The sequence below is a fragment of the Anomaloglossus baeobatrachus genome, chromosome 9 (genome assembly GCF_048569485.1).
Source record: "Anomaloglossus baeobatrachus isolate aAnoBae1 chromosome 9, aAnoBae1.hap1, whole genome shotgun sequence".
Classification (NCBI taxonomy): domain Eukaryota; kingdom Metazoa; phylum Chordata; class Amphibia; order Anura; family Aromobatidae; genus Anomaloglossus; species Anomaloglossus baeobatrachus.
This window is the reverse complement of record NC_134361.1, coordinates 38,335,547-38,453,631: the sequence shown is the minus strand read 5'-3', so window position 1 is coordinate 38,453,631 and position 118,085 is coordinate 38,335,547. Positions and strand designations below refer to the sequence as shown.

The following is a 118,085-nucleotide window of genomic DNA, read 5'->3' as shown; positions in this document are numbered from 1 at the left end:
GCAAACATACAAAATACATAATAAATTGAAAATATTCCTGCAATTCCATCCTTAATTTGCTGTTTTTCTCTCTTATTCTGCCCCATATGACAATTAAAAGTGATAAATATATCTGATAACAAGATCTTTGTGTCTCAGTACATTCAAGACCTCAAAACTGTTTCCCAGTCAGTGTAGGGTTAATTGTATAGAAACACAATTTGCCAAAGGCAACAAGCAGAAACCAAACTAAAGACTAATTATACAATATAACTTTTAATCTATAATTTAATAACCAAAAAGACCTAAATCCTGAAAAACATTAATCATTTTATTATGTTGCCAATTTGATCTGTAGTAGAGAGCGTCTCAGAGACTAGAATTCAATTCGTATATGGCCGCGGACCTTAAATGTATCACTTAATGTTTGTATCACATCCTCATATTTATTTTAATCCTACTCTGCATCTGCTTATGTAAAAGATTCAGCTACTAGCATCCCCAACATGTTTCGCCGTGATTGGCTTCATCAGGGAATTGAGGCCATCATAGATTAAGGGAAATATGAAGGTGGGTAGGAAGTCATACATACATTTATGGTCCACCGCCAAATAGAATCACTTCCTATCCACCCCCATATTTCCTTTAATCCTGCCCTGCATCTACTTATTTAAAAGATTCAGCTACTAGCATCCCCAACATGTTTCACTATGACTGACTTCATCAGGGGATTGAGGCTATCATAGATTAAGGAAAAACTGAAGGTGGATGGTCCGCAGTCATATAGAATCACTTCTTATTCCCCCTCATATTTCCTTTAATCCTACCCTGCATCTGTTAGCCTCCCTGACATGTTTCACCATGACTGACTTCATTAAAGGATTGAGGCTATCATAGATTAAGGGGAAAATGAAAATGGATAGGAAGTGATATATACATTTATGGTCCGCAGTCATATAGAATCACTTCCTATCCACCCTCATATTTCCTTTACTCCTACCCTGTATCTGCTTATTTAAAAGATTCAGCCACTTGCCTCCCAAACATGTTTCACTTTAACTGGCTTCATCAGGGAATTGAGTCTATCATAGATAAAGGGAAATATGAAGGTAGGTAGGAGGTGACACATGCATTTACGGTCCGCGGCCATATACAATCACTTTCTATCCACCCTCATATTTCCTTCAATACTACCCTTCATCTATTTATTTACGAGATTCAGCTACTAGCATCCCCAACATGTTTCACCACGACTGGCTTCATCAGGGGATTGAGGCTATCATAGATTAAGGGAAATATGAGGGTGGGTAGGAAGTGATACATACATTTATGGTCCACGGCCATATACAATCACTTGCTATCCACCCTCATAATTTTTTTAATCCTACACTGCATCTGCTTATTTAAAAGATTAATCTATTAGCCTTCCTAACATGTTTCACCATGACTGGCTTCATCGGGGGATTGAGGCTATCATAGATTAACGGAAATATGAAAGTGGATAGGAAATTATACATACATTTATGGTCTGCAGCCATATACAATCACTTCCTATCCAACCTCATATTTCCTTTAATCCCACCCTGCATCTGCTTATTTAAAAGATTCAGCCCCTTGCCTCCCCAACCTATTTCCCTGTGACTGTCTTCATCAGGGGTAAGAGACTATCATAGATTAAGGGAAATATGAAGCTGGATAGGAGGTGATATATACATTTATGGTCCGTGGCCATATAGAATCACTTCCTATCCAACCTCCTATTTCCTTTAATCCTAAACTGCATCTGCGTATTTAAAAGATTCAGCTACTAGCATCCCCAACATGTTTCACCACGACTGGCTTCATCATTGGATTGAGGCTATCATAGATTATGGGAAATAGGAGGGTGGACAGGAAGTGATACATACATTCATGGCCCGCGGCCATATACAATCACTTTCTATCCATGCTCATATTTCTTTTAATCTTACTCTGCATCTGCTTATTTAAAAGATTCAGGCACTAGCATCCCGAACATGTTTCACTACGACTGGCTTCATCATGGGATTGAGGTTATCACAGATTAAGGGAAATAGGAGGGTGGATAGGAAATGATGCATACATTTATGGTCTGTGGCCATTTATTAATTGGATTCTAGTCTTTGACACACTCTCTACTATAAATTAAATGGTCATAAGGTTAATATGATTATAAATATACCATCCTGCAAACTGTCTTTTTAAGTATATGGGTTTTTTTTAGTTATTGCATTATAGATTAAAAGTTATATTTTATAATTAGTCTTTAGTTATGGTACTTTTTGTAGCCTTTTCTCAAATTATGTATATCAATAGCTAGGTCATGCACACTCTCCTCTTATTTCTCCTCACTGTGTGGCTGTAAGATGCATAGCTTCAGCAGGAGCCTCTCCCTTCTGCCCTAGTTTCAGCCAAAAGTAAAGTAAGCTTCACCCCCACTCCCCTAGTTAAGGCTTCAGATTGCCGCCAACTAAAGATGGAGCTGATTAGCAGGAGATTAATCCTTTTAAGCAAAATCTTTTAACAGCATACAGTAAATTCAGCAGACTCAAACAGTGAGGGAACAGTATATTTGCCCAATTTTTTAACTTAATTTTTAGGTTTAATGATCCTGATCAAGGAGTTGACCCATTAGGACAATTCCTCGGTAGCCGATTAGAGCACATGGGCTCCTTAGGGGAGGTGCCAGATTGATGAGCCATCTATTTGCCAAAGTATAGCGCCAATAGAAAAAGTAGTTTAAACACATGGGAGGAACCACTAAAAATATTTCCACCTTTGAGTGACTAACTTTTTATATTTTTTCCTCTTTTTGTTTTCACATTTTATAAGCTCGTTAGAATCTCCATCCTGTAGACAGTGCAGATGGGAGAATCAATTCATCCATCAACCAGGTGAGTAATCTGTGACCGCTGGATGGTAGACCTCCAGATCTCCTTTCCTCCCGGCATTCCTGGCTCTTCTCTTCATTACCGAGGGCTAATATGATATCATGTGAGCATCACACTTAAATAAAAACGTCTCGTCAGCCCAGATAATCAGATGAATAATAATAATAATTTTTATTTATATAGGACTTTACAATTCAGATGGAATTCCGATGAAGAGTCAGGAAGAAGAGCCTAACATGTTGGGAGATTATTGAGTTGTGAGGCTTTCACCCCTACGAATGGTTGAAAGCACTCATCTTTAAGAGACAGTGCTCCACTGTTTCCTACATACTATGGACTGGCGGCGCCTCACCTCTGAACTAAGAGATTTTGGACCAACCTGGCCAAAAAGTACAGGAAAAAGAGACAGAAGAGCTTAGACAAGGTGGGCCTGTGTGTGTGGAGAGAGAGCGAGACGTTGCCTGTGTGGAGTTTGAGAACCCTGGAGTCAGAAGAGGTAAGGTGCTGGCTCTGGGAGACTTACTGCAAGCTGGACTGTGAAGTTCCCGGTCGCTGTTGGGCGAGTACCAAACTGAGGAGAAGATGTTCCCATGGCCAACAAATCCTAACCAAGGAGAAGACATCATGCGGAGAAGTCCAGAGATTCCGGGTCTGTGTTAGAAGAAAAGCTCCCCCTGTTGGAAGAAGTGTTCATCAATGAACATCACAGGACCAAACCCCTGGGAGTGGACTTCTCCCCTCTCAGCAGTACGGTGAGTCGCTATCATTGTGCACACTTTGTAGTGCGTAGCGTAGGCCTCAGTAGCCAGTGCACGGCATCCGAACAGCCCTGATAGGGAAGGCCAGCTAGATCATAGTGCATGGCAGTTGCTAACATACTATGCCCATCTTGTATGCCACCTACCAGTGTTTGTAATAGTTGGTGCAATGCACTATTGCTAGAATCTGAATCTTGTTAAACTTTACTGTTTCGGAATTGCGTACCCATTGGCTTGCATAACTGCTCTCCTGCTTGTAAGTAAAGCTGCACCCTTGTTTCTGCAACCTCATCTTGTGTACCGTATGCGTACTCTGCACCGCGGTGGTCTCTCAACCATCACTTCAGAGTACGGGCTGAATATATACAAACCTGGCCAATGGATTGCAGTCTTGAAATTTGATTCTCTCAACTATAGTGTACAGTTATGTAAGGTGACCAATGTAAAATTACATTTTTAGTTGTGAATGACGACTATTATGGACCCATGTAAAGGCCAACCCATGGCTTCCCAACTTATGTTGAGATGCTGCTCCAGCAGTCCCTGTTGCGTATCCTCAGGTTGTCAAAATATAGTATTTGAAGCTTCACAAGAACTGTAGATCCATCCTAAGTCTGTATTATCTCCCTTTACATCACAGTCCTATTAATATGTAATGAATTTGGCCCGTATTGAACTTCAATGTTGAAATTGGTAAATTGCCAATTTGACTCTTTCTTACATAAATCTGTTTATCACAAGTTGCTCTTCTGAAAAACAAGGTTGGAATCCAGTAATGTCAAAAGAACACATCAGAGATTTTGTCTCAAAAATTCTAAGCTTTGTAGAGTAAGCATTCCTATATGTATGCTGTGAGGACAACAGCCAGTTGGATCCCGTGGAGTAAGAAGTAACATCTCACAAAGTCCGAGAATATCATAGAAGTAAACTTTTTCCAGATTATTGTTAATAGTTCTCTACAGACGTAGCAGGTGCACTCAGGTGCTGGAGCTTGAGGTTTCTGAGATTATTTTTTTCCACATGAAAAGAGGCCAGTGTAACCTCACCCGAAACGCCACCAGCCGTAGTTCCAGTTCTGCATCAAGTGCTTCTGGCTCCTGTAAGTGTACTGTTCTGATCTTGTCTCTCCACCCCGGACCTTAGTTACTCTACACCACTCGTGCACCTGACTCTGACGTGACCTCCTGGCTCCTTACCTCTGGCTCATACCCTAACCTCGGCTCTGCTTTCTCTCTTTGTTCCAAATGTGATTCCTGGTTCCTAACCTCCAGCTCGTACCCTGACTTCGACTTCGCTTTCTCCCTCTGTTCCATACGTGACTTCCTGGCTCCTGACCTTCGGCTCATACCCTGGCCTCGGCTCCGCTTTCTCCCTGTTTTTCATACATGACTTCCTGGCTCCTGACCTCCGGCTTGTACTCTGACCTCAGTTTTGCTTTCTCCCATTGTTCCATATGTGACGTCCTGGCTCCTGACCCCCGGCTTGTTTGACTACTTCTCTACTAGTTGTATCTAGTGACATCTAGTGATTGAGCAACACAGTTGGCTTCTAGGAGATCTGCAGAGTAAAACGTGCCCAAGAAAATTTGCAGTTGTAACTAAACCCCTTATAGAGGTGACAGCACTTCCGCGCTCATATTGTCTGTCGATTCTCTGACTTTTCCACGTCTTTTAAATGCCAGGGCACAAGAGGTCTTCTGGAATTGCTGATTTCCTGGTGGTTTTTGGTGCTCGTATCCTGACCTCGGCTCTGCTTTCTCCCTGTGTTCCATATGTGACCTCCTGGCTCCTGACCCCCGGCTTGTTTGACTACTCCTCTACTAGTTGTATCTAGTGACACCTAGTGATTGAGCATCAAAGTTGACTTCTAGGAGATCTGCAGAGTAAAACGTGCCCAAGAAAATTTCCAGTTGTAACTAAACCCCTTATAGAGGTGACAGCAGTTCCGCGCTCATATTGTCTGTCGATTCTCTGACTTTTCCATGTCTCGTTAATGTCAGGGCACAAGAGGTCTTCTGGAATCGCTGATTTCCTGGTGGTTTTGGTGGGGTCAAGAAGATTTGCCGGCTAGTTCAGTGGTCTGGAATAAATACCCTCTTTCCAGAAATCTTCCATAAAAGTTGCAAGTGAAACCTATTCTCTGCCTCCTCAACATATGGACTATTAACTCATCTCTGTGTCCTCCCGCTGTATCTGTCGCCTCCCTCACTCTGTGGCACTCACCAATGTATTGTGTTTATCTTATAAAGAACTTTTTACACTTATTTATGTTTTCGTTTTCTTATATGAATTGTTTTTCAATTTAATTTGGACTCTTGCCAATTTTTTCATGCTGACACAATAGTATTATTTTACCTAAAAAGACTCTTTTCTATATACTTTTTGCAGTAAATTTGGCTGAATGCCTGTCTAACCCTTTAGGGTATAGTATAGTGGAGTATACTGTATATTTTCAGGGTGTGATTTATTCCTTTTTCTAAAGTCGGTGTAAGGGGTGGACAGACCCCTTACACAGAGGCGCAGTTTCCCCCCTGAAGATGCCCCACGCTGGGGTAGCTAAAGATGTTAATGTTTTGTGTTTTACAGTACTAATGGGTTTTCCCCCCCTAGATGTCAGAGGGGGACGGCTGTCCCCATAGGAACAGTGCAGGAGAGAGGAGGAGCCGGGCAGTCTAGGGGGAGGGTGAGAGGTTGCTGTAGGAAAGTAAGAGCAGTGTCTGCTGGGACGGGGGAGAAGGAGCAACGGGGGCAGAGTGTGGGGTCGATTGTGACAGTTGGCCGGAGAGAGAGAAAAAGGAGAGTGTCCGGATCGGGAACCAGCAGTGTGCAGGTGGGACCCGAAGAGGCTTAGCCGGCGAAGCAGAATTGTGTGGGTCAAGTCTGCAGTAACCGGAGTGGGAGCTTAGGTGAAGGACACGAGAGTAGCCGGGCAAGGCCCCTGAACAGAGAGAACAGGAACAGTTTTCCCCGGCAGGAATTGTGATTTTACACTGCAAGATTTGTGTACCGAGACTGTTTTGAAGATATGTGTAATAAAATGCCTTTTGGTTCAGCTGATGCCTGCCTGCAGAGTTTTCCTGAGTCTGACGGCGTGCTCCTGCCATCCACACTCTGCCCCACAAAACATTCCCCTGTCCCAATAGTGACGGCGGGGCCGGGGGTTAGCCTGATACATGAAGCGGCCATCACTGCGACTCCCGAGGCACCCCGTTACATGTGGCGTAGTCGGCAGGATACCGACTATCTGCGGGGGGTCCCGATCCAAGAATGTGAAGATCAAGTGGTGCCTAAGGCGTTGGACCAGGCACAAGATGGTGCTAAGATGGCCGCCGTCTTCACGAACACAGTGAGCGCGCGGAAAATTGGCGCCAAACGAAAAACCCTGAGCTGGCGAAGAAAAAGAAGTGCAGAGTGCGCCGCCCAAAGAGGGGAGGTACTGGCCCCAAGATGCTGCTGAAGACTAGCGACGTGGGCGGCGTTACAGGAAAAAAGAGGCGTCTCCTATGCTGGGTCGACCTGGTGAGCGAGGCTAGGGGTGGAGTGTATGCAAGAGCGGGAAAAGAAGGCCCGCCTCCACCTTCCCCGGCGCCATTACAGGAAGAGCCACAGGAGACGCCAACTCAGCAGCTGGCATTAAGTGAGATGGAGACGCAGACGAAGAAGCGAGCTGCAGCGGGCGCGCTGGTGACAGCCAGCCTGGGAAGAGGACGCCCGAGGCAGAGCGTCGCCGAGGAGGCACTTACCATAAAGTTACCGGCTGTGCCAGGAGGTCCGGAGCGGCCCGCCAAAGTTACGTGGGTCACTTCGTGGGATGCCGTGACCGGTGAAACATCCACAGAAGTCCGGGCCACTTACAAGACTCAACTGCAGCCGGGAAGCGAGACACTGGGAACACCCCTCCAGAGTCCGGAGGTGGTTACGCCAGCCAAGGTAGGACCTCCAACCCCCACAGAAGTTCCGGCCCCGGGAGAGCAACATGTCCCGGAGCTTGAAGAGGATGAGTGGGGATTTTTCTGGGAGCCGGTAAAGCCGGCGCCCCTAACCCGACAACAGTCCCCGTCGCCTGAGATAGACCCGGTGCAAGAAAGGCTTCTGGTCGAGACCGTGGCCAGGGAGATGATGGCCGGACCTCTTAGTGAAGAGTTTGACCGGCAATGTAGCGTTGGCACCGTGGTCAAGTTTAATCAGGCCGAGGGATACGGGTTTATAGAAGACGATGAGACCGGGGACCACTTCTTTTACAATCAGGTCAATCTGGACATTGAGGGGTTACCCCAACGCCTCCATACTCTGTACCCGGGGGAGAAAGTGAAGTTCCGGAGAGAAGTGGGATGCCGGGGCCTATTTGCCGTAGGGGTGACCCGAATGCCCACTGCTCAGGAGGCCGCGCAGTGGCAACAGGAGATTGAGTGGGAGGAATGTCAGTACCGGAGACGTACGCAGCAGAGACCGGTGCTGGCTGAAGCTCGTCGGCCAAGAAACACTCTAGCGGTGTCGCCAGAAGTAGTTACTGGACCGGTAGCCGAAATGGAAAAGGGGACACCGGCGGTATTAGCGATTCGCCAGAGTATGGTGATGCACCCGGTGGTCGTTGTTGGTAGTCCCCAGCCATCCCGTCCAGCTACCCCGTCACCCCCGCCGGGGGCCGAGGAGCCAAAACCGGAGACAGAGGAATCAGAATCACAGGTCAACTATGAACCGTTCCGGAGACTGCGCCGCTTGCCAGGCCAATCCCTCTCCGATTATGTGAGGGCCCAGCGGGCTGAATGGCAGCGCGCCTACCACCCCGCGTGAACCTTAGCGACGGAGGTGATGAACATATATGTGTTGAGAACCGGAATTGTTAAAAAAAAACGGTGAAGATTTATAGTTGCCGCAACGTTCAAGCTGCTGAGCCCGGAAGGAGCCTGATGCCAGACTGCGCAAAGACTCCCTCCGTGACTGTTACGGAGACTTTATTGTCTGTTGCTTCCTGCCTACAAAGACCGGGAGTGCTGGGAGAGCCTCCGGGCAGAAGACCAGCTAAGACCGGGAGCGCCTGTTGAGGGCCTCCGGGCAAACATGCTACAAAGACCGGGAGCTCCCTTGGAAGGACTCCGGGCGCCGGACTTGTGTGCCCATCATTTGTGTTTTTATGTGAAGGTTTTAAAGTTTTATACAGAGATTGCCTTGCTGGTTAAGTTTTGTCTTCCAGATACGAGCCTTGCCGGGAGGCTAAGGCAAAAAGAGGGGAGGAAAGTAAGGGGTGGACGGACCCCTTACACAGAGGCGCAGTTTCCCCCCCTGAAGATGCCCCACGCTGGGGTAGCTAAAGATGTTAATGTTTTGTGTTTTACAGTACTAATGGGTTTTCCCCCCCTAGATGTCAGAGGGGGACGGCTGTCCCCATAGGAACAGTGCAGGAGAGAGGAGGAGCCGGGCAGTCTAGGGGGAGGGTGAGAGGTTGCTGTAGGAAAGTAAGAGCAGTGTCTGCTGGGACGGGGGAGAAGAGTGTGGGGTCGATTGTGACAGTTGGCCGGAGAGAGAGAAAAAGGAGAGTGTCCGGATCGGGAACCAGCAGTGTGCAGGTGGGACCCGAAGAGGCTTAGCCGGCGAAGCAGAATTGTGTGGGTCAAGTCTGCAGTAACCGGAGTGGGAGCTTAGGTGAAGGAAACGAGAGTAGCCGGGCAAGGCCCCTGAACAGAGAGAACAGGAACAGTTTTCCCCGGCAGGAATTGTGATTTTACACTGCAAGATTTGTGTACCGAGACTGTTTTGAAGATATGTGTAATAAAATGCCTTTTGGTTCAGCTGATGCCTGCCTACGGAGTTTTCCTGAGTCTGATGGCGTGCTCCTGTCATCCACATTCTGCCCCACAAAACATTCCCCTGTCTCAATAGTGACGGCTGAGCCGGGGGTTAGCCTGATACATGAAGCGGCCATCACTGCGACTCCCGAGGCACCCCCGGCACCCCGTTACATCGGATTGCATTTTTTTTCTCTTTTTACATTTGTTATCACATTTGTTCTGTACCTGTAAATCCAGATTAGATGTACAATTCTTATCAGTCAGTTGTAGAAAATGTGTGTAATACAAACATTCTAGACACGCGGGTACAAGGAGAGGAAATGAAAGGCAACCATAAGACGTTAGAGAGGACCAAATCTGGTAGGAGCACTGTTAGCTATGGTCATGGTATTGACTGATGGCTGTAATAATTTGTTGTTTTTTTTTGTGGAAAGGGAAGCAGGGTCACCTCCTAAGCTCACCTGAGGCTGATCACTGCACTCCCTAATGTTCCTATATGGGTTCTCATACCCTGTCGCCGATCACATGCCTATCCCTGGACTCAACCCTGTATAGTGAACAGGGCAGTGGAAACGCTAGTCCTGCTGTAGGTTAAAGACACAGAGAGGATTAGACAGACAAAGGTAAAATAAACAGCAATCATACAAAGCACTCCAAACCAGGTGTAGGCAATGAATTTTCATGAGGGGTCACACAAGAGAACGTGACTGATGTGGAGGTCCCTATACACAGTATGAGCCCTCATATAACCCCCAATTTACAGGAACAAATTCTATCTACTATATAAAGCTGAGTGTATGTATGTATGTATGCCTGTGTGTGTATGTATGTATGTATGTACTGTATGTATGTGTGTATGTATGTATGCACTGTCACATTATTTACAATTATGAAATTTTGCACAGACACCTCATGTGACTCAGGGAATGTCATAGACTATGTTTTGACGGGAAAATGTAACCCTGCGCTTTACAGTTACACTCCAAAAAACCTGCCTCCATTAAAGTCAATGGAGCTGGGAGCTACAGGTCATTAATAGGAGCTGTGATTGGTTGCTATAGGCATCAAAATACATTATTAGTATAAGAAGGTGTGTGAGGTACTATGAGGTTGGTGGAGAGACAGACAGACAGAGACAGACAGACATAGGCACAGAGAGACATAGGCACAGACAGAGACAGACAGGGAAAGAGACAGACAAAGAGACAGACAGACACACAGAGACAGACAGAGCGATAGAGACAGAGACACAGAGACAGACAGAAAGAGACACACAGACAGACACACAGACAGACACAGACCGGGAAAGAGACAGACAGAGAGACAGACAAAGAGATACAGAAACAGACAGAGAGACAGACAGAGAGATGGAGCGAGAGACAGACAGACAGACATACTGAGACTGGGAGAGAGGGAGAGAGACAGATACTATCCCAGGCAACGCTGGATACTACAGCTAGTACTCATATAAAAATAAAAAACAGACACTCCCCTCGCTCCCGCTCCCCTGGCTTTTTGCTCTGGTGTCGGGTACACTGACCCTCCATACAGCATACGCAATGTAGTGACATGGAGCCCCGCATTACCTTCAGGTCGCCTCAGGGTCTTCAGGGACTCCACGTGCTGGGGATCTTCTGACAACAGGTAGGTCAGGTTAACTTCTATGGGAATCGTGAAGCCACGCTCGGTATTTGCGGTCAGGGTGGTGACCGCCACTGCAGTTTAGGGAGCGCCTGGGGTTGATGGTAAATGCAGTCAGATGTTGTAGCCTCCCGAGAGTGAGGCCGGCCCCAGGGCCCAGAGTAAGTGTGTAGTACCACAGGTCGCAAAAGAACTCGCACACAAGCAGCAATGTCTTTCAGGGATTTTACTCACTTTCAGATGGTAGCTGTGAGTCAACCCAGGCGATGCTATGATGAACCAGGTGGAACCAAGTATCCCTTTCGGCTGATGTAGGGGTGACTGCTGACTCGCCTTCCTTGCCCTTCTTGTTTGGGGTGACTACTACTTGTAGTATTGCTGGAGTCACCCAGGGAAGTTGCAACTGCCGTTCTCCACTTTCTGACCCGTTTGCGGGCAGCGTGGACCAAGGTAAGATGGCTCCTGGCTCAATCCTCCTTATGGGCCCCCTCGTTACTGCTGTAGCTGCGGACTCTGTGTGGTTGGTGAGGCGCATAAAGTGCCCTCACCAGCAGGTTTGGCAGGCCAAATGAATGGGCCCCTGCTCTGGGGACCTGTTTCCCCATGCGGGCTTGGACTATCGGTGGTCCCCTTACTCAGCTACCTCTTGCTACTGCCCTAGGTGGTTTTCAGGCGGCACCACTGGGTAGCCTTTCTCCTCCCCCAGCAGGCACTAACTGGTGCAGTGTCTGGCAGGGCCCTGCTCATCTGCTCTGCCCTCCAGACGCGGCTCCTCCACTCCTACTCCTTCGGCTGCCTCTGCACAACTCTCTGTCTCCAGTCCCACCACCCACCACTAGCTGGGATGCGAGGTCCACGCCCCCTCTCTGGATCTGCCCAGGGGTCCCCTCTAAACTGAGTGTGTGACCTGGTTACTTCATGTCTGTGTGTCCACCCTAGTCAGCCTCTGGGATTACCTTTTTTGTACTGACCCAGCATGGGTGCAGTACTCAGTGGTGCCTGACCAGGTCAGGGGCGCCATAGTGACATCATCACATCTGCTGTCTCAGTTGCACACACTGATTGGTGGAAGAAGGAGCTGGTGGCTCCATCCTCCACCTATACATTCACCGAATCCTATGGTTGTACATAGTGGTGATTTTGGGACATAGGCAGCGGTAGGGAAGGGCATGGACATATTTCAGCCCTCCTTCTGTTTCGGTCCACATGTATCTCATGAGCCGCACTTTACCCAGGCCTGCTTTATATACAGTAATGTAATTTGTCCAGTTATGACATATTTTTATTATATATATTTTGTAATTATTTTTTACCTTGTGCAACTTTTAACATGTGTTTCTTGTTTAGTGCCGTAATCTCATTAGCTGCATCGGTGCATTTATGCCGTGCCCGAAGAAGAAACCTGACCGGTTTTAAAACAATTTACAAGTTTTAGCCAAATCAATATTTTTTTGATTTTCTCATCAGATAGTGTGTCCTATTGGCAGCGCATCTGCAATCTTGTCTCCTCTCTGAACTATTCAATCTTAGGGAAAGGAAACAAAGTCAAGCCCCGGAGCCAGGACAGGCAAGCAACAATTTTTATATGTATAATATGGACTTTTTTTATTTGAAGTGACCGTGCCCGTTGATAACCTCTCTTGTTTCCTGGTACATTGGGGACCTGTATAATATCATTTTATGACTGAAGTTGTAGGAGTCTGCGGGTGGGAGCGACAGTGATGTTTGTCCTGCATGCCATACACAGGTGAGCACCTATTGATATACAGTTGAAACCAGAGGTTTCCATCCACTCTCTATAAAGACAAATCTGCAGGTTTTTCCATCCACTCTCTATAAAGACAAATCTGCAGGTTTTTCCCTCCGCACTCTAAAAAGACACATCTGCAGGTTTTTCCCTCCGCTCTCTATAAAGACACATCTGTAGGTTTTTCCCTCCGCACTCTATAAAGACACATCTGCAGGTTTTTCTCACTATCTGAGATGAAATCAGAATAAACTGTTCCCGTTTTCAGTCAATAAGGAACCAAAATTATTTATACTTGCCAAACGCAGGAATAATTATAGAGAGAGAGAGAATGTTTTAAGGCATTTTTATTACTTTCTGCAAAGTCAAAAGTATTATGGATAGATATGAATGTATTTTAATGCACACCTGAAACACACTGTTGTTTGTACTTGCGTACAATTGTTTGTACAGATGAAAGAGGCACCTTCAGGTATCTGGAAATTGCACCCAAGGATGAACCAGACTAGGTGAGATATACAAAACTGAACATGAGGTTCTTTTAAATTTAAGATTCTGATCCGACTGTACAAAACCCACTAACATGTAACGGATAACCTTTCATTGGGTATCTATCCTAAAAGGTGGAACAACCATCACTGATGCGACAGCACCCATGCTGCAAGGCAAAACCCCCAAGGCTCCAGGTGACACCACACCAAAGGCACAAAATCTCAGTAGTAATGGCCACCACACAGCACCAACACTAAGTGAACAGATCTAAAAAAAACCCTCATCTTCCATGTCTTTTCTGTACAACTATGGTATATTCCTTTGAATGCGCAATGACAGTGCACTCCTTGACCAAGTCTAATGAGAAGTGACAAAATGACAAGAAAGCACTGTCAGTGTGCATTGAAAAGGAGAGAATGCAGCAAGTCGGGGAGCAGAGACCAGCCTAGTCCCCAGACACTGACGTTACTGCCCTGAAATGGGACATCATCAGTGACATTTGTTTTGAGGACTGGGCTTGTCTTTGCTCTCTCAGCTTGCCGCATTCTTTGGTTTTCAGTGCACACTGACAGTGCACTCTCTTTCCGAATCTTCACTTCTCTTTATAGTAGGTAAGGGATCCCAATGTCAGTTCACATTCAAAGAAATATAGAGCAGTGAGCAAGGAGCTCATACTGAGCATGGAACTAGCTCATGCTCAGTGGAGGAAGGACTAGCCCGACCCCTGAAGATCCATTATTTCGAAATGAGGAAAGCAGCTATGACAGGGACCGCAGCCCCAACCCAATGCTAACATCCTGCTTGACTATCCCAGAATGCATGGGGGATTCTCAAACAAAACATCACTGGAACAAAAGTAAATAAAAGCAGGAAATCAGAGTAGACAGGGAATGGTATGGAATTTATTATTAAATTAAATTTTAATTAAATATTGTAGGTGAAGAATTTCCAGTGACAATCTCCAGATATGGTAAATACTCTTTATTTCGGCATTTTGAAAGCGAGGTTACAGGTAAGGGGGAAAGATGCAATACATTTCTTACCTACACAGAAGATTTGAAGCCATATATTATAAAAATCAAAGCTCCTACCATCATATCAGACCACCCAGGAGACCTTCTAGTCCAAACTTTTTAGTTACTCCGACTTCTACCCTTCCTAAAACTAAGCTCAGTATAGGAGAAATTAAAGCTTTGCCTATCTCTATGTGCATCCAATGTCCTGACTTCTTTTTTAACTCCAGCTCAGTTGGAGTCATGGACCATTGACACTTTTATTGATATTTTCTGTTCCACTTGTTTAAAGAGGTTTACCACTACTTTTACATTGATGGCGTATCCTTAGGATAGGTCATCCATGTCTGATGGGCTGGGGTTCGACGCCCTACACCCCCGCCGATTAGCTGTTTTTGTTCTTTGTTGCTGGAGCAGGCACCTGGAAATGCTCAGTTCCGCAACTGCTCTGTCTTCTGTTAGTGGCCATGGCCAGGTACTGCACATCCACCTCCTATTGATTAGAATGGGAAGCGGATGTGCACTACCTGGCCATAGCCACTATCAGAAGACGGAGCAGCTCCGGAACTGAGCATTTCCAGCTGCCTACTCCCATCACTGGGACCGAGATCAGCTGATCGGCCAGGGTGCGAAGTGTTGGATCTTTTCCAACCAGACATGGATGACCTATCCTAAGGAAAGGTCATCAACGTAAAAGTAGTGGACAACCCCTTTAATGGCCAATGGGCAAGTAACTAAAAGATGAAGGATGTCTTAGTCAAAAATATCATACATTGACAATTTTCTTTCCAATGATGGCAGTCCGTCACTAAAACAATTGTACATTGTTATAATTTACCCTACGAACATCGGTTATGCTTGAAATATCCATTTTCATCTACTTTCGTCTACACTAATCTATAAGCGAGTAAATGTATACGACTAAGTTTGGCAAATGGCTACACACAGATTCTGATAGCACAATATCATACAGAGAATAGTTATTATTTAGCGAGGGATGAAAGCCATTGTAAAGAATTTTGGAAGGTTTGCCATCCCAGATACATCCGGTGTGATATCCAATTCCTCCAAAGTTACTGACGGATTCAAGTTAAAGTTTTGTAAAATGCTAGTTACAAAAATGAACAGCTCCATTCGGACAAGGCTTTCTCCCAAACAAATTCTTTTACCTGGAGAAGAATTAAAAAGTTGAGTGTCACCGAACGGCACCGCTCACAATATATTCATCCAACTAACTATGCATGGATGATAAACCAGGGAGGAGACTATTTCTACCACAAGGCAATAAAAGAAAGTAGTCAATGTTGATTAAGACCTAAAGGCCACGTCTCACTAAGCAACATCGCTAGCAACATCGCTGCTGAGGCACAACTTGCTAGCGATGTTGCTGTGTGTGACATCCAGCAACAACCTGGCCCCTGCTGTAAGGTCGTTGGTTGTTGCTGAACGTCCTGGACCATTTTTTAGTTGTTGCTCTCCCGCTGTGAAGCACACATCGCTGTGTGTGACAGCGAGACAGCAACAACTAAATGTGCAGGCAGCAGGAGCCGGCTTCTGCGGAGGCTGGTAACCAATGTAAATATCGGGTAACCAAGAAGCCCTTTCCTTGGTTACCCGATATTTACCTTCGTTACCAGCGTCCGCCGCTCTCACGCTGTCAGTGCCGGCTCCCTGCTCCCTGCACACGTAGCTGGAGTACACATCGTGTAATTAACCCGATGTGTACTCTGGCCAGGAGTGCAGGGAGCCAGCGCTAAGCGGTGTGCGCTGGTAACCAAGGTAAATATTGGGTTAGTTACCCGATATTTACCTTAGTTACCAAGCGCAGCATCGCTTCCACGCGTTGCTGCTGGCTGGTCACTGGTTGCTGGTGAGATCTGCCTGTTTGACAGCTCACCAGCAACCCGTGTAGCGACGCTCCAGCGATCCCTGCCAGGTCAGGTTGCTGGTGGGATCGCTGGAGCGTCGCTTAGTGTGACGGTACCTTAAGCTTCAAGTGTTAACGCGCAGCCCTGGGGCTCACTGATTTCGGCAGGACTGGTAAACCATCTGATGTGTATCGGGGCCTCCTGACTGTCCTTAAAAAAGAATATGTTGATGGGAGGATCAAACAATTGGAATTTCAAAGTCCAGGCATTTCACAGATTTCAGCAGGATTGGTCAACCATCTGATGTGTATCGGGGCCTCCTGACTGTCCCCAAAAACTTGATGTTGACGGAAGGATCAGGCAATTGGAATTTCAACGCCCAATCATTTTGGTTTCAAGGAGATAGGCAGCGGTAAAAGTTGTATGGCAGCGTCTTTTTCTGATCTCCCTTGAAAATACATGAACAATAAGCATATTGCGGAATCGGGGCTCTTACACATTAACATTCTCATATGTATGTCCAGCTTAACTGTCATGTTAGGTGGACTCGTCCCTTTACATCTTCCCTTATCTTTCATAGACTTTTATGAGGAGCAAATGTCATCTGATCTCTTCGTGTGCTTATAATTTGCATTCACTGACAAAAGATTTTTACCAGTGAATTGAAAGTAATTGATTAATCCATTAAGAGAAAGAAGCATATTTCTCTAATATAATATATTTGAAAAAAACAACCTTATTCCCCTTAAACTATTGATTATTGGAAAAAAAATGAAAAGGACAGTTAATCTTTATAGTCAATATTGATCTTTTACCACCATGTTTTAGGTCAAACATTCTGTTAGTTCATCGTGTATATATTTATAATATTCATATATGAGTGTTTCTGATTAGAGATGAGCGGAAAAGTGGAAGTTCGGGTTTGACAGGTTCAGCCGGACTTTAAATAGAGATCAGTTGGTGACCCTGGTGTCATGGGCATGATGGGATCACTAGGAGCAGGGCAGCTTAAACTGGCCTTCAGGCAAGGGGAACCCTGGCTTACCCTGAATCCAAAGATAGGTCTGAAGGTGATGATGTTTGGGCCACCTTCCCTACCCTAGCTACTGAACAACCTTGGTCTAATGACCCCTTCCCTCCACTTAACAGAGGACTAGGACAGGAGTGATTACTCCCACACAAACATACAGACAGGGGGAAACTAAAACTCAAGCTCAAAGCATTGGCAATACGTGATCAAGGAGAAACTAAAATAAGGGAGGAAATAAACAACAAGAGTATTTCCACAACACACCAAACAGCAGACAGAAGTTCACCAGCAACTAGATAACCAAGCACAAGGACCGGGATTGCAAAAGCTATCATCAGCATGGGAGGACAGGCTTCACCATCTTAAAAAGGTTGTAGGCAACTGTGATAGGTCTCCTGTAACATCTGACACAAGCAGTAATCCACAGGCTAGCAGAAATTAACTCCTGCAAGCCAGATTATTAACAAGAGCACAGCTGGTCGACACTCCAGCCTATCTGTGCAACTCAAAAAAGCATTTCGTGGAGTGTCCAACTCTGAAGTAGTCCTGACACTCTTTTTGAGCCAGACAATATGTAACAACAGGCTTGATCTGGGCTTGATCCCGGAGCCTGAACCCCATTGGAAGTCAACGGTAGTCCGGCTCTCCGTCCACATACAGCCAGCCATAAACAAAGCATTTCCAGGGAAAGGAGGGTGGGATTTTTTATTTTTTGTACACAGCACATCCAAAAATGTTGCTTTGAATCCCAGTTAGAGCCATTCAGAGGCTTCATGCAGCTCGAACTGGGCCGAGCACCGAGCACACCCAAGCACCTTAAAGCTTGATTGAGTGTTTAACATACAAACAGCACCTGAACTCCAAATACAGATACTGATTTTTTTAAAGTCCGTGTTTGGTATGATCCCCGAACTTTACAGTTTGGGTTCACTCATCACAATTTCTAATGCAAAGCTTCAAGTCAGATGACAATATTTTGGCTAATTGTCGAAACCAATAGGGAGAGCTTATTGAATACTGTGTTAATGTTGAGCTTAGTGTATGAATTGTATGCAGTATGCTTCTAAACTCCCTCTATGGCTTTTATCATAGTCAAGCCCTCAAGGTGACTGAATGTCCTCTAGAGGAGGCTTTCCTCAACCGTCCTCCGAAGGACGTTACTCCAATGTGTCCAACTGATTGAAATGGAATTCAATTGATCAAAGGTCCTAACCAGAAGATTTGGTCAAGATATTCGAATTGGGCAAGGCGACTAAACGTCTTTTTGAGGATGCTGTCTCTAATTGTTCACTTGACAATACTGCTCCATATATCCCATCCCAAGGATGGAATTCAGTTGACCTATGGTCCTGTTGGTAATATATAAGTTAATATACTTAAATAGAGTGAGCTGTCCTTTTGCTTCAGCTGCCTACTGAGCCCAAATGTGTATACTATATATACCTGCAGACAGGGGGATGAAGGCATCATTCTTTTTAAATTCACCATTTTCATCCAGGAAATTCTTGGGGTTGAATTCATTTGGGTACGGGAAACAGCTGGGGTCTTTTAGTACAGAGCAGAACATTGGAAACACATTGGTGTGCTGGAATATAAGATATCATAGGTTAAAGAGGCTGTGTGATTTAGAAAAAATATACTTTTATGATAGTCAATCAGCAAGGTCCCTCATTGGGGTCATCCATCTATAATCAAAGAGTCTCTGAAGGATGGCTTATTGATCTCAATGAAAACTGTTCATCGTCCCTGTAATTTTTATCTGCAATTTTCTAACATTCTCTAAAGATATTAAGACATACAACATTCCATGGTCGCTTTCCGTTAGAATACCCACCTTAGGTATGGAGTACCCTCTGTATGTAATGTCTGCCGTTGTTCTACGTGGTACACCCATTGGAAGCAAGTCTATGAAACGTTGAACTTCATGAATGACGGCGTCGGTGAACGGCATCTGGTTCCGATCTTGGATCTTTGGGTATCGGTCTTGACCAATCACCTTGTCAATCTCCTTGTGAATTTTTGCTAGTAGTATTGAGAAGTAATGAAATAAATAGCTTAAACAGTTCTTACAATTTGGCTTTGATAGGTAGTATATTAAGAACCAAATAAAATATATTTTGTCACGCTGTACAAAGGGCTGGTAAGACATAATATAGCATATTCCTTACTAGGTGGCAGTAGAGTAGTGAAGGAGAGTCAAAGTAACACTATAACAGAAATGAGGCTGAAGTACAGCAGAGTAATTTCAGCAGCCAGTTCGCAGGCGAACCACCAGAGAGCAATAGAGTAGTCAAGCAGTCAGGGTCTAGCCAGGAAAGTCAAGTCACGGCAAATGGAGGATCAAAATTAGGTCAGAAAACAGAACCGAAGTCGGATGCCAGGAGATCAGGTATGCAGAGGAAAAAACAAGGAGCACAGGGAACAGAAGACAAGACCGAGGGTGATTAGACACAAACATGGGAAGGAGGATGAACCAGGATGAGTAAACAACTGGCAGGAGTGGGAAGTCAGGGACTGGGACAGACAGATGAATGGGGGAGGGTACAGGTCAGGGCACAGTAACAACGAGTCAGGTAAACCAGGAAATTTCACCAGAGCCAATCACAGGCTGCACAGCAAAACTATAACCAGCACAGGAATGCTGGTGCAGCTCCCAGATATAGTGTCTCCTGAAACCAGAATGAGGCTGATGGGAGTTAACCCCTGACATGACCAGGCCAGGTCTGGGAAACTCTGGAGTGGGGAATACCAGTCCTGGATCATGACATTTATGCAGAGGTTGAGATCATACAATGAAATGTAGCAGAAGACTACCACATGTCGAGGAGACTTTGGGGCCAATCCATTGCCACTAGGGTCTAAATTTAATAGAATGATCCTCGTTGAAATAAGCAAAATGATCCTCATTGAAATAAAAAAGTCAACTATGAGGTACTGTTGAGATATTCATACTTTTTTATGAAAGAATAGAATTAATTTTCTCCTTAAAGAAACCATCTTGTCTTATGACTGTATGATGTCATAAGTATCAGCTAGTACTGACGGGCGAGGAAGTTTCACATTTCCATTCACACCTCTTCTGCTCTTATTGGTGCATAGTTTAGAGAAATTATTTCTTTTTTGAGGTACTAAATAAACTGGTCACATGTTTAGTTTAGAGAAATACATTTCTTTGTTTGAGATACTATATAAACTGGTCACATGATGTAATAAGACAGAAACTTTCAGTACACCCCAAAGCGTGTGTGCTGCATTGATTTCCCGAGCGCTCCTAAAACAAATCTTATTAATTTGGAGTTCAAAAGGCATAGAAGGAGTGTATTTCACTCACATTTCTCATGTATTAGACCTTTAATATACTATACTTTATTATATAAAATTCAATGAAGTCAAGGTCTTTACCTACCGATAACATCTGGATGCTTCATAAATAGAAGTAGAGCATAGGTCAGGGTTGTGCTGACGTTCTCCACCCCAGCAAAATAAATCTGCATAGTGCTGCACAATAAATTGGTCATATGGAATTCAGTTTTGGGATTAGTGTTTTCCTGTGCATAGAAACAATATTACATATCCATTATCAGAGAAGTATTGCGCCTCCTAACCAAGCAGTAATGTGCCCTGAGTACCAACATAAAACAAATAATGCAACATTAGTATTAAATAGGTTGGCCACTACTCTTACACTGATGGCCTAACCTTAGGATTGATCATCAATGTCTCTGATCGGTCGAGGTCCAACACCCACATCCCCACAGATCAGCTGTTCTTGGTCCTGCTGCCGACAGGCTGTGGCCGGAAATGCTCAGTTCTGAAGCTGCTCTTCTTCTGATACTGGCCATGGCCGGGTAATGCACATCTGCCTCTTATTCAAATCAATAGGAAGTGGATGTGCAGTACCCAGCCGCGGCCACCATCAGTTGATGTGGCAGCTCTGGAAAAGAACATTTCCGGCTGCCTGCTGCCACCGCCGGCACTCAGAACAGCTAATTGGTGGGGGTGACGGTTGTCGGATCCTGGGTGACCAGACATTGATGATTTATTCTAAGGAAAGGCCATCAATGTAAAAGTAGTGGAAAATCCCTTTAATGTCCCTTAGTGCCTGCCTTGCAAAATATAATAATGCCACCTATGCACCTCTCACACCCCAAGAAATAAAATAATAATATTTATACTTGTATAATTTTAGTAAATGAGTCTTCCATTCGGCCTAAATAGTAGGCCTTAAGTTACTAAAGTTTACCTATTGCTTTAATTTTTTTTATTATTTGCAGATCATTAAACACATCTATCTATCGCGTTGACACTGTCTGACTAAGTTCTTAGTGTGAATATTGGTTCAATACAGACATAAATAGAAACATTGTCTATAGAGTCTCACACTTGCAGCCTAGTTATGAAGTTTAAATAGTATTATAAAAAACAATTATTTCTATTCACAAAAAGGATTTCACAAGAAATATTGCGCTGCCTTGCAGCTGCCTTCTAGTGCATTAACAATAAAATGTGTACTTGTAATTCAAATGCAGCAGGACAGATGCCAGTTACACCATATCAATGATCAATCGCACTGAGTCTGGCTCTACCGCTGACTCCTCTACTATCTCTTCCAACCTTTATCAATTAAATCTTTTTATTATTTGCAGACTACTACACTAATCTTTTTACTGTTGCACTTGTACAACACATTACTGTTTAGAGTGTTTGCCCAAAATTTTGATGCTATCTTTTGCTATCTATTGTTGAGTTCTGAGCTCTGATGTACTTTCACTAAGCTGCTGCTGCATTCCCTGCCTTAGTTTTTCTACAGGCTCCTGATTAGCAGACCTGTCATGATCCAGGCCGGCTTTGTTTGTGGTTACACCCAGCTCTGGCCTGGTCATGTAAGGGGTTAACTTCCCTTGCCTCGTTCCGGATCCCAGGATGCTATATATTGCCTCTCTACCTATGGATCAGTGACAGTGATATTTCTGCCTTGCAGCGTGTATACTTGCTCTGGTGAGTATTCCCGACCTGTCGTGCCTCCCTGCTACTGTGTCCTGACTTGTACCCTCCCCTGTTCGTCTGCCTGTCCAGATCCCTGACTTCCCGCTCCTGCCTGTTGTTTATGTTTCCCTCTGCATACCTGATCTCCTGGCTTCCGACTTGGTTTTGTTTTCTGACTTGATATTGATCTTCCCTTTGCAGCGACTCGACTTTCCTGGCTAAACCTTGACTGTTTGACTACTCTATTGCCCCCTGGTGGCTTGCCTGTTAACTGCCTGCTGAAGTTACTCTGCTGTACTTCAGCTGCCTTTCCATTACAGTGTTTCTTTGTCTCTCATTCACTACTCTGCTGCCACCTAGTGGGGAATGTGCTGTACTACATCTTACTAGTCTTTGTACAGCATGACAAGACCTATATCAAGTGATGTGACGGCTGCAATGCATTATGTGGAATCACACAACGACACGATGAAGGCTATATGAACCTTGTGTGATGGATGCAACCTTTTCCAATGTGTAAAACGATGGTGGGCATAATTTTGGTGATTTGCATGAACTGACTTCCAAATTGTTTGAATTAAGACATTGATCTTATTACATAGAAACTCTGTATGTCGCTGTACACCATTAATATGGTCTATTTTATTTACCTTTTCTATTTTAATGAGAAAAGCATCAACGTAGTCCCTGGGGTTATTTTTATCTAAAGTTTTCTTATTAATTTCCACTCTTTTTTTCACAAAATGAAGGAGTTCTTCCATATAGATGAAAATCTTCTGGTGTTTCCCAGGGACAAATCGCATGAACCAATGAAACATTTCGTTCACCTAAAGCAAAGTAAAGTTAAGTTATACTTTATAACATAATAGAAAAAAATATAAAACTTTTTGTTTTTTTTAGAATTTATAATGGAGCAACAAACACATTGCAGAAAGTTTTCCATTTTTCCTCATCTTGATTTTCCACCTGCCAAAAGTAACTTGGACCCATTGATCTAGCATGGATTAGCAGCACCAGGGGCAAGGAAAGTAATCTGTGCCCCCTAACAACAGGCCCATCCACCACTCCAGTATTGGATTGTTTATCCCCCAAGCACATGTAATTTATTTTATGAATTTGCTGATATAATTCTAGTTTACCTCTAATTTCCTGCTGCTTTTGATGAAATGTAACATTAAATTTTAAAAATAAAAATATATGCATTCTTGAAATATTATTTTTTTTTGTTTCAATTTTCTGCTTAATTTGTTATTGTAAATATTTTGCTACACTAGCCTTATTCTAAGACCTAAAGTTAGCCCTGATACTAATCCTAGACCTAGCTCTAACCCAAGTCCTAAATTTAGCTCTAACCCTAGTCCTAAAGCTAGCCCTAAACCTAATACAAGGCCTAATCCTAGCCCTAACTCTAGTCCTAAACCTAGTTCTATTCCTAGTCCTAAACCTAGCTCTAACCCTAGTCCTAAACCTAGCCCTAACCCTAGTCCTAAACATAGCCCTAACCCTAGTCCTAAACCTAGCCCTAACCCTAGTCCTAAACCTAGCTTTAACCCTAGCTTTAAACCTAGACCTAAATATAGCTCTAAGTCTACTCCTAAACCTAGACCTAAATATAGCTCTAACCCTACTCCTAAACATAACTCTAACCCTAGTCTTAACCCTAGCTCTAACCCTAGTCTTCAACCTAGCCCTTAGCCTAATTGTAGTCCTAAACCTAGCCCTAACCCTAGTCCTAATCCTAGCTATAACTGTGGAGGTCACCTGAGCTGTAGTATGTTTGTTTAAACGTAATAAGAATATCTGTGTATATAACTAAATCAAAATGTAGATCTGGATGCAAAATTATCTGTCTGTGTCAGGTTTCCAGGTTTTCCAGTTCTCTTTTGAATGAGCTTGCCCTCGGTTAACATGGAGTTTACTGTTCTGTTGCCCTACTTCCTGTCCAGCTGCTTAAAAGGCCGCCTCTAAGCCTAGTCCAGTGCCTGAGTATACTGCTTGCTGTGTGCTCCTGCTTTGCTGATGCTAATCCTGTTTGCCTTTGGATCCTCCTAAAGACTACCGACCGACCGACACTGGACCTTACCCGGTTTCTCAAGCTGTGCCCGGATTCCGTCTGCCATCTTCGGTCAGCACTCTGCCCGGTTCTCTCTGGTTCGTAACCACTCTGGACATTCATTCCGTACGGACACTCCTGGACTTTTACCGCTTGCCCCTTGTGTCCCGGCTGCTGCGCATTTAGGCCTTCCGGGGTGATTGCCGGACAGTCCCTGTATAGGGGTTCGCTCTGGTGGTCTCCCTGGGGGAGTCCGGTGCGTGGTCCCGGGAATTCCCTTCGCTCCGTTTCGGGAAGGTATTGTGTGTATTTGTACCGCTGTGTTTTCCGTTGTGTATCTACCGTGGTTACATATTATAAAATATCTTGTACCAAGAACTCGTCTCTGATTGTCATTGCCCTACGCTATCGAAATCCTCAGAACATATATAAGTATTACATTATACTCAGGCCATAAGAGGATTTCGCTGGGGCAATGACTGAGACACGAGTAGATCAGCTCTTCTCCATGATTAACTCCCTGCAGCAGGAGATGGAGGCGGTGCAGAATAAACTTAGAGATGTGGAGGCACAGCTGGGCCATGATCACCAGGTACTGGGGCCGGCTATTCAGGATTTGCAAGTCAGAGTGGAGGCTCAGGAAGCCGTCCCCACTACGTCCGTATCAGCGGCCGGTATGCCTAGGTTACCCCCATTCCGTTTCAATGGTGATCGTAGTCAGTTCCGTGGATTTGTTAACCAATGTATACTGTTTTTCGATGTACATTCTGATTATTACCGTTCTGATCGGTCAAAGGTGTTATGTATCATCATGTTATTAACCTCACGAGCACTGGCTTGGGCTAATCCCATGATAGAGAATCGGGACATCCGTTTGAATCACCTGGATGACTTTCTGAATGCAATGGCGCAAATGTTTGATGATCCGAATCGCCGTGCTACCGCTGAAGCGGCTCTCCTTTCCTTACGTCAGGGAAAGCGTTCTGTCGTTGAATACGCCACTGAGTTCAAGAGGTTAGTGGTAGACACCGATTGGGGAAACAATGCTTTATTGTCTGTTTTCAGAAAAGGTTTGTCCGGTACCATCAAGGACGAGTTAGCCCATTCCGAATCTCCAGGGGATTTTGAACTGTTTCTCCAGCACTGTGTGCGCATTGATACCCGTTTGACGGAACGTAGACAGGAAAAATGGGCAGCTGTAAACCGTGTAAACAATATTGCGTTTCCTTCCAGAGAACCCGCTCTCAGGACGCCACGGGAGGCCGAGGACGTACCTATGCAAGTGGACTCTCTGCAAAAACGAGAGACCAATGAACGTCGTGAACACCGGCTCCGTGAGCGTTTGTGTTTCTATTGCGGTCAATCGGACCATTTCTTGATCGACTGCCCGAAACGTCCAAATCGCCCAAATAAGGTATTGGCAGCCATGGCGGAGTGTGACAACACGGACGCAGAGTCCGATATCTCTGAGGAAAGTGGACACTTGGATGCGGTGTTTCCCTTGACGGTTATGTCTACCTCACCGAAGGACTCAGAGGGGAAATATACCCATTGCTCACTCCCCATTCAGATCCGTTGGGAGGGACAGCTAATTCCTACCTCTGCAATGATAGACTCTGGGGCAGGGGGAAATTTCATGGACTCTTCCTTTGCCAGGAAACACGGTATCCGGACCCAGCAAAGATCCTCACCGGTTACCATGGAGACGGTAGACGGATCTCCGTTAATCCCCGGACCAGTGGATCGGGAAACCGTACCGCTCGAATGCGTGATGAAGCCAGGTCAGCAGGGGACCCTTGTTTTCATGATAATTTCTTCTCCTCATTTTCCGATTATTTTAGGTATTCCGTGGCTACGGTCTACAAATCCCGTCATCGATTGGGAGACTAAAGAAATATCCTTCCCACCACAGAGTGGTCCGACCATTTGTCCAACTGTTCCGGTTCCAGTAACATCAAATACGGAGGGCACTGTACAGGTACCTGTTTTACCCCCGGTTTACCGTGACTTCGCTGACATATGCGACAAAAGAAAAGCCGATCAGCTTCCCCCGCATAGACCGTATGATTGCCCCATAGACTTACTCCCAGGGGCGGAGATTCCGTTTGGTCATGTCTACTCGTTGGCGGCACCTGAGCTAGAAGCACTAAAAGAGTATATTGATGAAAGCCTAGCCAAGGGATTCATTCGTCCGTCTACCTCACCCGCAGGGGCACCCATCTTTTTCGTGAAAAAGAAGGAGGGGACTCTGAGACCCTGTATTGACTACCGGGAACTGAATAAGATAACCATCCGGAACCGGTATCCGTTACCGTTGATTCCTGAGCTATTGGAGAGGGTCCAACAGGCAAAAATATTCACCAAATTAGACCTCCGTGGGGCATATAATCTGCTTCGTATACGTCCCGGAGACGAGTGGAAGACCGCGTTCCGATGTCGGTACGGACATTTTGAGTACCTAGTGATGCCTTTTGGACTTTGTAACGCTCCCGCGGCATTTCAACATCTAGTTAACGATATTTTTAGGGATATCATGGACCAATTCATGGTGATCTATCTGGACGATATCCTAATCTTTTCTGATTCTTTACAGGAACACCAGGAGCACGTTAAGACCGTACTTACCCGGCTGAGGGAAAACCACCTGTACATTAAACTGGAGAAATGCGAGTTCCACTGCTCACAAATACAATTCTTAGGTTATGTCATCTCTCCTCAGGGACTGAACATGGAATCTAGCAAGATACAAGCCATTCTCGACTGGCCGGAACCGGGAAACATCAAAGAGGTACAACGCTTTGTCGGTTTTGCCAACTTTTACCGACGTTTTATCCGTAACTTTTCAGAGATTGTTCGTCCCATCACTCTGTTAACCAAAAAAGGACAGACGTTTGTGTGGTCCGCCCAGGCCCAGGAAGCATTTCATCGTCTCAAGGTATGTTTTACCTCAGCGCCAATATTAGTACATCCGAATCCAGCACTTCCCTTTATCGTGGAGGTTGACGCTTCCGACTATGCATTAGGGGCCATTCTTTCTCAAAGGACTGGGGACAAGAGTCTCTTGCATCCGTGTGCCTTCTTTTCCCGCCGGTTGTCCCCTGCAGAAAGGAACTATGACGTTGCGGACAAGGAATTATTGGCGATTATTTCCGCTTTCAAGGAATGGAGACACCACTTACAGGGAGCCGCGCAGCAAGTGATAGTACTCACAGATCATCGTAATCTGGAATTTCTTAAGTCTGCCAGGTGCCTGTCTCCACGGCAAGCCCGTTGGAGCCTATTTCTTAACCAATTCAATTTTATCGTTACCTACCGTCCAGGTTCACGTAATGGGAAAGCCGATGCCTTGTCCCGAATCCACGCCGTGGACTCCGTGCCTGGAACCCCGTCTCAGACCGTGTTATCGGATGCCAATTTCGTTGGAGTAATCCAGGACCAGGACTTGTGGAAGGACATCAAGCTGGCCTATGATGGTGACGTATTTCTTGCTGCCCCCCCGAATGATGTAACTCTTGTTCTTCGGAATGGTGTGTGGTTGAGAGAGCGACGCATTTATGTCCCGGAGGCCGTAAGACTTCGGGTTCTCAAGTTGGTCCATGACTCCGTGTTGGCTGGTCATAGGGGGGTACTGAAGACGCAGGAATTTCTGAGCCGTTTTTTCTGGTGGCCTACCTGTTTAAAGGATGTGAAGGACTATGTCCACTCATGTGTGGTTTGTGCCCGGTGCAAGGTCCCTCGTGTGGCTCCTACAGGACTCCTCCAACCGTTACCCGTGCCATCTCGCCCTTGGGGGTCTATCTCCATGGATTTTATTGTGGACTTGCCAGTCTCAGGCGGGCACAATACCATTTTAGTGGTGGTGGATCGATTGACTAAAGCTGCTCACTTCATTCCGTGTACCGGTCTTCCCTCAGCCGCAGAGACAGTGGATCTGGTTATCCAGAACGTATTCCGATTGCATGGGGTACCAGACGAGATCATCTCTGACCGGGGCGTGCAGTTCACGTCTAGATTCTGGAAGGGGTTTTGTACGGCACACCAGATTGATGTCTGTTTGTCTTCTGCATACCATCCTCAGACAAATGGGCAAACCGAACGGACAAATCAAACCCTGGAACAATACCTTCGATGTTATGTCAGCCATCTCCAAGACGATTGGTTGAAGATGCTTCCGTTGGCGGAGTTCTCATACAACAACACTCAGAGCAGCTCCACTAAGGTAACGCCCTTTTTCGCTAACCTGGGTTACCATCCGACTGTTTTGCCTAGGTCACCGGTTGCGGTTTCGGTGCCAGCGGTGGAGGACAGATTGACAGAACTACGACAAAATCTGGAGGTTCTAAAGGACACTATGGCTACGGCCCAGGAGCGTTACAAGAGGTCGGCAGACACTCACCGGAAACCGGCACCCATGTACAAGGTAGGGGACTCTGTATGGTTATCTACCAAAAACCTGAGATTGGGTGTTCCTTCGCAGAAGCTGGGACAAAAATTCATCGGTCCGTTTAAGATCACCGGGATCGTGAGCCCTGTGGCCTGTCGGCTACGGTTACCGCACCATCTAAAGGTACACCCGGTTTTTCATGTGTCTCTCCTCAAACCCGTTTCCCCTAATACGTTTCATGGTCATGTTGTGCCTCCTCCTCCGCCTGTGATGGTCGACGGCGAGGAGCAGTTCGTGGTTGAGGACATTATTGACTCCCGGCTCCATCGTCGTCGGCTTCAGTATCTGGTACGTTGGCAGGGGTACGCCCCCGAGGACGATTCCTGGGAACCGGTGGGTAACATTCGGGCACCCCGGAAGATTGCTCAGTTTCATCGACGTTTCCCGGACAAGCCAGGCCCTGATCCGTCCTGAGGCCGTCTCTGGGGGGGGGAGTAATGTCAGGTTTCCAGGTTTTCCAGTTCTCTTTTGAATGAGCTTGCCCTCGGTTAACATGGAGTTTACTGTTCTGTTGCCCTACTTCCTGTCCAGCTGCTTAAAAGGCCGCCTCTAAGCCTAGTCCAGTGCCTGAGTATACTGCTTGCTGTGTGCTCCTGCTTTGCTGATGCTAATCCTGTTTGCCTTTGGATCCTCCTAAAGACTACCGACCGACCGACACTGGACCTTACCCGGTTTCTCAAGCTGTGCCCGGATTCCGTCTGCCATCTTCGGTCAGCACTCTGCCCGGTTCTCTCTGGTTCGTAACCACTCTGGACATTCATTCCGTACGGACACTCCTGGACTTTTACCGCTTGCCCCTTGTGTCCCGGCTGCTGCGCATTTAGGCCTTCCGGGGTGATTGCCGGACAGTCCCTGTATAGGGGTTCGCTCTGGTGGTCTCCCTGGGGGAGTCCGGTGCGTGGTCCCGGGAATTCCCTTCGCTCCGTTTCGGGAAGGTATTGTGTGTATTTGTACCGCTGTGTTTTCCGTTGTGTATCTACCGTGGTTACATATTATAAAATATCTTGTACCAAGAACTCGTCTCTGATTGTCATTGCCCTACGCTATCGAAATCCTCAGAACATATATAAGTATTACAGTCTGTCTGTGTAGCAATTGCACAGACCTATAGTATAATTCAAAGTTGTATAATCATGAAGGAGTTAACTAAAGATGATGAAGCCAGAATGTGAAGCTATAAACTCTTATCAGTAATGTTCACACAAAAGGAATGTACGGGAGGGCAGGAGTGATGTGAGAAATTGGGGAGTGAACGCACTCCTTCGTTAGTTTCAAGGTTATTTATGCTTACTTACTGTATAATTGGATCTATCGTATTATACGAGTCAGTTGGTGATGCTGGCTGAAAAGAGAGCATGTCTGTGTTCTTTGTCTTATATACATGGATATATATATATTGGCACTGATATACGGCAATACGGCGCCGTCTCTGGATATCCCAAATGAGGACTCCATTAGCAGTCTTCAATGCAAATTCCTTCCTTGACAGTTTGGCGCCCAACGTGGGGCTCCTTCAAGGACGCATTACCGACCTGCAAATACCGATCGTTTGGATGTCACGGACTGAGACCTCCCTCCGCTCCAACCAGGCTGATCACCTACAACCCTCGGTAAGTGTTACATATTTTGTATTCACTGCCGTTGTGGTTGTTCTTGGAGAGGAGGGAGTGACGGGCTGTGTGTCCTTATCGGTGTTAAAAGGTACCTGATTGTGGCTCAGGGGTAGTGCCCGCTGGAGCTCAGAGCACGATCCCAGCCCTGAGGTGTGGATCGAGTGTCACAAGGGATCCAGAGGACGGTTGTTAGGGCAGGAAAGATGGTGGTGGCTGGATATAGCTAGTTAGACTGACCCGGTCTGTAATTAAAGACGCGGGGGGGTTCCCGAGACCGAAGATAGTGAGTTAGGACATTTAAATATTGGTACAGCTGACCAAGTCCGGAGGCCGGGACTTGTTTGTATGTGCATATGCATTCTTGTACGACCTCCTCCGTGACACGGAAGATTTTCACGTGACCGAAGATAGTGAGTTAGGACAATAAAAAATATTGGTGCAGCTGATCAAGTCCGGAGGGAATACATTTTGTACCCCTCCTCCGTGACGCGGGATACCCTTATTACTATATAGCTGAGGAGTTGCCAGCTAGTATAGAGGTGTAGCCTTAGGTGCCGGCCGGACTCTAACGTACACCGAAGAGTCATATTAGTGTAATCCAGACACCACCAATATAGCAAAAATGTTCAGACAGAGGAGACAGAAAGTTGAGAGGCCTGAAGGTTCACAGAATGTGTTAGAGCTAGTTGCAGAGAGAGAAGGGAAGAAAGCTGTACGCCATGCCTTGGAGATTTTTAAAATGTTAGAATTACCAAAAGGAGGTCGGTTACAACTGTCACTATGGGCAACAGCATTGAAAGCAAAAAAGGGCAAGTTAAAAGACAGGAGATTGTTGAATGATGCAGAATTGTTTGGCAGAATATTGCAGGCATTGCTATCAGAAAGATATATTGAGGTCAAAGAAGAGGATGAGCGAGGAGATGTTGTGTTTTTCTATATGTTACCCGAGGACAGATCTGAGGGTCCTCCGACAGGTTGTTTTGTTGCTGCCCCACAACCTGATCCCCATTCTATTCCCTGTCCCGGAGATATTCACAGATGCTGCAGTCACTAGACAGCATCCCTTAACCCTTTCCACACCCATACCCCTTTTCCCTCCCATACCTGCAATTCCGTCTCTCCCCTCACCGGCCAGTCTGCCGTCACACTCCCCAATTACCAATCCCCTCCCCTTGGATCCCCCTTTTTCCCTTAGGACACATAGTGAGCCTTACCCCGAACCTGACGAGGAACAGCCCTCATTTAAATATGTCCCTTTCAACCCCACCCAGTCAGCGGCATTAATCCCCTGCCTGCCAGATCCCGAAATTATTAACCCTATGCGATTTTATAGGAAGATGCTACAGGCCCATAAGTTATATTCAGCTGCTCGAAGGACCTGGATTATCTCACCAAAGTAAAAGCAGGAGACAGTTTTTGGCCCTTGTGTATACAACCGCGCCGGTGCAGCCCCCACCACAGCCCATGCCCCGACAGGGCCCAAACCCCGTATACGTAGCTCCCAATCAACAAAGCCAGCAACAGAATTGTTGGTGTTGTGGTCAGCCCGGTCGCTATCAAAGAAAGTGTCATGCCCCCAAATCTCAGTATTTGGCCAGGTACCCTCAAAACCGTAACCAAAACTTGCAACACATAAATTTACAATAAAGGTGTTCCCTGTACATTCAGTAATGATCTACCTGAAGCCAGGTGTGCCTTTTCCCAGAGTATCATCAGGGGGGAGCCCCGGACTGCTTGCTTTTGTTGCAGTGATTTCCAGTCCCAAGCTATCAATTTTAATGATGCTCTCGCATTCCTGCAGGGATGTGTGGGAGGGTATACAGTACGCTGCTAGTTATTATAAGTTGAAAAAAAAAAAAGTAGTTTCAGCAGCTTTACAAAGCGGTTTCTGTCTTATGTACTGTGAGACTGTGACCGGGGTTATCTATGACGGCCGGTATGTCTCGCCCCGGTTGTGCTCACTCCATGATAGAAAGTAAATCCACTCCAGGGTTAATGCAGTTTCCCTACAGGCTGAAGGAAGGGTTAAATGGAAACAGGAACAAGGGCAGGTGTGCCGGGTGTGAGGGAGTGAACAGAACTCCCTGAGTTCTCTGCTGGAGAGGCACATGTATATTGTTGTGGACTTTTGTTTGGACATTAAACCGTGTGCTGTGAACCTTAATGCCTGGATCCCTGTCTTCTGCTGCGCAGCCGACCACGCTACCTCACATATGGTGGAGAATGCGGGCATGCCAGCCCGGTGAGGTGTAGCATCCATCCCTGGTGACCCGGTAGCACATGTCCTGGATTCGAGCGGCTATACTACAGCCCAAACCCGGTGACGCCATGGAGGATGTACTAAAGCAGCTGGCTCAGGCTAATGCACAGCAACAACAGGCTAATGCACAGCAACAACAGGCTAATGAACAGCAGCAACAGACCAATGCACACCTGTTCCGGGCGTTGGAACGTCAGCAGCAATCCTTGCAAGTGCAGGAAAAAAGGCACCAAGAACAGATGGTTCTCCTGGCCAAGTCGATCCGTGCCGGACCGGCAGCAACAACCCCGGGACCGGGTGACGACGGCAGCGTCCGGAAAGCGGTGAGACAAGCGTTGCAAAAGATGACCCCGGGGGATGATGTGGAAGCGTTCCTGGCGGTGTTTGAGCGGGTGGCCGAGCGGGAAAAGCTGCCGACCCCCCAGTGGGCTGAGGTATTGTTGCCCTATCTGACGGGGGAACCCCAAAAAGCATACCTGGACCTCTGTACCGAGGACGCCATTGACTATGCGACCCTGAAAGCCGAAATACTGGCTCGGTTGGGGGTGAATACCTATGTACGGGCTCAGCGGGTTAATCAGTGGTTCTATGAGGAAGCCAAACCCGTACGCTCCCAGGCCTATGACTTGTTGCATCTTGTAAAAAAGTGGTTGCAGCCTGACACTCTGAGCCTGGCGCAAATGGTGGAAAGGGTAGTAGTGGATCGTTTTGTGCGCACTTTACCCGTCATCATTCAACGGTGGGTAGGACAGGGTGACCCGAGTACCCTGGACCAATTAGTGTCCCTGGTAGAGCGGCATGTGGCTACGCAGGACTTGATACGGGACACTGAGACTTTGCGTACCGCCCGTCGGTCCGGCCCCTCCAAGCTTAGGGCCAAGGACCCACCGCTGACAACGGTGCAGGAGTCCGCTACCGTCCCGGCTGAGGCCGCGCCCGCCGTTCCTGAGGTCCGGAAGGTTCTGTACCCTAAACGACAACTTGTCAAGGGGGTTTCCTTCCCTATTAGATGTTGGCGGTGCCAGCGGGTGGGACATATGGAAGCCCAGTGTCCACTGACCACGGAGCCCATGGATTGTGGGGTTACCCGGCGGGGTTCAATGTATGCTCAGGTGGTGTGTACCGCTGACCTGGTCTCCCCAGAGACTGAGCCCCACTTGTGCCAAATACAGGTGAATGGATGTCCGGTTACAGGATTGTTGGATTCCGGAAGCTTAGTGACCCTTGTGCGATCCACCTTGAGGGCTAAAGTAAAGGCCACAGGACATACCGTGGGGGTGGTTTGCATACATGGAGACCGCCGAGACTATCCCACGGGGATTGTCACCATCACAGCACCTTGCGGTCAGGTGCAACATGAGGTGGGACTTCTTAACACTCTTCCTTATGACGTGATCCTAGGAAGGGATCTGCCCTATTTTTGGACTTTATGGAAGGGACCCCCTAAGTCCCCTCAGATATTGGTTAGTCCGGGACCTGAGCCCTACAATCCTGAATCCGGGACACCTGCCGTAGGAGTCCCCATGATAGGGACAGAATGTGAACCCGATAGGTCGCCCCTAGAGGTATTGGCAGGAGAGGCTGAGACGGTCGAACCCATCCCGGAGTTGGAGGCGTCCCCGGATACGTTTGGGACAGCCCAACTCCAGGACCCTACGTTAATACATGCCCGGAGTCGGGTGACAGTAGTTGACGGGGTGGCACAGCTGCCCGGTGCCCAGGTAAGGTACCCCCATTTCGCTCTTAAGCAGGATTTACTCTACCGGGTAGATGAAATACGGGGCGTGGGGGTAGAGCAGTTGGTGGTGCCCCAGCCGTATCGCCGGTGGGTCCTCGACTTGGCTCATAAACACCTGATGAGTGGCCACCTAGGGGTCAAGAAAACGCAGGAGCGAATATTGCAAAGGTACTATTGGCCCGGGGTCTTTGGGGAGGTAAAACGGTTCTGCGAAACCTGCTCGGAGTGTCAGCTTACCGCACCCATGACCCATTTTCGCAGTCCGTTGGTACCGTTACCCATTATAGAAGTCCCTTTTGAACGGATAGGGATGGATCTGGTGGGGCCCCTCGTAAAGTCCGCTCGAGGGCACCAACACATCCTAGTGATCGTTGACTATGCCACCCGGTATCCCGAGGCGATACCTCTCAGACATACTGCAGCAAAGCTTATAGCTCGGGAGTTGTTTGCTGTGTTCTGCCGGGTGGGGTTGCCCAAGGAGATCCTTACGGATCAGGGGACCCCATTCATGTCTAAAGTGACCAAAGAGCTATGCCGGCTACTCCAGATCAAGCAGTTGCACACGTCTGTGTATCATCCTCAAACGGACGGTTTAGTCGAGCGTTTCAATAAAACCCTGAAAACCATGCTCAAAAGGGTGATTTCAAAAGACGGGAAAGACTGGGATATGATGCTTCCCTATTTGATGTTTGCCATCCGTGAGGTGCCACAGCCATCCACGGGGTTTTCGCCTTTTGAATTGTTATACGGGCGACATTCCCGGGGATTGTTGGACCTGGCAAAGGACACATGGGAGCAAGAGCCTACCCCCCATAAAAGTGTGATTGAACACATTTTAGGAATGCAGAACCGCATAAGCGCGGTCATGCCAATTGTGAAGGAGCATTTACAGGAGGCTCAGGCTGCGCAAAGCGGCCGCTACAATAGACAAGCCACCATGCGGTCCTTTAAACCCGGGGATTGGGTGTTGGTATTAATCCCCACGGCAGAGAGTAAATTCCTGGCTCAGTGGCAAGGCCCCTACGAGATAAAGGAAAGAGTCGGGGTGGTTAACTATAAAGTATTGCAGCCCGGTAGGCGGAAACCTGAACAAATATACCATGTCAACCTATTAAAACCTTGGCAGGAACGGGAAAGCCTGATGGCTGTTTTTTCCCCATCTCCCTCCTCTTCGGGTCGTTCACATCCGGCTCCAGCGACCTCCGGAGAGGACGAACCGGAAGTAAGGATTGGAGAAGCCCTCACCAAGACACAGAGGCGAGAGGCCAGACGGTTGGTTCAGCAGAACCCCGATGTCGTCTCCGAGCTGCCCGGTAGGACCAGTCTGATACGACATGATATTGTCACCGAGCCCCACCTGAAGGTACGCCTGAAGTCATACCGGGTACCGGAGGCTCGACGACAAGCCATATCGGAGGAAGTAAAGACAATGTTACGCCTGGGGGTCATCGAAAAATCCCGGAGTGAATGGGCTAGTCCGATTGTCCTAATACCAAAACCCGATGGCTCCTTAAGGTTCTGCAATGACTTTAGGAGATTGAACGAAATATCCAAGTTCGATCTCTACCCCATGCCCCGGGTGGATGAGCTGATTGATAGGCTGGGACAGGCGCGATATTTTACCACGCTCGACCTGACCAAGGGGTACTGGCAGGTGCCACTGACGGAGTCCGCCAAGGAGAAAAACGCTTTTGTTACGCCGGAGGGTCTCTTCCACTATGTTGTCTTGCCTTTTGGGTTACATGGCGCTCCGGCCACGTTCCAGAGGTTGATGGACTTGGTGCTGGAACCCCACCAGGCGTATGCATCAGCGTACCTTGATGACATCATTATTTACAGCTCCGATTGGCAGACCCACTTGGAACAGGTACAAGCGGTGGTGGACGCGCTTCGAACAGCCGGATTGACAGCCAATCCCAAGAAATGTGCGTTGGGACTCACGGAAGCCCACTACTTGGGCTACGTGATAGGCCAAGGAGTGATTAAGCCCCAAATTAACAAGGTTGAGGCGATCCAGAAGTGGCCTAGACCCCTGACCACGAAGCAGGTTAGGGCCTTCCTGGGTATCGTGGGGTACTACAGGAGGTTTGTAAAAGATTTTGCGGGACTATCAGCCCCCTTGACGGACCTTCTCAAAGGCAAGAAGTCCGTCATGGTGCGCTGGACTCCGCAGGCCGAGGACTCCTTCCGGGCCCTGAAGGGGGTCCTGTGCGGACAGCCCGTTCTTGTACACCCTGATTTCCGGAAGGAGTTCATAGTACAGACTGACGCCTCAGAGGTCGGCCTGGGGGCAGTGCTGTCTCAGGTGGTTCAGGGGGAGGAACACCCCGTCACCTTCTTAAGTAGGAAGCTCACCCCTCCCGAGCGGAATTATAGCGTAGTGGAGAAGGAGTGCCTAGCGATCAAGTGGGCCTTGGAGTCCCTACGCTATTACCTGCTGGGACGGCAGTTTCGCTTGGTGACGGATCACTCTCCACTGGTCTGGATGAGGTCCGCCAAGGAACGGAATGCCCGGCTTACCCGGTGGTTCCTTTCTCTGCAGAACTTCCGGTTTACGGTTGAACATAGGGCCGGTGGGTTGCAGGGCAACGCCGATGCCTTGTCCCGCGGCCCGTGTTTGATGGCGGGAGTTCAACCCCGCACGCTTGAACTGGGGGGGGGTATGTGAGACTGTGACCGGGGTTATCTATGACGGCCGGTATGTCTCGCCCCAGTTGTGCTCACTCCATGATAGAAAGTAAATCCACTCCAGGGTTAGTGCTGTTTCCCTACAGGCTGAAGGAAGGGTTAAATGGAAACAGGAACAAGGGCAGGTGTGCCGGGTGTGAGGGAGTGAACAGAATTCCCTGAGTTCTCTGCTGGAGAGGCACATGTATATTGTTGTGGACTTTTGTTTGGACATTAAACCGTGTGCTGTGAACCTTAATGCCTGGATCCCGTGTCTTCTGCTGCGCAGCCGACCACGCTACCTCACAGTACTAACAAGTGCTTTTTCCGGCTGGTGGAGTGGATTTTGTTTAATCCTTAGAGTTCAAAATTTCATAGGAGATTGTCAATAGTATTCTGCTGCTATTTAAATAATTAAATTTATTTTGCAGGGAAAAGTATATTTTTTAAAATATACAAATTAGTTGTTTTTTTTGTTTTTATGGTTATGTTTTTGTTTTCTATTATTTTTGCATACAAACTGCCAATATTGATTATTTTCCTTTTTCTTTTGTAGATACAGAATATCTATGAACCCTGTTGTAAGGTTCCAAAATTTCCCAGTAGAGTATAAGTTATATTTATTTGTTGGTTAATCATATTGTTTACTGTTATAGATCTATATATTTTGTCAAAGTAGTATATATAAAAAGGGAGGAAGTAGATATCTATTATATTTTTCTAGCAGCAGACATATTGGATAGGCTTTAAAGCAGGCTTTAAAGCTGGCCTTTCTTTTGCAACAGTTATGTTATGTCATGTTTATTGGATTATTATGAATGTAGGAATATATGTCTGTTATAGGAATGATCTAATCTATATTTCTTTTAGTTTTTGTTTTTATAGATGAAACCAGATGATGGTCGATTCTGCACTGGATATGCTACAATTTGCACAACATGAGGTAGTCTAAATTTAGGCCACTTCCTCCCCTTCTATCGGTACGAAAGGAAGTGACGTAAGTGCCTCTCTAGATGGGTGGAGCAGAGGTAGGTAAGAGTAAAAATGTATGTAGGATGTAGATCTTTCCTGTTGTCAAATAAGCTAGGTATGCCGAAAAGAAAGTCTAGATCTGAGCTGATGGAATCGGATGGAGATCCCTGCACAGGTGCAGCTGACCAAGAAGCAGTGAACGGGCCTAGAGTTGAGGAGTCCTTTACCATGCATAAAGACCATGCCTCGGTGACATCTGTCACGCCAGTGACTTCTGTCACTCCTTGTGTTCTTAAATCCCTACAGGAACAAGCGAATCAACAAGGAGTGGAGTGCGAGACGCAGGGAGCCGGCTGACTGAGGAAGGTCTGTGGATGAAGGGTGGTAAGCTTTCTCTGCCATGAGATCTCTTCTTAATGATGGCCCAAGTAACATGGACTAACATCTGTGAAAGTTGGATATCAGTGTGCGCTTTGGTGATGCCAGGGTTCAGTACCCAGGTAGGCAAACTCACCTGGTCTTGTGAAGCACATTCTTAAAACAATGAGGAAAAACTGTAAAGAGTCCGTAGAAACACCCTGCACCTGCTCTACCCATTCTTAGAGACTGCAAACTGATTATAGATGTTTATCATGAGCACGTTGTATGCAAGTCTGTGCGTGTTGTGTAGATTTCTTTCCAGGTCTGGTCAGAGGCTTTCCAGTGCAGAAAACGACGTCATTGCTGAAAATCCACATAATGCAAGTGGTATGTAAACAAACAAACAAACTGATAAGTTGTAAATCAATGCGTGTTGTATTTCTCTTTAGTGTGTGTTGTGTTTCTCTTAAGTAATAAACAGGTTCCAATGTAAAATGTTTTTCTTTGGTCTAGCGCAAACCATGTATAATTTTCATATGATTGACTAATTAGAGAAATAAACAAGTGTATTTTCTAATTCCAGATCCTAAATCAGAGTTAGTAGTATATGGTTTTCAGTCAGGAGACTGATTAAGAAATTTTGATAAAGCTCAACGGCAGGACAACATAGATTCACGCCCCGCATTGCAGAAGGGTCGATCCACCGAAGCTGCACTGAGCGTCCTGCTTATATTTATCCTTTACAAAAAACCTGTACAGTCCCAAACCATCATTGCCGAAACAGTTAGAAGAGAGGACTTAGAGAACCTTGAGACATGGGAAAGTCCAACTACAAAGGGTGAGGACTCGCCTAGGGGTCCTTGGTCTCAAACCGGTGAAGAAATCCCATTCCCCTCTCCACCCATGCCTCAACGTTCAGTCAGGCAGGATTTCCCAACAGATCTTTCTTCTTTTCCTAAGGGAACACAGTACCCTTAGTATTTGGAAATGGCAGAAGTAAGTCAAGGGGGACTGTTGAGGGTACGAATTGAGTAGTCGAAAATACTTAATTCAGCCATTTCATAGACCCAAAAAATGTGGTTTGGTTAATGTAATCTAACCATTTAGAAATGTTTTTGTTTCCTACTAATTTCAGTGATTTTCCTTAATACAAAATGCTAGATATGGATTCTCTCATCTCAGGAAAAGTTTTAGAAGAGCCTATCCCATCAGGCTGATGTCTCCCCGGCCTAGTCTGCTGAGCACTGGCAGTGACACGCGAGTTGACGTCACATCTCAAAAACCAATGGACGCGACACAACCGAAGCAGAAAGCGGCCGCTATTCTACCCATTATCCCAGAAGGTTTTTCCAAGTCTGCACCACAAACTGTTCACATGAAGCCTCATCATGTTTTGTTGTTTTTTTTATCAAGAGCAGATTATCCAGGTTCACAAAGTGGCCCTAAGTGGACTAGCACTGACTAAGCATCCTCCTTTTTGTTTCATATCCGGAAAGAAGAACCATGGACAATTTCCAAATGTCCTTTTGTTTTTTTTAATTATGTGCTAGTTTTTAAATAAGGTCTAGATTAAATTTTTCTTAATCAGGATAATGTGCCCTAATGAGAGTAATAACGCCACTTCTAATAGCCCCTATAAATCATAAAGTTATGTTTAATAAATAAAAATAAGTACTTAAGGGGGGAGCTAAAGCCTATAGTGTTAAATTAAACAACAACCCCACAGAAAGCCCACATATATAGATATGGATATAATTAAAGTCCCAAGGGCAGTAGGTCCCAAATAAGTCCCAAATAATAAAATATATCTAAATGGGGGAAAAAAAAAAATAAATTTAAGGTTAATAATATTCACAGATATTTTATTAAGGGGGGACTGTGGAGGTCACCTGAGCTGTAGTATGTTTGTTTAAACGTAATAAGAATATCTGTGTATATAACTAAATCAAAATGTAGATGTAGATGCAAAATTATCTGTCTGTCTGTGTAGCAATTGCACAGACCTATAGTATAATTCAAAGTTGTATAATCATGAAGGAGTTAACTAAAGATGATGAAGGCAGAATGTGAAGCTATAAACTCTTATCAGTAATGTTCACACAAAAGGAATGTACGGGAGGGCAGGAGTGATGTGAGAAATTGGGGAGCGAACGCACTCCTTCGTTAGTTTCAAGGTTATTTATGCTTACTTACTGTATAATTGGATCTATCATATTATACGAGTCAGTTGGTGATGCTGGCTGAAAAGAGAGCATGTCTGTGTTCTTTGTCTTATATACATGGATATATATATATTGGCACTGATATACGGCAATACGGCGCCGTCTCTGGATATCCCAAATGAGGACTCCATTAGCAGTCTTCAATGCAAATTCCTCCCTTGACATAACCCAATTCCTAAACCTTGTCCTAACCATAGTCCTGAACCTAGCTCTAACCCTAGTCCTAAAGCTAGCTCTTAGCCTAATCTTAGTCCTTATCCTAGCATTAACCCTACCTTAGCATTAACCCTAGTCTTAAACCTAGCTCTATACCTAGGTCTAAACCCTAGTTCTAAATCTAGACCCCGACATAGCTCTAACCCTAGTCCTAAACCAAGCTCTTACCCTAGTCATAAACCTAGCTCTAATCCTAGTCCTAAACCTAGCCCTAAGGGGTACTTTGCACATTACGACATCGCAAGCCGATTGTTGCGATGTCGAGCGCGATAGTCCCCGCCCCCATCACACATGCGATATCTTGTGATAGCTGCCGTAGCGAACTTTATCGCTACGGCAGCTTCACATGCACTTACCTGCCCTGCGACGTCGCTCTGGCTGGCGAACCGCCTCCTTCCTAAGGGGGCGGGTTGTGCGGCGTCACAGCGACATCACACAGCAGGCGGCCAATAGAAGCGGAGGGGCAGAGATGAGCGGGACGTAAACATCCCGCCCATCTCCTTCCTTCCTCAATGCAGCCGGGACGCAGGTAAGGAGATGTTCCTCGCTCCTGCGGCTTCATACACAGCGATGTGTGCTACCACAGGAACGAGGAACAACATCGTACCTGTCGCTGCAGCGACATTATGGAAATGCCCGACACTACACCAATCATACAATTTCGACACTTTTGCGCTCGTTAATCGTAGTAAAAACGATTCACTTACTCCGATGTCGACAACGATGCCAAATGTGCGTCACTTTCGATTTGACCCCACCGACATCGCAGCTGCGATGTCGTAGTGTGCAAAGTACCCCTAACTCTAGTTCTAAACATAGCTCTAACTGTAGTCCTAAAGCTAAGCTGTAAACCTAATCTTAGTCTTAGTCCTAGCATTAATCCTACCCTAAAATTAACCCTAGTCATAAACCTAGACCTAACCCTAGTCCTAAACCTACTCCTAAACCTAGCGCTAACCCTAGTCATAACCTTATCTCTATCCATAGTCTTACACCTAGCTCTAAGCCTAATTGTGGTCCTAATAAAATCCCTATCCCTAGCTCTAACTCTATTAAGTTATAAAAAGTATAAAAATATAAAAGCAGCTTTCAGTAATCATTGAAGACAGCACTGAACCATTGCACATGATTCAATACTGTTTTAAATTATTATCTGCCCAGTTTGTCATCTCAGTGCTTTAACCTCTGAAATTTAGTCCTAGCCTACAATGCATTCACTCACTTTTACAATATTCTCTTATGATTTGCCAAAGTTCTTGACGCACACAAAAATAGTGAAAGTATCAAAGATTCGCTCATTTGTTGTAGGAATCAAACATTGATTAGTTCTTACCTGGCCCCATCTCGAGCTGATAAGGAATAATATTTTATGCATCAAAGAAATAACTTTCAGGAGTTCTCCATCATCATAATCATGACGCTTTCCAAACATGATGGCAAAGAGGACATTGCTGGCAGCTTTATCTATGTATTGTTGAGGTTCCACCATTGATTCTCAAACAAAGAAAGAGACAGATAAAATGCATGAAGAAAACTTCAAACTGTTGTCTAATGTGAGGTTCCTCCAAGACTAGATGAGACTCTTAATCATTAGTGTGACGCCCTGTACAGAGGTACATTACACCCTACATAACATCTTCCCACACAAGGTTCCATCAGCCTCAAAATCCTAGTCACCCCCCCAGGGTAAGAAGGACACACCAGTAGGCAGGACCAGGTGGATTGGGAGCGCCCACCTAGGGGTCTTGAGGATCCGGGGGCGGGAACAAGTCAGATCAGTTTTTGAGTTTGAAGGTGGAGGTCAAGTGAAGAGTAGACAGGGTAGTGGCCCTGGTCTGCTGGCTAGGTGGCAAGCAGTGGACCGTGTCCAAAGGCAACGGGAATACGGTCGCAGGAGATCCAGACTGGACCAGGACAGGGTTGGAGCCCGCCGGTACCGACAGCGGAGATCCGGTCCGGAAACCGTGCACAGGCGGGGTACCTGGACCCTAGTTAGAAGACGGTTGCAAGCCCCTTCTCTAATTCACCAGGCCGAGAGCAGGTTTCAGGCCTAGTTCCAGACGTTTAGCCCAGATAGAGCAAAACGGCAGCCCACCGCGGGGGATAGGGTATCCGCATACACCCACTGAAACCCCAAGGGACAGTTTTTGCGGGCACATCTCTCAACCAAAATACACCAGGAGTGGACTTCCCTGTTCCAGACGCAGTCGTCCAAAAGTGAGGAAAATTACAGAGTGCCGGAGGAAGGGACATCGGTACACCAGCCAGGTGTGGCACCCGAGTACACCCGGATGCGGAAGCCGGCCACTGACACCTTGGTTTACCAACAGACTTGTGTGAAATCCCTCGAGCCACTGCGGATCCGGATCCGAGCAGCCCGGATGCTACTGACGTGGGGGCGGCACATTAGCTTTAGACATTGGTCAAAAAATAAAAACCATCAAACATAGAAATGAGAATACTGTCCAATATAGACCTGACCCGAGCTAACACCATAAGGCTAGTTTCACACATCCGACTTTTCGCCGGATTGGCAGTTCTGGCGCACTGCAGTACAGTGTATACAGTACAGTGGCAGCGTGGCAACTTCCGGGTTACATGCTCCGGTCACATGACAGCATGTGACCGGCACTTGTCGCGCTGCCACTGTACTGTATTCACTGTACTGGCGTGCGCCGGAACTACCAAACTGGCAAAAAGCTGGATGTGTGAAACTGGCCTAATAGATCACTGCGATGCTCTAAACTCACTGATCTTGTTCATCATGAGTTCATGTGAATGAGGCCTTGAAATGCTTCTTTGAGCCTTTTGAAGAGGCTATTTGCATGTTTAATTTTCCAGATAAGTGGCCTATAAGTCTCCTTACATCAACATGCCAGGCATGTTACTCTTCACAACGAAAAATGTTCACCCTTAAAGGGAATCTTTTAGGAGGTTTTTGCTATCCCATCTGAGAGCAGCATGATGAAGGCAAAGAGATCCGGAATCCAACGATTTATCACTTAGATTACTGGCTCCAGCAGGTCAAAGTATTGTAGTGCGCCTGCGCAGGACATAAAAATAGCAACAAAAAGAGGAATAAATATTAGTGATGAGCGAGTACTAAAAAGCTCGGGTGCTCGAAGCTCGGGCCGAGCCTCCCAAGATACTCGTGTACTCGGCCCGAGCAACGAGCCCAATGTTATCCTATGGGAGACCCGAGTATTTTTGTGAAATGACCCCCCGGCAGCATGGAGAAACCCTAAAAATGTCACAAAAGTCTCAGAAGAGTGCTCAAATGACATGGCAACAGCATGGGGAAGACCCCTTGAAGCATTTATCACTCAAAAGTCACAGCTGTGAACAATTTTGTCCGCGTTTTACGCCATTTTTACGGACTCACCAGAAAACCTTCCAAAATGACCCCAAAATGATTTTTCATGGCGGAAATGTTAAGGGCACATACCCAATAGTGAGATAGAGCTGGTGTATGTTACTTTTTGAGATCAATACATGAAAGATTTTACGTGAAAACATTGTGTGGCACTCCGATGTCCCTGAGAAGAGACGTACATGAAGGCCTCTTGAGTCTAATGTGCCCATTTTGAGGAAGTGAGTCTTTGTAGTATTTTCCTTTGCCAGGGCAGTCCTAAATTGTGAGGTTCACCAATGCCCCTGCATACAGACGTGCATGAGGGCCTGTAAACCTGAAGTGCCCATTGGAAGGAAGTGGGTGTATTATAGTATAGCCCTTAGGCAGGGCAGCCAAAAATTGGGAGGCTCCACGTTGTCCCTGGATAGAGACGTGCATGAAGGCCTGTAAACCTGAAGTGCCCATTGGAAGGAAGTGGGTGTATTATAGTATAGCCCTTAGGCAGGGCAGCCAAAAATTGGGAGGCTCCACGTTGTCCCTGGATAGAGACGTGCATGAAGGCCTGTAAACCTGAAGTGCCCATTGGAAGGAAGTGGGTGTATTATAGTATAGCCCTTAGGCAGGGCAGCCAAAAATTGGGAGGCTCCACGTTGTCCCTGGATAGAGACGTGCATGAAGGCCTGTAAACCTGAAGTGCCCATTGGAAGGAAGTGGGTGTATTATAGTATAGCCCTTAGGCAGGGCAGCCAAAAATTGGGAGGCTCCACGTTGTCCCTGGATAGAGACGTGCATGAAGGCCTGTAAACCTGAAGTGCCCATTGGAAGGAAGTGGGTGTATTATAGTATAGCCCTTAGGCAGGGAAGCCAAACATTGGGAGGCTCCACGTTGTCCCTGGATAGAGACGTGCATGAAGGCCTGTAAACCTGAAGTGCCCATTGGAAGGAAGTGGGTGTATTATAGTATAGCCCTTAGGCAGGGCAGCCAAAAATTGGGAGGCTCCACGTTGTCCCTGGATAGAGACGTGCATGAAGGCCTGTAAACCTGAAGTGCCCATTGGAAGGAAGTGGGTGTATTATAGTATAGCCCTTAGGCAGGGCAGCCAAAAATTGAGAGGCTCCACGTTGTCCCTGGATAGAGACCTGTTAGGTTCTTAGTGCCTCCGTGCTTGCATTTAAAAACCGCACGTGTGTGCCTGTTGGTGGCAGCTTTCCGCTGCATTTGTGTGAGTTTTGCAAAAACTTGGATATAACACACAAGTCTAGTGAATACACATCAGCACAGCATTGCAAAATGCGCAAGGGCGTTGTCAACGAACAAGGAAGTGGACGTGATGGTGGTGCAGGCAGACACCGAGGTTGTGTGCAAGCTCTAATTTCGCCACAACAAAGGGCCACATCTAGTCGCTCGCACGTCCTGTCCCAAATTCTTGGTGACTGCAGCAGTACACCGCTCTTGAACCAAGACCAGTGTCAACAGGTTGTTAGTTGGATAGCGGATAATGCTTCCAGTCAGATTGGCACCACCACAAACACTCTGTCTTCCACACGGTCAAGTGTCAGTAGCCGTGATACTGCACCGCACATTTCAGAACCTGATCCTCCTTCCTACCACCAGGCCGAGTACACGTCCACGGACATTACTGATCCCACACTTGGACACTCGGAATAGCTGTTCGTTCACGTTTCCATTCACAAATTCTGGCCTCTCGCCAGCTCCTGTTGAAGTGGGCCATGACGAGATTGTATGTACAGATGCACAAATATTTGAGCAGCCACGTTCTCACGAAGTTGGCAACGTGTCTCAACAAGGGGTGGACGATGATGAGACACAATTGTCAGGAAGTCAGGAGGAGGAGCAGGGTGCGGAAGAGGAAGACGACGTGGTGGATGATCCAGTAACTGACCCAACCTGGCAGGAGGATATGCAGAGCGAGGACAGCAGTGCACAGGGGGAGGGAGGCGTAGCATCACAACAGGCAGTAAGAAGCAGAGTGGTGGCCCCAGGCAGACGTCAGTCAACTGTTCCCCGGAACAACACGACACAAGGTGCCTGTACAAATGTTAGGTCTTCCCGAGTCTGGCTGTAATACTATTGTATGTATTGAGGATTTCGATTGCGTTAGGGCAATGACAACCAGAGACGAGTTCTTGGTGCAAGACATTTATAATATGCAACCAGCAAATATGTACATAAACGGAACAAAAACACAGTAGAACATAAATACAGGAAATACCTTCCAGGGACTGAGCGAAAGGGAATTCCCGGGACCGCGCACCGGACTCCCCCAGGGAGACCACCAACAGCAAACCCCTATACAGGGACTGTCTGGCAATCACCCCAGAAGCCCTAAATGCGCAGCAGCCGGGACACAAAAGGGCAATAGGTAAGTCGAAAAATGTCTGTACGTGATGTGAGTCCAGAGTGGTATTAAACGGAAGGAACCGGGCAGAAGTTCCGACCAAAGACGGCAAACGGAGTCCAGGTACAGCTAGATGATACCAGATGAAGTCCAGAGTCGGTGTCGGTTGTTTTCCAAGAGGATCCGAATAACAATCAGGAACCAAAAGCAGCAGGGCAGGAGCACACAGGAAGCAGTATACTCAGGCACTGGACTAAGCTTTAGGGGCGGCTTTTAAACAGATGGACAGGAAGTAGGGCAACAGAACAGAAAACTCCATGTTAACAAAGGGCAAGCTCTTTCAAAAGAAAACTGGAAAACCCGGAACTCTGACACTGGCAGTTTTTTAAGTTGGCTCCAGATGATTCTAAAAAGGCCATTTGCAACACCTGCCATGCCAGCATCAGCAGGGGTACCAAAACTAGCAGCCTGACCACCACCAGCATGATCAGGCACATGTCAGCCAAGCACCCGACTTTGTGGGAAGTACAACAGAGTCGAGGAGCAGTGCTTGCTGATGTCACTGCTACGTCTTCGCTGGTTGTGCATGCGAGCCAATCCCCTGTCCATGCTGCCTGCGAACAAGCCTCCTCCACTCCTGCACCTGCAGTTGCCTACGCAGAAAGAACACCATCATCAAGCACGTCCTTGTCCCAGCGCAACGTTCAGTTATCCATTCAGCAAACCTTTGAGCGCAGGCGCAAATACACTGCCAACACCCCACATGCCACAGTTCTAAATGCTAACATTTCGCGACTGCTTGCGCTGGAAATGTTGCCTTTTAGGCTGGTTGAGACAGAAGCATTCCGCGAACTGATGGTGGCAGCTGTCCCACGTTACTCGGTCCACAGCCGCCACTATTTCTCCCTGTGTGCCGTCCCCGCATTGCATAACTAACCACGTGTCACAAAACATCACACGTGCCCTGAACAACGCTGTTTCAGCCAAAGTCCACCTAACCACAGACACGTGGACAAGTGCATGTGGGCAAGGACGCTACATCTCGTTGACGTCACACTGGGTTAATATTGTGCAAGCTGGGACCCAGTCTGAGCGAGGGACGGAACACGTCCTTCACACACCAAGTTTTGCAGGCCCTACCTCAGTCAGGGTTTCACACACACTCTACAGCTCCGGAATGTCATGCTCCTCAGCCTCCTCCTCCTCCTGCGCATCCTGATCCACTTTACCCTCCACACCAGTCCCAAGCTGGAAGTGTCGCTGGCGGAGGAGGGGACGGTGCGCTCTCCCACTGCTCGGGTCCGGCTGACGCAGCTCTACGGCTGCTGCTGCTCGTTGGCTCGAGCGATGGCCGGATCCCGGGGACTCGATCGGCGCTACTCGCCCGTGAGTGAAAAGGGGTGGTTTGGGTTTTGGGGATATTGTCCGTGACGCCACCCACGGTTGTGGTGATTGTGTGGACACCACCGCTGCTCTGGACGGGGATCCCGGGAGCCTGTGACAGGGAGCAGCTTTGTTGTTATTTCTCCCCTCCGTGGGTAGGGGGGTTGGTTGTCCCGGGGCCTGGTGATGGGGTAGAGATGGATGACAGGCGGGTTGCGGGGCCTGATGAAGTGCATGGTCGCAGGGGCAGCGCTGTGCCGCACGGCACGGAGGTACTCACTCAGCCCAATGATGATGACACAGTTCAGGGTAAAACAAGTGGCTGGATGGACGGGTCACTCGGACGGCTGCGGTTGTTCCTCCCTGCAGGTTAGTGATGACTGTCTCTCCCTGCACCTAAGTTAAGTGTTGGTAGTGATGGTTTCCCAACGGTAACCCGCTCCCTGACCTGGATATGGGCCGGAGGAGCCCCTTTTGCCCACAGGCGCTGGCCCTGGGAGACGGTTGCCCTTGGCGGTGGCTGTGTCTCCCCTTCACGGTTGTACGGTTGCCTTCTATCTGGACTTGGCTGTTTGGAAACCCTGAGGTCCCCTTCAATAACGGATTTGGCAAATTCACGGCGACACCAAGCCTTGCCGGGATCCGAAAGTCCTCTGCCAATGGTGCTGGCTTCTCTTTGTATACCGGTCCGGTACGGCCGGGTCACCACCCGTCCACGGTCCTTACGGCAGACTCCAATCGGCCTCCACTGCAGACGGTCACCACATCCTGCCAACCTTGCTGTCCTGTCCAGGCCACACACCCGGACCAACTTCAGGCTCTTTGCTGTCACTTTTCTCCTCTCTACTACTTTCCTCCTTCCACTTCCTTAGCTTAACTCTCACTGCCTGTGTTTTCCCTCCTCCTCGGTGGGTGGAGACCAACCGCCTGGCTCCACACCCTGGTGTGGACAACAGCCCCTGGGGAAGGCAACAAGGATTTTGTGTTTTGACTATGATATGCCTGCAGGGAGTGTGGGGTGTTTAAGTGTTGTGCTCTGTGGCCCCTGGCTTGTCCAGGGCGACACAGAAGCACTGCAGCACTGCCTCGGCGAAGCGGCAACAGGCAGTGCTGAAGCTAATCTGCATAGGTGACAAACCCCACAATGCAGAAGAGGTGTGGACAGCTCTGAAACAGCAGGCAGATCACTGGCTCACAACTCTGAACCTAAAGCCAGGAAAGGTCGTGTGTGACAATGGCCGGAACCTGGTGGCGGCTTTGAGGCGAGGCCAGCTGACACATGTTCCATGCGTGGCCCATGTGCTCAACCTCGAGGTTCAGCGGTTTCTAAAGTCATACTCAGAGCTGTCTGATCTGCTGGTAAAAGTTCGCCGCCTGTCTGCACATTTTCGAAAGTCACCTACTGCTTCAGCCGGCCTTGCCGGCTTAAGACGCCGTTTGCATCTTCCGGCACACAGACTGGTGTGTGATGTCCCCACGCGTTGGAATTCAACTCTGCACATGTTGGTCAGGATATGTGAGCAGAAGAGGGCAGTTGTTGAGTACCTGCATCACCTAAGCCGTCGGGAAATGGGTCAAACTCCACACATAACACCTGAGGAGTGGAGATGGATGTCCGACCTATGCACCATCCGCCAAAACTTTGAGGACTACAACAAGATGGTGAGCGGCGATGACGACATTATTAGCGTCACCATACCGCTTCTCTGCCTTCTAAAATGGTCTCTGCTCAGAAAACAAACATGATGCATTGCAGGCGGAGCGCGATGAGTTTCAGCAAGAAACAGTAGTGGGTGTGGGTGATGAATGATAACACACAGCCCAGCCTCGTCTCATCACAACGTGCAGTGGAGGACTATGACGAGGAGGAGGATGAAGACATGGAGCAACTCTCTGGCCAAATTGAGGATATGACATGCAGTCATATCCTCGGTTCAGCGTGGCTGGCCAGAGGACAGGGTAGATGATGAGGAGGAGGAGGACAGCATGTTCAGTCATCGTGTTGGTCAGGATACTGAAGTGATGGCTGTTAAGAGTCTGGCACACATGGCTGACTTTATGGTAAGCTGCCTGTCTCGTGACCCTCGCGTTAAGAACATCTTGGCCGACAATCATTACTGGTTGGTAACACTGTTAGACCCACGCTAAAAGGAGAACTTTATGTCTCTTATTCCCGAGGCGGAGAGGTCAGGCAAAATGCAGCAGTTCCAGAAGGCCATAGTCACGGAAGTAGGCAAAGCATTCCCCTCACAAAACGCTAGCGGCATAGGTCATGAATCAGTGGACAACCGAGGCGTACAGCCGAGAGAGGCACAAGTCCAATCCGCCAGAGGTAGGGGAACAGTCTTTAAGATGTGTGACAGTTTTCTCAGCCCCTCACGTACCACAGCCCCTGAGGTGCGGGGTAGTGCCACAAGAAATCCTAAGTTTGCCCAGATGCTGAAGGAGTACCTTGCAGATCGAACAACTGTACTCCGACATTCCTCTGTGCCTTACAATTATTGGGTATCCAAGCTGGACACGTGGCATGAATTGGCTCTCTACGCCTTGGAAGGCCTGGCCTGCCCTGCTGCTAGCGTTTTGTCAGAGCGTGTTTTTAGTGCCGCAGGTGGAATCATTACAGATAAACGCACCCGCCTGTCAACTGAAAATGCTGACAAGCTGACTCTGATCAAGATGAACAAGGGTTGGATTGGGCCAGACTTCACCACACCACCAGCAAATGAGAGCGGAATTTAAAGTTTGCCATGTACCTCCACTCACCCATGGGTACACACTTCTGGACTTTGGATAATCGCTGGACTGCTCCTCCTTCTCCTCATGCGCCACCATGATGATGACCGTTACAAATTGCAATACTTAGGCCTTTGTTTCAGGTATACCCCCAGTGGTAAATTTTTTCGCCCATTCTTTGCAGAATGGACATTACAACGACAGGAGACCCGCTCCTTTGCAATGGGAACAATGTTTTGAGGCCCTCATGCACGTCTCTACCCAGGGACAACGTGGAGCCTCCCAATTTTTGGCTGCCCTGCCTAAGGGCTATACTACAATAGACCCACTTCCTTCCAATGGGCACTTCAGGTTTACAGGCCCTCATGCACGTCTCTATCCAGGGACAACGTGGAGCCTGACGCTGCCACCGACAGACACACACGTGCTGTTTTTAAATGCAAGCACGGACGCAATAAGAACCTAACTGGTTTTTAGGAGCGACAATTACTGAGAAGTCTGACACTATCAGACACTGCTGACTGACGTGTATTATACACTAGACTTGTGCGTTATATAATAGTTTGTGCAAAACGCGCACCTGTACGCTGCCACCGACTGCCACACACGTGCTGTTTTTAAATGCAAGCACGGACGCAATAAGAACCTAACTGGTTTTTAGGAGCGACAATTACTGAGAAGTCTGACACTATCAGACACTGCTGACTGACGTGTATTATACACTAGACTTGTGCGTTATATAATAGTTTGTGCAAAACGCGCACCTGTACGCTGCCACCGACTGCCACACACGTGCTGTTTTTAAATGCAAGCACGGACGCAATAAGAACCTAACTGGTTTTTAGGAGCGACAATTACTGAGAAGTCTGACACTATCAGACACTGCTGACTGACGTGTATTATACACTAGACTTGTGCGTTATATAATAGTTTGTGCAAAACGCGCACCTGTACGCTGCCACCGACTGCCACACACGTGCTGTTTTTAAATGCAAGCACGGACGCAATAAGAACCTAACTGGTTTTTAGGAGCGACAATTACTGAGAAGTCTGACACTATCAGACACTGCTGACTGACGTGTATTATACACTAGACTTGTGCGTTATATAATAGTTTGTGCAAAACGCGCACCTGTACGCTGCCACCGACTGCCACACACGTGCTGTTTTTAAATGCAAGCACGGACGCAATAAGAACCTAACTGGTTTTTAGGAGCGACAATTACTGAGAAGTCTGACACTATCAGACACTGCTGACTGACGTGTATTATACACTAGACTTGTGTGTTATATAATAGTTTGTGCAAAACGCGCACCTGTACGCTGCCACCGACTGCCACACACGTGCTGTTTTTAAATGCAAGCACGGACGCAATAAGAACCTAACTGGTTTTTAGGAGCGACAATTACTGAGAAGTCTGACACTATCAGACACTGCTGACTGACGTGTATTATACACTAGACTTGTGCGTTATATAATAGTTTGTGCAAAACGCGCACCTGTACGCTGCCACCGACTGCCACACACGTGCTGTTTTTAAATGCAAGCACGGACGCAATAAGAACCTAACTGGTTTTTAGGAGCGACAATTACTGAGAAGTCTGACACTATCAGACACTGCTGACTGACGTGTATTATACACTAGACTTGTGCGTTATATAATAGTTTGTGCAAAACGCGCACCTGTACGCTGCCACCGACTGCCACACACGTGCTGTTTTTAAATGCAAGCACGGACGCAATAAGAACCTAACTGGTTTTTAGGAGCGACAATTACTGAGAAGTCTGACACTATCAGACACTGCTGACTGACGTGTATTATACACTAGACTTGTGCGTTATATAATAGTTTGTGCAAAACGCGCACCTGTACGCTGCCACCGACTGCCACACACGTGCTGTTTTTAAATGCAAGCACGGACGCAATAAGAACCTAACTGGTTTTTAGGAGCGACAATTACTGAGAAGTCTGACACTATCAGACACTGCTGACTGACGTGTATTATACACTAGACTTGTGCGTTATATAATAGTTTGTGCAAAACGCGCACCTGTACGCTGCCACCGACTGCCACACACGTGCTGTTTTTAAATGCAAGCACGGACGCAATAAGAACCTAACTGGTTTTTAGGAGCGACAATTACTGAGAAGTCTGACACTATCAGACACTGCTGACTGACGTGTATTATACACTAGACTTGTGCGTTATATAATAGTTTGTGCAAAACGCGCACCTGTACGCTGCCACCGACTGCCACACACGTGCTGTTTTTAAATGCAAGCACGGACGCAATAAGAACCTAACTGGTTTTTAGGAGCGACAATTACTGAGAAGTCTGACACTATCAGACACTGCTGACTGACGTGTATTATACACTAGACTTGTGCGTTATATAATAGTTTGTGCAAAACGCGCACCTGTACGCTGCCACCGACTGCCACACACGTGCTGTTTTTAAATGCAAGCACGGACGCAATAAGAACCTAACTGGTTTTTAGGAGCGACAATTACTGAGAAGTCTGACACTATCAGACACTGCTGACTGACGTGTATTATACACTAGACTTGTGCGTTATATAATAGTTTGTGCAAAACGCGCACCTGTACGCTGCCACCGACTGCCACACACGTGCTGTTTTTAAATGCAAGCACGGACGCAATAAGAACCTAACTGGTTTTTAGGAGCGACAATTACTGAGAAGTCTGACACTATCTGGACTGTTTTACACTGTGTACACCAGCCCCAGATATGATGAAGGCTGGTATACGGTCACCACTACCCTGCCTGCCTGCCTGCCTGTATACTGGTACAATAGTCCTGACAAGGACTCTTCTGGTCACTAGCCTGTATTCCGACCTGGCTATACCCTGCCTGTATATAGCAACAATAGTCCTGAGAAGGACTCTGCTACTGTACTCCGACCTGGCTATACCCTGCCTGCCTGTATACAACTAGAATAGTCCTGAGAAGGACTTCTGGTCACACTGTTTGCAGCCCTGCTCCGGAACTAACTATAAAGGGCCGCAAAGCTTTCCCTGAATCAGCGACACTCTCCCTACACTCACTGTCAGAATAGCTGTGAGCAGAGCACAGCGCGCCGGCCTATATAAAGGCTCGGTGACGCTGTGCAGGCCGGCCAATCACTGCAATTCCACAACTAACAGGGCTGTGGCATTGCAGTGGTCTGCCAGCCAATCCCTGCATGAGGGCTGGCTCTCAAAAGAGCGCCAACATGCAGAAATGAAGACCACGAGTAAAGCACGAGTATCGCGAGATTACTCGGTCCCCGCCGAGCAGCCCGAGTACAGTGATACTCGTGCGAGTACCGAGTAGTGACAAGCATGCTCGCTCATCTCTAATAAATATCTTCCACAAATTAAGTATTACTTACAGCAAAGATAGGCTGCAGTGTGTACATCGCCCAGGCCAAAAACTAATACTCTACCAAGATACAGCTAAACCCCCACTAAGTGGAGGCATCACAGGTGCAGGAGGAGCAAATCACAAACACACTTCCATGACTGTGAATCTGCATGTGTGAACAGCGTTCTATGCTAGCCATCAGTGTGTAGTTTTCGCATCTAGCAATTGCCCTCCTCCATTCCATGGAAGTGTGTGTGTGATTTGCTCCTCCTGCACCTGTGATGCCTCCACTTAGTGGGGGTTTAGCTGTATCCTGGTAGAGTATTAGTTTTTGGCCTGGGCGATGTACACACTGCAGCCCATCTTTGCTGTAAGTAGTGCGCCTGCGCAGGACCTCAATGCCGGCTAGTGTGGATAATGTAGGACACGTCATGCACCCAGGCTTCAGAAGAAGGAGGACAAAAATGGCCGAAAGAGGAGGCACCGATACCGTAGAACAGAGACACCCATCCGACCAGTCTGCACTGCACCGGCCGTTTAGGTGACTATTATAAAGTGATGTTTACGTTCTACACAGCGGCCTGGGCTCTTATATACAGTATGTTAGAATGCTGTATATAAGAGCCCACTGGTGGTGGCCGCCGCTTATAGGCCCCAAATCTGGTGACAGGTTCCCTTTAAATTCGACAATATCTAGTGTTTTAGTAAACAAGTGATGTCCTATTCAGGCGCTGGGTCCAGTAATTTATTAGACCTGCTGTTTGGTCTAGAATTGCTTCCGCCATACTAATCTTTAGGTTGAGTTCATTGACCAACTTTTTATTTACCCTCCAGGCTGATTTGTAGATATATTCATAAATAAAGCTTAAATACATCCCTGTAAAATAGTTGTTTCAAAGGTAATAATTTGCAAAGATGTAACTGTTTTATTTACTGCGCTTGATTTACCTTTTTTATGTTCATTTTTTATAAAAAAATTATTAGGTTTAAAAGAGCAGGACATACAGCACATGTATCGCCTGTAACAACCTTTTGTTTTCTTAAATTCCGTCACTAGACACCGAGCTTCTTCTTCAACCCGATCCTCTAGACTCGTTTTTCCCATGCCAAAACTCTTCATTGTGGAAAGAGAAAATCTACGAAGCTCCCGCCACCTCCGCATGTCACTTGTAATTGCCATCCCTGAAAGGAGAAAATTAATTATTTTTCTTACATATTCATAGAATTAAATAATTAGGAAAAAAATATATATCAGGAGTCAGGGGGGCTATAATATACAAAAAAGGATACAAAAATGCAAGAAACAAAGTGCTCTGAACAATGAGCAAAACCATTTGAAGCCAAAGAAAAGTGCCAAGTTTTTAGGAATTTGCTCAACTTGACAAATTTGAAAAATGTGCGCAATCACTTTACAGAAAATTGCATCTACTAGAAAAGGATGGCATGACATCAGCCTCGGCTGGATGGGTTTTCTCATAACGCCTTGCAACTATGGCATAACCTGGTTTTCAAGCGATGTTTGGCTCTGCACTCACTCGGTAGAGTCGGACTCTGTTTACACTACGGAGTATGACAAGCAACCTGATGCTTCAGAGAACCGGGCGTTGGCTGATTTTGATTCACTGGTCTTCAGCGCTGCAAGAGTTAATTCCTGCAGACTGGTGAACAGAAACTAAGAGCTTAGTTTGCTAATTACCACTAGCAGCTGTCTCCTTCCTATTTAAGGCAGTGGTTTCTTACAGTAGGCACCGATTATAGCTTCAGCATAGCTCCAGCGATTCCGGTCTTAGTGGTGATCCAGCTCACGGTGCTCTGTAGTTGCTATTTTGAGTAGTGTGGAGGTTCCCCTGTTGTGCATTTACTTCCTTCCTTTAAATTTTATTTCCCTGTACACATATTGTCTCTCCTTTGTGTTTGGGTGCAGTGTGTATGAGTTTTCGTTCTCCTTTGTCCATGTCATCTGAAGGGTTTTGTTATAATGTTTACGGGCCCCCCAAAGGGATAGGGGGAGTAAGATCAGGGCTCAGACAGCAGTCAGGCTGACGCTTGGGGCTCAGACCTGGCTACCATCAAGCCTACCTCCAAGATAAGGGACAGCGCAGAGTCTCCAGTCTGAGGGCCAGCCTAGGGGCTCCTGTCCTGTCATTACATACCCAGTGACACTGGTAAAGCACAGCCAATCAGCCTGTATAAAACCTAGAGTAGGGATTGCAGCTGACATTTTGTGTGGATTCTGAATAGTGAGAGGTCTCTAATGGTAGAAGAAAGGGCACAGGGAGAAGAACCCATGTGGAAACTGTGTGCATGCTCAGCATTCAGACAGTGCTCACCCTGTGACGCAATCACAAGCGGGGGAAGGGCCAAATATGCAAATCATGGTGATCCAAAGCCTCTGTATTTGCATATTAATTAAAACTTATATTCTCAGGCACTGTACCAGTAATGGTCACAGTGCTAGTATCACTGGTATCGGTGCTAAGCCCCCTACAACACTGTATAGTCACTACCGAAGTCATGATGATTTACAGCTAGCTCCCCGCTGCCAAACTGCGGGGTTCCAGCTGTCAATCACCATGACTTCGGCAGTGATGCCCATCAACAGCCCAGAAGAGAAAGAGAGGCTCTTGTGCTCTGTTGACATGAGGTCAAATGAAGCCAAAGAGACCGCCACCTGCCAACTACCTGCCAGTAAGGTCTTTGCTCCATAGCAAAAAGCAAAACAAAGTCCCAGATAACCCCCATAATAATAATTGTGACAGGTTGCAAACTGAAAAAATATTATAGCCACTGTGCCACCGAAAGTAAATAGCTTGTTTCATTGTGTCCCGTGAAATTAATGAAAAGTACCAGTGTGCTCCCTACTGTAAATAAGTGCCGCTGTGCCCCGAAAATAAATATTTCCTCTTTATTTTATACCTGTGCCCCAAGAAATTAATAAAAACTAACAATTGCATCTGACTTTTACACATCAATGTCATCCTGTCAACTGCACCTGTATTTGCACAAATAGCCAGGTCCAAAAATCACAACATATATCGGTTAATCCCAGGGTGTGCCGGCCGTGCCGTCAGAGAATAAATCAGAGTCAATTGGAAATGCTAGAGATGACCCAATGCCCTGTAAATAAAGTAATATATAAAGCTGAGTGTGTGTATGTATGTATGTGTGTATGTCCGCTATAGGAATCCGCACCATCAGATTTACAATCACAAAATTTTGCACAGACGCCTCATGTGACTCAGGGAACGTCATAGACTATGTTTTGATAGGAAAATTTAACCCCTCGCATTACAGTTACTCTGCAAAAAAATCTGCCTTCATTAAAGTCAATGGTGCTGCGAGCTACAGGACATTAATAGGAGCTGTGATCGGTTGCTATAGGAACAAAATAAATTGTTAGTATAAGAAGCTTCTGTGTGAGGTAATAAAATGTCGGTGGGGAGACGGATAGAGAGAGAGACAGCCAGAGACAGAGTAAGAGGCAGACAGGGAAAGAGACAGAGAGACAGAGACAGACATACAGACAGGAAAAGAGACAGACAGGCAGGGAAAAGACAGAAACAGACAAAAAGACAGAGGCAGACAAAGACAGACAGACAGAGAAAGAGACAGAGAGAGAGAGACAAACAGTCAAAGAAACAGAGGCAGACAGAGACAGACAGACAGGGAAAGAGACAGAGAGAGAGACAGACAGACACAGACAGACAGGGAAAGAGACAGGCAGACAGGGAAAGAGACAGATAGGGAAAAAGACAGGGAAAGAGACAAAAACAGGGAAAGAGACAGAGACAAGGAAAGAGACAGGGAAAGAGACAGAGACAGATGGGGAAAGAGACAGACAAACACGAGTAAAGAGACAGACAGAGACAGACAGACACTGGGAAAGAGACAGACAGAGAGAGAGAGATATATGTATGCAGCAGAGCTGTGTGTGTCTGTCTGTATGTATGCAGCAGAGCTGTGTGTGTGTCTGTATGCAGTATAGCTGTGTGTGTCTGTCTGTATGCAGCAGAGCTGTGTGTGTGTGTCTGTATGCAGCAGAGCTGCGTGTGCAGCAGAGCTGTGTGCATATATACTCTTTGGGCAGCAGAGATGTGTGTGTGTGTGTGTGAGTATATATATATATATTTATTTATATATATATATATGCAGCAGAGCTGTGTCTGTGTTTGTATCTGTACATATGCAGCAGAGATGTGTGCAACAGTGCTATCAGGGTGTGTGTGTGAGTGTGTGTCTGTGTGTGTGTGTGTGTAGCAGAGCTGTGTGAGTGTGTATGTATGGATCAGAGCTGTGCATGTGCCCCCCCATAGCAATCTGTGTGCCCTCCCAGAGCTGTATGTGCAGCCCCCCAGAGCACTATGCAACCCACCCCAGTAATGTGTATACCCCCTGAGCAGTTTGCTACTCCAGTAACATCTATACCCTTCAGTAATGTCTATGCCCCCTGCCCCACCTGTGATGTATATATTGTAGCCCCCAGCCCCCCCTCTGATATATATATACAGCAGTGTCAGTGTGCACGGTGCACGGCCATGTCTATTAGTGACTACCATCATGCAGCACAGCCACAGGAGGAGCTGGAGGGAGACAAGCGGGAATATGTCTCTGTGCATGAGTGATGTGTATCTATGTATGTCAGTGTATATGACTGTATAGATTTGTCTGTTTATATGTATTTTTGTGAGTTTGTCTTTAAATATGTATATGTATGTGTACGTATCTGTGTATGTGTGTGTCTGCATGTGGATGGGGCCCACTGAGACTCTTCCACCCGGGGCCCACAAAAACCTGGAGCCGGCCCTGTGTTAACATAGCCTTAGGTGAACAGAGACAGTAGAAAACAATTTCCAAACAGATGTAAATGCCGGTGCTGTAACATGCCGCGACCTTACAAATACTGATTGTTGAGTATGAGACAAGAGGTCAGGTTGCACTGTACAGAGACCGGCATGATAGAAGTCAAAGGGGTTTTTAAAGCACCCGGACACTTTTTTTTTTTATTTAACAGTTTGTAAAAAAAAAAAGTGTTATTATAGGATTGGATTCTTTTTCTCCAGATCTGCAAGTGATCCGCAACATTTGGTTGCCTCCTCCATACTCTGGAACGTTCTACCTCAGCACATCAAACTCTCCCCTACCGTGGAAAGCTTCAAGAGGAACCTCAAGACCCACCTCTTCCAACAAGCCTACAACCTACAATAGCCCCCAGTCCAGTACACCACTGCGCAACCAGCTCTGTCCTCACCTATTGTACCATCACCCATTCCCTGTAGACTGTGAGCCCTCGCGGGCAGGGTCCTCTCTCCTCCTATACCAGTCTGTTTTGTAATGTTAATGATTGTTGTACATATACCCTCTTTCACTTGTAAAGCGCCATGGAATAAATGGCGCTATAATAATAAATAATAATAATAATAATAATTTGGGTCTGATGTGAATTTTGTCTCCCCCATTGCACTGAAAAAGAAAAATTCACAACCCATCCGTGCCCAATCTGCATGTGAAATTACCACACTGGATATTTAACAATCAGTGATCAAAGGTTAACGAAGAACCACAAGTTCAATTTTGTAAATTTTTCTTGGCCGCAGTTGACCAATTTATGATAGTCGAATGTTCAGTCCTTGTGTTTTTTCTACCAATATGTTATGTTGCATAGTCTGTCCTTTTTTTTGTTTTCCTTGGTCCCAGCGCTACTCCCATTGACCCCGGTGTGTTTAAATTAGCAGGAGACTGCAGAAAGGATCTTGACAATTTTGTTATCAGCTTTTTTGTCTAATACCACATGATGCGTGAAGGGTTTTTTTTTTAGATTTTTTTCACTTGGTTTTAACAGTGGCAATGTGATGGCCTTTATCTGTCATGCTAGGTACAGGGAAGGACCAAGTGATCGGCAAACGGTAAAGTAAGGGGACCCCTGTGTCTAGGGAAGGAGAAATGTTGACCCCTGACCTAACCTACAGCTGGTCGCTGGGGTCCCTCACCGCCCTTGATAGGTTCCTCACCTATACGCCGAGCCGGATCCCTGACCCTAGGTATCTCTAGTACTGGACCATAAATAGGGAACGGGTGGGATGAGCTCTTCGTGAACCCAACTAAAGGAAGACAAAAGGGGGACACGCGGGGGAAAAAGCATGAACTACTTATCCACAGATGACCCAGATGGAGTTCAGCAAAGCTTCAGCAACGATACTACAGATAAGAGCAAGCCACCTGCATGCAACCAGAACTAGAATGAACTGAATAATATCACCAGCACCAGTCCAGGGAAGAAGGAAGTATTTAAGCAGCAAGAGAATACTGATGATCAGCAGCTGGGTGGAAGGCGAGCTTCTGCTGGGTCCAAAAGAGGAAGCTACCTATACCAATGAATACTGATAGCAGGAACAACGGAAAGTCAGGGAGCATTCTGTGCAGCCAAACGCTGTGACCTTCTATAGCCAGAAACCACATGACTGTCTGTCACCCATGACATTATTGCTATAATGTAATACCTGTAGACTGGTGTGAGCCAAAAGCCAAAAATGGTTTTAACCTGCAAATATGGGGTTAATTTGCAGGTTAGTAGAACTTTGAACTTGCCTGGTTCTTGCCATTTGAGCCCTAATACTGGGTGAAAATTAACTTTAATCCTCCCGGAAGCATTCCAGCTTCAGTCATAGGGGCTGTGCTGGCCTGGGTTCAATCTTTGATCTGTGTATGGAAAGATTTGGCTGTAACTGGCCCCGCACTGACTGACCAATCCTCATTATTAGAACCAGCTGTGAGTCAGTGCCGGGGGCAGTTACAGCCCTCACTCTCCATACACTGAGCAGTGACTGAACCCACACCGGTGCCGCCCCTATGACTGAAGCCCAAACACTGCCAGGAGGATTAAAGTTAATTTCCTCCCAGTAGCAGGGCTCTAAGAGCACTAGCGGGGTCGGTTGAAAATGCAATTACCCTATGGATTAACCCCATATCTGCATGTTAATAGAATTTGTCACCTGACAGGTTTCTTTAAATATGCAGCCATTGTTTCTTTCATGTGACAGTTTTCTTTAAAGGGGCAGCCATTGTTTCTTTCTATGCTTGCTTTACATTTTTTATTCTAAACTTTGTAATAAGGGTTGTTGTTTTTTTAAATTCGTTGACGTGCAATTTATTCTCTGGATCTGCAAATGATCCTCAATATTCACAACATTGATCTTTGTTGTAAATTTTGGCTTTCCCATCGAACTCAAAAAGAAAAATACACCATAAATTGTTTGCCCAATCTGCATTGAAAATTGATGTACAAAATATGTCAAAATCATAACTGAGGGTCAATTTTTGTATGGAATATTGGTTGTGGATGAGATTTGTTTAAATATTAGCCACTTTTCTACTTCTATGCTCTGATGTGAATTTTCCACGTCTTAAGAAGACCTACGGTACTCCATTCTTTGTGTATTGACTCTTGGAGACCAGCGGGTCAGCAAAGATTTCTGCACAGAGGTCTTCTCCTATCTACCTCTGCCATTACTGCCTTATGTTATCTTTTGTTAAAAAAAAAGCAGACACATTACTCACCATAGTTTTTGAAGAGGTAATCAAAAGAAGGTATATCACCTCGAGCTAAGAAGTCATCGCCTCTGTCTATGAGAATTTCTTTCACAGCTTTGTATCCTGTGACCACTATGACTGGTCGGGAACCCAGGTAGACGGTGAACACTTCTCCATATTTCTCACTAAGCTGATAGGAGATGATAAATTATATATTGTCACATCCAAGTAATAAACTATGTTTCCTTAAATAAGGCCCTCTACAAAGCTGAGGCTTCTATTAGAGATAAAAAAAAACCTCTACTGCGTTCTAGGGCTATTAAACCAATGGTGAGGAGCACTATCGCTCTGTGAAATGTCAGCCATAATAAGAGCAAGAATTCTCTTTACACGATAGTCTCTTTACATGGCGGCCAGGCAAGAACAAGTGTTTGCATCTCTGGGTCAAGGCCCAAGGGATTATTCTAAAGCACATGTGATTAACGAATAATAGTGTCATAGGTTTATAAAGTTGACGATAGACATAAGTCCATCAGTTCAAACTATAGGCTGAAATGTTGATCTGAAGAAGGAAAAAACTCCATGTGCTACCTGGAAAAATCTCACAAATTACTTTAAACACTCCATTCGTCTCAGACTAAATGACATCCCACCATATTTATGGTTTGAGTGGGTGAGAGAGATGAATGGATGAAGTAGAGATGAAAGGATGAGCAAGAAATGAGTGGATGGGGAAGAGATGAACGGGTGAGGTGGAGATGAATGGATGAGGTAGAGATGAATTGACAGAGTAGTGATAGTTAAAATGAGGAGATGAGGTAAAGAGGAATGGATGAGGAAGAGATAAGTGGATGATTTAGAGATGAATGGATGTGGTAGAGAGGAATGGATGAGGTAGAGATGAACAGATGTGATAGTGATAGCAAAAATGAGCAGATGAGGTAAAGATAAATGGATGAGGTAGTGGTAGAGATGAGCAGATGACATAGAGATGAGTAGATTAGGTACAGAGGAACGGATGAGGTAGAGATGAATGGATGTGGTAGAGATGATCGAATGTGGTAGAGATGAGTGGATGAGGTAGAGATGAGCAGATGAGGTAGTGGTAGAGATGAACAGATGATGTACAGATGACTGGATGAGGTACAGATGAACGGATGAGGTAGAAATGAATGGATGTGGTAGAGATGATCGAATGTGGTAGAGATGAGTGGATGAGGTAGAGATGAGTGGATGAGGTAGAGATGAGTGGATGAGGTCGTGGTAGAGATGAACAGATGACGTAGAGATGAGTGGATGAGGTACAGATGAACGTATGAGGTAGAGATGATTGGATGTGGTAGAGATCATCGGATGTGGTAGAGATGAGTGGATGAAGTAGAGATGAGTGGATGAGGTAGAGATGAGTGGATGAGGTAGTGGTAGATATGAACAGATGACGTAGAGATGAGTGGATGAGGTACAGATGAACGTATGAGGTAGAGATGATTGGATGTGGTAGAGATCATCAGATGTGGTAGAGATGAGTGGACGAGGTAGAGATGAACCGATGGGCATGATATGAACCAATGAGGTAGAGATGAGTGGAGAAAGAGAGAGATAGAGACAGAGAGTTAAAAAACCAGATAGAAAGAGAGATAGAGAGAGGACTTTGCTGACTATAAGAGCTTATACTTTACAGGAGAAAGTCTTACCCAGTGACTCTGGAGATGGAAAATATCTCTGACATATAATTTGTGCTCCATTGGGAAGTACGGACCTGTGATGGCCGAGATACTGACCACCATGTGCTATGATATCTGGTAATATTAGGTTTTCCCTTACCAGCATCACAGTGCCAGCCACATTGCCCCACAACAGCATAGTGCCCCTTCCCAAAATAGAGCCTCCTTTAATTTCTCAGCCATAGTGCCCTTGTTATCTTAGCTGGAGCAGTAGTCATTTCTCTGTATTGAGCTACTTACTATCACTCTCTGGTGAAATATTAGACTCGATGAACACTTACCTTCAGTAGAGATGTCACTATGTCTGCTTTGCTTAGCTGTAGATAGTTGCCCAATATTGGCAGTGGGGTAGGTCCAGGCGGCAACTTCGCTTTTCTCCAAAAATGCTTCAAGCTTATGAATAAAAGGAGACAAAACATCACCATCGTAAGAAGAGGAACATCTTCTAGGAAATGCATCATGGCTGCTGATAATTTTCTTATTCTCCAAGATAATTATGTACCTCTGCTTGGAGAAGGCTCTTTTCTTATTAAGTAAGAGCAATTAGGCAATTAGTCCTGTGGGCGGGGTTAGTGTTTTCTCATATGTCTTGTTTTCTGTGTACTTAAAGTGTAGAAAGTTTATTTAAGTGAAGTTCTGGTTTGGAGCTCCTTGAGGGGTTCTGCGGGAGACATTGTGTTTATTGATGTGTGCTCACCTTTTGCTAACCTTCCAATGTAGAAACACAGTAGCCAAGAATCACGGACAAGGACCTATTACAAATAAAATCTGTACATATTAATAACATTACTACTGGAAAAATGCTGCCATTTTATGTATTCTGATAGAGTGTAATGTGGTTCCCCCGTGATGCCGTGAATGACCGGTCGTGATGAGTAGAGATGAGCGAACCCGAACCGTAAAGCTCGGGATCCATACGGAACACCTTGTGTTTGGTACTGGACACAGACTTTTGATTGTACGACCAGTTCTTGTTTGGGTTTGTCACCCGAGTAAAGCTTGTTGATAGGTTGAAGAGCAGCTTTTAGGCTGTGGTTAATTCTGAAGCCATCGAAGTCATGGCTGTGATTGGCCAGGGAAATCACTGCAAAAAATAAAAAATGACATGGGCTACAAATGAAAGTTAAATGGTAGTTAGAGCAGGATACTTATACATACCGTGTTTCCCGCAGGATCACGTTGCAGCCAGACTCTCGTCCAGGCCCTCTGATTAACCTTTATGAATATTCATTGCTGACCCCACCCACCCTCTTTGCCAGTGTTTATGATTGGTTACAAACTGCTATACATGCCCCCCACCCTGTGTCCACGTTTATGATTGGTTGCAGTCAGTTTGCTGTATAATAATTTAAAAATAAATAATAAATAAATGAGTTAGGATCCCGCCATATATTGATATCCAGCGCAGGTAAAGCAACAGCAGCGGGCTGTAGCCCCCACCTGTGAACTTTACTGTGGCTGAATATCAAAATAGAGGGGAAAAAAAAGATGTAGGGTTCCCCCTCATTTTTGATATCCATCACGGTTATGCAGACAGGTGGGGGCTAGTGTTTTCAGGATGGGAGATACCATGGATATTGGCTCACTCCAGTCTGAAAATAGCAGCTCACAGCTGCCCAGAATTGTCGCATCCATTACATGCGACAATTCCACTCTTTACCTGGCTAATCCCAATTGCCCTGGTGCGGTGGAGATCAGGGTAATATAACGGGTTAATGATAGCTCACAGCTGCCACTATGCCCTAGATTAGTGATGGGAGGCGTTTATGAGACCCCGCCATTACAAATCCGTAAGTGACAAGAAATAAAACAGAAAAACAGAAAAAAATCTTTATTTGAAATAAAATACCCATACACTCTTTCAGCCCTTTATTAACACCCAAAACACCCTTGAAGATCCAATGTAATCCGATTCTGGTACACCTGGAGCCTGGAGAGAGGGGAAACACATCCACTCTTTTCACTCTCCGGGAAACACTGAGAGTAGCATGGGGAGCTCAAACATGACCTCTGCTGAACTGAGTGATGTCACCTGCTCATAGCTGGGTCCTCCGTTGGCCGGTGATGTCACTCAGTTCAGCAGAGGTCACACCTGGACTCCCTCCGCTGCTGTTGGAGCCTGAGGAGAGCAGACGTGTTTCCCCTCTCTCCAAGCTTCGGATGTAGCAGAGTTGAGGATCGTCTTGAGACTTTGTCTGGATTATGTCGGATCTTCAAGGGTGATTCTGGGGTTCATAAAGGCGTGAGAAGGGGTGTGTCCAATCTATCAAAATATAAAATAAACTAATCTGATCGGTAAAGGGAGTAGCGAGAAAATTAAACAAACAGCCAGAATTAAGTTTTTTTGGTTGCTGCAACATTGCAATAAAATGCAATAAGAGCCAATCAAAACATCATATCCACCCAAAAATTATATCAGTAAAAATATCAGCTCCGTGCACAAAAATAAGCCATCCCTGAGCATAGATCCCAAAAAATGAAACATTACGACTGTAGACTATGTTTTGAGGGGAAATTTAACCCCACGCTTTATAGTTATTTGACAAAAAAAATGCTTACTAACTGTTGGATGTGTGAGAAAATATATTGACCGGCCTATAGCAACCAATCACAGCTCTGCTTCTATTTTGCTACAGGTCAGTAATAGGAGCTGTGATTGTTTGCTATAGGCAATGAAGGACATTCTCAGGATAAGACTGCTTATGTGTCAGTTAATATGATTTTGGTGGTGAGAGGGGAAGTGGGAGAGAGATAGGGAGAGTAGGAGAGAGAGAGGGAGAGAGAGAGGGGGAGTGGGAGAGAGGGAGAGTGAGAGAGAGAGAGACGGAGAGTGGGAGAGAGGGAGAGTGAGAGAGAGGGATAGTGGGAGAGAGAGAGAGACGGAGAGAGGGAGAGTGAGAGAGAGGGATAGTGGGAGAGTGGGAGAGAGAGGGAGAGAGGGATAGAGTGTGGGAGTGAGAGAGAGGGGGAGAGGGAGAGAGGGAGAAAGGGGGAGTGAGAAAGAGGGAGAAAGGGAGAGATGGAGAGGGAGAGAGAGAGGGAGAGTGGGAGAGAGAGAGAGTGAGAGAGAGAGAGAGAGACGGAGAGTGGGAGAGAGGGAGAGTGAGAGAGAGGGATAGTGGGAGAGAGAGAGAGAGTGAGAGAGAGAGACGGAGAGTGGGAGAGAGGGAGAGTGAGAGAGAGGGATAGTGGGAGAGAGAGAGACGGAGAGTGGGAGAGAGAGGGAGAGTGAGAGAGAGGGATAGTGGGAGAGTGGGAGAGAGAGGGAGAGAGGGATAGAGTGGGGGAGTGAGAGAGAGGGGGAGAGGGAGAGAGGGAGAAAGGGGGAGTGGGAAAGAGGGAGAAAGGGAGAGAGGGAGAGGGAGAGAGAGAGGGAGAGTGGGAGAGAGAGAGTGAGAGAGAGAGAGATGGAGAGTGGGAGAGAGGGAGAGTGAGAGAGAGGGATAGTGGGAGAGAGAGAGAGACGGAGAGAGAGGGAGAGAGGGAGAGTGAGAGAGAGGGATAGTGGGAGAGTGAGAGAGAGAGAGAGACGGAGACTGGGAAAGAGGGAGAGTGAGAGAGTGGGAGAGAGAGGGAGAGAGGGATAGAGTGGGGGAGTGAGAGAGAGGGGGAGAAGGAGAGAGGGAGAAAGGGGGAGTGGGAAAGAGGGAGAAAGGGAGAGAGGGAGAAAGGGGGAGTGGGAAAGAGGGAGAAAGGGAGAGAGGGAGAGAGAGAGGGAGAGTGGGAGAGAGAGAGAGTGAGAGAGAGAGAGACGGAGAAAGGGAGAGAGGGAGAGTGAGAGAGAGGGAGAGTGGGAGAGTGGGAGAGTGAGAGAGAGAGACGGAGAGTGAGGGAGAGAGGGAGAGAGAGAGAGGGATAGTGGGAGAGTGGGAGAGAGAGAGAGACGGAGAGTGGGAGAGAGAGGGAGAGTGAGAGAGAGGGATAGTGGGAGAGTGGGAGAGAGAGGGAGAGAGGGATAGAGTGGGGGAGTGAGAGAGAGGGGGAGAGGGAGAGAGGGAGAAAGGGGGAGTGGGAAAGAGGGAGAAAGGGAGAGAGGGAGAAGAAGAGAGAGAGGGAGAGTGGGAGAGAGAGAGAGTGAGAGAGAGGGATAGTGGGAGAGAGAGTGAGAGAGAGAGAGACGGAGAGTGGGAGAGAGGGAGAGTGAGAGAGAAGGATAGTGGGAGAGAGAGAGACGGAGAGTGAGAGAGAGAGGGAGAGTGAGAGAGAGGGATAGTGGGAGAGTGGGAGAGAGAGGGAGAGAGGGATAGAGTGGGGGAGTGAGAGAGAGGGGGAGAGGGAGAGCGGGAGAAAGGGGGAGTGGGAAAGAGGGAGAAAGGGAGAGAGGGAGAGGGAGAGAGAGAGGGAGAGTGGGAGAGAGAGAGAGTGAGAGAGAGAGATGGAGAGTGGGAGAGAGGGAGAGTGAGAGAGAGGGATAGTGGGAGAGAGAGAGAGACGGAGAGTGGGAGAGAGAGGGAGAGAGGGAGAGTGAGAGAGAGGGATAGTGGGAGTGTGAGAGAGAGAGAGAGACGGAGACTGGGAAAGAGGGAGAGAGACGGAGAGTGAGAGAGTGGGAGAGAGAGGGAGAGAGGGATAGAGTGGGGGAGTGAGAGAGAGGGGGAGAAGGAGAGAGGGAGAAAGGGGGAGTGGGAAAGAGGGAGAAAGGGAGAAAGGGGGAGTGGGAAAGAGGGAGAAAGGGAGAGAGGGAGAGGGAGAGAGAGAGGGAGAGTGGGAGAGAGAGAGAGTGAGAGAGAGAGAGATGGAGAAAGGGAGAGAGGGAGAGTGAGCGAGAGGGAGAGTGGGAGAGTGGGAGAGTGAGAGAGAGAGACGGAGAGTGGGAGAGAGAGGGATAGAGGGAGAGAGAGAGGGATAGTGGTAGAGTGGGAGAGAGAGAGAGAAGAGACGGAGACTGGGAAAGAGGGAGAGGGAGAGAGACGGAGAGGGAGAGAGTGGGAGAGAGAGGGAGAGAGGGATAGAGTGGGGGAGTGAAAGAGAGGGGGAAAGGGAGAGAGGGAGAAAGGGGGAGTGGGAAAGAGAAAGAGAGGGAGAGAGGGAGAGGGAGAGAGAGGGGGAGTGAGAGGGAGAGAGAGAGAGAAAGAGGAGGAGGAGTGGAAGAGAGGGAGAGTGGGAAAGAGGAAAATAGAGAGAGAGGGGGAGAGGGAGAGTGAGAGAGAGGGAGAGAGACTTAGTTACTATCCGAGGATAGGGACATATACTGTATATCAAGATGGGCAAAGAAACGGGGACATATATACCAAAAAGGGGCCCCAGGATGGTGGACATATATACCAGGAAGTGGCCCAGGATGGGGACATATATTCCAGGAAGGAGCACATATATACCAGGATGAGGGACATATATACCAGACTGGGAGACTTATATATACTAGGAAGGGCCCACAATGGGGGATATATATACCAGGAAGGAGCCCAGGATGAGGGACATATACACCAATAAGGGGCCCAGGATGTGGAAAAAATATTCAAGGAAGGGACCCTGGATGGGGTACATATATACCAGGAAGGGGCTCAGGATGGGGGACATACATTCCAGAATGAGGCCAGGATGAGAGACATATATACCAGGATGGGGGAGATATATACCAGGATATGAGACATATTTGCCAGGATGTGGACACATATACAAGGATTGGAGACATATATACCAAGATGAGCCAGAATGGAGTACATATATACAAGGATGGAGACAGATATATCAGGAAGGGAAACAGATATTGCAGGATGGGGGACATATACCAGGATAGGAAATATATACCTGGATGGGAGACATACTGTATATAACAGGATAAGGACATATATACCAGGATGGAGGTCAAATATACCAGGATGGGAGACATATGTACCAGGATGGGGACAGCTATACCAGGATGGGGACATATATATTAGAAAGGGGCCCAGGATAAGGGACATTACTTCATAATGAAGGGGGAGGGGGGCAACTTGTATATTTTTATGGGATTTCGAATGCTACAATGGCTCAAACATTTGACCAACATGAGGGGGGTGGGGGCCAGATTCAAATCTTGCAACAGGGCCTATTGAACTCTAATTATGCCACTGGTGTGGGGCCCTGATACAGTGTAGGGGCTAATGTGGGGGTCATTATACAGCATGGGAACTAATGTGGAGGCCATTATACAATGTGGGAACTAATGTGTAGGTCACTATACAACGTGGGAGATAATGTGGGGCATTATAAATTGGGGGACTACTTTAGGGGTCATTATACATTTTTGGGGCTACTTTAGGGGCCCTTATACAATGTGGGGGCTACTATGGAGGTCATAATACAATGAGTGGGCTACTGTGGGGACCATTAAACAGTGTGTTGGCTACTATGGTGGCCATTATACAATGTGTGGACCATTGTTTTGGGGGAGCTGTGGGCCCATCATACTATGTATAGTGGAGGTGCACCTGCATCATACTGTGTATAGGGGAGGTGTAGGATCATCATATTGTGTATGGGGGAGGTGTAGGATCATCATACTGTGTATGGGGGAGGTGTAGGAGCATCATACTGTGTATAGGGGAGGTGTACAGGTATCATACTGTGTATAGGTGAGATGAATGGAGATGAAGGAACATCATACTTTGTATAGAGGAGCTGTGGGCCCATCATACTGTGTATAGGGGAGGTGTGGGAGCATCATACTGTGTATAGGGGAGCTATGGGAACATCATACTGTGTATAGGGGAGGTGTAGGAGCATCATACTGTGTATAGGGGAGATGGAGGGGAATCATACTGTGTATAGGGGAGGTGTAGAGGCATCATACTGTGTATAGGGGAGCTGTAGGAGCATCATACTGTGTATAAGGGAGGTGTAGAGGCATCATACTGTGTATAGGGGAGCTGTAGGAGCATCATACTGTGTATAAGGGAGGTGTAGAGGCATCATACTGTGTATAGGGGAGCTGTAGGAGCATCATATTGTGTATAGGGGAGGTGTGGGAGCATCATACTGTGTATAGGGGAGCTATGGGAACATCATACTGTGTATAGGGGAGGTGTAGGAGCATCATACTGTGTATAGGGGAGATGTAAGGGCATCATACCGTGTATAGGGGAGGTGTAGAGGCATCATACTGTGTATAGGGGAGCTGTAGGAGCATCATACTGTGTATAAGGGAGGTGTATAGGCACCATACTGTGTATAGGGGAGCTGTAGGAGCATCATACTGTGTATAAGGGAATTGTAGAGGCATCATACTGTGTATAAGGAAGGTGTAGGAGCATCATACTGTGTATAAGGGAGGTGTAGGAGCATCATACTGTGTATAAGGGAATTGTAGAGGCATCATACTGTGTATAGGGGAGCTGTAGGAGCATCATACTGTGTATAAGGGAGGTGTAGAGGCATCATACTGTGTATAGGGGAGCTGTAGGAGCATCATACTGTGTATAGGGAAGGTGTAGAGGCATCATACTGTGTATAGGGGAGGTGTAGAGGCAGCATACTGTGTATAGGGGAGGTGTAGGAGCATCATACTGTGTATAGGGGAGGTGTAGGAGCATCATACTGTGTAGAGGGGAGGTGTAGGAGCATCATACGGTGTATAGGGGAGGTGTAGGAGCATCATACGGTGTATAGGGGAGGTGTAGGAGCATCATACTGTGTATAGGGGAGGTGTAGGAGCATCATACTGTGTATAGGGGAGGTGTAGAGGCAGCATACTGTGTATAGGGGAGGTGTAGGAGCATCATACTGTGTATAGGGGAGGTGTAGGAGCATCATACTGTGTATAGGGGAGGTGTAGGAGCATCATACGGTGTATAGGGGAGGTGTAGGAGCATAATACTGTGTATAGGGGAGGTGTAGGAGCATCATACTGTGTATAGGGGAGGTGTAGAGGCAGCATACTGTGTATAGGGGAGGTGTAGGAGCATCATACTGTGTATAGGGGAGGTGTAGGAGCATCATACGGTGTATAGGGGAGGTGTAGGAGCATCATACGGTGTATAGGGGAGGTGTAGGAGCATCATACGGTGTATAGGGGAGGTGTAGGAGCATAATACTGTGTATAGGGGAGGTGTAGGAGCATCATACGGTGTATAGGGGAGGTGTAGGAGCATAATACTGTGTATAGTGGAGGTGTAGGAGCATCATACTGTGTATAGGGGAGGTGTAGGAGCATCATACTGTGTATAGGGGAGGTGTAGGAGCATCATACTGTGTAGAGTGGAGCTGTACATGGGGGACTCAGGGGATATTATTTAATGTTACGGGGACACTTAAGAACCATTATTGTTATGGGGCACTGAGGGTATTGTGACTGCAAAGGTGCACAGGGGGCAATTTTCTAAGGGGTAATTTTAGTGTTCAGAAGAGGCAACTTACTATGTAAGAGGCACAGCGGTGGCATTACCATGTGGGGCAGTGTGAAGAGCACCATTATTGTACCACACAACAGGGCCAGTAATAGGGACACATATGGCAGCAGCGTCTCAGTATTGGGGTGACCGCAGGATGAGAAGTTTGTGTAGGTTGGATATAGACGAGGACAGTGCTGGAAATGTGAGCCATAAGATGCGTCTTTGCTGTAATCTCTGCAGACGAGTCGTGGCTGGAGGAAATTTCATGGTGGTCTGGGCCAGAAGGAGAAGATGGAAAAAGTGACCGATCCCATCAGAAAGAACATCACAGTCTATAACTGTTCTGTAATCTCTTATATGTTCTGTAGAACTGATATCTACCACTGTATGATCACCATATAGCGGTAATATTGGTGGAGGCCTTTGTATAGAGGCTTGATATCCAATGACAGCCAAGTCATGCTGAGGTTCCCATATGCCCATATAATCAGTCTGCACCACCAGAGTTGTTACCTCTGTTACCTGCCTAGATGCCCACTCAGATGTTTCGCCCCCCTGAGCTGCCCCTCGGGCTCTGCTCTTTTTCCTTTGAGCAATGAAATCACTTTATGCTTCATGTATATAACGGCATTTCACATTGCCCCATGAATTTTCTGTTTCCCCTTTTTCTTTGGGGTTTATAATGTGTTTTCTTTGATACATTTTCATTTATACCGTCTGGGCAAGTGTGCCATTTCTTTTTCTCCGCAGCATCTATATGCTTTTTCCGTATTTCCTCTGACTGATAGTTTCTAGTTCAGCCGCTTCTCACCGCTCTTCAGGGACATCTTGTGGTCATTACTGGTAGTACACTTATCTTTCAATATATATTATGTATTATTTTTCAACAAATACCGTGTTTATCCGAAAATAAGACAGCATCTATATTATTTTTTGCTCCTAGGGCTTATTTTTAGGGGAGGTCTTATATTTTCCCATGAACAACAATGCACGTTTATTCTTGAACAAAAAAAATTCAACATTTTTTGAAATCTAATCATCATCACATTCTGGAACATCAACATTTTGTGTTCATCCTATTCCTGGCTCAGATGCACATTTTCTTATCTGATCCGCTGTTCTCGTGGTGCAGAACCCGTCCTATAGTAGTGGGGACATATTAGATTTATAAAGGGTTAAATTACCTGCTTAAATGTATTATTCTCTATGTACTGCTAAGTTTACCCCCAAAAGAAAGCAGACACCAGTAAAAGAATCGCACTTTCCAGATCCAGAACAATTAGAGTTGGCAAGTGAATGGGCTCTCACATACAAATCTGTGCCACTGTCAAGTCCCCCTGCGTTCTACAGCGGTTGGCTCCCCCTGGTGACTGGAAGCAGTATCACACACATGGAGTGACCCTGGTACCTGATCTCTTTGTGAGAGCTGCAGTGCAATGCAGCTGGAATGGCGAGGGACCTGACAGTGATGCAGATCTCTGTGTGAGAGGCCATCCACCATCGGTACTTTAGAATTGTTTGAGGTCTGGTAAGTGCAAAAATGCATTTTTTTTGAGGGGGGGGGTGTCGGGGTGTCTGTTTTTTGGGGGGGGGGGTCTTTGCTTTCTTTTTGGGAATGTCTGCTCTTTTGATGAAGAGTCCTGCTGTATTTTTTTTAATTTGTTTTAGTTGCTTGGACACTTACTTATGGAACCACAGTCAGGGCTTATTTTTGAAGTAGGGCTTATTTTTGGAGTAGAACTTATATTTGAAGTAGTGCTTATTTTTGGAGTAGGGCTTATTTTTGGAGTAGGGCTTATATTTGAAGTAGAGCTTATATTTGGAGCAAGGCTTATATTTGGAGTAGGGCTTATTTTTGGAGTAGGGCTTATATTTGAAGTAGAGATTATATTTGAAATAGGGCTTAATTTTGGAGTAGGGCTTATAATTGGAGTAGGGCTTATTTTTGGAGTAGGGCTTATTTTTGGAGTAGGGCTTCTTTTTGGAGTAGGGCTTATATTTGAAGTAGGGCTTATATTTGAAGTAGGGCTTATTTTTGGAGTAGGGCTTCATTTTGGAGTAGGGCTTATATTTAAAGAAGGGCTTAATTTTGGAGTAGGGCATATTTTTGGCGTAGAGCTTCTATTTGAAGTAGGGCTTAATTTTGGAGTAGGGCTTCTTTTTGGAGTAGGGCTTATATTTGAAGTAGGGCTTATATTTGAAGTAGGGCTTATTTTTGGAGTAGGGCTTATTTTTGGAGTAGGGCTTATATTTAAAGAAGGGCTTAATTTTGGAGTAGGGCATATTTTTGGCGTAGAGCTTCTATTTGAAGTAGGGCTTAATTTTGGAGAAGGGCTTATATTTGAAGTAGGGCTTAATTTTGGAGTAGGGTTTATTTTTGGAGTAGGGTTTATTTTTGGAGTAGGGCTTATTTTTTAAGCATACTCAAAAAAGCCCCCCAAATCCTACTAGGGCTTATTTTCGGGGTAGAAAATTTGTTGGCAAATGGTCTGAACCTTTTCCCGAGTCAGATTGCATTTTTCAGATGTATCTTTTTGACTAAATTGTCAAAATTGACCTTTTTTTTTTGCAGCTTTTTCCTATCTAGTGTATATTGGTGCATATGTGTCGCCCTGGGCAAGCCAGGGGACACAGGTCGCACACCACCACACCCCACACCCCAGGTAGGCACATCAAAGCTGAACCACAAATCCTTGTTGCCTTCCTCCAGGAGTCTGATGATGCACACCAGGGGGTGGGCCAGGCGGTTGGCTCCGCCCACCAAGGAGCTCACAGCTCTGGAGGCAGGAAGTGTCAGGCAGATTAGCCCAGGCAGGGCTTGAGTAGAGAAGCAGTCGAGCTCAGGGCGAGCTTGTGTAAACAAGTTAGAGCCCAGGGAGGGCAAGTGTAAACACCTAAGTGAAAGTAAAGAGAGAGAAGTGGTAAAGGAGGAAAGCAAGTGAGGTGACAAGAAGAAAGGAAAGCCTGAGAGCCCAGCTTTGTGTAGGGCCAGAACAGCAAGGTCAGCGACGGCGGTGACTGTCCGGAGGGGGACCGTTTGGAAGTTCCTGGAAGGACCCCGTTGGCTGTGTGCCCGGTGGTCTGGAGCAGTGTTCCGAAAGACAGTCAGCACCAGGGCAGGGGCCTCTCGGACCCCGGCAAGGCTAGGAGTCGCCAAATTTGCCGAATCCGTCAGTGACGGGGACGTAAATTCCCCCAACAACCAAGTCCCGATTGAAGGCAACAGTCCAACCTGTACAACAGAGGCACCGCCACCGCCAGGGCACCAGTCTCTGAGGGCCAGCGCCTGCGGGCAAAGTGTAGTGCTCCTCCGGCCCAGCTTGAAGCCGGGGAGCGGGTTACCGGTGGGGACCCATCGCAACCATCTGTACATACAGGTGCAGGGAAGAGAGACATCACCGTCACCTGCCGGGGAAGCAAAGCAGCCGTCTGTGGGACCGTCCTACCAGCCGTTGGTTTACCGTACAAACTGTGTCACGTCTCAGGCTGAGTGAGTACCACAGTGCCGCAAGGCACAGCGCTGCCCCCGCGTCCCTGCGCCCACCAGGCCCTGCACCTCACAAGCCATCACCGGGCCCCGGGATCACCAACCCCTACCCACGGAGGGGCAACACAACACCTGGCTGCTCCCCATCACCATCCCCGGGATCCCCGCATTGAGCAGCGGTGGTGCTACACATCACCACAACCGTGGGTGGCGTCACGGACATTATCCCAACACCCCAAACAACCCCCCTTTCACTCACGCGCGAGGAGTGCCGCTCGAGGAAACCCCCGGGATCCGGCCTACGGCTCGAGCCACCACTGAGCAGCTGCCGGACCCGAGCAGAAGGGGTGAGCGCGGTGTGCTGACACCCTCCTCCCCGCCCGCGACAACTTGGCGTCACGAACAGGATCTTACCGCTCTGCCGTCTGGTAGAGGTGCGCCTTGTTACCGCCGGAGGTATCCGGCAGAAAAATTTCAGAAGCCGCCATCTTTGGCGCGAAAAGTTCCCGCTCGAGCGTCTTCTCGAGCAGTAGAGGCGCGAAGGCCAAAACCCCGCCCCGAGAGAGGAGGGGCCGGGAAAGAGCTAAGGGGGACGGAAACAAGATGTCTGCGCCCGACGGAGCCGCTGGAGGAGCGGTGGTCGCAGCCGCAGCGGCACCCGCGGATGGGAATGGGCCTGCCCAGGTCCCGGCCGTACCGGCGGGAGGTGCCGCGGCCCCCGCGCTTGCTCAGGTCATGCCGTTTTCCTTGCCCTATGCGCCCGGAGCTGCCTGGCTACCGCAGTATGACGGGAAACCGGATGCCTTACAGGCCCTCCGGAAAAAGCTTAACCCGTTGCTAGAGCTGTACCCCCTGACTGATAAGCAACGTGCAGCGATAGTGCTAGGCCAGTTAACCGGTGCGGCGGAGCAGGAAGCGGAGACCTGGGCCGAGGGGGACCGGCTCTCTGTAGCCACCATCTTTGAGAAGCTACAGACTGCCTTCGAGACCCGGACTGAAGCTGAGCTGAGGATGCAGTTTTACCAGTGCCGGCAACGAGCTGGGGATAGCATTCGGGACTATGCTCTACGTCTGCAGACCGCCCTCCGCATGCTGAAGCGGGTGAACTCTATTAATGAGGCGGATAGCAACAAGATGTTAGTGGAGCAATTTGCGCAGGGGATGAGATCCCCTGAGGATCGTAAACAACTCCGGCTGTGGGCCCTGGAACACCCTGACGTGGACTTTGCTGTGTTAAAGGAGCGGGCTATCAAAGCACTACAGCCCCCAGCTGCTGAAGTTCTGGAACCCGTCCCGTGGCCCGTCGAGACAGCTCCCGTTGTGGCGGCCCCAGCCAAACCAATCTCCTTAATACCTGCAGCCTCGAGCAGCACAGTGGAAGAACTGGCAGCCCAGGTCCGTCGCCTGGACGGAGACCTTGCCAAGATCCTTGCTGCGCTACAACCTCTGACCAGATCTCAGCCTCCAGCACAGATACAGCTTGCTGACAGTCCCGAAGATGTTCCCTGGATGCAGCGGAGAAGCGCTAACAACCCGCGGAGCAGACCTCCAATCTGCTACAAGTGCCGTAAGCCGGGCCATTATTACCGACAGTGCCCGTTAAACGAGCAACCCCTGGGGCCCCGGGCCAATCCTCAGGAGTAGAACACCGTGGCCCCCCGGACTGGCGAGACCGATATGTCGGGGCCTGCCCTATCATCCCCGTGGCTGTGGACGGCATACCAGTGATGGCTCTCTTGGACACTGGATCACAGGTAACTACCATACCGTACACGTTGTATCAGCGATATTGGGCCACCGACGAGCTGGCGCCTCCAGACAATAGTATAAATTTGATTGCCGCTAATGGACTTCCATTGACCCAGGTGGGGTATAAACAGGTGTCTATGACAGTGGGGCAAGCTGAACTGCAACACCAGGGTATGATTGTGATCATGAATGAGCCTAGTGATCATAACCCGAAAATAGTGTTGGGAACCAATGTGATGGAACACTGCATGGCTGATGTGTTGAACCTATTGCAACAGCTAGCCGCCACGGCGGCGGGGAGCCGGCAGAGGGCTGTGCAGCGTGAGATCCGCGCCCTGATGTACCGCCAGCATGTAAGCTCAACCGGAGGGGAGATTGGTGGAGTGCGAGTGATGGATGTTGCTCCATTGACTGTGCCCCCTAGGAGTGAGATGATGATCTGGTGTAGGGCAGCAGTAGGGCCTCAGGGGCGTGACTACCCTGCGATGATGGAGCCCATGCCTTCCGAGCACTGGCCCACTGTAGTAGCCGCCCGAGGGGTGGTAGATGTGAAGAAAGGGAGAGTGCCTGTGAGAGTGTTGAACTGTGGGGAGGAAGAAGTCAGGCTCCCCCGGTATGCCACCATTGCCAAGCTGCTCACCCTGGACCCTCACACTATCCAGGAAGCCAGTCCATCCCCACTCCCACCTACCACTAGCACTTCCCCACCCCAGGGGGACACAAAGGAGTGGCACCAACAGCTACATGTGGGCACTGATGATACCCCTACACATCACAGGGCAGGGGTACACAGGGTGGTGCAGGAGTACGAACAGGTTTTCAGTAAGCACCCCCTAGACTTTGGGCAGATCAAGGGGGTCCAACACCACATTCCTACGGGTGAACATCCCCCCATCAAAGAGAGGTATAGACCTATTCCCCCTGCACATTACCAGTGTGCCAAAGATATGTTGAGGAATATGAAGGAGGCAGGGGTTATTCGGGACAGTTGTAGTCCCTGGGCTGCTCCGTTGGTACTGGTCAAGAAAAAGGATGGTACCATGCAGATGTGTGTGGACTACCGGAAGATCAACCAGATAACCCATAAAGATGCCTATCCATTGCCTCGTATTGAAGAATCTTTGGCTGCACTAAGAACTGCAAACTACTTCTCGACCCTTGACCTCACCAGCGGATACTGGCAAGTGGCCGTGGCCCCAGAGGACCGGGAGAAGACCGCCTTCACCACCCCGATGGGGCTCTGCGAATTCAATAGCATGCCGTTTGGGCTGTGCAATGCCCCCGGGACCTTCCAACGGCTGATGGAGTGCTGTCTGGGACATTTAAACTTCGAGACCGTCCTGCTGTATTTGGATGATGTGATTGTTTATTCCCAGACGTATGAAGCCCATCTGGAGCACCTGGCCGAGGTGTTCGCGTCCCTTGCCAAGTACGGGATGAAGTTGAAGCCCTCAAAATGCCACCTGCTGAAACCCAGGGTGCAATATCTAGGGCATGTGGTGAGTGCAGATGGTGTCGCCCCCGACCCTGAGAAGATCACTGCCATCCAAAGCTGGCCGAGGCCCACTACAGTGAGGGAAGTAAGGCAGTTTCTGGGTCTGGTGGGGTACTATCGGCGCTTTATAAAGGGGTACACGAAGATGGCCGCCCCCATGCAAGATCTCCTCGTGGGACAGACCAAAGATGGTAAACCCGTCGGAGCCCCACTGTTGTGGGAGGACAAGCATGAGGAGTCCTTTGGCCAGCTGAAGGCGGCCCTGACCGGAGAAGAGGTCCTGGCGTATCCTGACTACGGGCGCCCATTCATCCTCCACACGGACGCCAGTAACGTGGGGCTAGGAGCGGTCCTCTCCCAGGTCCAGGATGGAAAGGAGAAGGTGATTGCCTACGCCAGCCGAAAACTCCGGCCGACCGAAAGGAACCCTGAGAACTATAGCTCTTTCAAGCTCGAGCTACTGGCGTTGGTGTGGGCTATCACGGAGCGGTTCCGGCACTATTTGGCGGCAGCAAAGTTCACCGCATTTACGGACAACAATCCGCTGACTCACCTGAACACGGCCAAGTTGGGCGTGCTGGAGCAGCGGTGGGTAGCCCGGTTAGCCAACTATGATTTCACCATAAAGTACCGAGCTGGTCGTGTCAACATCAATGCAGATGCACTCTCCCGGATGCCTCATTTGTCAGAAGAGGGGTGTGAGGATGACGACCTCGAGGAGATTGAGTTGCCTGCGTTTCACCAGCCGCCTACTGAGAGGGTACAAGTATGTCAGCAAAGGGTGGATCTGGACCCGCGGCCCAGTCAAGAGTGGCAGGACGCCCAGGACCAAGCGCCGGCTGTCCGCCTTGTCAAGACTCTGGTGGAACAAGGCGCCATGGGAATGGACCCTAGCGCTCCAGCCGAAGCCCAACGCTTGTGGAAAGAGCGAAAACGGCTCTACCTACACCAAGGGAGGCTGTGCCGTGAGCTGATCAACCCAAAAACCCATGAGAAAATATGCCAGTTGATCGTTCCTCAAGCTGAGGTCGCTACTGTCCTGCGGGCATACCATGATGGTGCTGGCCACTTCGGGTGGAAAAAGCTGGAGATGCTGTTGAGGGAGCGGTTCTATTGGAGTGGGATGCGGGAATCGGTGGAAGCCTGGTGCCGAGAGTGCGGTCCTTGTACACTGAGGAGAAAGGACGAGACTAGCCAGAGGGCACCATTACATCCCATCGTTACCCATCAGCCGCTGGAGCTGGTCGCCCTGGTGGTAGTCCCCGTTAAAGACCTAACTGGTCGAACCGCTGCTCGAGCGTTCCAGGCTTATTTCTGCCGACCCCATGGGTACCCCGAGAAGGTGCTGACAGACCAAGGCCCGGCTTTTGAAGCAGAAGTGTTTCACGAATTCTGCCAGTTGTACGGCTTAAAGAAGATTCGGACCACCCCGTACCACGCTCAAACCAACGGCATGTGCGAGAAAATGAACCACTTGGTCCTGGGACTCCTGAAGACGTTACCGCTGGAAGAACGGAACATATGGCCGGAAAAGCTACCTGACTTGGTCGACATGTACAATAACATTCCGTCCAGCTCAACGAAATGCACCCCAGCGTATTTGATGAGGGCTCGGCCTGGCCGCCTGCCGGTGGACCTGGAGATGGGGTTGGAAGCTCCGGAGGCACTCCCTTCAACGGCGGAGTGGGAAACTCGAAGGAGAGCACAGTACCGGCAAATCCAGGAGTATGTGGAGAAAAACCTCAGTCGAAGTCGAGAGCAGCAAGAGCACCGGTTCAACCAGAAGGCGCCCGCAGGTCCTTTCCAGCCAGGAGATGTGGTGCTGAAACGGAAGAGAAAAGCCCACAAGCTGGATGATCAGTGGGAGCAAGTCCCTTATGTCATACAACCCACAGAATGGGGAAATGGAAAAACTTACCAGATTAGTCGTGACCAAGGGGGCACCCTAGCCACAGTTTCCCGGGACCATCTAAAAAAATGCCCCCCAGCGCTGAAAGCAGAGGCTGAAGTACCGGTTCCTCCACCAGTGGAGAAGGCAGCAGAGGTAATCCACACTGTAATGGGTGACTTCCCAGCAAACTGGCCTACACAGAACGGCGCGGTGATCCTTCCAGTGATACTGTTCCCACAACCCGTGGATGAAGAAGTAGTGGAAGCGGTTAACCGTGAGCCAGAACCAATGCCAGTGCCCAGGGATGAACCTGCACCCAGCCCCCCTGCACCTCCGCCTGCTCCGCACTATAGCAGGGAGGAGGAACCGATTGTTCCCTCTACCCCACTATCTAGCGCCACTGACACCGGGCTCCGAAGGTCCACCCGTTCCAACCTAGGTAGACCCCCACTTAGGTACAGGGAGACCATTCTATGAGTAAAAGGGGTCCGCAAATGTAAAAGAGTGTTGTTGCTTGTTTGAAAAGTTTGAAAGTTCTGCAATGATAAGAAAAATGATGATTACCGAGTTTTCACCAGATTGTCTGTTGTGATTGAACCGGCCGGAGCCGGCACCGTTGTCCCCGTGGGGACCGTTTAAAAATGCATGGGAACTATCCATGGACAAGCCCGTGAACTTTGCGGGCAACCACAAACGTTAGTGGCTTGTAAATATGTTGGGTACCGTTACCGTTTCCGCAGGCCGCCTCCGGAGAGGCAGGTTGGAGGGAGGGCCCTGAGCAGAGCAGGCCAGGGCCCAGCCACCAAAGGAACCGGTGGCTACCCTCTGGAGGGAAGGACAGATCCCGCTCGGGTACCGTGTGCTGGACTGTGGGTCAAGGGGTGCTGCCTGGGCTTTAGGGGCAGCATCAGGGCCAGGTTACTTGGGTGGGAGAGAGCGGAAACCGTGACCGTATACCGTTGAAACGTTAAAAGTAAAATGTGCCTCCCGTCTTTGGAAGATTTATTAAAAATGTTATTTATGTTTGTTTAACCCTGTTATCCCTTTTACAGAAAAATAAAACCGGTGTAGGACGGCAGCCCGCGGACGGTCTGCGTTTTGCTAAGGGGGAATGTGTCGCCCTGGGCAAGCCAGGGGACACAGGTCGCACACCACCACACCCCACACCCCAGGTAGGCACATCAAAGCTGAACCACAAATCCTTGTTGCCTTCCTCCAGGAGTCTGATGATGCACACCAGGGGGTGGGCCAGGCGGTTGGCTCCGCCCACCAAGGAGCTCACAGCTCTGGAGGCAGGAAGTGTCAGGCAGATTAGCCCAGGCAGGGCTTGAGTAGAGAAGCAGTCGAGCTCAGGGCGAGCTTGTGTAAACAAGTTAGAGCCCAGGGAGGGCAAGTGTAAACACCTAAGTGAAAGTAAAGAGAGAGAAGTGGTAAAGGAGAAAAGCAAGTGAGGTGACAAGAAGAAAGGAAAGCCTGAGAGCCCAGCTTTGTGTAGGGCCAGAACAGCAAGGTCAGCGACGGCGGTGACTGTCCGGAGGGGGACCGTTTGGAAGTTCCTGGAAGGACCCCGTTGGCTGTGTGCCCGGTGGTCTGGAGCAGTGTTCCGAAAGACAGTCAGCACCAGGGCAGGGGCCTCTCAGACCCCGGCAAGGCTAGGAGTCGCCAAATTTGCCGAATCCGTCAGTGAAGGGGACGTAGATTCCCCCAACAACCAAGTCCCGATTGAAGGCAACAGTCCAACCTGTACAACAGAGGCACCGCCACCGCCAGGGCACCAGTCTCTGAGGGCCAGCGCCTGCGGGCAAAGTGTAGTGCTCCTCCGGCCCAGCTTGAAGCCGGGGAGCGGGTTACCGGTGGGGACCCATCGCAACCATCTGTACATACAGGTGCAGGGAAGAGAGACATCACCGTCACCTGCCGGGGAAGCAAAGCAGCCGTCTGTGGGACCGTCCTACCAGCCGTTGGTTTACCGTACAAACTGTGTCACGTCTCAGGCTGAGTGAGTACCACAGTGCCGCAAGGCACAGCGCTGCCCCCGCGTCCCTGCGCCCACCAGGCCCTGCACCTCACAAGCCATCACCGGGCCCCGGGATCACCAACCCCTACCCACGGAGGGGCAACACAACACCTGGCTGCTCCCCATCACCATCCCCGGGATCCCCGCATTGAGCAGCGGTGGTGCTACACATCACCACAACCGTGGGTGGCGTCACGGACATTATCCCAACACCCCAAACAACCCCCCTTTCACTCACGGGCGAGGAGTGCCGCTCGAGGAAACCCCCGGGATCCGGCCTACGGCTCGAGCCACCACTGAGCAGCTGCCGGACCCGAGCAGAAGGGGTGAGCGCGGTGTGCTGACACCCTCCTCCCCGCCCGCGACACATACATATCCCTTATCTGCTATGGGTGATGTGATCCAGAATGTTTGTTTTCTTAGTGACTATCACCATATTTTTAAATCTGTTTTTAAATAGATTGTTAATAAAGATTTACATTAATTTTTATTCTACTTTAGCTGTCTACTCGTGTATCTCCATATAGGTGTTTTTAAAGATATTGGTTGATATGCATGTTGGATGAAAAGGAGCAAGGAACTGACATTGCACAAAGATTATTTAGTATAAACAAAAAAAAAATAAAATAAAAATATGTTAAAGGGCAGTCCAATCACCAGGATTTTCCTATACAAACTAAAGCCAGTGCTATACTGGCACTATCAGGCTGATTCTGTACATACCTTTAGTTGTCAGCTCGGATGTATAGCTTTTGAAACACAGGCAAGTAAAGTTTGTAAAATGAGTAGCTTCTTGAATGACAGCAGCTGATAGCTGGGGTGGGTATTCATAGTTATACCCTTCCCCCGTTATTTATGCTAATTCTATTATGGAATTGTTTTACTTTGTGACTTATAGGACCTGTGCTGATGTCACACCCATGTGACCAGAAGGGGCGGGGCCTCAGCCAACATAGCTGATACCAGGGAGCAACATTATTTTTTTGTTGGCTGAGGCGCCACCGCTTCTGTTCACATGGGTATGACATCAGCACTGGTCCTTCTAGTCACAAAGTAAAATGATTGTATAATAGAATTAGCATAAGTAACAGAGGGAGGGGATAACTATGAATACCCTCTCCAGCTATCAGCTGATCGGCAGCTGCTGTCACTCAACAAGCTGCTGATTTTACAAACTTTACTTGCTTGTGTTTCAAAACCTATACATCCGAGCTGATAACTACAGGTATGTATAGAATCAGCCTGATAGTGCCAGTATAGCACTGGCTTTAGGTTATATAGGAAAATCTGAGTAATTGGTGAGTTTTAAACATTGATGACTTCCTTTCAGATGATGGCGGTCTGTCTGGATGGTTAAACAATTTATAGTTCATTTTATGAACATTGGTAATGGTTGAAATCGTCCACGTTCATCAACCTTAGTCAACTAACGACTCCTCTAAAAGTGAGTAAGTGTATACTAACAGATTTGGTACAGACTTAACTCAAGACAGCATAAAGAATGGGATAGCACAATGTACTAAAGAGAAAAAATGCTATTTAACGAGGAATAAAAGCCATTGTGAACAGTTTTGGAATATTTCCCAGCCCGGATACGTCGGGTGTGATATCCAAGTGCTCCGGAGTCACTGACGGCTTCAAGTCAAAGTTTTGTAAGATGGTAGTTAAGAAAATGAACAGTTCTATTCGGACAAGGCTTTCTCCCAAACATATTCTTTTACCTGGAGAAGAATTAAAATGTACAGTGTCACCGAAATCCACCTGTCACAACATATTCATCCAACGAAACATCAATGATAAGATATAACTCTCTCTCCATTGAGAACATAAATACTAAGACTAGACTAGTTCATGGAAATGGAGGAGGCTAGAGAGATAGCTGTCTACCATATGAACATTCTCCTGATAATGCTATAATCTTAACTGTTGCTTTTCCTTTTATCTCTGCACCCCAGTATTGGATGAGATAGTCAGGATGGACAGCAGTGTAAGGAGTAAGGAGGACAGCAGTGTTAGCAGCCTCTCCTTACTTCAGCATCCCTGATATTTCCAGTATTGGATCAGATTGACAGGGTGGACAGCAGTGTTAGCAGCCTCTCCTTACTTCAGCATCCCTGATATTTCCAGTATTGGATCAGATTGACAGGGTGGACAGCAGTGTGAACAGCCTCTCCTTACTTCAGCATCCCTGGTATTTCCAGTATTGGATCAGATTGACAGGGTGGACAGCAGTGTGAACAGCCTCTTCTTACTTCAGCATCTTTTGTATTTCCAGTATTGGATCATATTGACAGGGTGGACAGCAGTGTGAACAGCCTCTTCCTACTTCAAAATCCATGGTATTTCCAGTATTTGATCAGATTGACAGGGTGGACAGCAGTGTGAGCATCCTCTACGTATTTCAGCATCCCTGGTATTTCCAGCATTGAATCAGGTTGACAAGGTGGACAATAGTGTGAGCAGCCTAGTCTTAAGGGCCCGTTATACGCTACGATACATTTAACGATATGTCGTTGAGGTCACGTCGTAAGTGACGCACATCCGGCATCGTTTGACATATCGTAGCATGTGATAGCTACGTGCGACGGTGAACGAGCAGAAATACTCATCTTATCGGTGCTCATTGACACATCGTTCATTTTCTAAATCTCGGTCAATTCCTGGATGCAGGTTGTTCGTCGTCCCCGAGGCAGCACACATCGCTCCGTGTGACACCCCGGGGACGACGAACACAGCTTACCTGCGTCCCGCCGGCAATGAGGAAGGAAGGAGGTGGGCGGGATGTTACGTCCCACTCATCTCCGCCCCTCCGCTTCTATTGGGCGGCCGCTGTGTGATATTGCTGTGACGCCGAACGTCCCTCCCCCTTCAGGAAGTGGATGTTCGCCGCCCACAGCGAGGTCGTTTGGAAGGTAAGTACGTGTGACGGGGGTTTCCGACTTTGTGCGACACGGGCAACAAATTGCCCGTCCCGCACAAACGATGGGGGTGGGTGCGATCGCTCATGTGATCGCATGACAAATTGACATGTGTAAAGCGGGTTTTACCGCAGCATCCCTGGTATTTCCAGTATTGGATCAGATTGACAGGGTGGACAGCAGTGTGAGCAGCCTCTTCTGAACTAAGTACCCTTAGTTTCCCCAGTATTGGATCAGAAAGAAAGGATGAGCAGAGGTGTGACCATTTCCTTTAGTTATTGTTTTTTATTTGTGTTAGTTTATTTGTTATCAGGAGAGCACCTTTTCTTTTAGAGCACTTTAACTGAAATCCTAATTAGGAGAAATATGTTCCAACAGCAAATTCTCTACGGACTGAAAATTTACACTTCAAAATTCACACCATACACACAATCACTTTATATCTCAGCATACCTGCAGACAGGGGGATGAAGGCGTCATTCTTTTTAAATTCCCCATTTTCATCCAGGAAATTTTTGGGGTTGAATTCATTTGGGTACGGGAAACAGACGGGGTCTTTTAGTACCGAGGACAACATTGGAAACACATTGGTGTGCTGGAATATAAAACATTTTAGTTTAGAGGGGCTGTATGATTTGGAAACCCCATATTTAAATGCCTTATTACAGTATTCATCTTTAAAAGAGAAAGGTCCCTTTTTGGGGACCTCCATTTAAAGCCAAAGTAGACGTTGTCACCTAAGGGGTACTATGCACACTATGACATCGCAAGCCGATGGCAGCGATGCCGAGCGCGATAGTCCCCGCCCCCGTCGCAGCAGCGGTATCTTGTGATAGCTGCCGTAGCGAACGTTATCGCTACGGCAGCTTCACACGCACTTACCTGCCCTGCGACGTCGCTCTGGCCGGCGACCCGCCTCCTTCCTAAGGGGGCAGGTCGTGCGGCGTCACAGCGACGTCACACGGCAGGCGGCCAATAGAAGCGGAGGGGCAGAGATGAGCGGGACGTAAACATCCCGCCCACCTCCGTCCTTCCGCATAGTCGGCGTGAGCCGCGGTGCCGCAGGTAAGGAGATGTTCCTTGCTCCTGCAGCTTCTCATACAGCGATGTGTGCTGCCGCAGGGGAATGAGGAACAACATCGTACCGTCGCTGCAGCAAAATTATGAAAATGTCGCACACTACACCGATGATACGATTACGACGCTTTTGCGCTCATTAATCGTATCAAAAAGGATTCACATACTACGATGTCAAGAGTGACGCCGGATGTGCGCCACTTTCGATTTGACCTCACCGACATCGCAGCTGCAATGCCGTAGTGTGCAAAGTACCCCTAAGAGTGTCTATGTGAAGGATTTCTTAATGTTATGCGCACTAAAGTGCACACGTGGGAAATAACGGTAAATAAGATCTTACTTAAAACTACTACACCTGACCTACCCGGGTTCTTGTACAGACTAGAGGTCCCAGCTGCACAGTCCCCAAAGGTCCCTGCTCAGACTGTAACAAACCTAAGTTGATGACTTAGATGACCAGTCGGACCCTTGCTCCCTAAGCGGCCATCAAGAGTTCCATGTACCTCCTAAAGAATCGGGGGGAAGGTGCAGAGTAAAATAAGGTAAAACAAAAGTTATAATCTGGCAGGAGAAACAGAGTACAAACAGGATCACGTCGGACCTGCAGGGGTGTTTTGGGGGTTAATATCGTGGTGAAAAAGGGTGTTTTTTTGTACTTGATTCCAAATAAAGGATTTTTTCAGCGTTTGGCTTATTTACTTTCACTTACTGATTAGTAATGAGGGGGTCTCATAGAACCTCCTCATTACTAATCGAGGGCTTAGTGGCAGCTGTGGGTTGCCATTAACCTCTTATATTACCCCAATTACAGAGAAAAACTGTGGAGGAAAGCACATATAGGGTCTTACCCGGTAGGGTAACAGGTAAGTGTAGGAAAAACCCACTCACCTGATAGGGTTGTGCCAGTCACAACTTCTAAATTAACATAACAGAAATGGTGAATCAGCAGCAGCCACGGAGAGAGACAATAAAATTGACCCCAATTGTCACTGCACCAGGGCAATCGGGTAAAGTGCCGGGCTTGTCACATCTAACTGATGCGACAATACCGGGCAGCTGCAGGCTGCTATTTTTAAGATAGGTGGTGGCTCAATAACAATGGGCCTCCCCAGTCTGAAAATACCAGCCTCCAGCTGTCGTGCTTTATCTTGGCTGGGTATCAAAATTGAGGGTGACCACACGCCATTTTTTTTTATTATTTTTTTTTTTTTTTTTAAAAAAAGATGCATGTGCTCACTCCTATTTTGATATACAGCCAAGATAAGCATATATCTGGGGGGTGCAGCCTGTAGTCATAAGCTTTATCTGTGTTGGGTATCATAATATGGGGGGAACCTATGGGAAATATTTTATTTATTTATTTTTATACCACAGTAGAAGCACATAGCATCTGTGATTGGAACTGTCACATACGCTGTCAATCAGGGTGGGGGCACTTCTGACTGTAACCAAATCACAGACAACAGTGGGCGGGGAAAGCAGTACAATTTTTAATCGCCGGATTCTGGATCCCCATAGACTTATATGGGGACCGGAATCCTGCCTGGATCCGGATTTAAAAAACACTGGTCCACTGATCCACTGGTCCCGGTTATCTGTGAATCCGCTCATCACTAGTAGAGAGGGAAACAGACCACAGCACAGGAGGCTGTCGCATCAAATCCCAGACATGACACATTGATCTTAATGGGAACTGTGTGATCCTTTCCTGTGATTTGCATTTAATGGCACAGAATTTCCGTATTCTGAAAATCCATTGATAACTCGGAAATCCCATTACATATTACCTTTAGAATACCCACCTTTGGTATGGAGTACCCTCTGTATGTAATGTCTTCTGTTGTTTTACGTGGTAGCCCCATTGGGATCAAATCTATGAAACGTTGAATTTCATGAATGACAGCGTCAGTGAACGGCATCTGGCTCCGATCTTGAATCTTTGGGCATCGGTTCCGACCAATGACCTTCTCAATCTCATTGTGGACTTTGGCTAATAGTATCGAGAAATAATGAAAATGGATGGGTTTATCAGGTTTTTTTTTATTCGGCCTTGATACATAAGGTTTTAAGAGAAAAAATAAAACATTATTTCCGGCCTAAGCTCTGGCTGGTCTCCCCGAGATCAGTTTATCTTGTTGGTCTACTAGGCATTGCTCCGACCTGGCCAGAATCCTACTCCACACTGATGAGGGGCAATACCCCAAAACTGCTGTCTGTGGATGGATACCTGGCCTTGGTATTTCCCTTGTCATATCTTTCAACTTGTCAAAGAGTTGGATATTGACTAAAAGGGACACTTAATATGGTGGTTATGGTGGTTTCCTAAAAAAGCCACTCCTTGGCTTGGTCCTTCCCGGAGGGATATCTGGCTAGTTTCTGTGTTTAGACTCCTAACAGAGGCTCCACTGACTTTTTTGATTTGCTGATGGAAGACAGCAGAATACAATCGCTTTGTGGAGGTGATTTTGGAACCAATCAATTGTCACTAGGGTCTATGATCAATTTTTTACCGGTTGATGTTTATTGCAATAAGCACAAGCTAGTTGTGATCTGTTCATCTAGCCTCATAAACCAAGTCTTTAATATATCCTTTTACATAAAATTATATGAATTCAAGTGACTGTAAAAGTCTTAACCTACCGGTAATATCTGGGTACTTCATAAAAAGTAGTAGAGCATAGATCAGAGTTGTGCCGGTGGTCTCCACCCCAGCAAAGAAGATCTGCATAGTGCTGCACAACAAATTGGTCATATGGAATTCAGTTGTGGGATTAATATTTTCCTGTGAATAGGAACAATATTAGTTGTCTATTGTATCTTGTTATTATGTGATTATTATTCATTTTGTTATTATTACCACCTCAGTGCAGTGGCGTGGCATGGGTTGCCAGCACTCGGAGTAAGACAGTAATAATACCCCATGACTGTCCCTTTATTACAAATAATGCTATGGGAGTGTCTCTTTTAAGAGGTATTAATGTTTCTTGAGTGCCACCTCCAAGAGTGATAATGGCACTGGTTTGGTACCCCTTACGACCCCCACCAACAAAAAAATAAATTACATTTTAGACTCATCTAAAGTGAGCGACAGAATCCTACTCTCTTTATTAGGCCAGTACAGGTGGCGCACTGCAGTGATGACACTCTACCATCGGCGCCAGGGCGCTGACATCTTGTAGACTAAAGACCTACATCAACCAACAGAGAATGGTGGGGGAGTGAGTCTATAGCTCCCTGCCCTACAATAGGATCTGTAGCTGAGTTATGTTGACTCCAATATACAGTTAAAAGTAGTACCAGTAGTTCCATATACAATAAATGGTGTGGAGACTGACCATGTGCAATTCCACTCCATATAGCTAGGACTCAGCAGAACCCGGTTCTTGGATCCTAGAGGCCTTGTGGATTGCTGGGGGTTCTATAAGTCAATCCACCAGTGATCTGTAAATTATCTCCTATTGTTAGGATAGGACATAATTTAGTATTTTGGAGTGACCATTTAAAGGGAACACCTATCACCAGATTTGGCTGTAATGTGGACACGCGAGGAAAAGTTGAAGACCGCCCGCACATGTGCACTACAATACTTTGATCAGATTAAAGTGCACCTGCGCAGTACCGCACTCCCGACCTGTGTAGATGGCGTAGGACAAGTCATCCATACTAGGCTGGGTAGGAGGACGGTGATTGCTGCAGAGAGGAGGCGCCAGGCCAGATGAAGGAGGCGCAAGACCGGAGAGAGGAGGTACTGGACAAGAGAACTATGACACCTATCGGATTGGACCGCTACCTTTGTGAGTATAATAAAAGTGTTTTTTTACATTATACAGAGTGGCCTGGGCTCGAATGCTGTATATAAGAGCCCACTGGTGGTGGCCTCAGCTTATAGTGGCCAAATCTGGTGAGAGGTTCCCTTTAAGTCTTAAATATTCTGAATGGACAATATTTTCTCGCTACTCTCAACCCTAAACATTAGATTTCCCCTGTGCAAAAACAATACATTGGCTCTTTGCAGTCCTATAGCTCATCATAATTAAAGATGAGCGAACCACAGGCTTGAGGCTTGGGGTTTCGGCGCAGAAAATGATGTGAAAATCACCCTGGTGAGTATTGCGCTGTGTTGGTGTTTGAGTGATGCGCAGCATTGTGCGGCTGTGGAAAGTGTGTGATCGGCTCAAATTTGACTTACATTCTGCTTTCTTAGATGTATTGTTCGCGGAGAATTATAAAAAAAAACCCATTACACTGCCCACCCATCCGGAAATGTTTTGCTTTGAGCCATAGCAAAACACTTCCGGAGGTGGGTGACCAATGCTTTTTTTTTCTTAGAGCGCAGAATGTAAGTCAAATATGAGCAGCACAGCACAGTACTCACCAGGGTGATTTTCACGTCATTTTCCTAACCCAAATATGAAGCCTCGAGCCTGAGGTTCACTCAACTCTTATCATAATCTACAATGCCACCTTCTTTGGAGATGAAAGTGGCCCACTGACCTCTTGGACCCCTGTGCGGCTGCACAAGCTGCACCAGTGATACATCTTCCCCTGCATATACTGCTCCCTATCTCTCTATAACACACCATCAGCTGCTCCAGAATCATTAGGAACATTACACAACAGTAATGAGCAGTTATGAATTCAGGATTCAGAAGAGATAAAACACTAGAGCCTCCAGCAGCATCGTCTCTGTGTCTATCTATCTCTCTCTCACTCTGCTTCTGCTACCTCCTTCCTTTCTTTGATCCATATACTTTAGTCTCACTTTTATTTGAAAAGGTTTATTACCTAGTTTTTTACCTAATTTGACTAAAGTTTCTTATCTCACTCCTGACTTTTCTCTGTCACTATCAATGCAACCACAGAACATGGATGTCATACTTTAGCACTTTTTATAGTGACACCTCAAAGATTTCAATGTATACAGCTCAATGTCTTTACAATCTGTGCAAGAATGCTCAAAGTTTTAAAAATATTTGTCAATTTTTTGGTTCTTTTAGGTCATGGATGGTCCCTATTAAATAGGAGATTCCAAGGACCATGGTGGCACCTTCTGCAACATTGCACCTATTATATAGAAAAGTTATGCATCACAGTGATTTACCGTTTCCATTTTAATGAGAAAAGCATCAACGTAGTCCCTGGGGTTATTTTTATCTAAAGTTTTCTTGTTCATTTCCACTCTTTTTTCCACAAAGTGAAAGAGTTCTTTCATAAAGACGAAGATGTTCTGGTGTCTCCCGGGGATGAATCTCATGACTTGAGGAAACATCTCATTCAACTAAAGTAAAATAAAATTATGTTTTAAACCATAATATCAGCAGGAGTAATGATTACCTTATTTGCTTTTTATGATTGATATGGAGCAATTGATAAATTGTAGGGAATTTTCTACTTGCACCAATCCTACCTTTCCACCTCTTAGGCCTAAGACACACGGCATGAAAGCGAGTGGAATGCGATAAAACATTGCATTCCGTTTGGACCAATATTAGCCTAGGTGCCAGCACCCACGAGCAATTATTTTCTCAGCCCTATTCAGACCAAGAAAACAATCGCAGCATGCTATGATTGTAATGAGATCCTAGTTTCTCTCGCACTCACTCAAGTCTATACGGCAAGAGAAAGATCGCACTGCACTTACGGTACACCGGTGTACTGCGAGTGCAGGGCGAGAATGGCAATAGCTGGCTACGGAGGAGAGAGAAAGATAAATCCCTCCCTCCCTCCCCGCCGCAGTGCCGGCCCACCCCTCCTCAGCACCGGCCCGGCCCGCCCCTCCTCAGCACTGGCCCTCCCCTCCGCAGAGCTGGCCCGCCCCCCGCAGCTGTGGTCCGATCGCATGATCGGACCTCAGTCGCAGTGACACTCGCATGACACTCGGCTCCCGCTGTGCTGTCAGCGAGAGCCAAGTGTCATGCGAGGATCGCAGTAGTCCCCCGTGTGGCCCCAGCCTTAAAGGGAACCCCCAGCCACGAGCAGTTCTGGATGTATATTGCTAATCCCTGCCTAACAGTTCTAGCCTATAGTAGCATAGATATAGAGATCATTAGAAAAAGTATTTCTTAAGATCCTTTATGATATGCTAATAAAGCCAGTGATTAATCACAGGGGCATTAGTTCTCTTGGCTAGTCGGCCTATTTAGCATATAAGTATGCCCCTGAGGGCCCTTGTGGGCGTGCTAACATGCTAATGAATGCGCAGCATCAGAGGATGGTCACGCTCACCTCTGTGCTGCCACCACTGGTTTTTGACTCAGTGCACATGAATCAGAAAGTCTCCGGACTTCCGGTCATGCGCACTACAACAGTTTGAAGCTGGGTTGCGTACACCCAGCTTCATAGTACATATGACCGGAAGTCCGGGTCCGTTCTCATCATGTGCATTGAGCCAAAAACCAGAGATGGCAGCAGAGGTGAGAACGACTGCCAGAATAATGAGAGAGAGAGAATGTTTTAAGGCATTTTTATTACTTTCTGCAAAGTCAAAATTTTACATACACTAAGGGGTACTTTACATGCTGCGACATCGCTAGCGGTGACTGACGAACAATCCCTCCTTCAAGGGGGAGGTGCGTTCGGCGTCACCGCGACGTCATTAAGCGGCCGACCAACAGAAGCGGAGAGGCAAAGATGAGCGGGACATAACATCCCGCCCACCTCCTTCTGTGACGCCCTGGACTAGCCAGGTAGTCACAAACATAACATCACATACACCCCCTCCCCTGGATAGTCAACATCAGTCAAACAAAATCCTTGTTGCCTCCTCCAGGGTCTGATGTCCACACCAGGTGGGGCGGAGCCAGGTGGTTGGCCCCACCCACCGAGGAGTTCACAGGCCTGGAGGCGGGAAAAGCAGTTAGTTGAGTTTTGAAGTTGAAAGTGACAGGAGAGAAACTGTTAGTGTCTGGGTCGGAGCCCAGGCACTGTCAGCAAGGTCGGCAGACGGTGGTGGCCATCTGCAGGAGTTGGCGCAGGTCAGCGGAACTGTAGGACTGGGGACGGCGGTGGCCCGCCGGTAACGAGCCGGGGAGCCGATCTGAACCAAGCACAAAGGCAAGGCCATCCGACCCCGACCAGGCTAGGAGCCGCCAACAACGGTCAAATCAGAAAGTGACCGGGACCTCAGGGGTTCCCTCACACCCAAGACCCGACAGAAGGCAACCATCCACACAGTGAGGATAAAAAGCCACTGCCATTGGCTAGAGATCCAAGGGCCAGTGCCTGCGGGCAAAAGGGGCTCTTTCGGTACATACACGCCGGGGAGCGGACTACCAGTGGGAAACCATCGGAGTCAATACATTCTACAACGGTGCAGGGAAAGACAACCACCATCAACCTGTCCGGGGAGAGCAAAGACACTGCAGCCGGCTGCGGGACCCGTGGATCACCAACCCCTACCCACGGAGGGGGAACCAACATCCTAGCTGCTCCCTGCCATCGCTCCCGGGATCCCCGTCACCAGCAGCGGTGGTGCCCATTATCACCACAACCCGTGGGTGGCGTCACGAACTATCTCCCCAAAACAAACCAACCCTTTTCACTCGTGGGCGAGGAGCGCTGCTCGAGTCCCCGTTTCCGGCCCACCGCTCGAGCCACTGAGCAGCAGCAGCCCCGGACCCGAGCGTAGCGAGCGCGGCCCCTCTGCCCGCGACACTTCCTTCCGCATTTCCAGCGGGACGCAGGTAGGCGATGTTTGTCGTTCCTGCGGCTTCACACACAGCGATGTGTGGTGCTGAAGGAATGACAAACAACATTGTACCGGCAGCAGCAACGACATTATGGAATTGAGCGATGTGTCACCAATCAACGATTTTTCACGTTTTTGCGATTGGTGATTGTCGCTCCTAGGGTTTACATGCTGCGATGTCGGTAACAGTGCCGGATGTGCGTCACTAACGACGTGACCCTGACGATATATCGTTACCAATGTCGCAACGTGTAAAGCCCGCCTAAGAGTACTATGCCTTTAAACAATATGAGACAGCCCATATGATGATGTCATGTCTTTGGTAGCTTCTGATAGGTTTATTGGCAACATCTGAGTTAATTAGAGACACACCTGTGGGTGTATTTTAATGTACACCTGAAACACACGGCTTCTTTGTGTAGTATCATGGGAAAGTCAAAAGAAATCAGCCAAGATCTCAGGAAGAGAATTGTGGACTTGCACAAGACTGGTTCATCTTTGGGTGCAATTTACAGATACCGGAAGGTGCCTCATTCAGCTGCACAAACAATTGTACGCAAGTACAAGCAATAGTGTGTTTCAGATGTGCATTAAAATACATCCTTATCTATGTAAGATATGTAATTGTAAGATATGTGTAAGATATTCTGTATATTTACCTAGATATATGCAGAAAGTAATTAAAACTCTCTTTCTCTCATTCTCTCTCTATCTCATTCTTTCTTTCTCATTCTCTCTCTTGTTCACTCTTTCGTTCTCTCTCGTTCTCTCTCTCGTTTTCTCTCTCGTTCTTTCTCCCTCTCTCGTTCTCTCTCACTCATTCTCTCTCTGTCTCTCTCGCTTTCTCGTTCTCTCTCCCTCTCTCGTTCTCTCTTCCCTCTCTATCTCTCACTCTCTCATTCTCTCTCTGTCTCTCTTGCTCTCTCGTTCACTCTCCCTCTCTCGTTCTCCCTCTCTCGATCTCACTCCCTCTCTCATTCTCTCTCTCTCGTTCTCTCTCTCATTCTCTCTTTCTCTCTTGTTCTCTCTCTCTCGTTCTCTCTCGTTCTCTCTCTCTCTCGTTCTCTCTCTCTTTCTCTGTATCTCATTCTTTCTCTCTCATTCTCTCTCTCTCGTTCTCTCTCTTTCGTTCTCTCTTGTTCTCTCTCTCGTTCTCTCTCTCATTCTCTCTCTCTTTCTCGTTCTCTCTCTCGTTCTCTCTCTCATTCTCTCTCTCTTTCTCGTTCTCTCTCTCGTTCTCTCTCCTTCTCTCGTTCTCTCTTTCTCTTGTTCTCTCTCCCTCTCTCATTCTCTCTCTCTCTTGTTCTCTCTCTCTCGTTCTCTCTCTCATTCTCTCTCTCTTTCTCGTACTCTCTCGTTCTCTCTCCCTCTCTCGTTCTCACTCCCTCTCTCATTCTCTCTTTCTCTCTTGTTCTCTCTCTCTCGTTCTCTCTCGTTCTCTCTCTCTCTCGTTCTCTCTCTCTTTCTCTCTCTCTATCTCATTCTTTCTCTCTCATTCTCTCTCTCTCGTTCTCTCTCTTTCGTTCTCTCTTGTTCTCTCTCTCGTTCTCTCTCTCATTCTCTCTCTCTTTCTCGTTCTCTCTCTCGTTCTCTCTCCTTCTCTCGTTCTCTCTTTCTCTTGTTCTCTCTCCCTCTCTCATTCTCTCTCTCTCTTGTTCTCTCTCTCTCGTTCTCTCTCTCATTCTCTCTCTCTTTCTCGTACTCTCTCGTTCTCTCTCCCTCTCTCGTTCTCTCTTTCTCTTGTTCTCTCTCCCTCTCTCATTCTCTCTCTCTCTCATTCTCTCTCTTGTTCTCTCTCTCTTTCTCGTTCTCTCTCTCTTGTTCTCTCTTCCTCTCTCGTTCTCTCTTTCTCTTGTTCTCTCTCCCTCTCTCTTTCTCTTGTTCTCTCTCCCTCTCTCTTTCTCTTGTTCTCTCTCCCTCTCTCTTTCTCTTGTTCTCTCTCCCTCTCTCATTCTCTCTCGTTCTTTCTCTCTCGTTCTCTCTCTCCTTTTCTCTTTCTCGCTCTCTCTCTCTTTCTCTCTCACTCTTTTTCATAATTTTGGCTTCTAACTGTCCTAAAATGGGAAAGGTTTATTCTGATTTCATGTCAGATGGTGAGAAAAACCTGCAGATGTGTCTTTATAGAGAGCGGATGGAAACTTGTGGTTTCAAATGTATACAGGCAAATCATAAACTGGCAGTTATGAGTAATAATATGTATTTTTTTCAATATACTTTCAGCATATCGATTGCATGTCTCATTCATTTTGTAAAACAAGAAAGCCGCGGAGACACCATCACATGTTTCTCAACGCTGGCAGGAAACTAGCCAGGTCTTTCACCAGGAAGGAACAACCATGGGAAGGGCAGTCACTAGTCAAGGAAACCGCCTTTACCAAAACATGGTATCCATCCACAGACAGCTATTTCGGGGTATTTGCCCCTCATCAGTGTGGAATAGGAAACTGGCTAGTGGGAGCAATGCCTAGTAGAAGACTACATAGGTAAGGATGGTTATCCTCGGGGAGATCAACAAGCAACACTGCGGAGACACCATCACGTGTCTCACAACGCGGTGACACTAGAACAAGGATGGTGTCTCCGCGGTGTTGGATGTTGATCTCCCCGAGGTCAACCATCCTTACCTATGTATTCATTCATTTTGTAATGAATTTGTACTTTCAGTATATTTTTATTCAGCATATATACTTTGGAGTAATTTCATCTTCCATTGTCTGATCTCTGCCAATCTTGGTTTTAATACCATTTATATGTCTTTTGTGATAAATATGTTTTTAATCATGTTTTTTTCAATCAATAAAGTACACGTATTAATTTTTCCCTTTTTGTTGCCTTTTGGAACACTTTTTTGGCATATAATCCAGTGGATTGAGTCTATCCTCCAATGCACTCAAACACTTTCACAATTTTCTTTTACCATTTGCCAAAGGAGTAAACATGGAAAACTTGCTCAAATGTTAAAGATTTCCTCACTTCTTATAGGATTAAAATACTGCTTAGTTCTTACCTGGCCCCATCTAGAGCTGATAAGAAATAATGTTTTATGTACTAAATCAATAACATAAAGGAGCTCCGTATCGTCATAATCATGACGGTTTCCAAACATGATGGCAAATACGACGTTGCAGGCGGCTTTACCAAAGTATTGTTGAGGGTCCACCAATGATTCTAGAACATAGCGAGAAAGACAGATGAAATGTTAAGATATTTATGGACATCATGATGGACTACATAAACTGTAAACCGCTCCGTGGCAAAATGGCTCCAAAACTAGGTGATCCTCTGACTTTGGTTCTATATATTGGTCAAAAAATGTAAACCATCAAACATTCCAACAGAACGCTGGTCCGATGACGGCTCTTCTCCACTGTACTAACACCTTCATGGATCACTATGATACTCTGCGCTTCAGTCAAAAGACCCGAGATAATGTTGGAGCTTGTGGGAATGAGACTTTGAGCTGCATCTTCTAACTAAGCCAGGAGGCGCAGTTTTTATAATTTTTTTGAGATTTTTTTCCAATATTACTGCTTCCAAGATATTTCCATTTCCTTATATGATGCCACCACACACAATAATCCTGGGAGTAGGACCATTGTGACATTTCTTCGTCAAGGTATCTCCATGGAGTTGACCATGTGGTCTCCAGACCAACCTCCTGCTCTCATTGCATCCAAGACAAAAGTGAGACTTATTGCTAAAGAAGATTGACCTCCATTCTAGCCTCCCTTACCAACTTTCTACTATAATGGCCTTTAAGAGAGGTTTCATGAAGCAATCAACAGGCCTTCCTGACGGAATGTCAAAGCGGTAATGATGTGTGGTGGCATAATGTACAAATACTGGACCTATTTAGTCTTCATCCTAAGTACACTAACACCTCAGCATTACATTGATTTGGTTATGGAATCAGTGGTATGGCCATGTCTCCAAAGTGTCCCAAAAGCTGTTAAAGGGAATCTGTCACCAGGATTTTGCAATGTAAGCTGAGGACATCATGCTGCAATGGTTAAAAAAGAACATTCAGCTGTGTTTCCCTTATCTGTATGCGAGCAGTTGTTTATCTAAACTAAAGAGTTTATTGCTCTGTGATTAACATTGGTGGAACTCCTCTGAGCGTGCAAGGCAGTCTGGCACACCCCTTCTGTGATTGACACCTCACAGTCAATGCACAATCTCTATTGAGACCCTGATGTGGGTGGGGACAGCTCCCAGATCTGCTAAACTCAATTCTTAGCTAAAGTCAGAACGGCTGCACACAGTCATCTAAGTTAAACATGGTTAGTTTCAGAATCTCTTTGCCTACAACATGAATTTGATGCAAATTTGATACGAGCTCAGATGCCGAGCCCGCATCTTTCCCTATCTTGATTAGGTACAGCTTGAGGCGGTGGGATGGATTTTACTCTCTTTTGATCAAACTAATGTTACCTAAGTGCCCTATGTTTTTTACATGTACAATGATTATTTATCCATTAACTTAATACAGGCTCTTTTTTGTTTTTATTCTAGGCTTGGAGTGCATACTCAGAAATAAAATCTACAAGTATCCCTGGAAAATATTTTCTTCTCAGGAAATATCAAAAAACATAAAAGCTATTTTACTAACTGCACACCATTGTCTTTTTGGATTTTTTTTTTTGATTGTTAATAAAAATCATTAGATTAAAAAAAACATGACTTTTAGTTATTGCTGCAAGAACCTTTTGTTTTCTTTAATTTTGCCACTAGACACCGAGCTTCTTCTTCAACTCGATCCTCTAGACTCCTTTTTCCCATGCCGAAGCTCTTCATTGTGGAAACAGAAAATCTACGAAGTGCCCGCCATATCTCCATGTCACTTGTACTTGCCACACCTTTAAGAAGAAAATTTATTATTTGACTTACATATTGTAGCATCAAATAACGTTACTAAAATTAATCATTCTTACACTAAAGGGTGCTTTACACGTTGCGACATCTCTGACGATTGCTAGCGATGTTGCGAGCGATAGCACCCGCCCCCATCGTTTGTGCGATATTTGGTGATCGCTTCCGTAGCGAACAATATTGCTACAGCAGCGTTACACGCACATACCTGTTCAACAACGTCGCTGTGACCGCCGAACAATCCCTCCTTCAAGGGGGAGGTGCGTTTGGCATCACAGTGACGTCATAGCGGCGTCACAAAACAGACGCCCAATAGAAGAGGAGGGGCGGAGATGAGCGGTCGGAACATCCCGCCGACCTCCTTCCTTATTGCCGGTGGACACAGGTAAGGAGATGTTCGTCGTTCCTGCGGTGTCACACATAGCGATGTGTGATGCCGCAGGAACGACGAACAACCAGCGGCATGCACCACCAACGATATTATGAAAAGGAGCGAGGTGTCAACGATCAACGATTTTTGACGTTTTTGCGATCATTGATCGTCGCTCCTAGCTGTCACACGCTGCGATGTCGCTAACGACGCCGGATGTACGTCACAAACACCGTGACCCCGACGATATATCGTTAGCAATGTTCCAGCGTGTAAAGCACCCTTATGCTGATATATTTTATTGCTGAGCCAAGTGGAAAACTAAGTGTGCTATAGATAAGCAAATTGATTTCATGTGAATAGAGATAACTGGGACCGGCTGGTCTCTGTTCACTTTTTTTTAAAATCCGGATCTGGTCCGGAATCTGGCTCCCATATAAGTCTATGGGGATCAGAATTCGGATATTAAACATGGTGGTAGAAGGGATAGGGAAATGGGAGCAAGCACGTTGTACTTACCAAGGCTCCAGCATGGCTGTACGCTGCTCCCATGCCTCGCATTCACTTCCTGGGCCGCTAATTAATGCTCTTGCATATGGACTGCTTTCCCCGCCCACCGGTGCCTGTGATTGGTTGCAGTTAGATGCGTCCCCACCCTGAATGGCAGTGTGTGAGCTGACTGCAACAAATCACAGGCATCAGGACATCCATTGGGTGGGGAAAGCACGCAAGCACCTTTGAAACCACGCAGATCCAAACTATTACAGTCCGGGTCCACTCATCCCTAGATGTGAATCAAAATTGTGTCGAAGTTTTAGGAATTCTTAGGAAATTAGAACAATGTGAGATTCACTTTGCATGAAACACATTAAACGTCTGCCTCCATTTTACACATTAGAGAAGATTAGCATTGACCAGAAAAGGATCACATTATTGGATATAAGGATATGGATCCTCATAATACTTTGCAGCTATTGTAAAGTGCAGAAGGTGCTCAGATGCAACGGCACAGATAATGAGGAGTCAGTGGTAACCGAACCAACATCAGTTTTATTAACTGTATACAAATTCAGAATTATGAGGTATAAGGAAATGACACAAGCAACAGTGGTAAATAAAAGTACATCACATAGGATAAAACAGCAACACAGATATCCGGAATATTATTCACACGGTATTTACTCTTATCACTAACGTTCACCGTCGGTGTTCTCGTACTCTACATCTCTCTAGCAGGAAAACATCAGTGTCCCTCTCTTCGTTACTGTAGTCTACTTAACTAAACAATGGCGAGTCAAAAAATTACTTGCTAGACTAATTCAAATTGGAGATTTCCTCACCCACTATACAGTACAGGCTGGCCGCCTCTGCTCACTGAAGTGTGCCATAAGTCCCGACTCAATACCACCATATCACTGCACAGGAAGCAACAGCCCAGCTCAGGATGTTGACTGGTGTAGTCTGTGGCTTGACTACAAAGTCAGGATTCTGGACCTTGAAGGGTGTAGTCTGATGCTTCAATAAAAAGTCGTAGCTCTGGATCTTGATCTGCAAAGTCTATGGCTTGACAATGAAGTCGGGGCCTTGGAAATTGAACCCCTAGTCTAGTCTTCCTCAACTACTTCTACTGACACAAGTCACAGGCTTCCACGGGCTTTGATAATGTTTCTACTACCCAGCTAAGGTCACCCATCTTCCTCTCAACTTCGGTCATGGATATTCCTCTCAACTTAATTCATGGATCTTCCTCTCAACTTAGGTCACGGATCTTCCTCTCATCTTAGGTCATGGATCTTCCTCTCAGCCTAGGTCACGGATATTCTTCTCAACCTAGGTCACGGATCTTCCTCTCAACTTAGGTCATGGATCTTCCTCTCATCTTAGGTCATGGATCTTCCTCTCAGCTTGGGTCATGGATCTTCCTCTCAGCCTAGGTCACGGATCTTCTTCTCAACCTAGGTCACAGATCTTCCTCTCAACTTAGGTTATGGATCTTCTTCTCAAGTTAGGTCACGGATCTTCCTCTCAAATTAGGTCATGGATCTTCCTCTCAACTTAGCTCATGGATTCTTCCTCTCAACTTATGTCATGGATCTTCCTCTCAGCTTAGGTTACGGATGTTCCTCTTAAATTAGGTCATGGATCTTCCTCTCAGCTTAGGTCATGGATCTTCCTCTCAATTTAGGCCATGGATCTTCCTCTCAATTAAGGTCACAGATCTTCCTCTCAATTAAGGTCACGGATCTTCCTCACATTAGGTCATTAGGTCTTCTCTAGGATCTAACCACTTCTTGTATGCTTCTGAGGTTATGGGGCTATAAGTCCACATTCCTGCTACAGGAACCACTTAAACAAGATATAGCACCAACTCTGCCTTTTCTTGGCCCATTCAGGCCTTTTATATTTTGTAACTGTTCTACAAATGTCACGTGACCTGGCATCTCCTCTTATATCTTCCCTGAGGAACAAGTATGTCGCACTTTGGTTCCACTTTCTTATAGTCCCAGCAATTTTTCTTGTTTTACAGTTTATTTCTGCATCCCTTTACACTATCATCACATGATATATAGCACATCCAATCAGGAAGGACAATCATGACCAGTATAAAAGCAGAAACAGGAAATGCAGCAATCATTTTGTGGTGAAACTGGAGTTTCAAAGGACATCACAGCTTACAGTTTAGCTATAGAGATAAGACGAGAAAGTAATAAAATAATGAAGAAACTGTGCAGCTAGTGTGTGACAGCAGAACAGTGAAGAAGATTAGAAAAGAAAATAATACAAAATTAAAGGGAATCTGTCACCAGGATTTTGCTACCAAATCTGAGAGCAACATAAGGTAGGGGCAGAGACTCAGATTCCATTGATGTATAACTTAATGGGATGCCTGATGCAGTATTTACAAATCATTGTTTTATCAGCAAAAGATTATCACTAGAGAACTACCAAGCTATCATGCAGTGTTTACCGGGGTTCCACCAGGTACATGGGAACCCCAAGTGAGTGCCACAACACATCGGTACACGTTACAACAGTGTGCTCTGGCGCTAGGGTAAAGGGGAGCAGGGTCACCTCCTAAACTAAGGCTGATTCTTGCACTCCCTAATGTCCCTATACGGGTTCTTTCACCCCATCGCCGATCACGTGCCTATCCCTGGACTCAGCCCTATGTAGAACATTGGGCAACGGGAATACTAGTCTCGCTCTAGATTAAAGATACAGAGAATATTATACAGACAAGGGTAAAATAAAGGGCAATCATACAAATTACTCCAAACAACAAGCGATAATAACAATGAATGGACCAGAGGGCAAAAACCAAAAGGACTAAGGAAGGGAAAACAACACAGCTTTCACACAGCAAACGTTCTCTTAATGGCTTCCTGGTCCTCAGCTCACAGGTTCCCTCTAGAGGCAAGTAAAGCAGAAACTATCACCAGCGATTACCTGGACTAGGAGGGAAGACATTATAGCAGAGCTAATTAGCAAAAGAGAACAGCTGCCCATACCTTTCATTCAGAGTTTCAGGAACCAGAAGATCTATTTAACCCTAACAGCGCTGGTTAAAATATAATCTGCATAGCCAACAGTAGTAACCTGAGCGAATGTGTATGAAGCCCTGCGCTGTGATCTCCTGACACCAGAAACTGGAGGAACCACCCTCTGTCGTGGTACTCTCATGACACATGCCCCCACAATCATTTTTAGATTTATGCAGAAGCAACCAAAAAATATTGCCCACAGAAAAAATATATGTTAATATCAATTTGACGTTACTAAAGCTGTGGATGGGGTTGGATACGGTCCTTGAAGACTTCAGCGTGTCATACACAAGGCTAGTAGAGGCTTTGGGGTATAACAGCGATCTTATGAAGGCTTACCACATCACTGAATAAAGTGAAGTGAACAATCCCTAATGGTCGTAGGTACTAGCCCTGTTGCAGACTGTTAATAGTTGAACCCAGAGGTTGGGGATAGAAATGAGTAGATTAGGTAAAATTTGAATTTGCCTGTTTGCTCGGTTTCCCTTGGGAAATTCAATTCATGAAGAAGTTATTCTCCACAAATGTAATATCTATTATCATGCTTTTGGATCACTTCAGACCCTAAAACATAATAAATGTAAAAAAAAATACTTATACTCATTGTACTACTCTTGGCTACTCACCTTGTCGCATCTTCAGATTGCCACCATTCAGGTTGAATTGTTGAATTCCCAAGGCTTCTCACTACGAGCCCAGGTTTCTGGATCTAATGAAGTCTAGGAGGGTTTTGTGCAAACACGCACCAAAGATCATGGCATGTGTGGCGCCCCTGAGGCTTCAGGTGCCACAGGGTATTGCAGCTGACTTAAGGTGCAGTATTCATCCATCCTGGGTTCGGAGGAGGTCAGTGCCAGTTCCACATCACACAACTCATACATACATACCATTGCCCCTTTCCTCACTAGGAACCAGGCTAGGGTCGGGTCATATGGATGGCCACCTAATGGTAAGGGTCTTCCCACCCACTAGTCCAGGAACCCAGGAAGAGGAGGGGTGATGTGCTGGGGAGTGAGGAGAGACAACTCAGTAAGATAGTGAGCCAGCCTGTCACACAGGCAGGCAGGAGAGTTCAGTGCAGACGGTCAGTTCAGTTCCAGAGAGCAGAACAGCAACACCAGTGTCAGAGTTCCGGGATTTCCAGTTTTCTTCTGAAGGATCTTGCCCTTTGTTAACATGGAGTTTTCTGTTCTGTTGCCCTACTTCCTGTTCATTTGTTTAAAAGCCCGCCCCTAAGCTTAGTCTAGTTGCCTGAGTATACTGCTTCCTGTCTACTCCTGCCCTGCTGCTCTTGGTTCCTGATTGCTGTTTGGATCCTGTGAAAACACCCAACACCGGCTCTTGACTGCACCTGGTCTCATCAAGCTGTGCTCGGACTCTGTCTGCCGTCTCTGGTCGGCACTTCTGCCCGGTCCCTTCTGTTTCATATCCACCCTAGGACTCACATCACGTATGGACATTTTTTGGACTATACCTGTTGCCCTTTCGTGTCCCGGTTGCTGCGCATTTAGGCCTTCTGGGGTGATTGCCAGACAGCCCCTGTATAGGGAAAAAAAACAAGGAGAAAATTGTAGAAAATATACCCTGACTATAAATAAATAAATTGCAAGTGCTTAGCACTTGCAATTTATTTATTTTTAGTCAGGGTATATTTTCTACAATTTTCTCCTTGTTTTTTTTCTAGTCTTGAGGCTGCAATTCACATGCTTGTAATGTTGCATGTTTATTGAACATTTGTCACAGCTCAGTTTTTTGGTGTTTTTTAGCCCCTGTATAGGGGTTCGCTCCTGGTGGTCTCCCTGGGGGAGTCTGGTGCCCGGTCCCGGGAATTCCCCTTTGCTCCGAACCCGGCAGGTATTTACTGTGTTTCTGTTCTACTGTGTATATTCTGTTCTGTGTACATATTATGGTTACATATTATAAGACGTCTTTGCACCAAGAACCCGTCTCTGGTTGTCATTGCCCTAACGCAATCGAAATCCTCGGTACATACAATAGTATTACAACCAGTAGCACTGGTGAGACACAGGAGAACACGGTCGCTGAGGGGATACAGAGTCAGTTCCCCCAGGACCAGCGCAGATGGGGTACAGAGCCCTAGGTTAGGGGTAACTTTATGTCCTTTTAATAAATCTGCCAGGAGAGGAGATTCCAGGTGCCCTTTACCCACCACAGGTGCCCGGAGCACAGCAGCAATGAGAGCTAGGAGTTGAGACAAAAATCTAGCCCACCAAGGAAATCACGCTGCCTGCAAACGGGTCAGAACTTTAAATTACAGAGAAGGGACTCTGTGTTGCTATAGTTCATGGGGACCCAATGCACAACACGCAAGGAAGAAAGGGCTCACCAACCACAACACCGGCACCGGCCTCCGGTTTATCCGAGACCGACTGAAGCCCATCTTAGTGGAAACTGGCACTCTGTGGGCAATGAACTGATAGTGAATAAAGAACTTGAACTGCAGCCCCTGTGTCGTCCACTTCCTTGGCGGCGCCGACACCCCGCGCTTCGGCGCCGTAGACTATCACAATTATCATCCTCCCTGGGGCCTAGCTCTACATGTGGAGAGCTGTAACATCCGAGCTGCATCATACCATCAGCCCCAGCAGTGAGAGACTTCCCGCTGCGGCAGATTCCCTCATAGCCACATACCAAGGGTGACATCACAAGACAACTACTCCAAACATCCCCAACCATCCCTTCCTCTCATCTTTTATTGACACCATGGGGCCACGGAACCGGTCCAGGCCACTGTGACAACACAAACCATCATCTGCCTGGTGACGAGTAAACCCCCCAGGCCCCGTGGGCGCATCACATGCACATATTCAGAATACTCTAGGGCCTAATCAAAGCCAGAAGCCCTGGCCAAGTGTGAGAGACCCAAGGAATTCAGCACAAGTGGCGGAAACCTGATGTGATGAGGACAAGGTGGGTGATGGTGAAGAGAGGAGGAGCCAGAGAGGAGAGTGGTAAGGTGAGTATAAGGATTTTTTTTTATATCTTGATAGCCTTTCACGGTTCAGAAAAGTTTGGGCTGAAAGCCACAAATTTGCTGTTTCGAGAGTAAGCTAATTACAAAAAGCATGCATTTAGTTGAATGTAAATTTTGGTAAAATTTGAGTAGATTTCAGTTCTACTCTAATTTATTCACTCATTTCTAGTTGGGGATCCAGTCACTTAACATCACAGTATGTGTACTGTGTAGATTCTGACACATGACGGTTCTCTCTCGTCTAGGGTGCGGGAGCTTGTCCTAAGGTGATACCATATAAATTTTGTTAGTATTTTCCTTTTTCATGCAGCTAGTCTTTCTGATAAAAGTCTGCAGTATCCCTATAGGATTGCAGACTTCAGTCCTTACAGCATGCGCACTGCACACTGTCAGGATTTTCCAATTTTGCCAGCGAGAGCAGGTGGACACGTCACCAGAAGAAGGCAATTTGCATACTTAAGGCCACATTCAAACTAGACATTTTCCTCCTCACTCAATTCAATTGTATGTCATGTCGTGATTCCAAGCATAATATTCCGCTCTCCACAGCAATACCAGAGAATCCTGACAGTGTGTGCCATGCACAACATAAGGACTCAGAAGTCTGCAGTCACATAGCGATACTGCAGATTTTTATCAGAAGACTGGATAACCCTTTAAAATTGGTGATTAATGTTCCATTATTTGATTATTGAAGGCTCACAGAGACTTCTGCACAGAGGTCCTCTCCTATCTACCTCTACCATTGCTGCCTCCTATCACATTAGTGTTAATAAAATGAAGACAAATTACTCACCGTAGTCTTTGAAGAGAAAAGTTAAAGAAGGAACAGTACCTCGACCCAAGAAATCATCCCCTCTGTCCACGAGAACTTCTTTCACAGCTTTGTATCCTGTGACCACTACGACCGGTCGAGACCCTAGGTAGACCATGAACACTTCTCCATATTTTTCTCTAAGCTGATTGGAGATTGAAGAAATATATTCTGATGTCAAAATAAAATGTCTCCTATTTCACAAAATAAGAACCCTACAAAATGTTGATTTCCACTGGGGATAAAAAACTGAACTGTATTGTAGTAAAAATAACTGATGATGACAAACACAGTGGCAGCAGTAAAAAGGGCTAGATTTCACTTTTCCAGAGAGCCTTTTTTTATGATTACCATGCAAAAACTTAAAGGACTTGACCATGCAAGAACTTGAAGGACGTGATCATGCAAGAACGTGAAGGACTTGACAATGCAAGAACTTAAAGGACTTGACCATGCAAGAACTTGAAGGACTTGACCATGCAAGAACTTGAAGGACTTGACCATGAAAGAACTTAAAGGACTTGACCATGAAAGAACTTAAAGGACTTGACCATGAAAGAACTTAAAGGACTTGACTATGCAAGAACTTGAAGGACTTGACCATGCAACAACTTGAAGGACTTGACCATGCAAGAACTTAAAGGACGTGATCATGCAAGAACTTGAAGGACGTGATCATGCAAGAACTTAAAGGACTTGAGCATGCAAGAACTTGAAGGACTTGACCATGCAAAAACTTGAAGGACTTGACCATGCAAGAACTTAAAGGACTTGACTATGCAAGAACTTAAAGGACTTGCACCTTCCAAAATGCAAGTCCTGAAGCACTGCCATGCTTTACCTAGACAAGCCCACCAGACTGCAAAAAATTCTACTACTACCACTACTAAATCCTTCCACCTTTCTGTTTTGGTTCTCAGGACAGTATCCAAAAAAGTCCAAAAAAAAAGTTAATTTTCCTGCACCAGTCCATGTGCTATCATAACTGGAATCATTGAGTTATGCCCTTTAACAGATTCATGGTGCCAGCCACAGTACCCCTTCCTAAAGTATTGACATCCTCGGTGCTCCCTTTAGTTTTCCAGCCATATTGCTTTTGTCATCTTAGCTCAGCCAATAATGATTGCATAATATCTTTGGTGCCTATTTGAGGTATATATGAGCTTCTCTAGCTACTAATACTCTCCGGTCAAACATAACTCAATAAAGACTTACCTTCAGTAGAGATGTCACTATGTCTCCTTTACTTAGCTGTAGATAATTGCCCAATATCGGCAGTGGGGTAGGGCCAGGGGGTAAGTTCCCTTTTCTCCAAAAATGTTTACAGCTTATGAATAGGAGGAGACAAGACACCAGTGACATAAGGAGAGAAACATCTTCTAAGAAGTACAGCATGGCTGCTGGTAGCCCTTCCGGATAACAATGTTTCTCTGCTTGGAGAAGTCTTGTTTCGTGGTAAGATTCAAGTGAGAACAATTCACACTATGGATGCAGTTCGTTTTGTCGCCTTTTCCCTGTTTCTGTTTATGTAAAGCTTAGAATGTTTATTTCCATGACGTTCCGGTTTGGCGCTCCTTTAGGGGTTCTTTGGGAGAGTTTGTCTATATTAAAGTGGGTGTCTGAAATACAGCATGTTCTCACTTTTTGCAAAATTTCCAATGCAAAAATACCAAGGAGCCAAGAATTGGGGCCCAAGGCTGCTCCTTTGTTTGCTTGGATGGCGCACATCGTACTATTTATCTATCTATTATGAGCAAAGAGAGCCTCTGTCTTCGAGATTTGCTTTCACAGTCTGTATTGCAATATAGAGCATGATGGAAAATGTAAAATAATTCCCATATTTTACAGATTATAAGACGCACTTTTCCTCTCAAAAATTTGGGAGAAAAATGAGGGGTGCATTTTTATAATCCAAATGTAGCTTACCGGGGGTTGTGGAGAGGGGTCAAAGGAGGTAGGGGAGATGCTGGTGGGCCGCGGGCGCTGTGCTGTGGGCTGTGAGGCAGGAGGCGCCATTCTGAAAATGTCAATAAAAGTGAATCATGGTCTAATAGAGCGCTATGGAGGTCACAAATCGTTTAGTAAGTTTTATTTGTTTTATCAAAGCCACAACGCGTTTCGATATACACAATATCTTCGTCAGGTGGATATAAACACCTGACGAAGATGTTGTGTATATCGAAAGGCGTTGTGGCTTTGATAAAACAAATAAAACTTACTAAAGGATTTGTGACCTCCATAGCGCTCTATTAGACCATGATTCACTTTTATTGATACCTATTTCCCCCTTCGGGGGTCCATGTCAAGAGCTGCTTAAACGGAGGCTTCATCAAAACCAGGACCTTTTGGACACCTATTCCCTCCACTAACCCGCGGCTGGATCAGGCTCCTCCTGACAGCGGAACATTACACTCCCGTCTATTACCGTGGTTGTGCGAGGGCTGCACAACCACTCCAGGTGAGCAGTTTTAATTACCGGTCTCACCGTTACTCCTGCCCTGAGACTCTTTACATGCGCTCCCTGTTTTCACTTCTTTCATTCTGAAAATGTCGGCTGTGCGGGCTTCAAATAATAATGGCGCCAGGAGTCGGCGCATGCGCAGATGGAGCTCTCGGCTCAAGATGTCATCTGTGCACCCGTTGATTTCGGCCCATTGATCTCCCTGCAGTGGACTTAAGGAAAATGGTGTCTGGAAGTGGTGCATGTACAGATGAGATCTCGGCTTGTCATTGACCCAAGAGCTACTATCTGCGCACGTGCCAACTCAGGGCGCCATTTCTTTGAAGCCTGCACCGCCAATAGTATCTGGATGCTCCTTTCTGCCTCACAGTGCTTGCAGCGAGCATCTGGGACACCCGCTGCACCGCCCTCCTCCACCACCACCCCTGCCTCCTATGACTCCGCTCCACCACAGCTGCCGCCCTCCTCCGGTAAGACACCACTGGATTATAAGACGGACCCAATATTTCTTGTTCCTTTTTCTTTCTCTAAATTTGGAGTGTGTCTTATAATCCAAAATGTCTTAAAGGTCTTATAAGACAAAATGTATGGTAGGTGATTGAGAAACCAGAGTCTGAATGCAGTGGTGCAAAATTTGGACCTAGGCCCCCATCTGCATGTTTGCCTTGATGTGGCAGTGGGCTTCATACAGTCTGATCAGAATGTTAAACCAAGAACATCATGTTCAGGTATATAAATTTTTGCCTAACGGAACTAGATGAAAGTATGATTTTTGGATGTGCGGTTCACGTCTATTTCTCCAGCTATTGCATATTACATTGTCTGTCCCCCTGTTTTTTTTTTTAACTTGAACCAGCACTCATCCCATTTGGCACAGATGTTTTTATTTAGCAAGGAGGGGTTCTGCCATTTTGCTCTCAGTTCACATATGGAAGTTTGTTGAAGGTAGTCGGCTAGCTCCTTTCACAGGATGATGGTGCTGTGTGGCGGCCATTGCTATGGTGGTTTTATGTCGGTGGGGCCTGGAGCCATGGTGGTTCAGGCTTGCAGCATGGGTGTTGTGAGACACTAGGTCACCTGCCCTGATAGTGCATTTAGGCTGAGGTGATGGTTGGCATGCGGCGCCGCACCTTAAAGTCCTAAAATAAGTTAGGGACCCACTCAGAGGTTTGCCGTGACGTGGCAGCAGCTTCATACAGTCTGTTCCGAATGTTAAACCAAGAACCTCATGTTCAGGTACATAAATTGTTGCCTTGTGGCATTAGATCAAAGTTTGATTTTTGGACATTCGGTTTCATGTCTTTTTCTACTGCTATTGCATAGTTTTCCCAGATAATAATATTTCTCTCCTTGAAGGACACTTGTTTTGTGGTAAGATTAAAATGAGAACAATTCACGCTCCGGGTGCAGATAGTTTTGTCGCCTTTTCCCTGTTTCTGTTTATTTAAAGCTTAGAATGTTTATTTCAGTGAAGTTCCGGTTTGGCGCTCCTTTAGGGGTTCCATGGGAGAGTCCGTGTTTATTAAAGTAGGTGGGTGAGATACATCATGTTGTCACTTTTTGCAAAATTTCCAATGCAAAAATACCAAGGAGCCAAGAATTGGAGCCCACGGCTGCTCCTTTGTTTGCTAGGATGGTGCACATCGTACTATTTAGTAATTTATCTAAGAATAATCACCACATAAGCGAAAAGAACCTCAGTATTCAAGATCTGCTCTCACAGTCTGCATTACAATAGAGCCTAATGGAAAATGTAAAAGAATTAAGTAGTTGAGATGGCACTGGTGCGGAATTTAAACCTGGGCCCCCATTTCCATGTTGATGAGATGTGTTGAACCTTGTAACGTTTTAGATCCTATAAATAAATGCATGATTGCCCCCATATAATAATGTCCCCATCCTGGACCCCTACCTGTAATAATTTCCCCAACCCTGGACCCCTTTATATAATAATGGCCCCCCTCCTCGTGTAATGTCCACCATCCTAGACCCCTTCTTTTTTAATAATATTGCTCGTCTTGGGCCTCTTTCTGTAATAAAATACCCAATTCTGGATCTTTTGAATAATAATGTCACCCATCCTTGACCCATTTATTTAATAATGCCCCCATCCGGTACTCTATTTAATAATGTCCTCCATTCTGGACCCCTTTATTTAATAATGTCCCTCATTCTGAACCCCTTTAATTTAATAATGTACCCCATCCTGGACCCCTTTATTTAATAATGTTGCCCATCTTGGGTCCCTTCCTGTAATAATGTCCCACATCCTGGATCCTTTGAGTAATTATATCCCCCATCCTGGGCCCCTTCCTATAATGTCCTCACGTCCTTTGCCCCATCCTATTACAAAGCCCTCTATCCTCGGCCCCTTCTTGGTAAAATGTCCCCATCCTGGGCCCTTTCCTAGTATGTCCTCTTTTATCCTGGGACCCTTAGAATAATAATGTCCCCACATCCTGGGCCCAATTCTATAATAATAATATCCCTTTTCCTTGGCCTCTTACTGGGCCCTAATGTCAGGATCAGTAGGCCTACAGTGAATAACATGTTTTTCTCTAACTAGTGGATACGGCATTATCGGACTTTAGATGCCAGGATCCACCTTCTTACCTTTCTTAAATATCGGTACCACATCAGCCATTCTCCAATCCTGAGGCACCAACACTGTTACAAGAGACTCTAAGGAGTTCTTTGCATGCTGCGACATTGCTTGCCGATGCTAGCGATGCCGAGCGCGATAGTACCTGCCCCCATCGCAGTTGCGATATCTTGTGATAGCTGCCGTCGCGAACATTATCGCTACGGCAGCTTCACACGCACTTATCTGCCCTGCGACGTCGCTCTGGCCGGCAACCCGCCTCCTTCCCAAGGGGGCAGGTCGTGCGGCGTCACAGCGACGTCACATGGCAGGCGGCAAATAGAAGCGGAGGGGCGGAGATGAGCGGGACGTAAACATCCCGCCCACCTCCTTCCTTCCGCATAGCCGGTGGAGGCAGGTAAGGTGAGGTTCCTCGCTCCTGCGGCTTCACACACAGCGATTTGTGCTTCCGCAGGAACGAGGAACAACATCGTATCTCCTATTGGTGTGACATTATGAAAATGTCCGACACTACACAGATCGCCGATTTACGACGCTTTTGCAATCGTTTATCGGCGCATCTAGGCTTTACAAGTTGCGACATCGTTACCAGCACCGGATGTGCGTCACTTTCGATTTGACCCCGACGATATCGCAGTAGCGATGTCGCAATGTGCAAAGTACCCCTAAGAAGATGAGATACAGCGGTCTGTCAATTACTGAGCTCAATTCCCTCAATATCTATGGATGAATGTCATCTGGCCAGGGATATTTGTCGATGTTTACTTTGCTCTGACACAGCCGTATTTCTTCTTGTGTTAAACTAGCTATGTCACGTGGTGAACTTTGATTTTTGTCTTGTTGAATGATGCCTGGAACAGTCAGTTAATTTGTGAACAGTGCATTGGTGTTAAATATCTCAGACTTTTCTTTGTCCTCTATAATTATAATTATCCTGTTATGTTTTAAGGGGCCAATATCCTCCCATTTTTTTTCCTTTTTGGCAGTAATGGATTTATAAAAAAATTGGGATTCATTTTAATGTCATTGGGGATTTTTTTTCAGTAGCTAACTTTGCTAGCTTGATTTCTTTTTTTACATTTCCTATTGAGAATTTATACTCCTAAAATGCTATTTCTGAGTTCTCGGCTTACAAGATTTTGAATGCCCTTTGTTTTTGTCTTTTTATACAGTCTTATTTATCCATAGTGGTTTCTTTTTACTCCTGGATATTTTATTACCAGACAGTAAAAGTTTTGTACAAGTATCTAGTAGTATATCTTTAAACCTGCCCCATTTATGTTTGGTATCCTCAGTTAACATGACATGGTCCCAGTCTATACGATTAAGCTCTTTCCTTAATTTGTTGAAATCAGCTTTCCTAAAGGTCTAGGTTTTTGTATTTCCCATGGGAAATGTTCTATTGAATATTACATTGAAACTTTCCATATTATGGTCACTGCTGCCCAAGTGCTCCTGAACTTGTAGATCTAAAATTTTATCTGATCTATTTGACTTGACAGGACCAAATACAGCAAATTATCTCCCCTCATCGTTCATCTACCATCTGAGAAAAGTAATTGTCTTGAATAGTAAATAAGAACTTACAGCTTTTAGCACAACCGAAGATTCTATGTCCCACTGAATGTCTGGATAGTCGAAATACCCCATAATAAGGACCCGATTATTATTATTATTACTATTATTATTATTATTATTCGGGTTTGCCAAACCAGCATGGGAAAAAACAAAATCGGGATCGGTGAGCAAACTTGATGCCATACTTAATCTCAAACAGCGAAGCCCATACAAGTCGATAGAAATGAGGGCTGTAAAATGGCCGTAGTAAGCAGTAGGGGGCTGTTGAGGAAGTTACATAATAGTAACAGCAGGATAGGTACACATACTGTATTTCCCGATGTTTCCCGGAGGATCACGCTGGAGTCAGACTCTCTTCCAGGCCCCCTAATTAAGGTTCACAAATATTCACTGATTCGTCGCCTACCCTCTATGCCAGTGTCTGTGATTGGTTGAAGACTACTATACATGCCCCCCGCACTCTGTCCGCCTCTGTGATTGGTTGCAGTTAGTTTGCTGTATAGTAGTGTAAAAATAAATAAAGTATTTAAAATAACTACATAGTCTCCTACCATATTTTGATAAACAGCACGACTAAAGCAACAGCAGCAGGCTGCAGCCTCCACCTTTGAGCTTTACCTCTGGTGAACTGAGTGACTGCTCACAGCCGGATCCCCCGTTAGCTGGTGACGTCCCTCAGTTCAGCGGAAGTCACACCCGGGCTCCCCCGCTGATGTCAGTGTTTCCCAGAGCCTGTGGAAATCGGATGTGTTTCCCTTCTCTCCAAGCTCGGGATGTAACAGAACCAGTATCGTCATGGGGATTTGTCACAGATGTGTCATGGCCAGTTGACAATCCAGTGGTGGTGAGTTCTAGAAAATCCAAGAGATTGGCAGCATGTGTTGTTATCTGACAGTTCCCTGTTTCTGCAGCAACGGACTCTAGGACCCTGGAAATCTGTCAGTTTTATGTCTCAGTTGCCAGCCTCTCACTTCCTTTATAAATCTCACCCTGGGGATATTTGGGTGTGGTTTATAGTTTGTTCCTGACTGAGCTGTAGAGAAGTCATGTTCTGTTCTTCCACACTACAGTGGTTGCTGCAGCTCAGATAAGTGTTGTCTTTGCTATCTACCAGGGCTCTGGTGATTGCTGTTGTGTTTCCCCTGTATTGTTCTCTTGTGTCTTCCTTTAGTGATAGTGGTGTTGATGAAGAGCTCATACCCTCCATCCTTACTTAGGGCCCATTTGCTATGATGAAATTGGGCCCAAGGTATTCCAGATCAGTGACAGGTGGGGAGCCTGTAGAGGTTTTGCAAGGGCAGTGAGGGTGAGCTGCAGAGTGTTGTCAGGGGTCATCACTTCCCCCATTCCCTAGCTATAAGGCATTTCTTTCCCCTTCCTGTGTGTTGTTGTTTATGGCCAGTGTAGCTTCTATCCCCAGCCATGACACAAACATCAGGATGATGTAGGAATGATAATTTTAGTGATGAGTCAAGGTGGAAACAGGAGAGACTCTCATAACCTGTATAAAAGCAGGAACAGGGAATGCATCAGCCATTTTTTAGTAAAACTGGAAAGGGAGAGAACATAAGAGCTCACAGCTTAGCTTTATAGATACAGAAATAAAGTAATAAAACAATGTAGGACCTGTACATAGTGTGTGACAGCTTGGCAGTGAAGAAGATTAGTGTAGAAGGAAAAGAAAATACCATAAAAGATACCTGAACCCTTCTTTTTCCCCTGGATCTCCTGATGATCCATGTGTGAGAGGGGAAACGCACTGAGGCCATGCTTATCAGCACCAACTAAAGGTAAGTGTACCTTTTTTGTTTCATCTGTTTGTTATCAGTGTTTCTGGCGCACCCACGGGGTCGGCGGTTACTCGTTACCGGGCCACTGTTCTTCTCCTGGGTTGTCGCGGTGGTCTTGCCCAGTTCTGTGACCCCGGCGGTGTCAATAAAGCTAGGGATGGGGATGATGAGGGTAGTCGTTCGTGACTCCACCTGTGGTGTGCTGCCAATATTAGCCGCCGCTGCGGGACTTCTCTCTTCTGGGGCAGATGGTGATGCAGCTCGGGTGTTGCAGCTCTCTACAGGTAGAGCTAGGCCCCAGGGAGGATGATGGTGGTAGTAGTCGCCTATGGTGTAGGGGCATGAGGTTGCGAGCGCCGGCAGTGATGGGATGACACAGATGGTGCAGTTCAAGTTCTTTTACTCATTGGAAACACGCTGACATTTTAGCACCGAGCTACACTGTGATGGGCTTCATCCGATCTCAGATACTTTGGAGGTCGAGGCCGGTGCTTTCCTTCTGTGCGCCACCTTTCGATGGTTTTCCTCCACCCCAGCTCTGGGCCGTGGAATGAGTCACGGGTGCCTTCTGCACTCCCTGCAAACACTGGGATCCCCCTTCTTTCCTTAAGAACCCAGGCTGAGCCTCCAGCTCCGGACCACGGGCCCCGAACTATTTGTGTCTTTGCTTGCTTGTCTGTTCCGGAGTCCGACCTCATTTGGATGATCTCCGGTGCTAATTCCTGAATGAATTGTGTGTGTAATGGCTCCTTGCTTCCCAACTTAATGCCCCGCCTCCCGGTTTTCTGAACTAGTGGGCAACAGGTCCCATACATCGTGATGGCCACCCCAGCACCTACCCTAGCCCAGTTCCAGTGCAAGGGCTTCTGTGTTATGTGTTGAATGAGTGTTTTGGTGGTGGTTACCAGTGATGACATCCTCCGTATCCAAAATGAATACTGCACCTCTGGTGAGGCGCAGTACCCTGTGGTGCCTGAAGCCGCATGGGCGCTACATTTCCTTCTGTGTGTCATCTGTGTGCCATCCTTGTGGCATCCCTCTGGCATCTGTTAATCATCCATGTGTTATCTGTGTATCATCTGTGTACCATTCGTGTGTCAGTGTTTCCATCTGTGTGTCATACGTGTGTCATTAGTGTTTCCATCTGTGTGTCATACGTGTGTCATTAGTGTTTCCATCTGTGTGTCATACGTGTGTCATCAGTGTTTTCATCTGTGTGTCATACGTGTGTCATCAGTGTTTCCATCTGTGTGTCATACTTGTACCATACGTGTGTCATTGGTGTATCATTTGTGTGTCATTAGTGTTTCCATCCATGTATTATCTATGTTTTACAAAGCTTCCCCTATACTTTCAATGTTAAAGGCATACAGCACACAAACGGCACACGGATGTCATCATGTGTGGGACATGTTTTTCACAAAACAATAGATTTGGGGAAGGGTGGGCGGGATTTTTCCATTTTTTTTGGCGCACACTACATCTGATCATGCTGTTGTTACCCCCAGTGCGAGCCGATTAAACACTGCAAGCTGCTCGCACTGAGCTAAGCACGGAGCGTACCCGAGCACAAATATGCTTTCTTGAGTGGTCAGAAGACATAAAGCCCCTGATCTCCGTACCCTATCTGTGTATTTTTGGGATAGTCTGTGTTCGGTACGATCTGGTTCGCTCATTTCTAGTTATAATGGGTATGTGTGGTATCCATGAAAAACATGTATGCCACACACACCAGAAACATGTTAATGAGAAGGACACCTAATTTCGGCACAGATGCCCTCTCCAACCTACATCCACCATTGCTGCCTCCTATTATATTGGCTTAATAAAATGGAGACAAATTACTCACCATAGTTTTTGTAGTGCAAATCCAAACAAGCCATATCACCTCTAGCCAAGAAGTCATCACCTCTGTCCACAAGAACTTCTTTCACAGCTTTGTATCCTGTGACCACTATGACTGGTCGGAAACCCAGGTAGATGGTGAACACTTCTCCATATTTCTCCTTTAACTGATAGGAGATTGAAAATACAGTATATATTATCATGTAAAAGCTATAATCCTCCTCATTCCCTAAATAAGACCCCATACAACATGTTAATTTCCACTGGGGAGGAAAAACTAAAGTGTGTTGAGGTGTAAGGAAACTGAAGGTGACAAGCACAATTGTTTGGTGACCTGGCAGCCATAATAAGAGATTACACTTTTCCCGAGAGTCTCGTGTGTTGATGACCATGAAAGAATATATATTTGCTTCTCAGGATCAAGCAAGGATTCTAAAATGCAAGTTAACAACTGCCATGCTTTACCTAGATAAGCCCACCAGACAACCAAAAACACACACTTCCGCTCCTCAAAAACAGTTCCAAAGATACATATCTCATTGTCCAGTACCAGTCCATGTACCACCATAACTGGTACCATTCAGTTGTGCCTTCTAACAGATTTGACTTGCCAACCACCATGACCCTTTACAAAGTAGTGATGCCTCCTTTAATTTTCCCGCCATAGTGACTCTTAACTTATTTGAGACATATATGAGTTTCTACTTACTATCACTCTCAGGTCAAAAATTAGACTCGATGAACAACTTACCTTCAGCAGAGATTTCACTAGGTCTCCTTTGCTTAGCTGTAGACAGTTGCCCAATATCGGCAGTGGGGTCGGTCCAGGGGGTAAGCTCCCTTTTCTCCAAAAATATTTCGAACTTAAGAAAAAGAGGAGACAGAACACCACCGTCATAAGGAGAGAAACATCTAAGAAATACATCCTGGCTGCTGATACTTCACCAGGACAATAATGTTCCTCTGCTTGGAGAACCCTTGTTTCTTCTAGTTTACAGTAGGAACGATTCGTACTTCGGGTGGGGTTAGTGTCTCATTTGCTTTCTTCATAAAAAATATAGAAAATGTATTAATGTGAAGTTCTGGTTTGCAGCTCCTTTAGGGACTCTGCGGAAGACACAGTGAACTGCGTGGCTGAACAGGCTGTGCTCATTTTTTGATAAATTTCCAATAACAAAAAACCAAGGAGCCAAGAATCGAGGCCCAAGGCTGCTCCTTTGTTGGCTTGGATGGTGTACATTTCACTACTTAGTAATTTGTCTATGAATAATCTCAGCAGAAACAAAGACAACCACAATATTAGAGATTTACTTTCAAAGTCTGTACTGCAGTAAACGGTATACTGGAATAACAAATCCTATACAAGTCAATAGGGACGAGACGT

At 46.7% G+C, this 118,085-nt stretch overlaps 2 protein-coding genes across 3 annotated transcripts; both read right to left on the bottom strand.

Moving 5' to 3' along the window:
* Window positions 1–14,981: 14,981 nt before the first annotated feature.
* Window positions 14,982–63,660, bottom strand: LOC142251060 (cytochrome P450 2G1-like). The gene is made up of 9 exons (XM_075323561.1): window positions 63,484–63,660; window positions 61,506–61,668; window positions 54,981–55,133; window positions 42,090–42,250; window positions 22,862–23,038; window positions 20,632–20,773; window positions 19,060–19,247; window positions 18,669–18,810; window positions 14,982–15,496 (listed from the first exon to the last, which is right to left on the bottom strand). Exons 1-9 carry the CDS (start codon window positions 63,658–63,660, stop codon window positions 15,315–15,317), a joined length of 1,485 nt encoding a protein of 494 aa, XP_075179676.1. The 3' UTR covers window positions 14,982–15,314.
* A 19,760-nt stretch (window positions 63,661–83,420) lies between these two features.
* On the bottom strand, window positions 83,421–117,805 carry LOC142251058 (cytochrome P450 2G1-like). Of its 2 annotated transcripts, none has more exons than XM_075323560.1 (9): window positions 117,453–117,805; window positions 116,706–116,868; window positions 98,539–98,691; window positions 96,843–97,003; window positions 91,250–91,426; window positions 88,789–88,930; window positions 87,951–88,138; window positions 85,525–85,666; window positions 83,421–83,874 (listed from the first exon to the last, which is right to left on the bottom strand). In XM_075323560.1, exons 1-9 carry the CDS (start codon window positions 117,624–117,626, stop codon window positions 83,693–83,695), a joined length of 1,482 nt encoding a protein of 493 aa, XP_075179675.1. In that variant the 5' UTR covers window positions 117,627–117,805; the 3' UTR covers window positions 83,421–83,692. The 2 variants fall into 2 exon arrangements, with proteins under 2 accessions (XP_075179675.1, XP_075179674.1); XM_075323559.1 differs by lacking the exons at window positions 116,706–116,868; window positions 117,453–117,805 and adding exons at window positions 106,408–106,570; window positions 107,641–107,891.
* Between the last annotated feature and the right edge of the window lie 280 nt (window positions 117,806–118,085).

Coding starts and splice junctions, on each gene's coding strand:
- LOC142251060 (XM_075323561.1), bottom strand. CDS start 63,660: ATGCATTTCCTAGAAGATGTTCCTCTTCTTACGATGGTGATGTTTTGT. Junction 61,669..63,483: donor TAGTGACATCTCTACTGAAG/GTAAGTGTTCAT, acceptor ATCTCCTATCAG/CTTAGTGAGAAATATGGAGA. Junction 20,774..22,861: donor TTCTCATTAAAATAGAAAAG/GTAAATAAAATA, acceptor TTCTATGCACAG/GAAAACACTAATCCCAAAAC.
- LOC142251058 (XM_075323559.1), bottom strand. CDS start 107,820: ATGCTGTACTTCTTAGAAGATGTTTCTCTCCTTATGTCACTGGTGTCT. Junction 97,004..98,538: donor AAAATTAAAGAAAACAAAAG/GTTCTTGCAGCA, acceptor GCTATGTTCTAG/AATCATTGGTGGACCCTCAA. Junction 91,427..96,842: donor TCAGCTCTAGATGGGGCCAG/GTAAGAACTAAG, acceptor ATTTTACTTTAG/TTGAATGAGATGTTTCCTCA.